The sequence below is a fragment of the Pogona vitticeps genome, chromosome 1, assembly GCF_051106095.1.
Source record: "Pogona vitticeps strain Pit_001003342236 chromosome 1, PviZW2.1, whole genome shotgun sequence".
Classification (NCBI taxonomy): domain Eukaryota; kingdom Metazoa; phylum Chordata; class Lepidosauria; order Squamata; family Agamidae; genus Pogona; species Pogona vitticeps.
This window is the reverse complement of record NC_135783.1, coordinates 341,309,642-341,453,820: the sequence shown is the minus strand read 5'-3', so window position 1 is coordinate 341,453,820 and position 144,179 is coordinate 341,309,642. Positions and strand designations below refer to the sequence as shown.

Genomic DNA, 144,179 nt, shown 5'->3' with positions numbered 1-144,179 from the left:
AGGTCTTTTTTTAAAGGAGGAGCAAAATAATCAAGGGAGCACTGGATCCCAATCTTGGGTCCCCAGATGTTCTTGGACTACTATGCCCAGAAATCCTGGCCAGGACACCTAGTGGTGAACGCTTCTGGGAGTTTTAGTCCAAGAACATCTGGGGAACCAAAGTTGTGGTCATATTAATATGTTGGAACTACAGAGCTGGAAAGGGCCAGAGAGTTCCAGAAAAACATCTACTTCTGCTTCATTGACTATGCAAAAGCCTTGACTGTGTGGACCACAGCAAACTATGGCAAGCCCTTAAAGAAATGGGAGTTCCTGACCACCTTATCTATCTCCTGAGAAATCTATATGTGGGACAGGAAGCAACCGTTAAAACTGGATATGGAACAACTGATTGGTTCAAAATTGGGAAAGGAGTACGACAAGGCTGTATATTGTCTCCCTGCTTATTCAACTTATATGCAGAATACATGATGCAAAAGGCTGGACTGGAGGAATCCCAAGTCGGAATTAAGATTGCCTGAAGAAATATCAACAACCTCCGATATGCAGATGATATCACTCTGATGGCAGAAAATGAGGAGGAATTAAAGAACCTCTTAATGAGGGTGAAAGAGGAGAGTGCCAAAAATGGTCTAAAGCTCAACATAAAAAAAAACCTAAGATCATGGCCACTGGTCCCATCACCTCTTAGGAAATAGAAGGGGAAGATATGGAGGGAATGACACATTTTACTTTCTTGGCCTTCATGATCACTGCAGATGGTGACAGCAGCCACGAAATTAAAAGGCACCTGCTACTTGGGAGGAAAGTGATGACAAACCTAGACAGCATCTTAAAAAGCAGAGGCATCACCTTTCCAACAAAGGTCTGCTTAGTCAAAGCTATGGTTTTTCCTGTACTGATGTATGGAAGTGAGAGCTGGACCATAAAGAAAGCTGACCGCCGAAGAATTGATGCCTTTGAATTGTGGTGCTGGAGGAGGCTCTTGAGAATCCCTTGGAGTGCAAGGAGAACAAACCTATCCATTCTAAAGGAAATCAACCCTGAGTGCTCACTGGAAGGACAGATCCTGAAGCTGAGGCTCCAATACTTTGGCCATCTCATGAGAAGAGAAGACTCCCTGGAAAAAAACCCTGATGTTGGGAAAGTGTGAAGGCAAGAGGAGAAGGGGACGACAGAGGACGAGATGGGTGGACCGTGTTGTCAAAGCGACCAACATGAATTTGACCCAACTCCGGGATGCAGTGGAAGATAGGAGGGCCTCGCGTGCTCTGGTCCATGGGGTCATGAAGAGTCGGACATGACTAAATAACAACAACAACATTCTGCTTTGGCAGGGGGCTGGACTTGATGACCTCTGTGGTTCCTTCCAGCCCTAATGTTCCATGAATCTGAGAAATGGCATAAAGTATGAACAGTGAGCATGCAAATAAAGAAGGGGGCCGTAGCTAAGCTCTTTTCCGTTTTAGACACTGAGGTTCTCTGTTCCAATGTCAAGAGTTACTGGTGTGGTAAACAAAAATACTTTTGTGGAGATAAAAGAAACAGCAGCCAAATGGGGCTTTTAAACCTAATTCCAATTTTGAATACTACCCTCTTTCAATCCACTGTAGCACTACAAACCACAGGTGGCAGTCTGATTTATGTTTATTAAGTTTATGCCCCAGACTTAATTTCTTTAAGTTAAATTTTAATGAACCAGAAATATCAAATAAATTGTTATGCTCTGAAACCTCTTTCTGTCAGCACATTCTCCTTTCCCCCCACTAACTTTGCTTATTTAATGGCTTGTTTCATTAAAAGGAATTTAAAATGCATGATAATAAATTAAAGGAAGAGAAAAGAAAATCAATCCACAAGTAACTTGCAAGCGGTGTCTTACTCTGTGTTCTGTTTTTACTAATCACCAGAACAGTATTGAGAAATCTAGGATGGAACCTTTGGTTCTGTTGAAATTAGTTGGTGGCACTTCATTGCATGTCACCTAACAATAGTCTTTTCCCCCCTTTTCTTTGTATGGCCTAAACCAGCCATTCTCAACCATTTTTTGGCCATGGCCAGAAACACAATATGAAAGAAATATAGGCTTTGATTTTATAAGTTGCATAATGAACCTTATAAGGGTGTGTGTGAAGAATTGCTTTCAGTCGGTGGCCTCCTTTAAATATGCCAGGGCACCCCAAGGGGTCATGTCCCCCCCCATTGAGAATGACTGGCCTGGACCTCAGTGCCTATCACAGGGGCCCGATTGACAGGAGAGAAATCAAGGTTTCTCATGATGTTTTGAAGTTATATTTGGTCTCATGCAGTCCTTCACAGTCTTTTGTCAGAGAGCAGATTTTTAACTTACCCCAGTTCCCCAGACTTGTTTGAAATAAAATAACAGCAACAACAACAACAGTGATCTATTTACATTTTAATTAATGAACAAACAAGGATCTGACACTGTGGTTTGGTCCTAGTTTGCTCTCAACGATGATAACTCAAGGCTGGCTCTACTGTTAGGTAAAGTGAGGCAGTTGCCTCAGGCAGCAAGTGTTTAATAGTGTGGTTAGTAAAAGGAAACCCTTCTGCTTTGGGAGACATTTATGTGGGTTCTGGGGAGTCTACCTTGCACCCTGTTAACCTGCTGCCCTCAGGTGTGGTGGTGTACCCTGTTTAATCACTAGTATTAAGGTTAGATTCAACTGACAATGTAGGCTGCTTCTGTAGGTAGAAAGGAGTGAGGGCCATTTGGTTTCTTGCCTCAGACAGACAAATGTGTTGAATCAGTCCTGTTAAAACCCCTGTTTGTTGTGGTGAATTACGGCTTGTTTGAAGCGAAAACTTCACACTCCCACCCCAAGGTTGTCAGAGACAAGGGGTGGTGAGAATGAGAGCACACAAGGCTCTTTCCATGGTTACCTCAGGTCTCATAAGTGCTGTTCAAAGAAGGAAAACTGACAGTTCAGCTCTTCACTGGGTTTTTTTTTTTTTTGCCTACAATTCCCTCCTCAGTCACTATGCCCAGCTGTAATTCTAGGGGGCATATTTCCTGTGATTTGTATAAAAACATGGAAATTGCAGGAGAAACGAAGCAGATCAGAAAACAGATAAACCATATTAAAAGAACCCTGCTGGTTTAGATCCATAATCCATCTAGTCTAGTATCCTTCCTCCTACCATGACTAGCCAGAAGTCTCTAAGAATCTCACAAATAAAACTTTTAAGAAAGAGTCTATTCCTAGCAAGTATTGTACTATTCAGAGGCCTAGTGCCTATGAGCCTGGAGGTGTCAAAAATAATTGGTTAATGAATAAGGACCAGACCTGCCATTAGGCAGAGTAGATAAATGCTTCAGGTAGCAGATACTTGCAGATAGTAAGTCAGCCGTCCATTTGCTGTTCGTCCTGAGACATCCTGACCAGAGGACACAACTGTGTGTAATGTTCATGACATCTTGACCTCTGTAATCTAGTCTTTCACCTCAGGTACAGAGGAACACAGTCAGACAGGATAGTGATAGCAAACTATCATTATCCACACTCTGCAGTGAGAGATAAAATAAAATTTCACTGCCAGTCCAGTGAGCTTCTGCATATGGAGTGTGGGAGGGTACCATGTCTTACTTAGCTCAAACACTTTGGGCTGGTTCTATTAACAGCCACTATGTAGCCCACTACCTCAAATTGCACCTTCTGTTCTGCCACTATTTTCTTTCAGTCTGCAGCCAAAATATTTAGTTTGGCTATTAGCTAAGAATTAAAAATTGTAATAATGGCTTTATTTCTTATGTTAATACAACAGGTTAAAAAACAGAAGAGATAAAGAGATAAATGGGGGGGAAAAGACTTCTGAACTAACATCCAAACTAGATATTTTAAGCTTTTCTCAAAATATTTGAAGTTAAACCCTTAATAAGATTTGGTCAGAGTGTGAAAGTTACTTTTTTAGGGGCTACTATTCCCAGAATATCCCAGGCAGAATGGCTACCATCTGTCCCATTTTATCCTCACAGATGTGTGAGAGAACATCACAGGCTGAGCAATTGTGACTATTAACCCAATCTGTAATTCATGAGGCCCAATTGTATCCTGGCTGCATCACATCATATGATGGATTCTCTGGTTGAATGTTCTTCCACCCAAAAACGAAATTCCTGTACACAGAAATCTAGACATGAGGAGAAGATGGGGATAACATTGTTTTCCTGAACATGTGGCTTTCCTTGTGGTGAGATTCCTTGTGATCAGGGGGCTGAGAAACCAAGCGCTATGAGGAACAACTGAAAGAACTGGGCATGTTTAGCCCTGAGAAAAGAAGACTGAGGAGAGATAGGATAGCATTTTTCCAACACTTGAAAGATAGTTCCACAGAGGAGGGACGGATTTATTCTTGATCATCCCAGAGGGCAGAACACATAATAATGGGCTCAAGCAACAGGAAGCCAGATTTAGGCTGAATATCAGGAAAAATGTCTTAACTGTTAGAGCAGTACAACAATGGAACCAATGACCTCAGGATGCGGTGAGTGCTCCAACGCTGGAGGCATTCAAGGGAAAACTGGACAGCTCTCTGTCAGATCTGCTTTGATTTGGATTCCTGCATTGAGCAGGGGGTTGGACTTGATTGTCTTATAGGCCCCTTCCAACTTCATTATTCTATGATTCTATGATTCATTTTTGTAATGGATTGGATGCTGTAAGCCTATGCCAGCAGATAGAGGCCCAGGTATAATGGCACTGGGCCTCACAGACAGCCAGTTTAACAAATAGGAAATTGATTTTAATGGAAAGGATGATGTCACTGTACTTTTTGTGCTCTGAATGTTGCTGTAAACCCTGCTGTTGTTTTAATATAATAAGCCATTTAAACAATGCATCACACAGTGAGATGTATGCAGCTGATGAATTATAGGTTGGGGGGGGGGTGGAAGAATATGGCTCCTTTTAAGCACCTGGTTGCTATAGTAACCATGGTGCCCCAGGCATTAAGCTGGAGCCTGGAAAAGACTGCTTCTAATCTGTAAATGCTGTGACCCCCTGAGGCAAACCAAGTGTGATCATGGCCTAACAGCAGATGGGAGCCACATCATTTGTTCAACTGAAAATGCTTATCTCTGGGGAATCAATTTGTGGAAGAAAGACAGTAACAATGGTTTCCACTGAAATAAAAGGGAGCCCTGTGGTCATTACAAAACACAAATGCAAGAACAGGGAATACTTTTATAGACCTCTAAAAATCATCATATAATCTGTGAGCTTTCATGAATCAAGACCATCCACTTCATCAGGCATGTACCTCTGTGAAGAATTTAAAGTCCAAAAGTTACTCTCAGATGTAAAGTACAAAAGTTCTTGGCAAGGTGGATTTTGCCAGGCACGTCTTTCTTCAATGGAATTTAGGAATGATGCAGGCGGCATTAGAGCTGTTGTTTTAAAGTTACAGCTGAGGCAGTGGTGGATTGGATGTCACACCCATGTTTTTCAAATGAAGGGAGTTCCCCAATAGAGAAATAAAATGGAAATAAGCATAAGAACAGAAATACAAGTATTGGGCACCTCCAAGACTGACAGACTTTTATCAGTGTGACTTACTCTGATTTACAATCCACTTTCTTAATATGTGGAGTGAAATATTCTGGCAACAGAATACTAGCTGGATAGCTCAAAGGTTTAGGCAGTGGTTGGGAGTTCGATTCCCCACTGAGCCTCCTTGACAGGGGCTGGACTTGATGGTCCACAGGGTCCCTTCCAGCTCTGCAGTTCTAAGATTATTCTAAGAATGTCATTCTAGCAAATAACTGGAGCAATCAGCAGATACACATCCAACCTAATACTAATTTCCATTGTATATTCCTGTATCACCATGCAGCTTTCTCAAGCAGTTGCTATAATTCCAATCACTTGACAAGACTGTCTTCTGATATTTGCCCTGCCCTTCTCCAGTTACAGTTAAAGCAAAGCAAAATGTGCTGGTTATATACCACTACATCGTACTTCAAGCACTGTTTGGGTGGTTTACAATTTAATTATGCCAGCTACACATTGCCCCTCCCCATTGAGCTGGGTACCCAATTTATCAACCTGAGAAAGATGAGTCAACCTTGAGACGTGCTACCTGAGCATCTTGGGATCGAACTCAGGTTGTGAGCATAGTTTTGGCTGCCACATTGCAGTTTAACCACTGTGCCACAAGACTCTCTACAAAGAAGTGAAGGTATCCCTCATTCATGTACAGGGAAAAGTTAAAACTTCACTACTTGAATTTATACTACTTGACATATACAAGTAAACACTTACTTCTAAGTCCTGGCGACAACTGATTAAGTCTACAACGGGCTGTACTGTGGTAGAAGGTGCTGAGGCTCCTCTCAAGCCTGAGGCCAGCCCACTCCCTCTAAATGTTTGAAAAAACAAATCTTCATAAGATCAATTAATCAACGGTTTAATTAATCTTCAGCAGTGATCAAAACTATGTTAACCTGTAGGCAGAACAGAAGTAATAAATAATTTAACTGACCGTAAAATATTTTCTTGTATCAAAATGGCTCAGATACCTCCCTTTTCAAGGGAAGCAACTCAGCTGTCTTCATCACTGATCTGTCCATGCTTGCTCACTGTCTCAGGCAGATATACCTGCCCATCCTTTCATGGGCAATTGTTACCCAAAGACCCACTTCCTGTGAAGGATTTAAGCTTTTATGTGAAAGGATGAAGACATACTTCACAAAGAAAGAGGTGCAGCAGGGGTGGACAACAGACAGAAGGCAACAAGCCTCATTCTGGAGTCATTCCTATTTTTTGTTTTATGACAGTTTCAATCTCATGGAGGGAGACCTTGGGCCGAAATTGTTGTGCTTATGCATAAAACCTCCACGTGTATGTATCTTGTAATTACTTTAAACTGGAGGGGTAATGAAATATCCTCACTCGTCCAATGGAATATCAAAGTATGGCACGTAACTGTCACGGAGAAGCTCACTTGTCAAATGCATGCTTCAAGAAATGTTGGTAGTCCAAATGCATTTCTAAAAACCTGGTTTCACTTTGCTGAATACATGAATCCAAGCACGTATGCCCACCTGTGTGCGATACCTGTTGATGACATGAAACCGTGTTGTGAACAGATTAGATTTAGTTCCAATGACTGATGTTATTGCTTCATTAATGAGATCCATCTGGAAGTTAAAAAAATAAATTAAAATGTAAAAATTAAAAAGAGATTGAGAAGCCACTGACTTGGCAATCTTAGGTAAAGACCAGATTGGTTATGTGGTTTGGCTGTTGGTGACCAGTTATTGCTGAAGAGAAGGACTAAAATGCTCTAGAAAAACATATTTTCTCTGTTCCATCTTATAAACATCCAAAGATTATGCATCTCTCATGCTTTGTCATGCTTGATAGGGTTAAATTATTCAAAACAGGGAATTTATTATTGCAATTAGTTGACTAGATTTACAAGAGTCATATGTGCAATCTCTTCTGCAACTTGATCAGTCTTCCTTTCCTCACATTTCCAGGGCAGTCAGGAAGATCATTTTCAAGCCAACACTGCAATTGAAATTTGTAATGAACCATGTGACCTTGTTGAACTGGTGCATGGTTTTTAATGTGATTGACAAGGGTGACAATTAGTATTTCAGAAACTGTGACGAATCCTTTCTCATACTGTTTTTTCCTTCTCCTGACAGCTGGAAAGATCACAATGCATGACTAAAATGTTCAGGTTTTCATGTATTAATTCCTTCTTTCTGGGTCACACTGGTGGCACAGCTTCAATATTCCCCCTACCACTCTAGAAACTTATCTGCGGAAGTTATAACAGCCACCCATCAAAAGTGCTTGAATTTGAAACGATCACACATTAAACCTAGCACCTCAAGGAGGAACTACATGTTACACCCAACACCGTTCTTTCACTAAAAATGGAAGTGCATGGTTTCATCCACTCCTGCTGCACCTCTGCAAGACAATGCCTGAATGAAGGCATCACGTTGTGCATTTTTCGGTCTTACAGCAGCCAAAGAGGTAGATGGGATGGCAAGTAGTCCATCTACAATTGCAATAAACTTTTTTTCTAAGATGTTGTCTATACCAATGAAATGGCAGAGTCAGTCACAGAAGGCTGCAACAGTAGCATGAGATACTGTATTTGTAAGTAGCCACCATAGTGGATGATTCCAGAAAGCTACTTCCCAGTTCATGCTGACTTTATAACTGTAAAATATTTCAGCTTTGCATTCCTGATAAGGCCTTGAGCTATTTTTTCCCCATGAATTAAGGTGAACTTTGCCTCTGTGTTATCCGTACTGCAGGGGAAACTTTTATTTACATGCAGACTTTTGTATACAATCAAACAAATGACTGAGCAAATGCTTTGTCATTATACCTGCCTTGGTTCACAATATCCTCGAAGCTGCTATCTTTAGATATTTATTCCCACTAATTTTATATCAGGTGGCCAATAAAACCTTACTGAATTTCTTGGATAACTACTGACACAATTTGCTGTCTGTCTGTCTGTCTGTCCGTCCGTCTGTCTATCTATCCGGGTACCCACTCAAGAGACCTGGGTTTGATTCCTTGGCTCTGCCATGGAAATTCAGTGAGGGTTAGAACTGGTAAAATTACTCCTTAAATAACTCACTTACCTTGAAAACCATTTTAGGGTCACTATAAGCCAGTTCTGATTTGATGGCACATAGCAACAACATCGCCTCTAATGGATAGTGCCCATGAGAATACTCTATGACAGCAAATCTAGAACAGCTTCTTCTCAACAGAATCCATTTGAAACACACTGAACACCCCAGTTCATGCTTGGTTTCAGAAGTTAAGCAGGGACAGGCCTGGTTACTACTTGATGAGAGACCATCAGATACAGGGTTAGGAAAACCTGCTCCCCGAAACTGAAGATGCTGCTAGTCAGAATTGACAAAACTGAGCTACATGGACCAATGGTCTGACTTCGGAAGCAGCTTCCTCCCTGACTATAGATCCTTGACTATAGATCCATGACTATAGATCCTTGTTGCACCAATCTTTTTAGGCCATACACATGTGTATATAGGCACCTGGTTGGCATCTGGGGGAGTAGAAAACAAACCTAGAAAGGTCATTGATCTGATACAGTTTGCTTCTTCTTATCTTCTCAGTTAATTCTAGGTATTCCTTTGCAACTGTGCAGGTCTCACTGAAAAAACCTCCACAACCTTATGTGCCTTTAAGGGAAGCAGTACTATTTAAAGATGCATTTGCAAAAATGATGCTTTTGTTCTTGGTAAATTAACCTCATATAATGCACTCCTCCCCTTGCTCAGTTCACTCTATTGTTAGCGTGGACTAGATTTTACAGCTCTTGGTTCCTCCTGTCACACATTCTTAAGATAGCTCCGTGTAGGTTAGAATCAGAGTTGGAGGACACTTTAATAAACTCTTTAAATAAGAAACTTCAACACTTTTCTTAGTTAACACATTATAAAATCCTATAACTCTCACACTTTGGGGCAGCTTGCAAATTACTAAATTGCAACAGATTCTTAAAAATGACAAACAGCCAGAAGGAAGGACAGATAACAGCAAAAGGGACTGCTAATTAAAAACAGTAGTTGAAGCCCAGTAAATTGGGCCTAGCAAAGGCATCCAGCACACATAGATTCTCCTCCTGTCAACAAAGATCTTTTGATCCAGTGAAGCATTTATAATGGTGGAATGAGTGAGAAAGTACTTAGCTGTCCCACCTTGATGTGGGGGCGCTCACTACCTTGGTGCATGCGCTCGTAATCTCGAGATTAGACCACTGTAATGCGCTCTACATGGGGCTACCTTTGAGGCTTCTGCGGAAACTACAGGTGGTGCAGAATGCGGCGGCCAGATTACATAGTGGTATGAAAAAATACCAACATATTTCACCCACTCTGGCTGCTTTGCACTGGCTGCCCATCCGATTCTGCATTGACTTCAAAGTGTTGATACTCATGTATAAAGCCCTAAATGGTTTAGGGCCTCGATACTTGGCGGAACGCTTACTCCCACCAAGATCTACCCATGTCACCCGTACAAACCAGGAGGTGAGGCTGAGGAGCCTAACGCCGAGGGAGGCCCGGAAGGAAAAGACAAGAAAACGGGCCTTCTCGGCAGTGGCTCCTCGCCTCTGGAACAATCTACCTCCTGAGATTCGCGGGTCTCCCTCGCTGGGTATCTTTAAGAAGCAATTAAAGACATGGACGTTTCAGCAGGCCTTTCCATCATATACCTCCTGATCCCCTCTCTCCTTTCTTTCTGTTTTCATTTCGCGTATTGTGTAATATAATGTAGTGTTTTTACCATTTAGAATTGTCTATTTGCACTTTTATTGTATGGTTTCATTGTTGTTAGCCGCCTAGAGTGGTCCTCACCGACCAGATAGGCGGGGTATAAATAAAATAAAATAAAATAAATAAATAAATAAATAAATAAATAAATAAATAAATAAACTCCTCCACCAGTCATCTGTAATTTCTGAAGATATGCTCTGGAGGTTTAAGGGGTGGATGTCCAAAAAGGGTGGTGGAAAGAGCGAGGAATCAGCAAAAATGTCCCCTGCCATCCATATTAGTGGCTGAAATCCTACTGCTTGACATAGTTAGTTGCCCTAGAATAGGTCCATTGAATCAGTGGGGATTTGGTTCAAATGGGACTACTCTAGTTGTGATTTACTACATTCAGACTCATTTGAAATAATGGGGCTTATGGAGGACTTGTTTCACCAAGTTCCCTCCAATTCAGTGAGCCTACTGTAATGCAACTTGCTAATTAAGCAAAAGAATTTCTGTCACCGTCTCGTTTCCAGTTAAATCTTGTATCTTCTGTATCTGATTGTCAACTGAAACTCCAACATCAGGACATAATCAACAACAACACATAATCTTCAAACTTCAACAACAGCACACAATCAACTTCCTATAATACTCAATCTAGGATAAAAGACCATGGAGTGTAGAGATGATATGTGCGGGACAAATTGTGTCCATGGATGGGTAGGATATACCAGAGATGGAGTCTAAACATTTCCAAGTACGAGATTTTAATCCCATTATAGTCATCATCACAAAGGTGATCAACACCACCTAATACCCACCAGATCCCAGAAGACCAAGAATTTCTGCTCCAATGTGATCCCACAGTTTTTGCACCCTGTAAAACCATGGCCACAAAGGAAGAAATAGCAGCAGTATAGTTGTTGCTGCAATAGCTGTAGTAATAGTTGTTGTTGTAATACCTTCATATTTAATTCACTGAATGAACACCTGATGCTTCGGAACAAAGAAACTATTGAAAAAAATGTGGAGAGATATTATCTTTCAGTCCAGGCAGTGCTGAATTACATGGCTCAGTTGTTGGACCTGGCATTCTATCAATCTGCCCCTGCCAGCATTCTTTCCAGTATGTCATAACTTTAGGTCTATCCACTACCATTACAGCCCTGCAAATGATATAACATCCCTACGCACACATTCCCCATCCTTGATATCCTTAAATATTTGGCAATGCTGCTACTCATCTGTGTGCTGCTTGGCGGAATTAGTTGTCTTCTTGTATAAATCATTCATTGCTTGCAACAATTTGTTCACCATCCTCCAAGATTCTAGAGGTACTTCATCATGGATTGTCAGCTTCTGCTACCCACTTATTCATCACTTTGCTAAATTAGAAGACTATGCTTTTCTCCCTAGGTAGGCAGCAGCCGGCCACAAAAGCAATCAATAAATATATTTTGTAATTCGGAACTGACTGGTAGACCAAAGAGTTGCTTAGTGACAAATGAATATAAGAAAACAGACTTAGGAAGGCATGGTTCTATATCTCCCCGTTTTCCCCGTTGTGTGATGTCTGCATTCGTCAAGATCTGCCCTTCACTCAGATGTTGCTCTCTCATAGTTTCTGAGCCACAAGGAGAGTCAAGCAAGAAGGACTTGTCTTACATCTCCATGTACAAGTAGCAAGTGTAGAGAAGCTTCTTCTTGTTCAAATACTTTGCTCTTATTTTCTTTCTAATTCAACTGTGCTGGCTAGATAGCTTATTAGTTTAGGTATCTAGCTGTAAAGCCAGAGGTTGGGAGTACAATTCCCCTCTGTGCATCCTAGAAAAGCCAGCCTGTGTGGCCTTGGGCAAGCTGCACAGACCCAGGATGCCCCAGAAGTAAGGAATGGTAAACCACTTCTGACTACCCGATATCTAGGAAGCTTTCGAAAGGGTTGCTGTAAGTCAAAATTGACTTAACAGCACATAATCAATCGAATCAATTAAATTATACCATCAGGGCCTTGAACCAGAGGTCTCTCTGAGATCACTGAAATTTCCTTGCCTGCATTGGGGAGTTCTGGAGACAAGGGTAAGTAAATTTATACCTAGTCCTACCCACTTGGATCACAGCTGGATTGCCCCCACCAAACCCTGAATTGGAATTTGTTCTCCCCTCCCATTCTTGGTGTAGAGAAATAAAAGGAAGTCTTCCCTTCTCTTTCTCATAAAATTAAAACCCTGGTCACCCAATGATAGGATAGACTGAAGATAAACAGAAAAAGAAGTATTGACAATTTTGAAAATGCTATAAAATACTTTTTAAAACCAAAGGCCTTTACAATATACAATACACTAAATTAAAAATGGGAAAAGATTTTTTCCAATTTAAAACAGGGCGTTATAATAGCTCATTAGGATGCTTGTCATCCAACTGATCTTAGCATCCTTCAAAATGACCAAATTTGCTGCACATGTTTATGGCAGCTATACAGCATTGTGATCCTTGACAAAACAAGAACCCAACCTCTTGGCTGCCAGCGCAACTTGGGATACAGAATAAGTGATAAATGATTGATTGTGAGAGAGCAGACGTCATACTGTTTCCTCAGAGGTGCAGTTGGCAAGCGACTGGATGAAAGGTGATATAAATCTTTTTCTATGATCCATATAAAGGGGACAGAACAATAAGCAGTGAGTTATATCTTCAATCCGATTACAGCCACAGACATGTATTTGTTCTGAAAAGGGGGGTTCCTCGGTATCGCTCTTCAAGATATGCAGAGGGCATCTGTTGGGATCTGAGATCTGTAAAAGCCCTACGGAACTGGGGGAAGGATAGTGCCTCAAAGTAGTATGGCCTTGCATGATTAACTTGAAGTTGAGGATACCAAATAGAAAATGTTGACCCAACAACGGCAGCCCTCTCTTGGCTGGACTCAGAGTTAAAGATCCAGCTCCTAAGAGCTTGAGGACTAAAACAAACAAACCTTTCCATGGAAAGACTGTAAACCTTTAACTTCTCTTGACACCACTGTGCCCATCTTCCCGCCTGCAGTCGCTCCAGCCAGCAGCACTTGGCCAGGGAGTGGCCCGCCATGCTATTGAGCCTATGCCAGTGTCTAAAATAGGCCAAATCAGTTCTGGCCGTAATTGAAGGGAGAACCCAGCTCAGCCCTAATATGAGCCAAAGGAGTCCCTGGAGGGAGCCCCAGTATGTGCCTCATGAATTTTTTTCTGCACAACGTCCAAATTGGTTTTGACTTCTCTTGCCATATTTCTGCCCCATACGCATTTGAGTCAAAATTATAACAACAAAAACCTTGAGGACGGGATTTATTAGCTGGCCCCCTCTGACATTAAAAAAACCCCTGTTCAGCTACCAAATAGATCCAATAGCTACCAATTTTGTTCTAACAAAACCAAATCATCAGCATAAGCAACATTGAGATATTACGATTGCCGATACCTGGAGGAAAGAATGAAGGGGAAGCCATTCCAGGGATCAGGTTGTCAATGCAGAAATTAAATAGGAAAGGTGCTAGGATGCAGCCTTGTTTCACCCATCAGTTGATACAAATTTCTTCTGTTAGGAGCATCTTGTAGGCCAGTTCTCACCTGCAGCATATTGTTTTGATGTATAAGAGGAAGTATCTGGAAGTTGAGTCATAGCAACTGGACTTCCTTCTTATTAGGTTGAAATGTTTTGCTACTCATCCAAATAGTCCTCATCTTCAGTCTGAGGAGATTTGGTAGGAGATCCCTGATCTATCCTCCATGTTGGTTTCACTTCCCTCTGGTCTGAATAGGCTTGTTAGAAGGCCAAAGGACTAGGGATGAGGGATAATCGTACTTCTGCAGTCCTTCTCCACCCATTGTCATGGGTTGTTAACGGTCATTAACAGTGGTCTTTCTGGTGTGTGTGGTCCACCAGGAAGACACCAAAGACAACTGGCTGGCTTTCCTGGCATGTGCAATCATCATAGAATCTAACAGTAGTTTAGGAATAGAAATCTACAGAAAACTCTCACAACTGATCAATACTTGCAATTTGACTCTCATCACTCATTGCCAACACAAACTAGGGGTCATCAGGGCACTAAACCACCGAGCAAGAAATATCCCCACCTCTACAGAAGCCAAGAAGAAGGAAGATGGACATCTGAGGACACCTTAAGACCTATGGATATCCAAAATGGGCCTTTAACAAGGCAATGTCCTGACCCAGGAGGACGATGGAACAGTCTGAGACCCAGAGCCAATGGAAGAACCTGGTCATTGGAAGAACCATGGAGAGTGTGTGTGAAAAACCCAAAAGGATTTTTTTGGTAAATACCACATACCCATGCACTTCAAACCCACAAACACACTAAGGCAGAGACTGGCCCACCCAAAAGACTGGATACCAAAACAGAACAGGAGTAATATAGTATATGCGGTCCAATGCAAAGAGGAGTGTTTGGAGCTGTACATTGGAGAAACCAAAGAGCCACTAAACAGAAGAATGGCCCAGCACAGGGTTAATGGCTCAGGACCACAGCCAGCAATGTTACTTCATTAGAAGGACAAAGAACACTCAGCTGATGATCAAAATGTACTCATTTTGGATCAAGAAGAGAGGTGGTTTGAGAGATCAGGGGGGCCATACATGTGCATATAGAAAATTCCTCATTCAACGAGGGTGGAGGCCTTTGATACAATCCGTCTCCTACTTACCATACTGCTCCTTCATCTGTCCCCAGAAAGGTTAGGACCACACACCCCAGAAGGACCACTGTTAAAGACCGTTAATGACCCATGACAATGGGTGGAGGAGGACTGCAGAAGTGGGATTATTCCTCATCCCCAGTCCTTTGGCCTTCTAAGGAGACCAGGGGGAAGTGAAACCAACATGGAGGGTATATCAGGGATCCCCTACCAACTCTCCTCAGACTGAAAAATCTACTTGGATGCGTAGCAAAATATTTCAACCTAACAAGAAAGAAGTCCAGTTGCCATGGCTCAACTTTCAGATAACCACACCTGGATGACTGAGAATCTTCACAGATATAAGAGGAAGTGCTTCTTTACACAATGTAGGATGAACTGATGTCCTCTCTTAGATGACCTAGACAAATTTTGTGAAGATTAAACGAATGACTATTGGCCAAGATGACTAGGAATCTTCCAATGGCACTAAATTGTAGCAGATGGAGAGCTATAACGTGTCATTGTTTGTGAGCTTATCAATGACATTCAGCTGCCCACTGTGAAATTTGAGAATTTGTTTGTGTATTTATTTTTTTACTTGTCTATCTGTGTACCTGCGCCAAATTTGTTTGTCTGTGTATTTATTTATTTACTTGTCTATCTATACATGTACCTACGCCAAAAATGGTCAGCATGGACACACTCACAATCTGCATCAGCTGTGTGTGTGTTTAGTCGTTTAGTCGTGTCCGACTCTTCGTGACCCCATGGACCAGAGCACGCCAGGCCCTCCTGTCTTCTACTGCCTCCCGGAGTTGTGTCAGGTTCATGTTGGTTGCTTCGCAGACACTGTCCAGCCATCTCATCCTCGGTCGTCCCCTTCTCCTCTTGCCATCACACCTTCCTAACATCAAGGTTTTTTCCAAGGACTCTTTTCTTCTCATGAGATGGCCAAAGTACTGGAGCCTCAGCTTCAGGATCTGTCCTTCAAGTGAGCATTCAGGGTTGATTTCCTTTAGAACTGATAGGTTTGTTCTCCTTGCAGTCCAGGGGATTCTCAAGAGCCTCCTCCAGCACCACAATTCAAAGGCATCAATTCTTCGGCGGTCTGCTTTCTTTATGGTCCAGCTCTCACTTCCATACATCACGACAGGAAAAACCATAGCTTTGACTATTCGGACTTTTGTTGGCAAGGTGATGTCTCTGCTTTTCAAGATGCTGTCAAGATTTGTCATCGCTTTCCTCCCAAGAAGAAGGCGCCTTTTAATTTCAGGGCTGCTGTCTCCATCTGCAGTGATCATGGAGCCCAGGAAGATAAAATTTGACACTGCCTCCATATCTTCCCCTTCTATTTCCCAGGAGGTGATGGGACCAGTGGCCATGATCTTAGTTTTTTTGATGTTGAGTTTCAGACCGTTTTTTGCACTCTCCTCTTTCACTCTCATTACAAGGTTCTTTAATTCCTCCTCACTTTCTGCCATCAGAGTGGTATCATCTGCATATCGGAGGTTGTTGATATTTCTTCCGGCAATCTTAATTCCAGCTTGGGTTTCTTCCAGTCCAGCTTTCCGCATGATGTATTCTGCATATAAGTTAAATAAGCTGGGGGACAATATACAGCCTTGCCGTACTCCTTTCCCAATTTTGAACCACTCAGTTGTTCCATGACCAGTTCTAACTGTTGCTTCCTGTCCCACATATAGGTTTCTCAGGAGACAGATAAAGTGGTCAGGCACTCCCATTTCTTTAAGAACTTGCCATAGTTTGCTGTGGTCCACACAGTCAAAGGCTTTCGCATAGTCAATGAAGCAGAAGTAGATATTTTTCTGGAACTCTCTGGCTTTCTCCATAATCCAGCGCAAGTTAGCAATTTGGTCTCGAGTTCCTCTGCCTCTTCGGAATCCAGCTTGTACTTCTGGGAGTTCTCGGTCCACATACTGCTGAAGCCTACCTTGTACGATTTTGAGCATAACCTTGCTAGCGTGCGAAATGAGTGCAATTGTACGGTAGTTGGAGCATTCTTTGGCACTGCCTTTCTTTGGGATTGGGATGTAGACTGATCTTTTCCAATCCTCTGGCCACTGTTGAGTTTTCCAAACTTGCTGGCATATTGAATGTAGCACCTTAACAGCATCATCTTTCAAGATTTTAAATAGTTCAACTGGAATGCCATCACCTCCACTGGCCTTGTTGTTAGCCAGGCTTTCTAAGGCCCACTTGACTTCGCTCTCCAGGATGTCTGGCTCAAGGTCAGCAACTACATTGTCTGGGTTGTCCGGGATATCCAAATCTTTCTGATATAATTCCTCTGTGTATTCTTGCCACCTCGTCTTGACGTCTTCTGCTTCTGTTAGGTCCTTCCCATTTTTGTCTTTTATCATGTTCATCTTTGCGCAAAATGTTCCTCTAATATGTCCAATTTAATATGTCCAATTTTTCCAATTTTGTCAGCTACTTCTCATGAAACGAGAAAATGTCACTTCACTTCCAATTTGTCCAAACACACATACCCCAAACAAACCTGGGGTGTGTGTGCTAAAATAAGCTGCACAGGGTTTCTTTTAGAGCAGATTCATCCCTCTTTAAACACTTCTAAAGCTTCCCCCCCCCCCCCAGAACAACATAGACAAGAATCTATCAGCCAGCATGGATACTGGAGTTATACAGTGCAGAAAAACAAGTTTCTTAAGCCTTTGGATTATGAAGGAAAGAGGATGCTAGACAAGATAGATTTGTGATTCAAACCCAGCAAAGTACTTATGTTCTCATAAAAAAAGGGCTACCCTTTTATCCATGCTAGCAGTTCAATGCTCAGGACCTCCTGGAATAATATGGTGAGGTTTGTTCTACAGACACAGAAGTTTATTGAAATAGCATAGATACTATCATGGCTGTCAATAAAATATAAGTCACACTTAGCTCTTGAGGGTATTCAAAGACCTCTGCGAGTTAGGGCAATATTATCATCCCAATATTGTATCTGAGCCAAGCTGAGAGATAATGGCTCACTGAATAATGCTTAATGAGTTTGTGCTTGAGATATATTTTGAACCAGAGACACTGCCCATCTCCTAGTACATAGTGCGGTCATAGCCTCATTATTCAGAAACAAGCCCCCATGTGCTCTAACCATAAGTCAGAAGTGACCTGATGGCATATAACAACAATTATGCTCTTGGGTATGCAGACATATGACAGCAAGATCCTAAACAACAATGGATGCACGACAAAATAATAAAGCTCAAAGCAGGAAAAGCATGTATGCAGGCTTTCTATCTCACGTGCATGAATATAAACATATTGTATGCGTTTGTGTATAGATCGAGGTGGGATCACCTAGTCTGTGGGCCGCACATTTTGTGACCTTTGCAGATTCGATAGATCATCATCTCTTGTTTATTTTGTTTTGGGGAGGAAAATGCTTATGAAGTCTCTAGGAGGCATGAATCCCTTCTATCCCCCCTATCTTATTTTAGATTGCCCAGCCAGATTTGTTCATTTTGTTGCTGTCGTTGTTTTGACATGCTGTAAGTGAACTGACATTTTCTACTTTCAGGAGAAACAGCTGATGCAGACTGTGGGTGGGTCCAGGCCAGGATGGCGGCTGCCCATTCTTAGTGTAGACAGACAGACAAGTAAATAAATAGGTAGACAGATAGAGAAGCTGACACATAGGCCAGTATCTTGTAAAGTCATGTGATCAAGGAAGGGGGGGTTGTATAAAAATTTTGTTAGTTTTGAGAGGATCCCCTTTGTCTACCCCAACTGGTGCTGGTTGTGAGATCAACTGCATAATGACTTGCATGAAGGGGACCTTGCTGTAGTGGTGGGGACGGGACAACAACACTTATTTGATTGCCCTTCTGCTCTAACAGGATACTGATCTTAAAAGGTAGGATTCACTTAATGAAGTGGATGGCTATTAAAGCTTAAACACAGTTCACAACAGAATCAGTAAGGCTTGTTCCTTGTAAAGCTTTCATTGAGCAAAAGATCCTGGCAGCATAAGGATTGCTGAGGGATTGTCCATCTTGTGCAATCAAGAAGCATCCCTTTTTTATGGGGATCAGCTCTTGCACAAATAGCACGACCCTGTTTTTTTATGTCTATGGGATATTCTGCTCAGTGGAAGCACACGAGGAGACTGGCTGAACATAGCTCATTGAAAACTGGGGGAAGCAGGTTGCTAGATAAGCTAGGCTTTCTCTCTGATCCATCACGACAGTTCTGATGCCCCAACGAAAGCCTCCTTCGGAATAATTACAAACAGGATGTTAGCCTTAGTGAACCTATTCACCACCTCCATTCCCTCTGAACTTTCAACGTATTAGAGAGAGTAGTTATGAAGGCTTGCTAGATTGAGAACCACAAAGGTGCAGGGGTTGGAGGAACGGACTGGCGCTGAAAGGACCTGGAGTGGGAAGCAAAATTCCCCCATGAAACCCAACTGGGGCATCATCCGGTTAAACTTGCCTTAATAGCTTATGAGAATAAAAGAGGGACTTGCAGTATAGTGTCCTGGGAACTGTCTCTATGATGCAGTTTGGTAAGTCCCACTGAACTCTGCACTTATTTCCAAACAGTCATGAGACAGGAAAATGCCAGTATAAAGAAAAAATAAATAAGCAAAAATGTGATGGTGTGACACCAAAGCAACAGTCACTCAAACACACACACACACACACACACACACACACACACACACACACACACACACACACACACACACACACACACACACACACACACACATGAATGGCATATTTTGTAAGTCAGAGTGTGATGCTCCAAATATTCAGCTTTGAGTCCAGTGAGGAATTTGTGACTTTTCTCTTTCTTTGTTTCGCAGTCAGAGACCTGAGTTGGAATTTGTGATTATTCTTATCAAGTCTGCTTCTACCGTTAGGCACCCTGAAACTACTGCCTCAGGTGGAAGATACTGGAGGGTGGGAGGACAGCAGGGAGGAGTTAAGGCAGAGTGATGGAAACTACACAACCTGACCTGTGGCTCCTATTTCTCCCACTGCCTTCCAAAGTGGTGAAAAAAATATGTTGTCTTTTTTTGAAGGGGGGGGGAGAGATTTAATTGCCACTCAGATCTGCCTCCTGGAGAAGGCAGCCTCTTTTTCTTGGGCCAGTCTTGTTTATTACAAAGAACAGAGTGTAGCTCAGACACCCCATGTGGGCTGTTCAAGGGTTCAGGTTTGCTTCAGTGATAGGATGACAATTGCCACATTCTCAGAGCAGTCTCAGGACAGGGGCGGGGAGGGTTAATCAGCTTTGAGGCAGGAACCTCTCGCTGGCATCAGGAATGTCAGCGGCGGCTTTTGCCCATTCAGTGGGCATGTGTAGACTTGTGTGGGGAACGACAAGCTGGCCACCCCCTGCCTAGTGAGCAGATTAAAGGGAAAATGCAGTTCTGAAGCAGAACAGGCTCCACTCTCCACTGCTCTTCTGCAAAATCCAGGAGCAAAGCTGGACTCCAGCTTTCAGCTTAGTTAAAATGTCAGCCATCAGCTTGGCAGGTCAAAAGGGACATGAAGTGTGTGTCATTTATATATGTACCCCCTGGCTGTGGTGACTATAGGTTTGGTGCTGGCAAATTTTTAAAAACCTGCTCCTGCTCTTGTGATTTTAAATGGCAGCCTGAGCCATTTAAATGTGGATGGACACTGAACAGGAAGCATTTTAACACTGCAACATTTTGTGAAAGGCATCCTTTCTTACTAGCCCTTCTTACTAGCCTTCCCGCTGGTGCCAAAATCACCAGATAACATTGGCCTGTTGGTTCTGCACAAGCAAGGGCCATGGAGATACAATGGTTAGAATCAGCCTCTTCTTCCTCCCGGCACGCACATCTCTTCCATTTTAAGCCAAAAACACTCAAGCAGATTGCGCACGAGTGAGACCTTGTAGTAGCTAAGAACAGCTCTGGTGGATCAGACAGAAGGCTCATCTTGTCCAGAGGCTTGCTTCCCACAGTGACCAGTTAGATGCCTCTAGGACAGAGGTTCAGCAGGTCAAAGCACCGATTTGGCTCTTCTCACCAGGCCTGTTGGGAGCCACACCCTCAAAGGCATGTCTGCTGCTGCTGCTGCTAATAGAAGCTGAAACCTCATTGTTACATACAGCACTGATGTTACCTGTCTGTCATGGGTTTGGAGGGAAAGTTCCATCCTATGGGGAGTGGAAGGCGGGACATCAGGAGGAGGGGCTGTACTGTATATATATGTGATGCGTGTGTGGAGAAGAGGAGACGCTGGGATGTGACGAAGCAGCAGCTGGGAAGAAGAAGCTGGTGTGGGAGTCTGTGTGTCAGACAGGGTACTACTGTGTGTCAGAGTACCAACCTGATAGGTTCAGGTGTCTGTTGGTTAGCCAGAACTGATAGGTTCAGGGTCTGTGCTTCAAGTTGAGGGTTCTGTGTGAACCAAACTGTATGCATGTATGAATGAGAATAAGCCACGTTACTTTATCTTATTCACCTGATTATTTTATTTTCCCTGTGTGTTGTATTTAAATAAACCTTGTTCTTTTATTTGTTTAAAAATCCATCCCTGGTCTGTGTGACTTCTTATAGGGAATGGTTGGTGGCAGCTTAGTTAAAGTGTGGCAGATCCCAGTAGGTCTGGGTTTGTCACATTGATTGGTGTCCAGCGTGTGGGATACGACTGGTCCAGTTGTCCAGTGGTCCAGCAAAGCCTTGGCAAGTGTGCCCAGAGCAAGGGGGGTCTAGTCAGGGACAATCTGAGAGCACGTAGGTAATCTTCTAGGTGTACCTCACGGGGGGGTGCACTAGTAGAAGAACGTGTAACCTCAGATTGGGGGCTAGATAAGGGAAGCTCTGAGGCAGCCTGTTTTGGCGGGAAAAAGCTGAGGCAAAACTGTGAAATAGCAGTGAGCTAGCTTGTCTGCTGAGAGGCCCAGCAGAGGGGGGTAGACTCTGGCTCGCAACTGTTGCAAGTTACAGTAGTGCTGAAGAACAGCAGTAATCTATAGAAAGCTGGTTCTGAGGCAAAAGAGAGAAAAAAAAAGTGGTCGTTTTATTTTGAGGCTTGACTTTTTAAAGCAGCCTGTTCTGAGGGGGGATTATGCCCTTGACTCGAAGCCAAATGGCAGAAATGGGTGAAGTGAAAGACCCCCAGGTTGACCAAGGTTCTGAGGATGAATTTGGCTCAGTGCAGGGTGACAGCACGGAAGAACAAAACCCAGAACTCAGAAAATTGCTCATAGCCCAACAGCATGAACTGAGGGTGAGGGAAATGGAGGAAAGATTAGAGAGAGAGAGAATGGAAAAGGAAGAAAGATTAGAGAGAGAAAGAAGGCAATTTGAAATAGAGAGATTGGAAAGAGAAGAAAGATTAGAGAGAGAGAAAATTGCTCTGGAAAAAGAAAGGATGGCGTACGAGTTAAGAAAATTGGAAATAATGAACCAGAACAATAATAACAATAGGGATTCTGAGGGAGGCCAACTGTCTAAAGCTGACCTGAAGAAATTCCCTGTGTACCACAAGGGAGATTGTCCTGAGGTGTTCTTTTCCTTAGTGGAAAGAGCGTTTGTGGACTTCTCAGTGAGGGAAACTGAGAAGATGACCATCATGCGATCTTTAATCAGTGGTAGCCTGGCTGAGGTTTATGCCGAGATGCCTGAGGAACTGATGAAAGATTTTGCAGAGTTTAAAAAACTGGTGTTTGCAAGACATGGGATAAATGCGGAACAGCTGAGACAAAGATTCAGATCCCTCACCAAAAAACCAGAGCAGACTTTTACCCAAGTGGGGGCCCAATTGGTGAGGCTGCTTGAGAAATGGCTATCGCAGGAGGGGACAGAGACCTTTCAACAGCTTAAAGATTTGATAGCGCTGGAACAGTTCTATTCAGTCCTGCATGGGGAATTGAAATTCCAGGTGAGGGAAAGGAAACCAAAATCTGTGGCAGAAGCCGCCGAGATTGCAGATTTTATTCACCAGATAAGAAAGCCCTTAGGTGAGGAGAAATCTGTAGGAAAACCCAAAGAAACCTACAGCAAGTACTCTCAGGGACCAGGGAAAAGCCAGCAAGGGGGAGGGGCCCATGGTGAAGGGAAGCCCTCAGACATGAAACCAAGACCTCAGATTTTGGAGGGAAAACCAAAACAAGATGAGAGAGAATCAAAATACACCAGAAAATGTTATTTCTGTCAGGGAAAGGGCCATCTAATCTCAGAGTGTGAGAAATTAAGGCAGCTAAAAGGAATGGTGCCTCAGGATTCTAGTGGAACCAAGCCAAAAGCTGTGTTCTGTGTCCAGAAAGAGCAAGGCTCATTGTCACTGAGGGAGCCTGTTGCCATGGCTGCTCAGTCTGGAACGGCTGCATCTGCTGATCAGGCTGAGGAAGGTGGTCCTCTTGTGGAGGTCAAGCGATGCTTGCTCGTGAGAACAGATTCTCAGTTGTTTGAGACAGCAGGGGTGGACGTAGGAATACTTGGCCGTCAGTATCGGGGGCTGCGGGACACTTGTTCTCAGGTGACCCTGTGCCATCCAGATATTATTCCTAGGGAATATATAATCCCGAATGAGAGCATAAAGGTAGCAGGGATTGAGGGGCAGATAATCTCACTCCCAGTCGCGGAGGTACCTGTCAACTTTCAAGGCTGGAGGGGAGTTTGGCGGCTAGCGATTTCATCGACTCTGCCAGCAGCCGTGCTCGTGGGAAATGACCTGGCTGAACATGTGAAAAGGGTGCTAGTGATTACACGCTCACAAGCCACCACGGGGACAGTTCAAGGGGGTAATGATGAGCCAGAGACGGAAGCAGAGGGGAGTTCAGAAGCTGTGGTGGAAACCTTAACCACAGACAGCAGATTTGGACAAGAGCAAAAGGCAGACGCCACTCTCCAAAAGTGTTTTGAACAGGTGACTGACGCCCAGCTAACACCTGAAACCCCAGTGAGATTTCTGGAGAAAAAGGGGATTTTATATAGAGAGACCCTGAGGAATATCTCAAAAGGGGGAGATGGGATCCGAAGTCAGCTGGTGGTACCTGAAAAGTATCGCCCCATGATCTTACAAAGGGGGCACTCTGACATGTTTGCTGCACACTTAGGGGTGAACAAAACACAGCAGAGAATCACACAGAATTTCTACTGGCCTGACATAGGGAAGCAGATCAAAGAGTTCTGTAAACAATGTGATGTGTGTCAAAGGCAGGGGAATATCCGCGACAGGACCAAAGCAAAGTTGTGCCCTTTGCCTGTGATTGACACTCCGTTCAAATGCATAGGGGTGGATATTGTGGGACCTTTGCCCAAGGCCACAAAGAGGGGGAACAGGTTCATTCTCACAATTGTGGACCATGCCACGAGGTACCCTGAAGCCATACCCTTGACTAACATTGAAACTAACACAGTGGCAGATGCCTTGGTGGGGTATATGTCCAGGATGGGATTTGCCTCAGAAATAATCACAGATTTGGGAGCATCGTTCACATCAAAGCTCATGAAACGCTTATGGCAAATCTGTGGAATTAAGCACAAGGAAACCACTGCTTATCATCCTGAAAGTAATGGGTTAACTGAGAAGTTCAATGGGACTCTAATGCGCATGATTAGGGCTTACTTGGCAGAGAATCCAAACAATTGGGACCAGAAGCTGCAATCCCTTTTGTTTGCTTATCGATCAGTGCCACAAGCCAGTACCGGGTTCAGTCCATTTGAACTTTTATTTGGGAGAAGGGTGAAAGGGCCCCTTGATTTGATCAAACAAAATTGGGAGCAGATCACCCAGGATGACCCACAAGATGTTGTGACATATAGAGACTCTTTGAGGAAGGACCTAAAGAGAAACCTAGAGCTAGCAGCAGAGACCCTGCAAGCTCAAAAGGTCAGAAAGAAAGCTTGGGATGACCAGGAAGGCAGGGAGAGGCACTTAAACCCAGGGGAGGAAGTGCTTTGGCCTAGGCCTTGCAAAGGGAACAAACTGCAGCTGGGTAGCCCAGAAGTAAAGTGCTTGGGTCACATGGTAGGGGGAGGAGTGATAAAACCCCTGGAGGCCAAAATAGAAGCTGTTCGTGATTGGCCTAGACCCAACACCAAGAAAAAAGTCAAATCATTTCTTGGGTTGGTGGGCTACTACAGAAAGTTCATCCCGAGGTTTAGCGAGATTGCGGCTCCGCTGACCGATCTGACGAGGAAGAAGGCTGATGACCGCATCCCGTGGACCAGCGACTGTGAGGCGGCGTTCCAGAGGTTGAAGGAGGCGCTCGTCCAGTATCCAGTGCTGCGTGCTCCAGACTTCGACCGGGAGTTCATCATCTACACCGATGCGTCTAACAGCGGGGTAGGAGCAGTTCTGTGCCAGGAGGATGAGAATGGTGACCAGCATCCAGTGTCCTACCTGAGTAGGAAACTCCAAAAAGGTGAGAGACATTTGGCAACCGTGGAGAAGGAGTGTTTGGCCATAGTCTACGCGATCCAGAAGGCCAAGCCTTACATCTGGGGAAGACATTTTGTTCTGTGCACTGACCATTCACCACTGCAATGGTTAAAGACAATGAAAACCCACAATAGCAAACTTATGAGGTGGGCTTTAAACCTACAGGACTATGACTTTGAAGTGAAGGTGGTCAGAGGGTCAGTGAACTGTGTTGCTGACGCCTTGTCAAGAAGACCTGAAGAATGAAGACGGCAAAAGAAACATGGACTATGTATATATATTGATGACAAAAAGTTAAATGTACCTGTTTTTTGAACTTGGTTTGTATGAATAAAGGTAAATTGATGTAATGTATATGGTAAATGTTTAAATGCCTAATTGCTATGGTTAACTTAGAATGTAAGTATAAGTAAGTATGATATGGTATGTATAACTGTTGTTGTGTGTTTTATCCAGGTTGTTTTTTGGGAAAAAGCACCTTAGCTTTCCCCCTACAAAACAACTTATAAAGAGGGGAGGTGTTACATACAGCACTGATGTTACCTGTCTGTCATGGGTTTGGAGGGAAAGTTCCATCCTATGGGGAGTGGAAGGCGGGACATCAGGAGGAGGGGCTGTACTGTATATATATGTGATGCGTGTGTGGAGAAGAGGAGACGCTGGGATGTGACGAAGCAGCAGCTGGGAAGAAGAAGCTGGTGTGGGAGTCTGTGTGTCAGACAGGGTACTACTGTGTGTCAGAGTACCAACCTGATAGGTTCAGGTGTCTGTTGGTTAGCCAGAAATGATAGGTTCAGGGTCTGTGCTTCAAGTTGAGGGTTCTGTGTGAACCAAACTGTATGCATGTATGAATGAGAATAAGCCACGTTACTTTATCTTATTCACCTGATTATTTTATTTTCCCTGTGTGTTGTATTTAAATAAACCTTGTTCTTTTATTTGTTTAAAAATCCATCCCTGGTCTGTGTGACTTCTTATAGGGAATGGTTGGTGGCAGCTTAGTTAAAGTGTGGCAGATCCCAGTAGGTCTGGGTTTGTCACACTCATTTCTCTCTTTTCTTTCATTAAGGAGAAAGCATGATTTTGGTAAATCAAGGCTCCTCACCTTGCTTTACGCAGGCTTCACTTTGCTACCAGGTTATGATTTGATTCTAGGGAATCACAGCCTGACGAAGCTGCGGAGTTGTTTCATTGTGCATGCTTTTAATTTGTCAAAAGGTAAAGGTAAAAGTTCCCCTTGACAATTTTTGTCCAGTCGTGTTTGACTCTAGGGGGCGGTGCTCATCCCCGTTTCCAAGCCATAGAGCCAGCTTTTTTTGTCCGAAGACAATCTTCCGTGGTCACATGGCCAGTGCGACTTATACACGGAACGCTGTTACGTTCCCACCAAGGTGGTCCCTATTTATCTACTTGCATTTGCATGCTTTCGAACCGCTAGGTTGGCAGGAGCTGGGACAAGCGACGGGCGCTCCCTCCGTCGCATGAATTCGACCTTACGACTGCTGATCTTCTGACCTTGCAGCACAGGCTTCCGCGGTTTAGCCCGCAGCGCCACCACATCCCTTTAATTTGTCAAAAGCTATTTTAAATAGTTCCTTTTAAATCTATAACCCACGCTGAGGTTTTTTCCCCCCTTAAATACAGGGAAGGACATAAATATTTTAGCAAATTAACAAAATAACAAGCAATAATAGTACCAGCTGTAGCCGTAGTGGTCTCTAGGGGCTCCAAAAGAGTCAGAACCGGCACATGGGTGTTACCCAGCTCTGCTCGAGGGAGCAGGCGGATGGAACATGGGAGTGAACAGGGCCTCCAGCCATGGCTGACAAGAAACATGCTGCTTTTAATACTTGCAACAATATCTAGGACTGTGCTTATCTAGCCATCGTAACTGCAGAAGAGAAAGGTATGATAATGGGCTATAATGGGATGCAAAGTTGGTTTTGCCAGCAGCTCCAAGTGGGTGGAAAGATAGCTCTCCAGAGCAGTTGCTTCCTCATCTTCTAGGCCTCAAGAAGTCTTCAGAACCAGGTTCTATGGGATGAGTAGCTAGAAAAACTGGCTGTACTGCAGTTCAGACAATTTCTGGGAGCTAGGCATTGAGAAGGTGGTCAGCAAACTAGAACCTCCGTCCGAGGGTCATGAGGGCGACCGCTACATCTCCCTTCTCCGGGGGCCAGAATGTGGATGTGTGCTAATGCCATCCTTGTCTTCTAGGGAGCTGTTACCACTGCCATCTCTGTTCCCTACCACTTTCATCCTCCACCTGCGGGAAGGTTTATTTGTGCCACCAACACAGTGTGATGGGGCAGTGTTTCTCTCGCTTCCCTACTTAAGGCAGGAGGAAAGCTTGTTTTGCCCCTGGTAGGGTGGTTTGCTGGTAGCTAGTCTATCACAGGTTCTCAGCAGTCTCAAAATTTTTCCGACAGGTATTAATCAAACCATATTGAATCTCCTAACACTGACCAAAAAGGAGACACTCAAAGTTACGTTTTAAAAAAGCCACCAGAGGTTTCTCTCATCAAAGAGAAATCTCAAGGCGTCCGATTATTTATTTTTTTATTTATTTTATTTATTTATTTAATTTATATGCCGCCCACACTACCCAAAGGTCTCTGGGCGGCTTACAGCATTTAAAATACAATAAAGATATGTACAATTAAAATACAATTAAAATATATATAAAATTGCCATCAGACCCACAGTAAATATTATTTCAGTTAAAAGCCTTCTGGAACAGGAGAGAGAGCAGGATACCCAGAAAACAAGATGGGTGTCTTCGGCTTCTCCTCCTCCTCTCCTTTGCAAGACATAAAAGCCAATATTTTTGTGCCATAGAAAGTTAGCTTTCTCCTCTCTCTCCACCTGCCCTTTTCTTTCATTACTCGAGAAGAAAACTGCTTGACATTTTATAATGCTATATTTTATGTTCCTTTCTGTGGTAAAAGGGAAGGCAAATCAAGGCGACCGATATAGCATTTCTTAATTTGCTGCAGTGCAGTAAATGAAGGAATCGTGGAGGAAGATGTTCTCCGCTTCGGCACAACTTACAGTGGGATGTATTTCTAAATAGACATGTTAACAGCACACTAAAGAAACTGAGGTAAGTAATATCTGTACTGACCACAGAATCACAGAATCATGCAGTTAAAATAGGGGCAAGGAAATCCAGATAGAACATCCTAACAGCTGGGCATCCAACCTTTGCTTAGACATTTCCAAGGGAAGGTGCGCCACTGTCAAACAGGTCTTACCAATGGAAAATACTTCCTAATGACTAATTGGAATTTTCCTTCTCACAGTTTGATTGCATTAGTTTGGCTCCTGCTCTCCAAAGCAGCAGAAAACAAGCTGGTTTCATTTTCCCATCTTCGACATGACAGACTTTCACAAAATCAATGACTCAGGAATTTACCCATTTAGTTCATAAGAACATAGGAAGCTTTGTTCTACTGAATCAGAACTTTTATCCATTTTGTCCAGTAAAGGCAGCAGGTAAAATCTCTCCAGGGTTTTCACAGCCCTACCTGCAGATACTAGGAGTTGAAGGTGGAATCTTCCCTGTACAATGCACGTTAAGTATTCATCTCAAGAGCCATGAGTACTCAACCCTGCACTATACTTAGCAGAGTTTGCCTGTCCTTCTACTGTGACCCATGACAGCTGCAATTCTTTCATCAGGTCGGCTTCATGCTCCTATATTATAGGAACATATTGAAAGTTAAATGTGTGTTATGCCCAGGGACTTTTTGTAACCCTCTATCAACCATGGTATTCCCCAAGTCTAAACCCCACACGAAGTTTTTGCCACCAAGGATGTGAGGGGACTTTTTCAGTTAAAAAAAAATCATTTGAAAAACGTTTCAGTTAACAAGGTCCACTATAATGAACCTACAAAATTAATAAATATATCAACAAATGTGCAAATTAGCCTCTTTGGCCCCTCCCCTTTAACCCCTCCTTCCTTGGCGTGTGGTTGCCAATACATTTGAAAAAAAGGCCCTCATGCCAGACTGTCCTACATGAGAAAATGACAGCTGTATTAATTGGGTCATATTCTCTGAGATGTTTACTTCTCCATCACTTTGTGGTTTTTGTAAGGCACATCTTTTCACCTCTTTGTTTTCTTAACCTATGTTAGTGTTTATCAGGAAACACCTTGAAGCTTGCCTATGTGAAGATAAATTAAAACATGTTTTTAAAAAAATGATAGCAAAGGAAGCAAAATTTTGTATTCTCGAAGGCTTTCACGGCCGGAATCTGGTGGTTGTTGTTAGGTTTTTTGGGCTGTTCGGCCATGTTCAGGGTTTTTTTCTTCCTAACGTTTCACCAGTGTCTGTGGCCAGCATCTTCAGAGGACAGGAGTTAGAACTCTGTCTGTGTTTTGGTGTAGTGTGTGGAATAGTTGAGTATTTGTACCTGTGGGATCAGCTTTTTGTCCTTTTCAGGAGACTGGGTGATTATAGTGATCAGGGTGTTTCTTGTTATAGATGTATTGTTGTGATAATGGGGGAGATGATCTGTCACTGTGAGTGATGGGTGTCATTAGCTAGTCTTTTGTGTGCATTGATCATCAGTCTTTGTGGCTGGGTAGAGTTCGTTGACCTTTTGCACGCGGTATTTTTGAGAGCTGGGAGCCAAGTTTTGTTGAGTTTCAAACTTTCCTCTTTTTTGTTGAAGTTCTGCTGGTGCTTGTGGATTTCAATGGCTTCCCTGTGCAGTCTAACATAATGATTGCTGGTGTTGTCTGGTACTTCTGTATTTTGAAATAGGATTTCATGTCCAGCTTGTTTCAGGCCATGTTCAGCTACTGTCAATTTTTCCTGGCTGTTTTAATCTGCAGTGTCTTTCATGTGCTTTGATTCTGGTGTGGGTGCTACGTTTTGTGGTTCCAATATATACCTGGCCACAACTGCAAGGTATCCGGTATACTCCTGCAGTGATGAGGGGGTCCCTTTTGTCCTTTGCTGACCGTAACATTTGTTGTCATTTTGTGGTGGGCCTGAACACTGTTTGTTGGTTATGTTTTTTCAAAAGCTTCCACATGCGGTCCATGACCCCTTTGATGTATGGCAGAAATACTTTATTTGTGGGTGGCTATTTTTCTTCTTCAGTTCGGTGAATAGAATCTTTAGTAAAAGGCAAAAGATTTATGCGATCTGAAGAGAAAGCAGAGTATGTTTTCTCAGTTTGATGGCTCTATAGTTTTCTGTAGACCTTGTGTCCCAATAGGAGGTCAGGTTTGCATATGACCATGACATCTAAGAAAGGGAGTTGGCTCTCTGTTTCTTTTTCCATGGTGAATTGTATATTTGGGTGGATGCTGTTGAAATGGTTTGGAAATTCTTCCAGTTTTTCTTCACCGTGGTTCCAAATTGCGAAGGTCTCATCCACGTATTGGAACCAGACTGTGGGTGCGAAGGGTGCCAAAGCCAGGGCCTGTTTTTCGAAATGTTCCATGTAGACATTCGCTATAACCGGACTGAGGCGCTCCCCATGGTCACTCCATCTGTCTGTTCATAGAAATCCTTATCCCACTGAAAGTAGCTGGTCGTTAGGCAGTGTTGGAAAAGGGACTTGATGTCTTCTGGAAAAAAGCACCCTGATCATAGGAAACACCCAATTTCCTGAAAAGGACAAAAAGCTGATCCCACAGCTACAAATACTCAACTATCCCACACACTACACCAGAAAACAGAGTTCTAAACTCCTGTCCTCTGAAGATGCCGGCCACAGAGACTGGTGAAATGTTAGGAAGAAAAGCCTCCAGAACATGGCCAAACAGCCTGAAAACTTACAACCATCAAAGCAAAATTTTGTTGGTTTTTGTTCAATAAAAGCAAATATTGCTTCTTTAATCACACTCCTTCTGTTTGCTGGATATACCTTGTTTTTGCATTTTATCTTTTTATTTTTATTTTTTGTAAACTGCCCTGGAGGCTTTCTTGAAGTGAGAATATTATTTATTATTAAAATACATAGTTTGTCAACAGGTTCTATGATCAAAATTGCTATATCCAATTTTAATATTGTGCGTAAGGTCTAAGAACCAGATTCCGTTTAAAGCTTTCCATTAAGGCTTTTTTTTGGGCTGGTCTGGCACAGTGTGTCAAATTATGGAGTGCTTGTAAAATGTTGGTGAAACCATGCTGGCTGGGGGGGGGATTCTGGGAGCTGTAGTCCAAAAATGTCTTTCTTAAGCTCTGGTATTAGGTAGAAGTCATCCTAAGGACGGACAGGTGGTTTTAACGTCAGTTGTTTGCACATTTCAGTCAGCTGATTCTTCCATTTTAGTTCACTTGATCCTGTGTTTACCTGTGCATGAGCTTTCTTTTCCCTTGCACTTATGGCCACCCCATGAATGATGCAGCAGCTTCCGCTCTCATTTTCCTCAAAAGTACTTCAGAGCAGTCTGTGCAAAGACTTTCGCATCCTCCTGAGGAGGAGAGCTGTAGCCACAGAACACTTATGTAACAGCTTCAGATGCTTTTCGTTTCCCAATTTTTAATCTGCTCAGCTGCTCTATCTTTGCGTGTTGCAATTGGCAGGACTTTTGTCAAACTGTTACAGATTAGCGCTGGGCCTGTAACCCCGTTAAAAGCTTGGCTGTGTTTATTTTCGTCAAGAAAAGGGCAAAACCAGGTTCACATGATCAGACTGAGATATTAAACAGCCTAGTGTGGATAAAAGGTATACCTCGTGAGTTGCATTTTTATCCAAGTACCTACCGGGCAGATAAGATTGCTCGGTGCACTGACGCTGGTAGGAACGCTGGAGGGAATTTATTCTTAAAATATTTACAGTCACGGATATCTGTAAATACAAAATACCAACAGGCAGGAAATGGCACAACTAACTGATTCTTCATACCCATTCAACCTAATGCCAGGAAGAAGATTTACAGATTAACCATGTATTTTACAAGGTAATTCTGCATATGGAATTTTCACTACAATGAAGCCACATGCAATAGAGAAATTAGGACGGCCACATTCAAATGAGGACAGGGTTTTTGCATTTTAATAGTTTAATTTCCTTTTCTGTACAAGAATTAAAAATGTAAAAGGCCTCTTTTTGCATTAACCAAAACCAATTCTGACTCTTTCTCTGTATTAAACATTTATTTTGTTTTATATATACAGTATATATAAATAATCCCTAGTAAAAACTATTCAGAAACAAAAGCAAGACATCTCTTCCTACGGCAGGACAGGAATCAGTGCAGGAACTCCAGAAAGCATAAGGGAACCTTGTTGACACTTTTTTCCTCACCAAGTGGCTTTTACTTTGTAAAATCCAGTCCACAGCTATTAGCTGCTAAACCATCTTCCACCTTGACAGCCAGCCAAGCTCCGTTCCAGAATGACAGAGTACTGCCGAGGCTGATCTGGTTAGTGCTCCTGCACGCTATTTAAACAAAACATAATCTGACTCAAGCTGACTATATATGGAAGTGCCTGACCAGCAAAAAGCTTGAGATGCTGGACTGGGAGGGAGTGTAGTAGACGTTCTCTCTCCACTCATGTAACTAAAATAGGCTTTTGGTAGCAAAGGTCAAATATCCAGTGTGACCCACCATTTCCCTGGGCGGTACACCACTTTTAAATTGCACAGTTCCCTGTTGAAGATTTGCAACACATGGGACATCCTGATCTGTCTGGGTGCCTCTGTCAAATGCTGCCGTGGAATCATCCTCGGCTGCTCTCCCAAGGTCAGGGATTTGCAGGCTAACTGTCCTGACGTTGTACACTCTGAGCAGGATCTCAGAAGTATTAATTTCAGTAAAACCGTGTTCTTGTAAAGCCAGGCAGGTCCTTTGAACTTGTTCAATGCATGGGGAAAAAGAACAGATGCGTCCACCTACAGAAGGAGAGAGAGGGACAAAAAGAGAAGAGAGAATGAATGAATGAATATATGAATGAAGTGCCACAGCTTCAATAAGCTCATTTGAACTCAGTCATCTAAACTGGCTAAATAAATAAACTGCAATTCTGTGAAACATTCATGTTCAAAGTAGCTTCATTAATGTCAGTGGATCCACTTCTCTAAATCTTTCTTGATTTATTTTTACCTACATTACATCAGTAGATCTCAGGATGAGTTACAGTAAATTAAACACCAGTTTGACACACAGTCATAAATCTATGTCAGAAACCCCCAATCCAGTCTGAGATCAACAATGGCAAGTCTGAACCAAGCAACTGTTACGAAGACTTCAAAGCTAGCTCTAAATCTAGGATTCTAATGAGACCATCATTGGAGTCAGTTGGGTCTTACAGAGGAAGACATTTTGCAACCAAAGTGCCAGAGCTGTTGGAACCTCATGGTGCAGTGATTCAACTTCAGTACCGCATCCAATACTCTGCTCATGGCCCAGGTTCAATCCCAAGGGCAGGCTTGAGGTTCACTCAGCCTTCCATCCTTCTGAGCTCGGTAAACTGAGTACACAGCTCACTGGGGAGGGCAATGTGTAGCCTGCATAATTAAATTGTAAATTGTGGACAGAGTGCTTTAAGTGCTATGGGGAAGTATATTAGCAGTTGGAAATTGTTTGGATTTCTGGTTTATTAGTAAAAAGGAAAAAAAGACTTAAACCCTTGCTACTACAGAGTGGAGGGGTGTGTGTCATATGCATGTGATAGATCAACATGCAAAATTCCAGGCAGAATCTAGAGTCTTGTGTCACTGTCACACTAGATGTTGTTCCAAGATCATGTTACCATTGTCTCTCGAGACTGAAGGATGCCTACAGTAGTGTCACTGTCAAGAAAAAATAGGTTTATTATGGCTTAAGCCTTGTGGTCCTTGCTACAGCTAATTTCATCAGAGGCATGAATTACCGTCATGGAGCTTATTTGGATTATATGGATTATAACTCTCAGAGTCCCCCCAGCCGATGAGTAGGGAGTTGTATTTAAGAAATATCTTTCCTAATGATATTTTGGTGAGGAGAGGGATTGTAAACAGTAAAGTCAGAGTGGAAATTTACTTTATGAACAATATTGGAAGCTACTACCCTACATCAACTGATTTGGGAGTAAGCCCCAATGAGCCCAATGCCTCTTAAGCAGAGTTCAGACTGCAATGTTAAAACATATTACTGCATCACTCCCCCTCCATTGCCCACACAACCCACTTGTCTCTCATCCCTGTCTACAGAGCCTGTGTCCTGAGCACACTCCTGTACTGCAGTGAGTCCTGGACCCTTTGTGCACAGCAGGAGAGGAAGCTGAACACGTTCCATATGCGTTGCCTCCGACGCGTTTTTGGTATCACCTGGCAGGACAAAGTTCCAAATAGAGTAGTCCTAAAAGGAGCTGGAATTTTTAGCATGTATACATTACTGAAACAGCGACGTCTACGTTGGCTTGGGCACGTTGTGAGAACGGCTGATGGTCGGATTCCAAAATATCTCCTGTATGGAGAATTAGTGCAGGGAAAGCGCTCGAGAGGGAGACTACAGCTGCGATACAAGGATATCTGCAAGCGGGATCTGAAGGCCTTAGGAATGGATCTCCATAGATGGGAAACCCTGACATCTGAGCGTTCAGCCTGGAGACAGGCAGTGCATCATGACCTCTCCCAATCTGAAGAGATACTTGTCCAGCAGACCGAGGCAAAGAGGCAATCCCAAAAGCATCAAAATCAGGGAACTGGACAGGGGACAGACTGGATTTGTCTTCAGTGTGGAAAGGATTGTCACCCTCAAATTGGCCTTCTCAGCCACACTAGACACTGTTCCAAGTCCTCCATATAGAGCACGTTACCATCGTCTTTCGAGACTGAAGGATGACTATGTACAGTGGTGCCTCGCAAGACAAGCGCTCCATTTTATGACGAAATCACATTACAACGAAGTTTTGATGTTTCCTATGGGGGAATTTTGCTTTGCGATGATCGGTTCCCTGCTTCGGGAACCGATTCTCGCAAAATGACGATTTTCCTACAGCTGATCGGCAGTTTCAAAATGGCTGCCGGGTAAAAAAAAATGGCTCCCCGCTCTTTTCCAGGACGGATTCCTCGCTGCACGGGCAGCGAAAATGGCCGTGCTATGGAGGATCTTCGCTGGACGGTGAGTTTCAAGCCCATAGGAATGCATTAATCGGGTTTTAATGCGTTTCTATGGGCTTTTAAATTTCGCTTTACGATGTTTTCGTTCTACAGCGATTTCGCTGGAACGAATTAACATCGTAATGCGAGGCACTACTGTATGTGTATTGTCCCTGATCAGTGCTTCACCTCCTAGACTCCGTCCCCCAGATGTTAGCACCTCATTAAAAGAGGCTGTGACTTTCTCAGAGATGCCCTTCACGCCTTCCTCGGCAGCTATAGATGTCAGATTTGAGTAAACAGGGACAATGTTGTTCTTGTTCTCCTATGAGGGATCACACATTATCAAGGCCACTCTGATTTTGAGTGCAGCATCCCTAATCAGTGACACCGCACTGCATCTTATCCTTTAGTGCAACACAAACTACTTTGGAGTGGGGGGGCTATTATGGTCCAAAAGGAAGGCAGTCTAATTACCTAGTACCTCACTCTTCCAAAACCAAAAACATTTCTAAACCAGAGGGAAATGCAGCCAAGATCGCCAATGGTGGTGGTGGTGATCTGAGCTGCAGGCTAACCCTCGGAAGGCCGCAGGTTGTCTGCTCCTGTTTCAAAGAGTGCACATGCACAAATCTAATCCGCACTCCTGTTTTTCCTTTCTTTCCCTCAAAGGAAGACAGGTACTGCATAACCTCTTCTAATCTTGAAAATTGCCCTTTAGGGATGTCTCAGACTGGCCTTTTCTTTGGCACTGCTCAGAGCCGATGTTTAAAAACAACAATAAGCATTAATCACGCTCAGACAGCTGCCTGCAGTCTCAGCAGAAGGAAGCACAGTTTCCCCCAGGAAATACAGAAATGGCATTTCTGGGGAGACAAGGTTCTAACTGAAGCACACGTGCTTCATGTACTAGTGGTATTAAAGTTTCTGCTGATGTTTAGCATGCAGACAAATACCAGCAGCATACCAGATAAGGACAAAGGACCCATCATTCTTGTATAGCCGCCTAGAGTGGTTGTAAGACCAGATAGGCGGGAAATAAATAAATAAATAAATAAATAAATAAAGTATAGCTGACTGTTAAGTCTCAAATCAAGAGTCTTCCCATTTCTGTTCTATTTCTATTTAAAACTTGATGGTGGGCTGGGGGGGGTTTGAAGAAACAGAAAGAAAGAAAGTTGTGAAATTAATTGTCTTCATTATTTAATTTTGAGAAAAGCCCTTGTTACCTTGTGAGCAGCCCACCTAGCTAATCACTTTTCCAACTCTCTAGTCCCTTTGCTGGGCTATCTTTAAGCCCAAAACATAAGAGCCAAACTGACTGAATTGTAAACTAAATAATAATGTATTTTATTTTATGAAGCATAATGGTTATGCGGCATAATTCTTAATCATGCAGTTTCTTGTGTCTTAAAAGAACTAACTTTCTAACTATAACAAGTTACAGTATTTCTTAACAATGTAACCATGACAGACCATTCTCTTTCAGAAACCCATACTACCCTGTTTCCCTGAAAATAAGACCTAAGCCCTAGTATGATTTTTCAGAATGCTTATAATAGAAGCCCTACCCCCAAAATAAGCCCTAGTTAAGTGAAACCCCACCCTCCACCATTGTACAGCAACCAGAAGAAGATGACATGACTGTACAGTATTTGAATAAATGTAGATTGTTGTACATGGGGGGGGGGAAATCCCCTGAAAATAAGCCCTAATGCTTTTTTGGAAAAAAATAAGACCCTGTCTTATTTCCGGGAAAACACTGTACTATGCTGGTAAACTGTGTATCAACCTTCCTCCAGCCCCTCTGATTGTTAACCCCCTATGGTAAAAGTAGAATACTAATGTACAATAACTACAACCTCTTACACCAAGGTTGGGCAAAGTGTGGCCCATCAGATAGTTCTGGGACTACAACATCCTGCATTGCTCACATGATGGGAACTATAGTCCTATCATATCTGGAAAGCTACCAGTTGCCCACACCATGTTACACCATTTTAGACATGCAATAACAACACTCTGAAGACTGATCTCTTGGCCCATTTGCTTCAGGCTAAGAAGCAAATGGTACCCAAGGTAGTCAGGTTACTTTGTCAGGGGAGTGAATATGCCACAAGAGTAGTAAAAAAATCAGTAACAATAAATCAACAAACTGACAATTTGTGTCTCATTCCTGACACTCCAAATTAGCTACCTTCTATCTAATGGCAGGGCTAGCTCTGTCTTTTATTCAGTTTGTTACTCTTTGGTGGCTATTCAGTTCATAGACAGACTTCAGTGGTTTTTTGTTACAGAGTTTTCTTCCAAATTCAAGATAAAAAACCAATTAGAATAATAACAACCAAAGAAAACTAAATGGAACAAAACAGCTGGTAGAGTGGGCAGGGGATATGAGCCATTGCTCAGAGGTTGCTCATTTCCTTAATTTGAACCTATGGAGATATCATGAACAACTAATCTGCATTCTCCTTCTTCAGCTAGGTATATTTATGGTGTATTGACCACCAGTACCCAACATTTGGTCTTCCAGATCCTTTAGACCACTGGTTCTTAACCTTTGTTACTCAGATGTTTTTGGACTGCAACTCCCAGAAGCTTTCACCATCAGCTCTGCTGGCTGAGGTTTCTGGGAGTTGCAGTTCAAAAACACCTGAGTAACAAAGGTTAAGAACCACTGCTTTAGACTTCAGCTCCTAGAAGATACAGCCATAATGGTCAATCGCCAGGGATTCTGAGAGCTTAAATCCATGGAGGACCAATGACAGAAAATCACTGGTGCACATTATAAAATGATTCAACAGCCATTCCTTCTTCTGTGGGGAATTCTGTTTGTGTGAAACACATAATTAGAAATACCTCACCAAACTACACTTCCCATTATTCTTTGGGGGGTGGGTGGGGAGCCACTAAAAGTGATACAGTATTTGCAGGGAATATGTGTCTTTCAAATATTTTAACCTGGAGCCATACCTCAGGCATATAAAATCCACTGAATCTTACTGGGTTGTGATTTGACTCTACATCTGAATTGCCTGCATCAAATATAGAAGGAGTAGGGTGAGGCAGAGGGGAAAGGGGGGAAGAGACAGAGAACTGGCTGTGTTTATTTAAGAGAAATGGTATGCGCATACAGAATAATCTCCAGTCCTTAGATGGAGAACTCTGGAGACGTTAGCTTTCTAGCCTAGAGGACTCATGTCTCCTGAACATATGAACTTGACAAGAGATGGTGAAGGAAAATCACCCTAAGGTTAACTGATCAGTTAGATAGAACCGAAGGGCAGACATACCAGTGTCTTTGTGCAGCCATGTTTTACAGAGAGGGAGAAAGAGAGAGAATATATATGTCGGCCTTATATCTATCACCAAAGCTGCCTCTTGTCCCGAGCTTTTAAAACAATGTTTTAAAGTCTTCTGGAGTCCCCCCCACCCCACCCCACAATGTCACCTTTGTGGCTGGGAATAGAATGCTTCAGATTTACTCTGAAAAGCCATCCAGGCAGCCAAATCAGCTCAAGGAATTAAAAGGGATGTTGTCTGCCAGAAACTCAGGGACCGTGTGGTAACTCATGATGTAATATCCTCATAAGGCAGGATTCCTGCCACAAAATGGATTTTAACTGGGGATGGATGGAGGAGGAAGCAGCAAGCAGGAACAAAACATAATAGCTGGTGAAACATCAATTGCTTTGGGGAACTGCTCTGTATTCCTTCCCCTTTTCTCTCGCTCTCCCTCTTTCCTCCCTGCCTCATCCCTCTAATGAACCTAGCCTCGACTAAAGCCTGTTATGTAATTCATGCAACTGATAACAAGGCAATCTGTCACCGGTTTATACCAAATTCTCTATTGGGGGGGGGGGGAAGATGATGACAATGAAGAGAAAAGCTTTAAAGAAAACCCCAGTCAACACTGAAAATTAATTTACAATTTAGGCAAAATAAGTTGAGCGAATTTGGAACTGTACTATTTCTGAGTGAAATTAGGAAGAACATCTCATATTTTTTCAATTCTATGTATAAGAGCCTACCTGAAGCAGAGAGAAAGAATGTGAAACAACTAGGCCTGGCAGGTTAGCTATGACCGGGCAAGCTGAGAAAAGTCCTAAACAAACCAAAACATTTGTTCATCTGTTACATTCGTACCCTGCCTTTCCTCTAATGATTTCAAACCAGTTCCCATGGCTTTCCTCCTTTCCTGGTTTACCCTCAGAACAGTCCTGCATGTTAGGCTGATATGGTGTGACTGACTCAGGGCCACCCAATATGTTTCTAAGCCTCCATGTGGACTCAAGACGGGATCTCCCAAGTAGTGCTGAACTGGTACATTTGGAAGTGCGTGTATGCATTGCGGCACTCCACACAGCCACCCTGCCTCATAAAGAGAGTTTTAAAAAAGAGTGCAGGAAACCTGGATTGGTCCCTCTCAACAATTGAGGAGCAGATCTCTTGTCACCTTAATGACTCTTAACTGCCCATTGAAGACCAAACCACTCCTCAAGTACTTTGTATTACAGGACAAATAGCCAGCAACAATGTGCGGTTCCTGGGGAAATCCATTTCTCTCCTGCTGTTGAGAGGACTGCAGTTAAGCTCAGAGGGAACAGAAACTCCTGATGGGGACAGTGAATGATGATATTGTAGTCCCTGCTAATTAGAAAGACCTGGGGCTTTGACCCAGTTAGCTGTGACCCCACTACCCTATTGTTCCCAAACCCCAGCCCAAGATTATGACTACCATACCAATAATTACAGGGTAACTTTTTTTTTTTAAAAAAAAACCTGCTTAAATATCAATAGCTTTTGAGCGTATTCTTTCTATAATTTCATGGATACATATACTTTTACATGCACACAAATACGTGGGTCTGCCTCTTATCCATGGTAGTGCTAGCCAGTCTTGCTTTCATTTTTTCTATATCTGCTGCCACCATCATTACCACGATAAAAAAAAAACATTGATGTCTTTTCTATCATGCCCTTTCTCTATCACTCAGGGTACATCACTCTGTATTCCACAACCACAGAATTCTTGTGGTTAGGCTGAAAAGGTTCCAAGGTAGATTCAGTGAGTGTCATGGCTTGCTGAGTGGGAATTTGAATCCAGGTCTCTTCCACCATAGTTCAATACCCTTAAGACAGTTTTCCCAAATCAGTTCTCCTTCACAGGTGTTAGACAGTAACTCCTATCCCTAGCTAACAGGGAGGACAGTATGTCAGAGAATCCTGAAAACAATTGTAAAAAAACAATGGCTATCTGTCTGATTTAAAAGGCATTGGAATCTTCTCATAATACAGTGGTGCCTCGCTTAGTGACCTTAATCCGTTCCAGGAAAAACGTTGCTAAACGATTTAATAGCTAAGCGATTTTAAAAAGCCCATAGAAACGCATTAAAACGTGTTTAATGCGTTCCTATGGGCTTCAAAACTAACCTTATGCAAAGATCGTCCATAGGGGCGGCCATTTCTGGTGCCTTTAAAGCGAGGCAACACAGCAGGCAACCATTTTGTTTATCTGGCGGCCATTTTGGAACCACCGATCAGCTGGCCGAAAATGGGGGCTTTGCGATGATCGCTTCCCCGCGATCATCGCAAAGCAAATTTTCCCCATAGGGACCATCTCGAGGGCCTGTATTGTGTGTTGGGCTCGCGAGACAGGTTAGGGATTCTGTTGGTGTACCGCCCACCCTGCTGCGTACCAACAGTCTCCCTGCCTGAGCTGACAGAGGTAGTCTCGGACCTGATGTTGAGGACTCCCAGGCTGTTGGTGCTGGGGGACTTCAACATCCATGCCGAGGCTGCCTTGACTGGGGCGGCTCAGGACTTCATGGCCACCATGACAACCATGGGGCTGTCTCAATGTGTCATCGGTCCGACGCATGAGAAGGGCCACACCTTGGACCTGGTTTTCTCAACGGGACTGGAAGATGGTGGTTTGGATGTGGAGGGGCTGGTCGTGACCCCATTGTCATGGTCAGACCACTTCCTGGTCAAGTTCAGTCTATTAGCATCTTCTTCCCTCTGCAAGGGTGGGGGATCTATTAAGATGATCCGCCCTCGGAGACTAATGGATCCAGATGGATTCCTGAATGCTCTGGGGGATTATCCGTCTGATATGGTCGGCGCTCCTGTCGAAGCTCAGGTCACCCTATGGAATAGGGAGATGACCCGGGCGGTTGACACGATTGCGCCTAAGCGTCCTCTCCCTGCTCGCCGAGCCCAGACAGCTCCTTGGTATACTTCTGAACTGCGGGCGATGAAGCGAGAGGGGAGACGGCTGGAGCGCAGGTGGAGGAAATCCCGCTGGGAGTCTGATCGAACACAACTTAGAGCCCATTATCGGGCCTATTTCGTGGCAATACGGCTGGCGAAACGGCAATATTTCTCCAGCCGTATTGCTTCCTCAGAATGCCGTCCAGCAGAGCTGTTTCGGGTGGTCCGGGATCTTAAAACAAGCTGAGATGGCGCCGAGGACGGACGGCTAGCGCGTTTCCCCGCTGCCTCCGCGTTTTTCCGCTGCCTCGGTTCGCCTCTTGTTCTTCTTTCTTTTTCCTTTCCCCCAACACTTCAACACGCCTTTCTTTTTATTTCTTTTATTCCTTTCTCTCACCTCCTCACCCTAATTCTTTCTGTACATTTCCCCCCTGCTTTCCCCCACACATACTGCTGACGCTTGCTGGCGAGAAGCAGGAGCCGCTTTCCGGACCGAGAGCTCACAAGCGGGGATCGGAGTCGGAGCAGGAGCAGGGAAAGGGCTCCTCCGGTTTCCCGCTGGGCTCGGAGGTCTAGGAAAGCGGCGGGCGACGGGCTGGTGCGGAGGCGATCGCTGGAGGGGAGAAGATCTGCGGCTAGCGACGAACGCCCTCCCCTCCCTCCCTGGAGACGAACCTGGCCGCGCTGGAGAGATCTTGGCCCTGGGTGGCTGGCGCTGCGGACGGACGCCTCTGCGGGCGAGCGCGGAGCACAGGACGCCGGGTTTGCCTGCGGAGAGGTGGTGAGCAGCGGCCTGGAAGTGATTGGGGGTTCCCCGCTTGTCTGGGAGGAGTTCTCCTCCGGTGGAGTTGGTGGAGGAGCGGAGCGTCTTTTGGAGATTGGGGACCTTGGAGGTGCGGCTGGACGGACTGTTGGGGCTGGGGGCAGCCGAGAGGGTGCAAGATCCTGCAAGAACCAGCAGGAGCTGAGAGGCTGCCGGAGCGTGGAAACGCGGGCGCCATGTTGGAGATTCCCCTCCCAGCTCTTTCTTCCCTTGCCTGCTTCTCTGCCTCCGTCTGCTTGCTGCCATTTGATCTCCCCCCAACTGGATTCCTAAGGGGGGAAATGGCAGGGTCCAAGCTTTTTCCAGCTTGCTTGTCAGCGCTTGTGACCCTGCTCAGTGACAATATCGAGACCCCTGAGCCGGTTACTGTGATCCGGGACTCCTGCCTTGTTAACGAAACGCCACTGACTCTGGTATCATCTAAAGGGACAAAATCAATCAGCAGAGAAAAACAGTTTTTGGATTTATGTGGGGGATAACCTTTGGGGGAATACTGTAGCTACTTAGTTATTATACTGTGATTTTTTTTCTTTATTTTATTTAAATGTTTCTTTATTTGATACTATTATTATTCTTAGTTAGATTAATTTTGTTTATTTTATAATTGTATAAGTTATTTACTTTGGGTTAATTTGATTGTTTGTACTTAGTTGTTTTTTCTTTTTCCCCTCTTTTTTTTCTCTTTATTTATTTATTTATTTATTTATTTATTATTTTTTTTTTTCCCCCTTCTGATATGGTATGGAAGGCCTGCCCTCCCAGCGAGGGGCCCCAGAATATTTCTGTGATTACGGGTAGGGGGAAATATGGCATTGGCTCCGCCCCTGCTCGTGTTAGAAGAACTAGGGACAGATGTTTGAAGGCTGTTCCTTGTTCTGAGACGGAGACCAGCCCCCAGCATCGAGGTAACCAGACCAGCCAGCCTTCCACTCTACGCCTGGTGTTGTTGAACGCCAGGTCTGTATCCAATAAGGCCCAGGTAATACAAGACCTTATCCTGGAGGAGGATGCAGACCTGGCTTGCATAACCGAAACTTGGATTGGCGGAGAGGGGGGTCCCCCTCTAGCTCTCATCTGTCCGCCCGGTTATGCTGTCCAACACCAGGGTAGACTGGAGGGTCGGGGGGGGAGTAGCCATTGTCCATAAATCAAGCTTGGAGGTCACTAGGCGCTCCTCGGTGATAAAGCCGGGTCTTGAGGCCCTCCACGTGTCTATCGGGGCCAGGGATGGTATTGGGATCTTGCTGGGCTACCGTGCTCCCCGCGACCCAGCCACCTCCCTACCGGAGCTGGTGGACTTCGTCTCCGCGGCACTGTTGGGTTCCCCGAACCTATTGGTTCTGGGGGACTTCAATGTGCACGCGGGGGCGGAGACCTCTGGTCCAGCTCTTGAGTTCCTGGAGACCATGGCCTTCTTGAACATGTCCCAACATGTCAACGGCCCCACTCACGTGGGGGGTCATACACTTGACCTGGTTTTTTCTACCAATGGGAGTGAGAGTGGTCCGATGGTGACTGACCTTGAGTCGGTACCCTTGTCATGGTCGGATCACCACCTAATAAAGTGTACCATTAAAATGGCCCTCCCCCCCTGCAGGGAGCAGGGATCTATTGTTATGGTCCGCCCTCGAAGGCTACTGGATCCGGTTGGATTCCAGGATGCCATGAGAGGTGTTATGGCTGATCTGGCTGGCGCTCCTGTCGAGGCTCTGGTAGATGGCTGGTTTGCTGCCGCGTCTAGGGCTGTTGACATGATCGCACCTAAACGCCCTCTCCGCCGCAGAGACCGCCCGGCCCCCTGGTTTAACCGGGACCTCCGGGCGAGGAAGCGGGTCAGGAGACGGCTAGAGCGCAAATGGAGAAAGGTCCCGACGGATTTTAACAGGATAGCTGTCAGGGTCGCTACTAACCTTTATCTTGCTAAGGTAAAGGCTGCTAGTAGATCATACCTCGCTAACCGGATAAGCGAGGCGTCCAACCAGCAGGCGGAGTTATTCCGTATAGTACGCGACCTTTCCGGAATTGGTCTGGGCGATGGGCCTCCCCCTAGTTTTTCGCCGGACCAATTTGCAGCATTTTTTAAATCAAAAGTGGAGGCCATCCGCCGGGACCTCTCACCTTTTTTGAGCACAGTGAGTCGAGCTGAGATGTCCAGCGCTCCGTCTTGTCCGGTGATTTTGGACACCTTTCAGCCTGTTACGCCTGACACTGTTTCCAGGGCGCTTGACCGCTGTCGTGCCACCACCTCCTCTTTGGACCCTTGTCCGGCCTGGCTAATCAAAGCAGCCAGGCCGCTAACAACGGAATGGGCCACGGCTATAATAAATGGGTCTCTCCTTGAGGGCAGATTTCCATCTGCCCTGAAGGACACACTCATTAGGCCCATCAGGAAGAAACCTAGCTTGGCGGCGGACGAAATTGGCAGTTACAGGCCCGTCGCCAATGTTTCTTTCCTTAGCAAGGTAGTCGAGAGGGTGGTGGCCGACCAGCTTCAGGCGCTCCTGGATGAAACAGATGCCCTGGATCCATTCCAGTCGGGCTTCAGGCCGCGCCACGGCACAGAAACGGCTTTGGTCGCCCTGTGTGATGACCTATTGAGGGAGGCCGATAGGGGCAAAGTGTCCCTGTTGGTCCTCCTCGACATCTCAGCGGCCTTTGATACCATTGACCACGGTATCCTCCTGGGGAGGCTCTCCGAGTTGGGAATAGGTGGCCTGGCATTGTCCTGGCTCCGTTCCTTCTTGGAGGACCGTCCCCAGAGAGTCCAGCTTGGGGAGAGAGTCTCGGCCCCGTGGAGCCTCAATTGTGGGGTTCCACAGGGGTCGATTATCTCCCCAATGCTATTTAACATCTATATGAGGCCGCTGGGTGGGGTCATCAGGGGGTGTGGTGCTTCGTGTCACCAGTATGCGGACGACACGCAGCTCTACATCTCCTTTTTGCCAACTGCAGGAGAAGCCGTCCTGTGCCTTCAGCGCTGCCTGGGGACTATACTGGAATGGATGCAGGAGAACGGGCTTAGGCTGAACCCGGACAAGACGGAAGTACTGAGGGTGGGCCCTCCCACAGTCGGGGTTTTGGGAAACTCCCTCTCTTTTGGGGGGGTGACTCTCCCTGCAAAGGATGGGGTACGCAGCTTGGGGATCCATCTGGACCCGGTGCTCTCCATGGAGTCACAGGTGGCGTCGGTGGTCCGCACCGCCTTTTTTCACCTCAGGCGGATAGCCCAGCTGCGGCCCTACCTGGACGTGGGGGCGCTCACCATCTTAGTACACGCGCTCGTAATCTCAAGATTAGACCACTGTAATGCGCTCTACGTGGGGCTTCCTTTGAGGTTGCTGCGGAAATTACAGGTGGTGCAGAATGCGGCGGCCAGATTACTCAGTGGAGTGAAAAAGTTCCAACATATTTCGCCCACTCTGGCTGCATTGCATTGGCTGCCCATCAGGTTCCGCATCGACTTCAAAGTGTTAACGCTTACGTATAAAGCCCTAAACGGTTTAGGGCCTCGATACCTGGCGGAACGCCTATTCCCACCAAGTTCTACCCGGATCACACGGGCGAGCCAGGAGGTGAGGCTGAGGAGCTTAACGCCGAGGGAGGCCCGAAAAGAGAAAACAAGAAATAGGGCCTTCTCGGCGGTGGCTCCTCGCTTGTGGAATAATTTACCTCCTGGTATTCGCGGAGCTTCCTCGCTGGGTACCTTTAAGAACCTATTAAAGACCTGGTTGTTTCGGCAGGCCTTCTCACCAGATTACTTTTGATTTTCTTTTCTCCTTTATTGTTTCTTTACTTTAATTGTTTTGTAATTTGTTGTTTTATTTTATTGTATTTTATCTTTGTTGTTGGCCGCCTAGAGTAGTCCATCGTGACTAGATAGGCGGGATATAAATTAAATAAAATAAATAAATAAATAAATAAATTCTTCAACCGGGAAATCCGGTGGAGGTCCCGGACTGCTCATCAGCTCGCTGTGATGAGTTTGCCATACATTTTGAGGGAAAAATCGCTCAGATTCGCAGTGGGTTGGACTCCACAGTTACTGCAGAATCAGAGGATGTGTCCAGTGCGCCGTGCTTAGGTCCAGTATTAATGGATGAGTTTCAATTGTTGAGACCTGATGATGTGGACAGGGTGCTTGGATCTGTCCGTTCTACCACTACTCCGCTCGACCCTTGCCCATCCTGGCTAATTGGAAGATCAGCCAGGGGGGTTCGCACCTGGGTCCAGGAGGCCGTGAATGCCTCTCTGAGAGAGGGAGTGGTCCCTACCGCCTTGAAAGAGGCGGTAATTCGACCACTCCTTAAAAAGCCTAACCTGGACCCAAGGCTGGTGGTCAACTACCGACCAGTGGCGAACCTCCCTTATTTGGGCAAGGTGTTGGAGCGGGTTGTGGCCGGGCAACTCCAGGCGCTGCTGGATGAAACGGATTTTCTGGATCCATTTCAATCGGGTTTCAGGCCGGGTTTTGGTACAGAGACTGCCTTGGTCGCCCTGTACGATGACCTTTGCCGGGAGAGAGACAGGGGGAGTGTGACCCTGTTGATACTCCTGGACCTCTCAGTGGCTTTTGACACCATCGACCATGGTGTCCTTCTGGATAGGCTGGCTGGGTTGGGAGTTGGGGGCACTGTTTTACAGTGGTTCCGCTCCTTCCTGGCTGACCGTGTCCAGAGGGTGGTGCTGGGGGACAGTTGCTCTGCCCCATGGCAGTTATGTCATGGGGTTCCTCAGGGCTCAATACTGTCCCCCATGCTGTTCAACATCTACATGAAACCGCTGGGAGAGGTCATCAGGAGGTTTGGGCTGAGGAGTCAGCAATATGCTGACGATACTCAGCTCTACCTCTCGTTTTCCACCAATCCAGGTGAGGCAGTTTCTGTGCTGAACTCGTGTCTGGACCTGATAATGGACTGGATGAGGGTTAATAAATTGAAACTCAATCCAGACAAGACGGAAGTGCTGTTAGTGGGTGCTTCACCGGACAGGCTGGAGGGCCATTTCCCCGCCCTGAATGGGGTTACACTCCCCCTAAGGGACAGGGTCCGCAGCTTGGGGGTGCTCCTGGACCCCAGTCTAACACTGGAAGCCCAGGTGGAGTCGGTGGCCAGGGGCGCCTTCCTTCAGCTGCGGAAATTATACCAGCTACGGCCCTACCTGGACGAGCGGAGTCTCATGACAGTCACACATGCACTGGTAACATCCCGCATAGATTACTGCAATGCGCTTTACGTGGGGCTGCCTTTGAAGACGGTCCGGCGATTGCAACTGGTCCAGAATCGAGCTGCGCGGCTGGTGAGTGGTGCAGCTGCCACGGAACATATCAAGCCGATTCTGTATAAGTTACATTGGCTACCAGTTGCTGCCCGGGCCCAATTCAAAGTGCTTGTTTTGACATATAAAGCCCTAAACGGCTTGGGCCCTGGATACCTGAAGGACCGCCTCCTTCCATATGAACCTACCCGGCAGTTAAGATCTAGCCAGGGGGCCCTTTTGAAAGAGCCGTCCCTTAAGGAGGTAAGAGGGACGGCTTGTAGACAAAGGGCCTTTTCGGCAGCTGCCCCCAGACTATGGAATGCCCTCCCGACTGAGATTCGTCTGGCGCAGACGCTGATGACATTTCGGCGCCAGGTCAAAACCTTCCTGTTCCAGAAGGCTTTTAATTGAAATAATATTAGCTGTGGGTCTGATGGCAATTTTAATTGTATTTTAATTGTATTTTGATTATATTATCTTTTGCTGTATTGAATTTTAATTATTGTAAGCCGCCCAGAGACCTCTGGGTAGTTTGGGCGGCATATAAATTGAATAAATAAATAAAATAAATAAAATAAGCGATCGCTCTTGCGATGGCCAAAACCCCATCGCTAAGCGATTTCGTTGCTCAACGAAGCGATCGCTAAGTGAGGCACAACTGTATATTAACAAAACAAACCTCAGCAGCTGCAGCATAGGATGTTACATGCCTTGCAAGTAACTGAATATTTTAATATTCATTCGCAAATCACATTCAGATGCACTCCAGTTTCCACCACTCAAGAGACTGAAGTTTCCGACAGAGTGAAACTTTAGCAATGGCAACTAGCACTCCCAAAGTCCAAAAGGAGTTTCTTGGTTCTACAAGGGAGGTACCCAGAAAACACAGTTAGGTCCCAGTGCGTAGGGACTTTGGGGGAACGATATGAAGGATATGGCAGAAAGTTTATGAGTTCAAACCAGTTCACTTAATCGTCACTGTGAACAACTGATTGCCTGACTCCTAATCCTGCTATAAATGGTTCTGCAGAGTGGTTGGGAAATTTGGGGGTTTGTCACAACAGCCTTGTTGACCAGACACCTCTGAAAGATGTCTTTTCTGCCCTCAGAAATGCTAAAATGGTAGCATCGCCACTCACCTGCAAACGTTTGCTTGTATATCTTGCAGGCGGATCCGGTTTAAATCTGAACTTCCAAAAAAGCAAGCTGAAATTTGATGAGTGTTTGTGCGTGAAAAGAAACGCCATATAGTTGTCAAAAGCACTGAACGGAGGTTTCTTTCCAGCACAAACTGTTTGCATTTCTGCAACGCCAAGTACATTTTAAAAACAGCACAGAAGGAAAGCCCGGTAGGGAGTCTCATTAATAAATCACAGCTCCAGACAATATATTCCAGACTTCCAGCTTTCTGGCTTTTGATTTTTCAGTAAATGGTGCTGAAAATGTGGCAGAGGGTGGGGTTGGGGAGGGGAGAGATGTTCTAATTCTTAGCATCTAGGGAATGGGGAGAGCATCTCGTCTCAGTGAAATGTCACCTCACAATAAATGCTTTGTATTTAGAGAAAGCACGAAGGGGGAGGGGACGCGAGAGCAGCTTATACTATTGCTCATGGTTGGCTTTTAAAGAATTGCTCTATAGTGGCCTATGATGGAATGATAGAAGTTATGAAAATGTTAAGCTGACAGTTACATAATGGTTGGTGAATACAAAGACATGTTTCAAAGTAACATGAAATGAAAATTTCCAAAGTGGCTAAAGTTTATTGCTTTCAAAATACCTCACAGAGAGCCACATCCTAATCCAGGCTATATAGAGAAAAAACATTTTTATTACCCCAGGGTCTTTGTTAACTACTGGAGAATATATACACTACAAAGACTTTAATATTACAGTGGTGCCTCGACTTACGAACGTACTGACACACGACCATTTTGAGTTACGACCAGCTCCAGCTGCAAAATATTGCTTCTACTTGCGACCGGTGCTTCGAGTTATGAACAGAAAAAAGGCAGGGGAAAAAGGTGGGGAATTCAAATTGCTAACTGTTGGTGGCGAAGAGGCTGCTTCTTTGTAGTTCTTTCGCTCCAGTGGTTAGAGAGTGTGTGATCAGACTGCCTGGCAAGGTGCTGCTTTCTACTTTTTAAAAACTGTTCTGAGTGGGTTTTGCAGCGTGGTTTTGGGCTGGGTGTGGGATTTTGTTTCTATGCTGTGATGGGTCTTGCAGGGTTTGTTTGTTTTTTCACACACACCCCATTTCTGATGGGTCTTGCAGGGTTTGTTTGTTTTTTGGTGTCTCCCCCCCCCAATTTCCGATGGGTCTTACAAGGTTTGTTTGGTTTTTTCTTTGTTTTTGTTTTTTTGCATTTCCAAGGGCTCTTGCATGGTTTGTTTGCTTTCCGCTTTGCTTGTTTTGCATTTCTAAAGGGTCTTGCATGGTTTGTTTGCTTTCTGCTTTGCTTTTTTTGCATTTCCGAAGGGTCTTGCATGGTTTGTTTGCTTTCTGCTTTGCTTTTTTGCATTTCCAAAGGGTCTTGCACGGTTTGTTTGCTTTCTCCTTTGCTTTTTTTGCATTTCCAAAGGGTCTTGCATGGTTTGTTTGCTTTCTGCTTTGCTTTTTTGCATTTCCAAAGGGTCTTGCACGGTTTGTTTGCTTTCTCCTTTGCTTTTTTTGCATTTCCAAAGGGTCTTGCATGGCTTGTTTGCTTTCTGCTTTGTTTTTGCATTTCCGAAGGGTCTTGCATGGTTTATTTGCTTTCTGCTTTGCTTTTTTTGCATTTCTGAAGGGTCTTGCATGGTTTGTTTGCTTTTCTTCCCCCCTCCCTTCAGCCAGAATGGATTAATCACGTTTCCGATGGATCTTGCAGTGTGTGTGGGGGGGGTTTGATTTTTTTCTTTGGCTGGAATTGATTAATTACATTTCAGTGCATTCCTATAGGAAATAATACTTTGACTTACAGTGGTGCCTCGCATTACGATGTTAATTCATTCCAGCGAAATCGCTGTAGAATGAAAACATCGTAAAGCAAAATTAAAAAGCCCACAGAAACACATTAAAACCTGTTTATTGCGTTCCGATGGGCTTCAAAATCACCGTCCAGCGAAGATCCTCCATAGGGCGGCCATTTTCGCTGCCTGTCTTGCAAGGAATCCGTCCCTAAGCACAGCGGGGAGCCATTTTTTTAACCTGGCGGCCATTTTGAAACTGCTGATCAGCTGTTGGAAAATCGTCGTTTTGCGAAGAATCAGTTCCCGAAGCAGGGAACCGATCATCGCAAAACGAAATTCCCCCATAGGAAACATCGTAATGCAGTTTCGTTAAACGAAGCGATCGTAATGCGAGACACCACTGTACGACCATTTTGAGTTATGACCAGAGTTCCGGAACCAATTAAGTTCATAAGTTGAGGCATCCCTGTACTTCCAACTGACATGGCTTCCTCCCACAAAATCCTAGGAACTGCTGTGAGGTAAGAGAGCTAAGATTTCCCTGAAAAAGATCACTAACTTCCATTTCTGAACTACTTGTTCTTCTGCAGGGATGAGGAGATAAGAGAACAATTATTCAACCAGTTCACCTCTCTGATTACCATAAAACCTTTGTGTTTATGAAGAATAAGATCAGGTTATGATCAAGTATTAGCCCACATCATAAAAAAGTGAGAGCCATTTTTGAGCAGTTTCACATTTAGTTTAATAAACATTTGAAGTATGTGAGTGCTGTTGTTGTTATTATTATTACTACTGTCATTCTGGAGCACTGCAGATAATTCTTCTTGGTGGTATATCATGTGCGTGTATCTAGTGTAGCTCCTTTCTGGCTCAATGTAGTCCAGCATATTCATTTTGCATCAGAAAATTCTTTGATATCTGTGCATGCTTCATTACTTTGAAACTATATTTGTCTGACCTAGATCATCAGCAAATTTGGGGCCTGCATATCCTTTTTATAGCAAAATGATTTCTATTTCAGAACTGGAAAAAGAAACACTCAGCACTTACTGTTAAGCAACCCGAGTTTTGCCACTTTACCTAGAAGGCATATTTTACTGATCCCAGCTTCAAGCAGCTTTGTTTTGAGATACATGATAAGCTTATATTAATGTACAGGCCTGCTGCAGTGATGTTATGTGCTGTCAAATAACATCTGACTTACGATATGCTCCCTAAGATCCTTTCATTAACAGCTCTTGCAAACTAATATGTCTTTCAACTATTCTATCATAACTATTTTCTCCTTTCCTCTTCCTTGCTTTTCTTCTTTATAGTTAAGATTAAAATTAAAATCAGAATCTTCTGGAGTTACTTCCAGCTAATTCTCAAATTCTCTTGGTTTTATGAGGTCATAATACAATCAATTTGTAGACCACCTCAGAGATGTCAATAGTGGCCATATTAGCTGTGAGATTCCTGGAACTGTAGTTCAAAAACAAATGTTTCTCATCTGTTGGCCATCTAGCCCAAAGCCCCAGGAAGTCAAAACCTATAACCTATCCAACAACCAATGGTCGAGCAGAGAGATCACTACTCTTCTAAGTAATTGATCTAACTAGTAAGATGTTTCTTCTAATCAAAATCCATCATGTTAACTTCCACTGATGGAAGAGTGGTCCTTGATTCTATCCAGTAAATCTAGTCTTGCTACTTCAGGCAACAGAGACGTTGTTGCCCTATGAAAAGCCTTAAATATTTGAAAGGTGGGAAATAAGCTTTCAAAAGAGTAATAGCAAAAGCAGTAATAGAGGCAGCAGTAATAGCGGGAGCAGATTAACAGTAACCTTCATAGTGTTCTTCTCCTATTGGAGGTCAGACATCATCATAGGTACACTGACTTTGGGTGTGAGGTCTCTAAACAGTAACATTGTTGCATCTAAACCAGTCATCCACATCTTACACTGAAGTTCTCCTTCCTACACTTTTTTGTTTCTCAATAGAGTCGTGCCCCGCTTAACGACTGCCCTGCATTATGACAAATCCGCTTTCCGATGATGTTTTTGCGATGGTCTAAATGGGGGAATTTCACTTAGCGATGATCAGTTCCCTACTTCGGGAACCCAGCTGATCGTCGGGGTTTCAAAATGGCCACCGAGTGCTTAAAATGGCTCCCCTGCTTAGGGATGGATTTCTTGCTATACAGGCACCGAAAATGGCCACCGTATGGAGGATCTTCGCTGGACTGTGAGTTTTTAGCCCACTGGAACGCATTGAACGGTTTCCAATGCGCTTCAATGAGTTTTTTAATTTCGCTTTACGTTGTTTTTGCTTAACAGCGATTTTTCTGGAATGGATTATTGTCGTTAAGCAAGGCACCACTGTACATTACTGAAGGCAAAACAAAGTGTGTTGTTTACATACCACCCCATAGTTCTTAAAGCACTCTGTGTGGTTTACAATTTAAATTATGCAAGCTACATACACATTGCCCTCCCAGGGTAGATATTTTACTGACCTGAGAAAGATGAAACCTTGAGGAGCCTACCTAAGCTTGGGATCAAACTCAGGTCATAAGCAGAATCTTCACTGCAGTAATGCAGTTCAACCACTGGAATATTCTACGCTTTCTACATTTTATCTAATAATCTATTTTTTAAATAACCGTAATTCAATGCAATACAGCACAACTAAGAATATTTATTATTGTACAACTGGAATTTTCAAATCTTTGTTGCAGATTACTTGTTTTAAGCATGAGTCTCTGGTCTATCTCTATTTTATTTTTGATGACACAACTATGATCCCACTGTTCATTCAACCAAATTTCAACATACAGTGGTACCTCGCTAGACAACCCCGCTGTACGACAAATCCGCAGGACAGTGACTTTTTGCGATTGCTATAGAGATTCGCAAAACAGTCATTCCTATGGGGGAATTCCACTGGATGTTGATTAGGTCCGTGCTTCGCGGACCGTTTATTCGCAAGACGACGATCTTTACAGCTGATCGTCGGGTTCCTAAAATGGCTGCCCTGTGTTTTCGCAGGGCAACCATTTTAACAGCTGATTGGCACTCGGAAAATGGCTTCCCCTATGCGCGATCTTCGCTGTACTACAAGGTAATTTCCCCATTGGAACGCATTAAATGGGTTTCAATGCATTCCAATGGGAATTTTTTTTTCGCATGATGATGATTTCGCTTAACAGTGGTTTTCCCAGAATGGATTATCGTCGTCATGCGGGGCACCACTGTACTTATCTGTGCCAACATGCACTGCACTTGCATTGGCTCTTCAATGGCAACTGAAATAACAACATCCCTCTACAGGAGCAAACCATACACAGATTTTGAGGAACACAGTTCTGGGCATCACAGTTTAAGGAGATTGACAACAAGAGAATGTTCAAGGAGGGGGATCAAGATGGTAAAAAGTCTGGAACCCAAGCTCTACAAAGAATGGTTGAGGCAGACGGGCATGTTTAGCCTAGAGAAGAGAAGATTGAAGGGCTATACGATAACCATCTTTAAATATACGATGGGCTATAATGTGGGAGATGGAACAAGCTTGTTTTCAGTGGCTCAAGAGTGCAAGACTCAAACCAATGGATTCCAATTAAAAGAAAGGACATTTCATAAGGAAGAACAACCTGACTGTACCAGCTTCAAGCAGATTTGACAATGCAACAGACTATCATGGAATGCAGTGGAATCTCCTTCAATGGAGGTTTTCATGCAATGGCTGGATGGCCATCTTTCAAGGATGCGTCAGCTGTGGATTTCCTGCTTTATCAGAAGATTGGACTCTATGAACCCTCAGGGTCCCTTCCAAATCTACAATTCTACAAAACAGCTAAAAATGGAAAGAATATACATGATGCTCTCCTATCATCAACAGATTATGCAAAGGATGCCCACAGGTACATAACAACACCCCAGCAGCTTTTCTTAGAAGGCAAAACAGGTCAAGAAAATTGCCTGCTCCTGTGAAAGTATGATTTTCATAACACAGTTTCCCAAGGGAATCCTCTTACAGAACCAACCCCCTAATGAGAAAAAAATGTGTGGCGAGAGTGCCACACCAATCCCCAAGTGGCTCCTTCAACTGCACACTCCCCCCACCACCAATATTTTCAGGAAAACTACCACTGTTCAATTTGTTTAATGAGATCTCTGTGTTAGCCTGAGTTGATACAGTAATTATCCCAGATTAGTCCTGCTCACATTGGGAAGCTGTGTGAGGCTTTTGATCTTGGCCTGGAGGATGGGGAGCTGTCTTGACAAATGAATGCACTCATGCATAATACATCTGAAACTTCTGATGAGGAGGATAGAGGAGACAATACGAGGGTCTGTAGAAATTCTCCCACCCCACGCCCATTCAACTCGGGAGGCCAGAGAGCCTCAGTGAAATGGGTTTTATCCAGAGGTCAACTCTCCCCTCTCTGTAGGCTGGGGAACAGGAGGAAGAGGTTAGACGGAAGGCCGACAGACGCTATAAGTAGCAATGGATTCAGAGTTTGTACAGGTCAATGCACAGCTCAAGCTGGAGGGATTAGAAATGAAAGGGGGAGGAGGGGGGATAAAGAAGCAAGAGAGGAAAAAAATAGATAGCACAATACTGAATTTTCCCAAGCACTTTTTTCAATGGTTAGATGGAGTAGGTACACTAGATAGTTTGCTTCTCAGAAAGAAAGAAAGAAAGAAAGAAAGAAAGAAAGAAAGAAAGAAAGAAAGAGAGAGAGAGAGAGAGAGAGAGAGAGAAATAAAGAGAGAGAAAGAAAGAAAGAAAGAAAGAAAGAAAGAAAGAAAGAAAGAAAGAGAGAGAGAGAGAAATAAAGAGAGAGAAAGAAAGAAAGAAAGAAAGAAAGAAAGAAAGAAAGAAAGAAAGAAAGAAAGAAAGAAAGAAAGAAAGAAAGAAAGAAAGAAAGAAAGAAAAAGGGGACGTGTATCAGAAATCTTTCAGGCAACAAGCCCCCATGGACAATTCATCCATTCCCATAATTTCAACATTTCCTTCAACAAACACAAAAGCATACTGTTGTGCAACTGATGTCCTTACTTTACAATAAACAGTCTCACTCCAAAATTGCTGCTCATTAAGAAAAATATTTGTACCATGCAATTACAAACTTGGAAATCACTTAAGTGAAGGAGTAGAGAATTTAGGTTTTTACTATTTGGAACCTTTGTTTCAATAAATCCAAACCCACAAGGGAATAAAGATAGAGCTGAGATACAGGACATCTCCAGTAAAATTTGGCTTTTGGTTCCTTTCTAAACTCAATGCTGGTGTTTCCATTGGCTGTACAAAACACTCAAGGAAGTACGGTAAACCACCATCTTGAGCCAGTCCAGATCAATGGCATTTGGATGACATTTGATCTGTCCTGTTGTAACAGACCATTATCTATTAAACAACTGGATAGCAATCTGGTTTTCTCCAGATATTTCGGTCCATACTTCCCATAAGCCTTAGCCAACATGGTTAAGGACTGTAATCCAATACATCTAAATGGTCCCTGGTTGCCTGTCTCCAATCTAACCAACCATCTTGTCTAAAAGTGGCCTTCGGCCTCCCTCCCTCCCTCCCTCCCTCCCTCCCTCCCTCCCTTCTTTCTTTCTTTCTTTCTTTCTTTCTTTCTTTCTTTCTTTCTTTCTTTCTTTCTTTCTTTCTTTCTTTCTTTCTTTCTTTCTCTCCATATGCTGCCTTTCTCTCAATAAAGGGACTCAAGATGGCTCACAATATTAAAATGAACAGAATTAAAAATATAAATTAAAGATTAAAAAACAATTAAAATATATGTCAATTGAAATACAATCTTGTACAAGGCCTTGATGCAACTGTTCTACTACAGTGTTTCTACCTAAGGACAAAACTACATTGCCAGTGACAGGTTCTCTTCCTAAGACTGGGGCTGCTATTTCCACACCTATCTGATACAACTAGTGGAAAATTATGAGATTTAAGGTCCTGAAAATTATGCATGCTTGCCTTAAGGGAATGACAGTCTACTGCCAAGGGCTGCATGCTGAACAACAGCCGTGTCCCTATAATTACCGGGGCGGGCAACTGTGGTACTGTAGACATTAAGGCCTTGCAACTCTTAGCAGCCCTGATCCACACAGCCAGTGAGGGATAGTGGGAATTACAGTGCAGTACACTGCTTTGGAAGGCCACAGCACTGGATATGGTCTTCTATGGAACTGTCTGCCTGAAACAAGTTTCCTGAAAAGCGTTGTCAATTGCATTCAGAAGATCCCATGTTCGATCCCCAGCAAAGACCTTAATTTCAGGTGTCACCTGAAACACCAGAGAGCTGCTACCAATCAATTTAAACATATGTGAGACACACACCCCCCCGGGCCATACCTTCATTGTCATGACACCACTATTGGGTAGTTCCCTAGCTATTGTATGCCCCCACAATAATTTCCCTTCCAAATGGCTGAAATGTCTCTTCTAAGCCATTTCAACTTCTAGCAGTCACTGGCTTTCAACTGAAAAATGCTGCGTCTGGCCCAGTCCATCACTCAAAATGAAAGCCCCACAGGACTGATCTAAAACTGAATTTGGCCATTGAGTTGAAAGTTATTCAAGCCCTTGATTTAGGCAATGCTAGCTGACAGATGATTAAGACAATGCTAGGTTTGACTTGCTACAAGACAACTTTTAATATTCCTATCATCTCTTCTTAATCCTTGCTTTCTCAAAGAACAGATAGTTTCCCCCCCTCATTTCTGCAGAGACTCCATGGTGATTTAAGGGTCCAAGATGGAACTGCGGAAGCAAGAGGATTGTATCTGGATTTTATATATTTTTGGAAAAACATTGGCAGTGTTCTGCAGGGCCTCTGCAGCATCACGCACAGCAGCAGTAAATTATCACTATCCGGGTAGCAGCTATGGCGGTGGGAGGTGATGGCTTGTGGGAGTCAGGAAGCAACATCCGACAACAGCATCTTTCTGGCATTTGCTCAATGCTTACTAGCAGCACACTAAAAATACTGCCTTTCGAACCAGGAGGATGGAATGTCCTTTAAGTCAGCATGCACTGGGCAACTTAATGTTTTGCTGACATTTGCTGAGACAGTTCACCAATCAGACAAAACGCTACCCATTTATTACAAATGTTAAATATGTACACACATGGACACTTTTAAGGAAATACTTAGATATTTTTAATGTTTTTTAACCTTGACCATTTTATGTTTTCTGATATATAGTTTTGAATGGCATTTTTTAACTTTTAATTGTTGTAAGCTGGCTTGGGTTTCCTATGGGGGGAAAGGGGGCATATAAATAATATAAATAAAATCATTCAATCACAACATCATTCATTCAGTTGTTGTGGCATAACATTTCCAAACGTCCATCACTGGCTCAACATCAAAGAACTGGAAAGAGTCAGGAATAAACAGAATTTTACCATGCAAAGCGTGGAGATTGTGAAAGCCTGCCCTGGAATCTGGCTGGCACAATGTGTGCCTTTTAACATGGCTTCTGTTATAATAAAGCACAGATCAAGTTTCTAGTGCTTATTTTTCTGGACTGGGGAGTAAAGGCTGAATATACCGGGCCTTGTTTCTCAGGTATACCTGTACTAAAAAGTCACAAATGTTTCATAGCAAGGAGTCAATGGCACTGCATTACAGTAGTCAGAGTCCTGGGCTGCAATAAGAAAAATCCAGATGTGCATTCCCATTCGGCCGTGTATTTCACTAGGTGTCTTTAGGACTGTCCTTAGGACTGTATGTATGTGTGTATGTGTGTGTGTGTGTGTGTGTGTGTGTGTGTGTGTGTGTGTGTGTGTGTGTGTGTGTGTGTCTGTCTGTCTGTCTGTCTGTCTGTCTGTCTGTCTGTCTATCTATCTATCTATCTATCTATCTATCTATCTATCTATCTATCTATCTATCTAGGTAAGATCACATTAGGCATCCTTCAGTCTCAAGAGACTATGGTAACGTGCTCTGTATGGACGACTTGGAAAGCGTATGTATGTATGTATGTCATATCATATCATGACTACCATAAACCTTGAGAACATTAGTTTAAGGAGGATGCCAACATGTAGCTATGACCAATTTTATAGTTTGTCTCACAGAACTACTGCCTCCAACATTTTCTGGACACAGGGAAGCACTATGAAACTAGTTCACATTTGTAGCAAATGTACAGCATATGGTTCCAGAAGTTTCCTAACCCTGCAATTCCCTGCCTTTCTAAACTCATCATCCCTGCCCATTTATCTGTTTTCCTGCTTCTTTTCCTACTTTGGCTTTCTCAACTATGCAAAGCTAGTTCTAATTATTTGAAAGTTGAAATGTCAGTCAGAACATGGTAGAAATTTAATTTAGCACAGCTTAGTCTTAAGCACAGCATCGTAATGTGGTAATAAACCTGATGCAAGGGATTCAGTTCCAGATTGCCCCAGGAAGCCAGTGCATGAAACTTAGTTCTCGGATTCTCATGTATATATTTATTTATTTATATAAATATTTAGTTGCACACTGGCAGTAAAAGCAGGAGAAACCGGCCAGCTAGGGAATGCATCTGGTTCATGGATCAGAAGTTCCCATCTCCAGTCTAGTACCTGTTTTATCCTACTTTTGTCTTGTCATGGAATTTTAGACAACTTGCACAGTGACTCTGTAACCAAATGTTGTCCAGGTCCAGAACTGCTTAGCTGAACAAGATGGTGGCGACATCATGAACCTTCAGACCAAATATGGGAAGATAACTTCTTTGGACTACAGCTGTGAGAAACCCTCACGCAAATAAATAAATAAATAAATAAATAAATAAATAAATAAATAAATAAATAAATAAATAAATAAATAAATAAATAAATAAATAAATAAATAAATAAATAAATAGTAAAGCACACTAACTAAATCTATGATTCTTTAAGAAGAAAATGGGCAGTGGCAGTGCCATTGGCAGCTTGGTAAAATTATCTGAGCTCTGTTTTCTAACTTCTGAAACGATGAAACAGGATTACAAAGCAAATTAATTAAATTAAAGGTCAAGAAAATGTTCAATGGCAGCCTGATTTAGTCAAGGACAGGACTTGCAGCTCTGCTGGCTGAAATTCCCACATGACTACTCAGAGTACAGGACCGCTGTCCTTATTTTCAGGAGGTCATCCCACCATCGCATCATAAAGGATGACAACAAAGCCCAAGAATTTGACAAAGACTTCCCAGAAAGACAAAGACTTGACACACACCCCTGCAATCCTGAGGGAGTTCAACATTCCATAGGCACAGGCAGAAGAGCACCAGTAAGGCGATGCCGTCCAGATATTTTGGAGTACTACAGCTAGGGCTGACAGGAGTGATACAAGAGAAGGGTGAGAAAGGAGGCCATAGGGAAAATCAACAAAAGAGTCTTGTGAGAGCTTAAACGTGAATGGGTTTTCTCTGGCATAAAGTCTTGAAGCCTTTTAACCCACTTCTTCAAATGCAAGAAGTGAGCTGAAGTCCCAGGACCTGCATCTGAAAAAGTCTAACATCTCTGAGACCTTTATGCCAAATGACATCTTGTTAGTTTCTAAGATGCCCGTAGGTCTCTTGCTCCAGACTGACTTCCCATTTCTACTGGATCCTCTCTGTGAGTCCTTCTCGTTCCCCTCTGCCCCAGCCTTTATAGAAGGGCTACGCAGATGGCACCATCAACTTTGTTTTCCGCTCAAATCTTCTGGCCGAGCAAACTGGCGCCTGGTGAAGAACAGCATCTCAGGGAAAAGAACAGAGTACAGTATAGTATAGAACAATTATTTATTTATTTATTTATTTGATTTATACCCCGCCTATCTGGTCCGAAAGGACCACTCTAGGTCTACAGGCTGGCTCAGCAGTTTGTTTTCAGTTATAGAACAGACGTGAAACTGTAAATCATTTCCCACCTACTGTAAATCATCCAGAGATCTGATTTCTGCCTGTCCTTGTCCTACAGCAGCCACCGAAATACCTTCCCCAACAACACAACATTCACTTGGCTATTACAGCTGATAGACCAGGGCTTCTCAGCTAACAAATCAATGTGGGAAGTGTCCCCTGTAGACGGAAGAGTGTGAAAGCCAAAGTCCTGTGGCAAAACAACAGGCACGTAGCTTTCTAGCTGCTTAATAATGAAAGAGAAAAAAAGAGAAACAGTTTTTCTTTCTGCGGAGTAAGAATGCCCACTGTCTCCTGGTTCAAGTGTTAGAAAGATCTGAACCAGCACGAAGGATCTCTGAATTAAAATCAGCAACTTTATAACTCCATTATCTCCTAATCTGCCAACGGGAAGATTTCAAAGCCTCCACCAACACATGAATTCAGCAGAATTATCCTCTATCATTCTTAAAAAACCATCAGAGGACACTATGAAGGTGAAAGCTGAACTCTACAGCAAAAGCAAATCTTCAGTAGAAACTGGTCCAAAACATGGCCCAGAGATTCTCTCCTAAGAGATGCTCTCCCAGAACAAGGAGGCACTGCGTACATTAAATATAAATATCTTTCCAGCAACTGAATTAACTTTTGCCTATACAAAAATCACTTTGAAATATTTTTCCATATCCCCCAAAAGTCACCGGGAGGTTCCAAATTGATTTACATCAGAAAACAGTGCATAGTACAGCTCTCCTACCAATAGGAGCTGTTCTATTTTAGATGGCAGGTAAGAGAATTAAAAAAAAAACTTGCAGAATTTCATCCCTCCCCTTCTCAAACACCATACCATTGCCAAAGGTTCTTGAAGCAGCTTACAAAAGCCAACAATTAGGCAGTTACAACCCAGAAGATAAAATACTGCCTTTTCCATTATGTGGCTGTCCAGAATGCAAGATCTTCCTTCGGGGGCAATAAGTTGATATATACTAAAAAGCAGGCTTCCTCTGTAACTCTACCTAGATGTGAAACCACAAAGGATGTCAGGTGGGTTGTTCCTTCAGGCAGTAAAATAGTATATACTGTATATTCTTCCATATGGCCTCTGGTGTTTCAAACAGGTTTTAAATTGGGCTTTTAAAAACCTGGTGTTTTTTTAAAGGGCAAAATCTGACTCTGAAAACCTAGGTGCATTAAGGGCAACTGTGCTTTTGAAGTTTGCCAGCTGTCTGCCATGCTTTCTGTCACAGGACTGATTCTGGAGCTAAGTGTGCAACAGAAAGCCCCTTAACCCTGACTTTCCCCCTTCTGGTTATCTTTTAACCAGACTCACCCTGACCAGCCCTTCAAATATGGCAGCCTGCTCCCTGTAAAAGAGGAGTATAGCCACTTAGGACACAACCAGGCATGCTTTGCACATGAAACATGAGCCGTTATCAGTCAGCTGAATCCTGCCTTTACCAGAATTCTACAGCCAGGAAGATCTCTTAATATGGGGCAAACATTTAGTCACTTTGCCTAAATTCTGAGGGAATCTTGTCTCTGCCATGACCATGGGCAAGCAGGTAGCCTTCTACTGATACAGTTGTGCCCCGCTGGACGAATACCCCGCTCTACGCCGAATCTGCTTTACGTTGACGTTTTTGCGATCGCTTTTGCAATTGCAAAATGATCTTTTAAATGGGGTGTTTTCGCTGTGCAATGATCGGTTCCCTGCTTCGGGAACTGATTTTCGCTTTACAACGATCAGCAAACAGCTGATCGTCAGGTTTCAAAATGGCCACCAGCTGAAGAAAATGGCCCCTCCACTGTTTTCTAGGATGGATTCCTCACTTTACAGGCACCAAAAATGGCCGCCGTATGGAAGATCTTCGCTGGACGAGCAGGTATTCAGCCCATTGAAACGCACTGAACTGTTTTCTATGCGTTTCAATGGGTTTTTAATTTCGTTTGACAACGTTTTCGCTCTACAGCGATTTCGCTGGAACGAATTAACGTCATCAAGCGAGGCACCACTTAAGCAGAGAGGTAACACTGATCTGCCTCACACGTATCTCATAAGACTTTTTGAGACGAAAATGGTGTACTCTGAAGAGGAAGTGCATGCATGTTTTGACAATTTAGATCAGGGGTCTCAAACATGAGGCCTGGGGGCCATTTGCAGCCCACTGGATGATACTTCGTGGCACCCGCCTTGCCTGCCCCCTCTGAAGCGCCCACACGTCCTCTGCTGTCAAGAGTCAAAAAAATCCTCACCTCACTTGCCGGCTCTCTCCCAAGACAGCGCCTCTTGCACCCTCCATCCAGAACTGCAGCCTGCCAGCGAGTCTGCCTGTCTGCTGGCTGGCAGGCTGCAGTTCCAGATGGAAGGTGCAAGAGGCCCTGTCTTAGGGGAGATCCGGCGAGCGAGGTGCGCTGCCGGCCCTTTTTCTCGAGCACCTGAGCCACCACCAAGCGGCCTGTCCTCAAAGAACGCCTCCAAGCCGCCAGCAGCAGCTGCCGCCACTGCTACCTCTTCCAGGGAAGCGGCTCTCTGGTTCTCTTTTACTCTCTCGGCACCCCCAGCACCAGCCCGGCCAACAGTCACCTCAGCACCCAGCGGTGCTTCCTCCTCCTCCTCCTCGTCCTGCTCCAGCCGCCTTGGCTCTGGAGGCTGCCTGGGCTCACCTCGCAAAATTTGCTCCCCTGTCGTGGTGGGGGTAGCTGCTGCTGCTGAGTGCGCCTTTTTTTGAGGGGGCTCCTCAGAGGAAGGTTGCCGGACCTCCGTGTGTGTGTTTTATGTCCGTGCGTGCGCACCTGTGGGGGGCACCCCATTCTGTTTAATTTTGCAGGTACCAATGGGGGCTTTTCTCCTTTGGCAAGGTGATTCTGCAAGGTGTTGTGTTTTTTTTTTTTTAAATGTGATGCGGCCCAGCGTCACCCAGACTCTGTCTCCAGCGGCCCCCAGTTAAATTGAGTCTGAGACCCCTGATTTAGATGGATCCTTTATTTCATGTAAACACAGAATTATAACTGCCACCTAACAGATGGAACAATGCCACTGTTGTCTTCCTGACCTCTCCCAGAAACATGCCTGGTTCTGAAATTCACTCCAACATCCTCTTCTCTTTCTGGAAGTAAACACCAAACCGAGGTGGGGGGGGGGAATTCAGAAGCTGTCATTCATGAAGCATACAGGCAAAAGGCTATGTGAGAATTCAGAATTCTTACCATTTTTTTTCTTTACATACTGCTGGGTTGCAAGGAATGACTTAAAAATTAAACACGCAGCCTTTCTAAAATATTCAGTGGAAATCAAGGTCAGGTCTCATATGCTTGGATCGCTGCAGGGAAAGGCATTTGTCAGCCGGTGCTGCAATCCGAAGCGGAAGGGTGGGGAGTTGTGCAGGTTTCGAAAATGAAGCAAGATCTGCAGTGCAGCAGCGTTCAGGTATGCCAAAATCGCTGCTGTCAGAAAACCAACCAGGACACTGGCAGAAGATTTTTAGCCGAAAAAAGCAGAGGCTCAGCTCCTCTAACACGCCGTCCAGCAGCAAATATGGAGCCCGAATCATCCCTTTCCTTTTTAAAATCTCTCCCAGTTCTTCCTGCAATATAACAGGTTGTTCAAGAGAGAGGTCAAAGCAGTCGGAGGCAGGAACAGCGGCACAAGATGTAGGCTTAACAGACCATTAACCCTGAGCCTATTAAAATAATGAAGTGCAGCTATTCAGAAATCAAGACCGAGTCACGCAAGGAGGCTGCCCTCCTCCTCGGTCTTCTTGTTAAGGATGTGTGGACACGGACATTAAAAACTCACAGCCACTTCCAAATAATTCATTAAGCAGCCCTGGAGGATGGGGGAGGGGCTAGAGAAAGAGACAAATGTACTGTACCAAGGAAATGCTCTTCCCTTGCCCTTAAGAGTTAGTATGTACATTTTAATCCACTGTGTTAATCCACTGCTGCAACTGCATGTTCTTTGGGCAGGTGGGACCACAACACCCCTCCCTTCCAAACAGTATGCTTGTAGGGGAAAAAAAGCAGCTGAAGGAAACAGGATAGTGGCATGCAGAATGATGTGAGGTATAGTAAAAGAAAAGCTTTTGAACAAACATGAATAAGGAATAACTGAATAAATAACAGTGTCATTATGGCCATAGTCGTTCGTGTACAGATGTCCGCCCTGCCACCCCCAGTTAGACTTCTGCAAGGTGCGCTCTCTGTGGATGACCGTGAAGACAACTGGTGCAAGAAGCAAATCCTATTACGATGGTTCTAAAAGAATTGTCTTGGCCTCCAATGTGCTTCTCATCAGAATTCAAGGTGGCAATGATTAAGGATGTGTCATGCAAATTTTTGGACGTGGAAATCCCAGAATTCTCAGCGAATTCCCCAGGCAAAACTCTGGGAGTTCCAGTCCTCACAGCCACACCTACAGACACCTACATCCTGCTTACCTAAACCAGGATCTTCTTGGAGGCTGCACGGCTATCTTGGGCCTACTTCCTGTTGTTAATGTACCAAAAAAAGGGAAGCTGCAGTAGTGCTTCCTGGATTGAGAAGGGCACTTTGTGTAAAGCTGTCAGCACAGCACCATAGCTTTCATGTGGACCTTCTCCCCCATGCCGGCTGGGCCACTTGACGTCCTTCTGATCCCACAGTCCACCAATCTGGGCAGGAGGTTGGGCTGCCTGCCCCTGCCTCCTCAGGCAGCCAACTACTCATCATCTGTGTGGGGAGAATCCCTGTCCCGCCTCCTCGATGGAGTGGTTGGCTGCCTGAAGAGGCAGGGACGGGCAGCCCATCCTCCTGCCCAGACTGGTGCGTAGCCAGAGCAAAAGGGCCCTGGTGATGCACAACAACAGGTAAGCGGCTCAGCCAGCCTGGGATGTGGGGGGGGGGGGGGAAGTCCCCTTGGCAGCTATGCTGACATCTTTGTATGAAGCTGTCAGGTGCACAAAGCACCTTTCTCTATTCCTGGGTGTTGTAGTTTTATTGCAATTTAGGTTCTAAGCTAAAACACCCAGGAAGCATTACTGTACTTTTATTTTTTTGCATAATAGCAACAGTTGGTCTGAAACAGCTACACTGCCTCCCAGACAAGGCTATGGTCTAGTTGAGAAAAATGTAGGTATCTGCAGGTCTGGGTCTAAGGAATGAAGCTCCTAGCATTCTGCTGAGGAATTCTTGGAAAATTCCATATGGGCAGAATCCTTACAGGAAAAGAGAAACCCCCTGAATGTGTTTTTATTTTAATTTTATTTAAAATAGTTTTACCCCACCTTTCTCCTGACAAAGGACCAGCACATCTGCCTTTATAAGCCTGCCTGGGTATTAAGATGATCAGGGGAAGCCTTTCTCTATGTCCCACCACCTTCACAGGTGTGCTTGGTGCGGTTTACGGGCGAGGGTCTTCTATGTTTCAGTTAGGCAGCACATGGGGAGGGATGAGTCATGGCTACACTCTCTGATGTCATTTGGCCTGCAAGGCATCAACAGGGTGATGATCTGGTCCAACCTCCAAAAGTGGCTTTCCATCCCTGTTTTCCCCCCAACTCCAATCTAGTGCTGGATGGGTGGGAAATATTTGGTACTTATTTTTTTAAAACCACCCATGACATTGCTAATTGCATGAATGGAGTCCCATCTCATGGGACCCAAAATGTTGCAGAAAAAACTCGCCTTTGCTGCCCAGCTGTATTGCACATCTCCCATCTCCTTAGGCTCATGGAAAATATGCAGAAGGCAGCTCTCGCCTTGCAGCCTGCACAGGTATTTTAAATTCTGCTCCCACTCCTGAACACATTACTAATTCTCAAACTGGGGATCTCATATTCCCTGACACACAGTGGGGATTTTCCAAAAGAACAACCAGAAAGCATCCAGCCTTGGAAATGCTGAGCTAGATCTACTGAATTATTCAGCTTACAATAATTCACCTTGGTACAGTTTGCTCATGTGAGAAATGAGAGAAGCGTTAGGGCCACTGGGCTGGAACACTGGGATAAGGGAAGGGCGACACCCTGCACAGTGTGAGTTGTTTGCCTGCCATGCGAGAGGACAGCAATTGTATCCCCAGCGATAAACTGAACCCTCATTCCCAGCAGTGGGAAAGCCGCTTCTGTGTGGTATAATGCACCGTATGTGGGGACCAAACCAAGGGAGTGTCTCTTTCCCACTTGATTGGCACGTTCTTGCTCAGAGGAAGAGTTTTTAACAGAAAAGATTCATGAGAGCTGAGTTTGGAATTTGTTTTCTTAAACTGCACTACAAACTCCTAGAAGACCCCAGCTATACATAGGTGAAGTAAAGGTAGAGACTCCCCTTGACAATTTGTCCAGTTGTGTCCAACTCTAGGGGGCGATGCTTATCTCCGTTTCCAACCCATAGAGCTGGCGTTTTGTCCGAAGACAATCTTCCATGGTCACGTGGCCAGTGCAACTACACATGGAATGCCATTACCTTCCCACCGTGGTGTTACCTATTTATCTACTTGTATTTGTATGCTTTCTAACTGCTAGGTTGGCGGGAGCTGGGACTAGCAATGGGAGCTCACTCCATCACGTGGATTTGATCTTACGACTGCTGGTCTTCTGACCTTGCAGCACAGAAGCTTCTGCGGTTTAACCCTCAGCGCCACCAGCTATACATACCTACTCATTAAAAATGGTTATGCATTTAGTGTTACAAATAATTTGGCTGTGATGATATTTATAACAGGGGTAAGCAGCCATTCTAGACTGGATGAATCCCAAGCTGGAATTAAGATTGCCGGAAGAAATATCAACGACCTCAGATATGCCGATGATACCACTCTGATGGCAGAAAGTGAGGAGGAATTAAAGAACCTCTTAATGAGGGTGAAAGAGGTCTGAAGCTCAATGTGAAAAAAAACACCTAAGATCATGGCCACTGGTCCCATCACCTCCTGGCAAATAGAAGGGGAAGAGATGGAGGCAATGACAGATTTTACTTTCTTGAGCTCCATGATCACTGCAGATGGAGACAGCAGCCATGAAATTAAAAGGCGCCTGCTTCTTGGGAGGAAAGCAATGACAAACCTAGACAGCATCTTAAAAAATAGAGACATCACCTTGCCGACAAATGTTTGCATAGTCAAAGCTATGGTTTTCCCAGTAGTGATGTATGGAAGTGAGAGCTGGACCATAAAGAAGGTTGACTGCCGAAGAATTTATGCTTTTGAATTATGGTGCTGGAGGAGACTCTGGAGAGTCCCCTGGACTGCAAGGAGAACAAATCTATCCATTTTGAAGGAAATCAACCTTAAGGGCTCACTAGAAGGACAGATCCTGAAGCTGAGGCTCCAATACTTTGGTCATCTCATGAGAATAGAAGACTCCCTGGAGAAGACCCTGATTTTGGAAAAGTGTGAGGGCAAGAGGAGAAGGGGACAACAGAGGATGAGATGGGTGGACAGCGTCATTGTAGCTACCAACATGAATTTGACCAAACTCCGGGAGGCAGCACAAGACAAGCGGGCCTGGCATACTCTGGTTCATGGGGTCATGAAGAGTCGGACATGACTAAACAACTAAACAACAACAACAAAACAACCATTTGGGGGGGTCTGTATCTACTCCATTTTCTAAACATCTGATCCCTAAAGAACACATCTGTCAATCTCCCTTGCATACAAAATTGCTATTTGGGGCTAAATCAGACATGCTGATGAAGAATTATTAAATGGAGGTTCATATCTCCTGGATAGCTGGATAGCTCTGTGAGTGGAGCCAGAGGTTGGGAGTTTGATTCCCAACTGTGCCTCTTAGGTGAAGAAACAGCTTGTGAGTATTCTCTACCTAGAAAACCCTGAAAATGGTTGCCATAAGTCAGAATTCACTTGAGTGCACATGATGATGATGATTCATACCTCCTGGAGGTATAACTCTCCAGTTTTGACTGAATCTTTTAGCAAGAGGGAACCTCAGAAGAAGTGGTAGACAAAATGCCTGCAGACCATATAATGCCCACCCGACTGGTGCCAATGGTATCTTTTCTTGATGGCGACAGCAGCTCTAAGTACCAAGAGCATTATCCTTCAAGAAGAAAGAGCAAGGGGGAAATAGCCGCATAACCCTAAAGACTGGAGATGTTTATTCACTAGGGTGTGATAGCCATGATTCGTGCAGGCTGAACTGAAAATGTAGGCATTTCCGTTGAAATGGAAAGTTGAAACTGCTGAACATCAACAGACTAAATGCTGCAGTCCTCATGAGACTATGGGGATGCTATTCCACTCTCCCTGAATCTTACAATGTTACTTTCTGTCCAAATTATTGCAAATAAAAAAGGTCAACACAATGTAAAAAGGAAGCCGGTTCACAAGGCAAGGTGTCATCTCGCTGTGGCAACATCAGCCATGCCTGCAAACAAGGACTCCAGAAGATACTCATCTTGTATGGATTATTTGCAGTACAATCTTATGTAAATCTAGTCCGATGTCACATCCACGGAGTTCAAGAAGTCTTAGTTCCAGGTAAGTGGGTACCAGATTGCAGTCTAAGAAGCTGTTCGTCTCAAAGCAATGCTTGCTATAAAGGCAGAGATTTAGAAAGCTACTTTGAAAAATGAAACATGACTTTGGGAACAAAAAGTAGTTTTTCCCAAGCTCTGTGTAACTGTGGTTAGAGTCAGATGCCTTTCTGTATAATTATGATTTGAATCAGACACACTAAATTCTCCTGGGCAAGTCTGACATGATCTAAATAAATGTATTCTCTGGGAGAGAAAGTGACACATGCGGATCACTTGATTCCTCTTTATTAGACCATGGCAGCTGCTGAGATACACAGGGCCCGATGCCAAAATGCCCCACCTTTCTTCAGGTGAAAGGCATCTTACACTCAGTGGGAAGAGTGAGTAGGTGTACTAGAAAGCAGTGTGGGAAAATGATGTTATATCCTATGACATAACAGGTCATGCCACCTGTTGTGCAATAAGAAATGTGCCACTTGCACAACCTATGTGCACATGTCAGGTGCAAAATTGCAACTTCTTACAGCATTGACACTCTTGACACAGAAAGGTGCAAACAGGATTTCCCCCCTTGTCTTCATTTCTCTTTGGACTCAACCGGTACATCAGATGTGATAGGATATGTGAACAGTATTCTGGTGGCATTATGTCTGTACTTGCTCATCCCACATGGAATTTCTTTGATACTGGTCTCTTCAAGGGACTGAACACACATGGGTCATCCAAACCCTAAGGGAGCTTGTGGCCTTCCAAATGTCAGCAGATTCCAAATCCTGTCATTCCCAGAAACCAATGTAACCAATGATAAGGGACTATGGCAACTGTAGTCCAGCTACGTAAACCCCACAGGCCACAGAAGTTCCCAATGTATAAATGTGTGTATTGTTCGTTACCGAAGTTAGAAGTCAGTAACAGGTGGTGCCTGTATTCTGTTCCGTTCATCCTTGAGTGTCTCTAACTTTCTTTTCTTAAAAATAAAAGTTATACACACATACTACCTCCTAACAATATGTCAGAGAGCAATTACTCTCGTCAAATTATGTTACTATGTCTTCCCACACACTTGTGGCTCAGCTAGAATATGCCTGACAGAAGTTCAAGAGCTTTCTCTATTCCACATATGCCAACAACAGTGGCAATCAAAGAAAAACAGTGGGAGAACATCGGCTCCCTCCTTTTTTGAGCTGTAAAACCTGAAGCATTCTTTCAAAGCCTTAACAGATCTTAGCAACCACCACCTAGTATTTCAATACATGAGCCATCAAGTTTAACAGTAAGAGCCCAACACATATGGCAGCATTAATTCCCACACAAAACACAAAGGGAAGCATGAGTAATCATCACCATTTTCTTCATCCTCATCCTCTGCATGGCAGGTACCATTTGATAATGAGAAATGATAATAAGAACATAACATTTGTATGGCATTTTCACAAGTTCACAGCACCCTACGTGCTCTTTCACACATAAATATGCCCTTTGATTGTGGCAATCTAGAGAAGCCCAGCTCTGCCTTCCACCACCAATGTCTGGGGAGGTAGAACTGGGCCTTTTTGGTGGTAGCACCACATTTGTGAAACTTCCTCCTCCGCTACCTTCAGGATTTCAGATATTTTCCTTCTCTCAAGATTTTAGATATCCTTTCTTATGCACCACTTTTCTACGTGGGCTTGAATGCTCTTTCTAACTGTATTGATCTTTTTAACCTTTTAAATTGCATTGATGTTTTATTTGGGAAAAATTACCTTGGCAGCCCAATTCTGTGCGTATCTAGTAGGAAATACATACTGCTTAGTTCAATGGGAGTCAACATGCATAAGATTACCAAGGTGTTTTTTAAAAGGAATCATTTTATTATTATTTTATTTATGTGTTTATTTTTGCTCTTACCAATGAGTTTTAATATATTTATTTAATGCTTTTAAATATTGCAAATAACTTATTATTTGATTTCTAACTTTGTTTCTTTTAATACTGTAAGCAATCTTGGATCCGATTTACCCTTGGATAAGGGGAATTGCCTAAGCTTTGGTGCAAATTGCCACACAGTAAGGAGGAGCTAGTTGCACTCCTGAGTACATGCATGCAATAAGGTACCCCTCTGGGAACATAACCATTACGTTGGTGACGAGAGGCAATTTGCCTTCAAGGCTTACAGTTCCCTTTATAGAGGCATAAATCAGCAACTAGAGATAGGCACAAACCAGCACAATGGCAGTTCATGATGGTTTGTCAATGTCCACAAACTATGAACCATGCTGAATTTAAAAACCACCACAAAAAAACAGTTTGTGGTTCATTTGATTTGGGTCCATCTCCAAATGAAGGGGAGGCTTCCTGTGTAGCTCAGCACCCTTCATGGGCCCCAGCACCTACCTTACTTGCTCCAAACTTTCTCCTCTGCCACTGCTGCCCAGCTGAATAGGACAATAGGCTATCTGTAACCTATGTCCTGCCCCGTTGCTTTCTTGAGACTTAGGGAATCATGGTTCTTTGACAGTTCCTTATATATATTGCCCAATGGACAGCAAAACTACACTTCCCACAATACCCTAAGCATCCCAGGAAGCACTGGGGCAAAAAGTACATCCCAAACAGTCTACTGTCCTACTCTGCTGGGGGGATGGCAGTGGTGGAGGGCAGGAGGGGATCCGGAGCAAGGTTCTGGGGCCCATGAAGGGCACCTAAACAATGCAAAGCTCTTACTCTGGCCTGCCTCAATGCACTTCTGTCAGCAGTCCAGAAAGGGAAATCTAACAACACCCCTTACACTCAGCTTATATGCCCCTGTAACTCTGGTGAGATCAAATGTGTTACTTCGTTGTGCTTTTTATTCTGGCATTCGAGAAGTCCTTGTTAACACTTATATAAGGGCATTTCCTGGATGATCAGAGGCACATTACACACTGCTTTTGGTGACAGGGCGATGCCCTGGCAGATACACTGGGCTAAACCAAAATTCAGATATGTTGACGAAAGCATCTAAATTCTGTGCTGCTGTAGTCAAAAACTGTGAAGGAAAGGTTCCATCCAAAGTGCAGCTATAGTATCTGTAAATTGGTGTATACATGTAGAGGCCTTAATGATCACACCGGCTCTATGAGCTTCAAAGTAATAATTCTGTCATTCTATGCAAGCTGCAATAGCCCATAGATAAGGCCTAAGATAGAGAGGCAGGAGATATCTAATAAGATGTATGAATGTAGTTTTATATATGTGTGTATATAGATTTTTTTTAGTGTTTTTATATTGATTTTATGTTTCCTAATTATTTAATGTTCCTTACTTTTGCTGGTCAATGACTGTAGTAAAACATTTATTATTATATGAAGGGAGGCTTTCTGGGTGGGGGAAATGAAGCAAAATGAAATGTCAATGATGAAAAAGTTCAGTGTTTTGTTTCACTTCATGAAAATGCAGTTCCCAGAAACGCCCACAAAACAAACCAAAAACCAGCACGTTTCGTGGTTTTTCTGGCTTCGTGGTTCATTTCGTGCCCGTCTCTGATTATAGCCATTAATGTCGGCAACCCATGGGAAGAAATGAAATATATTTACGAAGATTCCAGATTTTATAAAGATTATACCAAAAATTCTTACATTTGAAAACTTCTATAAAAACATATTTACCAAGGGGGTAAAAAAGATAGCAAACACAAAAGGAAAAAGGTTCCTTGGTGTCATCTTCAACATTGCCAAGATTTCCTGGCACACAAAGCAAATTACTGTGAGCAAGATAAAGTTCTAAGTCCTATCAGCAAAAAGCTGTAAAAAAAAAAAACACTAAGAAATTTAGACTGTTGGCATAAAATGATGTGTGATATCATTCCAAAGAATCTAAGTCTAAAGGTTTCCTTCCACATCAGTGCCCTTGCATGGATGGGTATACATACAGGAACCAAGAACATACGTGCAGTGGGTTCAGACAGCAAGAGAGCAAATTGGCGAGACTTCATTCTCCTCTTCCAGTTTAGCAAAAGTAGGATGTGAAAGGAACAAGACCTTCCCTTCTTCCCTCTTTTCTATCAGCAGCTTTTTTTCTGGACAGTCAGCTGTATATAATTTTCAAATGCTGGATTCCATATTCAGTTTGGAATTTTGAGATTCTTTGCTTTTGTTTTTATTAAAGCTGGCCGAACAGTTCAGTGGTTCAGGTTTCTGGCTGTGGAGCCAGAAATTGGTTCGATTCCTCACTGTGCCTCCCCACAAGTAAAGCCAGCCTGGGTGGCCTTGGCCAAGCTGCACAGTCCCAGGATGCCCTCAGAAGAAGGGAAGGGTAAAACCCTTCTGAGCATGATCTACCTGGAAAACCCACCAGACATCAAGACTGATTTGATGACACGTGATGATGCTAATGATTAGCTTTCATTTGACATAAGATTCAGATCCTTGAATGTTACTGGAAAAGGCTAAAAATACAGGGGCAAAGCCTAGCGAAATAATAGATGGTGAGATGGTTAAACTTAATTCTAATGGCCAGGAGAGTAGAATTTCATTTCCCTGATGACTCCCCCACTCTCACAAATACCATGAGCATAATTGTGCAATTCTGCCTAATTTCAATGATGGCATTTTTTTTCTTGGGACAGAATGTGGATTGCGTCATTGGAACAATTATGTTATTTTAGTGCTAAGTACATACATCTTGGGATAATGGAAATGTGTCTCTTTCCTGCTCTAAAAAACATCAATTTCTCAAAGAGACCTTGAACATAAAAGAATAAAGCAGGATATACAGAATGATTCCTGTATGTGGGCCTCTTTTTGATAATGTTCATAAGAACAGAATGGGGATGAGACTTAAAATACTATGGCTTTCCAATCAGGTTGTGTAAGTATTGTCTAATGTGAACTATGGTTACTGTGTTAGAGTAGGACTAGAGCAAGACAGGTTGAAATCCCAACTCAGCCACCAATTGTACCAGAAATGTTTTAAGGTAAAGATACTATAGGCAGACAGAAGGATAAATAAGTGGGATCAAGACTGACTTCGTACTAGTAGTTAAAATGATTAAACTAAGGTTGTGGTACTAAACAGAAACTGCAATATGCTGGACATATCAGAAGAGGACAAGACTCCCTGGAAAGACAATAATGCTAGGAAGAGTTGAAGGCAATAGGAAAAGACAGAATCTTAACATGAGATGGACTAAAACTCCATAAAGGAAGCCATGGTCTTTGGTTTGTAAGACATGATATTTTGGATATCTTTAATTTACCAGATTGCCATATGTCAGAATCAACTTGACACACATAACAACAACACAAACAAATGCCAGATCATACATCAGCCCTAACCTCACTTGTTTGGTCCAACATACTAGATGTTACTCCATCCGAGATACTTCTCTGGTCTTTGCTAGGAATCCAAAACGTTCCAACCAGATTTCACATTTCTTGTGAAATCAATGTCATTCATTTAATTTCATTCTATTATTTATACCCCACCTTTCTCCTAAAGAGGAGAATATGACATATTAGATCCCGTATTTCTGGCCACGTTTTCTATAAGTTCTTTCCCTGAAGCATTTGGAAGCATTTCTTTACTTTATTGATTTACAAATATTTATGAACTGCTTGAATCTGAAGGTTGTAAAACAGTGTGCCACAGTACAAAAACATGCAACACACAAAACTGAATTACAATATTTATCATCAACAGACATGAGATTGGACCTCCCAAGAAAAGGCTTGCAAAAAACAGGTAAGTTTTCAGGATGTGTCTAAAAACAAATATTGCTGGAACAAGCTGAAATTTAGACAGCAGTGTATTCCACAGAGTGGGTCCCACAATGCACAGCACCCTGCTCTGAACAGTTGCAGAGTAGGATTTTGGCAACATGTGGCTTCTCCAAATCAAGTGAGGACCAATAAAAGAAGCTCTAAGGGAGAATACAACCTGTCACGTAACCAGGTCCCAAATTATTTGCTCTTTTACAAACTATAAACTTTATGGATGAACCCCATTCAAGGACTCTAACCAGTCTTTCTCACGCTGCTGCCCTCTATTTGACTAGAATCCCCATCATCCTCAGTCAACCAAGTCAAATAAGACAAATAAAGTTTTGAAACCAGACACCTACCTTCATATTTCAGAGCCAGTTTGGCATGCCCAATAGCTTCCCATGGTGATGGAATATCCAGGAACACAGCGTCGGCAACATTGGTGACGCCAAACCCATTTTTGCACACATCCTGGTTCTTTACTGTTACCAAATGGTCCACTTCATGTTCTCGAAACTCTTCTATGGCCTTCTCAGCTCTCTGTTGGTGAAACTCTATTGTATACAGATGCCCTGTTGGGGCGATCGTCCTAATAATTGCATGAGAGAGGGAACCGCTTCCAGTACCTGGAAAGAAAGGAAAAGCTGAAATATCGAAATACAATTTCTGAAAATGAGTAAGGCCACATTTACATGTAGGCAACCGAAGCAGATTACATGGGCAAGCACTTAGGACTCCTATATTCCACAGCAGGAGTGGGGGAAAAATAGATGAGTAGATCTCTGGGTGATCCAGTGTGACAAGGGTCTCCAACTCTCTGCTACATGAGTGGAGGACCTATATGGGATTTTGGGGACAAGAGAAATGCTGCATCTGGGAAGTCATATTCTGATTTTTTTAGGCCACCTTTAGCCTGTGTCATATAGTTTGCTGCCTCCATCTCATACTAACAACTTAAAAACTTCCACTCAAATTAGGATCCTGAAGCAGAATATTTGGAGAAAAACCTGGAGCAGATTTGTGTGAAAGGAAACATAATCTTGTTCTGCTGCTCATGGCTAATATCTGGGCTAAGCATCTACTTGGAAGAGCTCTAAGTACTTAATTCTTAAAGAATTTTTAATTCTTCTCAGAGTCTCAATTCTTATTAACAATGATAACCTTTGAACTACAGAGCTGAAAGGGACCCTGTGGATCATCGAGTCCGGCCCCTCTCAAGGAGGCCCAGTGGGGAATTGAACTCCCAAACTCTGGTTCTGTAGCCAGATACCTAAACCACTGAGGTTTAGGTATCTATCCGGCAGCTCATGTCTGCCCACCTCTGCTATTCTTCTGCATCTCCAGTTGGTACCTATCAGGATTTTAATAAAAAAGCAAAGTAGATCCCATATACCTGAAGTTTGCCCACCCTTAGTCTACTGGTATAGGTGATTTCGGAGCAAAAGTTCAGAAATTATTAATCAAACACTACAAGTGGAAGAACCAACAAAACAGAACAGTCTGTTCCTGCTCAGGATTTCAGATCTCTGTTTTGTTACACAGATGCCTGGCTTTTTTGCCCAGTTCCCCCAAAGTCTATCAATATTTCATGATCACCATTGACTCCACTCCTCCCTTCCTTGGCTGTTTGTAGGGTCTGAAGATTTCTTCCTTCTACATGCCCATGGATAACCTGCTCCTTCCACATGGATAGTGTCATTTTACTTTTTTATTAGTTATGTTTCTACCAGCTTTTATACTAATGTATGCCTTAGTTACATTTATATTTTATAAGCATTTATACCTCAGCTTTCGCCCCACTGGGTTTCGTGGGTGTGTCTCCTCCTCATCTAATTCTCACGGCAACCTCGTAAGGGAGATCAAGCTGAGGCAGAAAATAAGCAGCTAAAGGCCATCCATTGAGTTTCATGGCTCAGGACTCAAATCTCCAAATCCCAGTTCAACATTCCAGTCACCATAGTTAAAGGTTCCTCTTGACATTTAGTCGAGTCATGTTGGACTCTAGGGGGCGGTGCTCATCCCTGTTTCCAAGCCGTAGAACCAGCGTTTGTCCGTAGACCAGTGGTCCCCAACCTTTTTACTCCCGTGGACCGGCTGGGGGAGGCGGAGCACACACCCCCTCGCGCTTGTGCACATGCGTGAAGGAGCGTGCTCTCTCTCAGGCACGGGCGTGCTTGTGTGCATGTGCAAAGGGTGGTGCAGTGCTCATGTGGGTGCGCGCACTCTCTTGGGCAAAAAGTGTCACAGCACTTGTGCAGGTGCTCGCACACTCGCGCTGCAGGCACAAACAGGTTGTGTGGGGGAGTGCATGTGGGGGGGGAGGTCTCTCTCCACAGCCCAGTCCAGCCTCAGGCCACGGACCGGCATCGGGCCGCGGAACGGGGGTTGGGGACCTCTGCCATAGACAGTTTCCGTGGTCATGTGGCCAGCACGACTAGACACGGAATGCTGTTACCTTCCCATCGTGGGGGTACTTATTTATCTACTCGCATTTACAGTGGTGCCCCGCATAGCGAGGTTAATCCGTTCCGGATTAACCTTCGCTATGGGGAAACATCGTTAAGTGGGACGGGGAAACCCACTGGAACGCATTAAACGAAGTTCCGAATGGGCCCTAAACTCACCGGTCTCCGATGTTCCCCCATGCTGCAGCGGCCATTTTGGGTGTCCCGGTGGCCATTTTGGGTGTCCCAGCGGCCATTTTTAGTGTTCCAGTGGCCATTTTGTGTGTCCCGGTGGCCATTTTTAATGTTCCGGCTGCCATTTTGGGTGTCCCGGCAGCCATTTTTAGTGTTCCGGCAGCCATTTTGGGTGTCTGGTGGCCATTTTGGAACCGCCGAACAGCTGTTCCCCCATCGCAATGCGAGGATGCCCTCGCATTAGCGATGGGGAAATCCGCATCGGTATGCAGATTCTTCGTTAAACGGTGCACTCATTATGCGAGGCACCACTGTACATGATTTCGAACTGCTAGGTTGGCAGGAGCTGGGACAAAGCAATGGGAGCTCACTCCGTCACGTGGATTCGATCTTACGACGACTGGTCTTCTGACTTTGCAGCACAGAGGCTTCTGCGGTTTAACCTGCAGCGCCACCACATCCCCCTGCACCACAGCTACATATAAAACATGGCATTTTCCTTCTAAGACCTCCCCCCCCCCAAGCACATATATCTTCTACCAAAGACTGGAATTAATGGGCATTTTTAGAACATTCCTTCCTTCAAGGAACTCAGGCAACCTAATATTCACCTTCATAGTCCCCTGACACTGGGCTATTCTGGGGGACAGTGAGTTTCATGACTACGCAGGGGTTTTAATCCACATCTTCAGCCTCAGTCTGATACTCCAAGCCAGACTTCCTCAACCTTATGACCTTCCTAGCCCACTTGGCGATTGGGATCTGACCTTCCTAATTAGAGATCTGACCAATTTCGCATTGGCAGCTGGCAGAAGATGTTCCATCACTTCATTTGCTCCATGGGGAAAATAGGTTGCTTGGACCATCTGTCTGGTGGGAGGGCACCATCTGTTGCAGAGCTGCTAATAAGACTTTTTGTTGGAAATGCCAACCAAGGAGGGACGAAACCAGAACTTGTGGCCAGATTGCAATCTAGCTAGAGGACAACAACCTGCTCAGGAGGAATGAAGACCACTCAGGTTCCCCTAATAATAAAATAATAATAATAAAAACAAGTTAAAATGGACCCATCAGTTGTAACTATGGTGAGACTGCAAACAACAGACCTCCATTTTTCTCTACAAGTGGGAAAGGACTTGGAAAAAGCCTCAGGCAACAGACAAGGGAAACCACTGAGCTGGCTGCTTGCAGAAGGGTTAAGTACATTCAGGAGAGACTTTAGCTTCCGTTTATTTGCCAAAATTTGGAACATTCTTCACATTCAGGTTGGAAAGAATTTAAAGAGTAAAACAATGTGAATGTGGGAGAAAGTGGAACACATTTGGCCACAGAACAAAGAGACAACACACAAAGCTTTTAGAGCTCAAGTCTTCAAAGGGTGACTTTGAATCATTGCCTATTTCACCACGTTTGCAGCATTAAATTAGAAATGAGACCTCTCTTCTTCCTGACAGGTTCCTCAGCTGTTGCTCCTACATGGGCAGCAGATACAAGACACTCCTCTATGTCCTGGGAACAGATGTACCTATTAAGCTTGGCCAGAAGAGATGAAATTTCATTTTATTACAGTTACGAGAAGCTTTCCTAATTATCAGTCCCCCCGCAAGCATGTCTGCCTTACTCGGGAAAACACAACGTCTCTGTAATTCCACCCTCGTACAACCCATGGAGTGCAATATTATCTATTGGTTGCTTTGCATGTCAGCAGCACAGACAACTCATGAGACCAGCTGAAATCACTCACTAGAAGGCACTCATTTCACACGTTAGCAAGGTTATGCTCAAAATCCTACAAGGTAGGCTTCAGCAGTATGTGGACCGAGAACTCCCAGAAGTACAAGCTGGATTCCGAAGGGGCAGAGGAACTAGAGACCAAATTGCTAACATGCGTTGGATTATGGCGAAAGCCAGAGAGTTCTAGAAAAATATCTACTTCTGCTTCATTGACTACGCAAATGCCTTCGACTATGTGGACCACAGCAAACTATGGCAAGCTCTTGAGGAAATGGGAGTGTTGGATCACCTTATCTATCTCCTGAGAAATTTATATGTGGGACAGGAAGCAACAGTTAGCACTGGATAGGGAACAACTGATGGGTTAAAAATTCAGAAAGGAGTATGACAAGGCTCTGTGTTGTCTCCCTGGTTATTTAACCCAGTGATTCTTAACCTTGGGTTACTCAGGTGTTTTTGGACTGCAACTCCCGGAAGCCTTCACCACCAGCTGTGCTGGCTGGAATTTCTGGGAGTTGCAGTTCAAAAACACCTGAGTAACCCAAGGTTAAGAACTACTGATTTAACTTATATGTATAATACATCGTGCAAAAGGCTGCATTGGATGAGTCCCAAACCAAAATTAAGATTGCCGGAAGAAATATCAACAACCTCCGATATGCATATGATACCACTCTGATGGCAGAAAGTGAGGATGAATTAAAGAACCTCTTAATGAGGGTGAAAGAGGAGAGCACCAAAAATGGTCTGAAGCTCAACATCAAAAAAACTAAGATCACGGCCACTGGTCCCATCACCTCCTGGCAAATAGAAGGGGAAGATATGGAGGCAGTGGCAGATTTTACTTTCTTGGGCTCCATGATCACTGCAGATGGTGACAGCAGCCATGAAATTAAAAGGCACCTGTTTCTTGGGAGGAAAGTGATGACAAACCTAAACAGCATCTTAAAAAGCAGAGACATCACCTTGCCGACAAAAGTCTGCATAGTCAAAGCTATGGTTTTTCCAGGAGCAATGTATGGAAGTGAGAGCTGACCACTGAAGAACTGATGCTTTTGAATTGTGATGCTGGAAGAGGATTTTGAGAGTCCCCTGAACTGCAAGGAGAACAAACCTATCCATTCTGAAGAAAATCAACCCTGAGTGCTCACTGGAAGGACAGATCCTGAGGCTCCAGTACTTTGGCCATCTAATGAGAAGAGAAATCTCCCTGGAAAAGACCGTGATGTTGGGAAAGTGTGACGGCAAGAGGAGAAGGGGACGACAGAGGACGAGATGGTTGGACAGTGTCATCGAAGCTACCGGCATGAATCTGACCCAACGCCGGGAGGCAGTGGAAGACAGGAGGACCTGGTGTGTTTTGGTCCATGGGGTCATGAAGAGTCAGACGTGACTTAACGATTGAACAACAGCAGAAAGCTCAATTGCGTGACTGGGAATTTGCAGCATCCCAGGGAGTCTAATGATTTTCTGACTTTCCAGAGGGTGGATGTAGCCCTCACTGTGGATCCTTTCCTCTTCATCTCCAGAAGCAAAGAGAAGGGTTGTCAAAATGCCAAGAGTGAACAGAAGCAAAGGCAGCAGGTGGGGACACATATCCCTTTCAAAACTCAATATTCTGCTACATTTTTAATCATCTGCCTTTTAAAAAAAAAAAAAAATGCTGCTTCTAAACCACCAGAGAATCTACTGCTCTCCTTTTCCGTTGCAAGAACCACCATTAAAACTGGCTTTGGCTCATTGCCGGGCTCTTGGGATTAATCACAAACTCTGTTTGTTGTCGAGCCCAGAATCTGATCATATGTACTTTTAAATTTGTGTACCATTTTTTTTTAAATGGCAGGCACATGGTTTTATGAACTGGGGGCTGACGCACATGCACAGACCACAATAATGCAAAGCTGTTCGCTAAATAACCACAAAAAAGTTGAAAACATATTACAAGAAAGAAGGCTGCCGCTGAAAACATAAGAAAGAGTCCAGCCAGTCCCATTGCTGGACACCAGTCTCCAACAAACCCATTAGCTAGACAGAAAGGCAAGAGGGCTGCCTTGTCTGTCCCCAGTATCTAGCAAACAGAGGTGCGTACCTATGAACGTGGAGCTCTACTTTGCTGTAATTGCTAATAGCCCTTGATGGATCCAGATTCCATAAATTTGTCTGTGGCTAGCGTAACTTTTCTCAACTGGGCCCCTTAGATGTGCTGGACTACAGTTTCCAGCATCCACAGCTAGTACTGACAGGGAAACAATACTCTTGGCAGCAGACCGTGTGGGGAAATTGAGTGTGGCTTAATTAAAAATAAACTTTTCCCTAATAACTGTATGTAGCAGATAAAATGATTCAGTCAGGAACGTACCGAGCAGAATGAGCTACAAGTCTCCCTCAGTAGACCACCTCTTATTGCTAAGTTTATCTCAACTGGCACTTATTGTATCAGTTATCCACTCAAGAGAGTCTGGTAATAAATAAAAATAAAATGTTTCCATTTACTTACAGTTCTTCATAGATAAAAACTATATTGTGTAAAAATGTTAATTTGTTACATCACTGAGCTTAATTGGTTAATTAGCTTTATTACAGACAAACTGACTGGTTACATAGTTTAGAGAACACATCACTCTGTCTACTTCTGGCAGATTCCATAACGAATATGGACAGAATTCTAACTGGTAAAAGGCAGGAAAAGAATTCTGAGGTGAAAAGGGAACTACAGACAGAGATGGTCTCCCACTTTTCACTCCAGATGCACACACTGGAGCAAAGACCTTCCCTTTTATAATTAATTCTACCCAAAATAATAAGTAGCCTATTAACGTATGAAGTGGTTTTATTACAGAATTTGAAAACTACTGAGCTTCTGTCATCTGTCCATAGCAGCACACTGTCCTTCCAGGTTCTCTGTACCCAACAAGGACTAGAAAGTTAACATAAAGGAAAACAAAAATGACAGGCCAAAATTCTCAAGATTCATGGGAAGCAAAGGAAAAGTATTGAAACGATGTAAAAGGATTTGAGGGTCAACCACTTCAAGTTTCATAACTGTAGGGTTTGAAAACATTACTTTTTTAAATGTGTCCTTTACTACCACAGTGTCCTTTCAGATTCTTTGTGCTCTTGAGGACTAGAAACATGACACAATGAAACACAAATCTTAACAAAAAGAGCAGAACTCTCAAGATTCGTAAAGCATCTGAAATGTATGTAGGTTTCTTACCCTATCTTTCCCTGCTGGCAGAAAATACTGAACTCATCCCACAGTTCTTTAACTTAGGCCACTAATGCTCTCTCTCTCTATCTTTTTTTGGCATACAGTTTCAAAACAGCCCTGCCTCCCAAGTTTTGTCTTTGTTCTTGCCAACATACTGAATTGTTACGAGAAAAAAACATTTGAGCTGCACAACCTTGTACAATTTAAGATTTCTTGAACAGCATCCCAGATAATGAGGCTTATAAGAAGTGTTACATATGGCAATCTGTCTGTTTCTCTCTCTCTCTCTCTCTTGCGCATGCCCGCAGCTACGCCATCCACTAACTTAATACTGTCATGTGTCTGCAGTTAAAGCAGCCCTCTTGATCCAGTTATAACTTCCTTCAGGGACCAATTTATTTGTGTACAAACCAGACATCTCTTAAATCCAGGCTGAATCTTGACATTCAAACTGACTCAAAGCTTCTGGCTCCAAGGAGAGGTACAGATCCTGCCTAAATAAAAATTTAAACCGTTGTTATTTGCAAAGTAAGTGTATACAAAATACTACTTTTCGTCATGCCCTCAATATGCACAGCATATTGCTAAGTATTAAGAGGGCAGGTTCCTGCCCCTGGGAGCTTACAGTTTAAAATCTAAGGCGTGAAGGACAGCAGACCAAGAGGAAGGCAATGGAAGGATGGATAGGGGCGGGATATACTGCGAACCAGCAAATCCCAGATTCTGTTAATTTATGAGAGGGCCTTAGGTGAGTCAAATCAATCTCAATTTTCTCTACTGCAAAGCGAGGAGAAAAATAACCAACTAACTCACACAGTTGTGAAGAGTTTATAAAAGTCTGTAACAATCTCACAGGTAAAAGCACGCCTCTGTAGCCACAGGTGACAAAGAAGTGAATGAAGGGAGTCCATGTTCTGGAAGGGAATAGACAGACTCGGCACCTCTCCTCAATGTGCAGGAAAGCAAGGGAGGTCCATGGGGTCAACCAGTGCCCGTCAACAGCTAAAATCTTGTCCTTGGAGGATCTAGAAGTCATAAAGTTCTGTAAAATGTCCACCTTCCCAACTGGCATGTCATGTAGAGTGGGAGGAATCTCTGTGTTATCTCTAATTGAAAATAACACGGCAGCTCCGCCCTGCTTCACCTGCCCTGTCAGTTGGAAAGGTGAGCAGAGCAAACACAAACGCCATGTTGTTTCCTTTCTTTTCATGGGGAAACTGGAACAAAGGTCAAAAAGATAGGAGAGGGGTGAAACTCAGTCCTCCAACATCATCTAGTCTGATGAGTTGGTCCTGGTAGATAGAGGGAAAGTCCTGGAAGGAAAACAAGTCCACGCCCCTTAAAAAATAAAATAAAATGGCTGCCAAAGGATGGATGCTCTCTTCTGAGATCCCAGCACACTAGTAAAAGGTTTGCAAGCTATTAACGTTAGTGGACTTATTTACACTTCCTTATAAATATCTCTACAAAGTGGTGTAATATTTTCTTCACAAGACAAGTACAAGGTTCTAAAAAAGAAAAGAAAAAAAAACAGTTACTACTTGGAAATGAAACTTTGCCTTTCTTCTCCCAAAAAGGGGGAAAAGGAGCAAGAACAAAGCTAGTTTCGGGATCAACTAATGTTTTCAAGTGCCGGCTGAGCCCTACATATTGCTTTCAGCTGCTGGGAGTCCCAGCGCCTAACAGCAAGAATGGGCATAACGCTTTCTCATTGCCTTGATTCTGGGGAATTCATTAGCAGAACGTCTGGGTTGCATGTGGAACGCCCCAGGTTCAAGTCCTGACATCTCCAATTTTTGAAAAAAGGAAAGCGGATAGCAGATTAAGGCAAAAGAGTTCTGCTTGAGTTTTTGGAAAGTTGCTGTTGCGTCATAGTTGAAAATTCTAGACTGCCTATATTCTTTTGGTAGTGGGAAGGAGCGGTCATGGTTTATTCTTAAACAGATCAGGCTGAAGACAATCAACCGAAAAGACATCACACCACACATGTTTCAACCTAAATCTGCATTAAGTCCTGTGCAGGGGGAGAGGAATATTGCACATGCCTGCAAGTATAAATACTGTATGCATGTGTATAGGAAAGGGTTTTTTAAATTACATCTCCTATAATCCCAAACCAGCACAACTGCTGGCCATACTGCCTGGGGGATTCTGTAACTTGGAACACAGTAGAATAACTTGACCTTTGCATGTGTGTGCTTTTAAGTCAATGGTGTGTGTACTCATTGTTTCCTGTACCCGGTATCCATGTGCAAACCCAGAGCAAAACACTTCCGCCTTGGGCTTCTGCAATGCAGTGGCTGAACTCTGCTCATGGGCCTCTTGAATGAATGCCCAGATGAAGAGTATTTCCACACGCCAGAATATCCACCAACCCACAGGCTAAAAGCTGCAGAGACCAAACAGAAAACGCTGTCGATTCGGCACCAGGGAGGCTCAAATTCCAGACCCGGTTCTCTTCACCCACCCAACGGCACAAGTGCCAAGCGCATTTCCTTAAACGGCAAGGAAACCCAGCAAGGCCTTGCCAGGTCGCCGTGATTAAAATCTCTTTCAAAAAAGGACGTCCGCCCTCCAGCCCCGGTAGAATGCATTAATCATGCATGTGTTTGGCATACAAACGAGATCAAAATCTAGGTTGTTCGCTGCGGCTGCTCTTAAGAGCAGCCCTCAGTTGCCTCAGACATGGCTAGAGGAATCCACTATGCATACAAATGTGGTCGGCCGACCGCACACGCTGGCTCCGGATCCACCTATGTCCCCCCCCCAGTTCCTGTTCCCAAGCTTCTCCGCTACAGCAAACCACATGAAATATTTAATCACTCCACAACGCCGTGAACATGAAAATTACATTACTCTATATTAAATTCATGACTCATCTCCCACAAGCAGCTGGAGGGGTTTCCACCTGTACAGACCTAGCTGCCCTCTGCCTCTAGAGACCATCGCCCACAGCAGCTTCCAATGGCTCTCTTTTTCCGGGAATTATTATGGGCATCTCAATATCTACCAGGGAAAAAGTGCACCTGCGCCTCCTGAGCAACATATAGAGCTTGGCAAAGGTTATTTAGGGAGTTAGAGCCCCCGGAATTCCCTAGAATTCCCTGGCTGAGGAATTATGGGAGTTGTACTTTTCTTTTTATTAATTAGACTTCTGAAGCTCTGTTAAGAAAGACTATTCATAACCATCAAAAGAGACTGTTGGCCTTTATCAGCTGAGGAATGGTGGTAGAATCTTTTCCAAGCTGTGGTTTTTATTGAACCCTCCCTTTACTGAATATTCAGCGCCATGATCTTTGGAGGGCCTCTCTCTCACTTCCACTTTGCCTCCCACGCTTTCTAACAGCTATGTAGAGGTCTTGGGGGGAAAAAACAATAAAAGAGATTTGTAACACCTTACAGACTAACCGGCTTTACCTGCCTTAATATTTTGTGAACTCCTTCGGAGGTAAAACAGATTGTAGCCCACAAAAGCTTATGCCAGATAAAATGTGTTAGTTTGCAAGGCTCCACAAGGTGGTCTGTTATTTTTGCTCCAATAGACTAATATGAATATATCTCTGGAAACTACTGGGAGAAATCATCCGGCATTCAGGCTAAAACAGGCACCAGGATCCTTATTTAGGTAGGAGATTGTGGATGGCTCAACAATAACCCACCCACCCCCGCACACACATTGGACCTTCTGCAAGCCTGCTGACATAGCAACCTGGCCACCATCAGAGATTCCCAAGGTTTTGTTAAGCGCAGAACTCTCACAGCGCTGGAGAGCTCATACACAGCAAAGCCAGCTGTACAACCCAGCCTGCTCCAACATCACTCCAGCAGCTGGTGGCTTTTTCAAAACGGGCTAATTCCATCCTGTGCCTTCACCCTTTCAGGAAGGTACGGAGCAGACAAGAGTACGTCTGGTCATTATCTCCAATCACTGATCAGAGATAACAGTGAGGATTTCCCTCTTATATAGCTTGTCTTCCCAAATAGGAAAATAAGCACAGTGCAGGAGAATTCCCATCAGGCTTGGGGAAGTGGCAATGCTGGGAAAGGAGATTAAGTGTGTATTTTTGGGCTACAACTTGGGCTTTATAAAAGTTATTCTGATGCAATTAAGAATAAACAGCTGCATGCCTTCTAGAATGCCATTCTGTACATATTTTGCTTGAAGCAAATCCCCTTTAACTCAAGGGAGACTTCTTCCTTATAGAAATGAACAAGACTGCACTGCTGTCTACAGGCTACAGTTTACAACAGCCCAACATTAGTCAGTTATTTAGGCCATTATGTTTCCAATTTTGGAAGATCTCAAATTCTGGCACTTCAGATGGTTATGAATTTCTACTCCAATGTATTCTCCAGGCCAGCTAGCACTGAAAAACTGACAGATATTTCCCAGGTCTGCTTTAATTGTTGGGAGTCATGGGTCACTCAAAATCTGTATTTAGGAAGAAGGAGTGTTATGCACACTTGTCCACAAGTTAGTCTACTAGGGACTTATTCTGAGTGGGTTGCACTGATAGTTGGGTTGGATGCCTTCCACATTAAAAACTAGAGAATGAAGGTGTGCTTCTGTTTCCACAAGGCATGGCACAATTTTTTATACAAGTTCTTGCTGAAGATCTGAAGATCCATGCGAGGACAACATATTGCACAACCTTGTGTAACATTTTCCATTTGCCTTACACAACACTTCATGCATCATTGCCAGAATTTTTTCACAGGCACATCTCTGGATCCATCCCACCTCCCCAGACGAAAAAGGGAACAAGTCTCCTGCACCTTTGGACTGTTGTTTTCAAAGATGGTTCTCCATCTTTGGTCTTCCAGATGTTCTGGACTCTAAACCCTGGATGCCCAAGCCAAGAGGCCCCAATGATCAAGGATTTCTGGGATCTGAAGCCTAAAACATCTGGAGAACCAAAGAATCAGTGTTGTAGGGGGGGAAATTCTAGCTCTTTTTATGCAGCTGTTAAAAATACTGAGATCCTGTCCTCTTTCGCATTAAATTACCCTAAGTCACAAATTCTATGACCATCTCGAGATTTGTGATGATTAGACGTCTAGCACTTCTAAGGTTAATAATCCACCAACAGAGAAAATAAAAACACATTTTTCATCTCTCCCGGTGTCACCCACCACTTATGCAAAAATGTTAGGAGCTTTACGTTACATCCAACTGAAAAATGTGTAAATGAGTTTACTTCCCACAGGGCTTGTATGCATTTTAAGAGTGGGTCTTTTGCCCTCAGCAAACTGTCTGCCTCCGCTTGACAGTACATACAGTGGAGAACTTTGAAGCAGATACATGAAAAAAACAACCTGGAAAAATATGATTTAAAAAGAAAACACAAGATCTAAAAGACTCAGTGAACGTGACAAAAAATCCTGCACACTCTTGTTGGCAATTAATTTCAGCATCTAACTAAAGCCAACACTCTGGAGTTCTTGGCCCAACCATACAGCAATACAAATGCAGCAACCTCTGATTCTAAACAGCTAAAATGTAAATGGTTTCCTTCTGCCATTAATCTAAAACAGGAATAGGCAACAGGTACATCAAAATCCGCCTGTGTTCTGCATGAGCTATTCCCTGCATGGATGTAGGCATGACAATCAACCAACATGGTCAAGTACTATCAAATATTTCATGAAGTGAATGATGCTACTGAGGAAATGCTAGTTCGCCTTCCAAATATTTTTCAGCATGTTAAATTTTCGTAGCAAAAGGAAGAACGGTGGCGGCTTCGCTCCCACGTCTGCTTTAATCTAGGACAAAACACAGCAAACCTTTTCCTACTTTATCTGATATAACTGCAAGGCATCTACACACCACTTCTAATGCAGTAACCAGAGTGCTGGACCAGGACTCGGGAGGTAAAGGTAAAGGTTCCCCTTGACAATTTTTGTCCAGTCGTGTTCGACTCTAGGAGGCGGTGCTCATCCCCGTTTCCAAGCCATAGAGCCAGCGTTTTTGTCCGAAGACAATCTTCCGTGGTCACATGGCCAGTGCGACTTAGACACAGAACGCTACCTTCCCACCGAGGTGGTCCCTATTTATCTACTTGCATTTGCATGCTTTCGAACCACTAGGTTGGCGGGAGCTCAGACAAGCGACGGGCGCTCACTCCGTCGCATGGATTTGATCTTACGACTGCTTGGTCTTCTGACCCTGCAGCACAGGCTTCTGCGGTTTAGCCCGCAGCGCCACCACGTCCCTTAGGACTCGGGAGACCTGGGTTCAAATCCACAATTGTTCATAATGTAACCTTGGGCCAGTTACAAACTCTCTCAGCTTCACAGGGCTCTTCTGAGGAGAAAGTGAAGGACAGACAGAAGCCAGATTTAGGCTGAATATCAGGAAAAACTTCATAACTGCTAGAGCAGTACAACAATGGAACCAATTGCCTCGGGAGGCGGTGAGCACTCCTGCTCTGGAGGCATTCAGCAGAAAATTGGAGAACCCTCTGTCAGATCTGCTTTGACTGTGATTCCTGCCTTGAGCGGAGGGTTGGGCTCAATGGCCTTATAGGCCCCTTCCAACTCAATTATTCTATCATTCTATGTATACTGTCTTGAGCTGAAACAACAGAAAGGCAGGATATAAGAATGACAAGTAAATATCTTGGGACAGATTGGCCGACTGGGAGCTCCATCTCCCACTGTTCCTCCTTGACAGGGGCTGGATTCAATTATCTATAGCGTACCTTCCAGCTATACTGTTCCAAGATGATGATTACATCTCTCAGCCTTTTCTTTACAGGTTAAACATATCTAGCTCTCTCAATTATTCCTCAGAGAGCCTGGTTTATAAACCTTTTCCCATACTGGTTGCACTTCTAATGGCATGTTCCAGTGTGTTGATACCCAGAAGCCCGAAGCTCATGGCCTGGAATTTTGGGAGATGAAGTCCAAATTATTTGGATAGCTAAAGGTTAAGAAACATCTGGTATAATGGAGCTGGGGCATGCAGGACCGAAGCACCAATATTTCTCCATTAGTAAAGACAGTGACATCGCCCACAGAACCTCCCCTCACTGTACAAGAGATAACATGAAAGGGAACCATCTTGGATTTCCAACCCTCCTCTTACACAGAGAAGTCAATGAGACTGGAGCAATGGCAATAGTCAGTGGCATTCTCTACTTTCAGAGTTCACCATATCAAAATATATTCAGTCCCTGAACAGTGTACCAGCAATGCAAGTTTCCCACACAACAGGGGAGAAACATCCTACCGTATAAGGAAGCAGGAAGACAGACGGCATCTCAGCTGTCCAAGAAAGACATGGTCATGGAAGGCGCTTGCCAAGACTTATGCAATCATAACAATCTTTCTTTTACTCAACAGCCAGAGGCATTTATTTATACTGCAGTGCCAGGAAGCAACTCACTAGGATGGGGCACCAGGATATCAGAAAACAAGAGTGCAGAGGGATGTGTTCCGGGATATGCCACCCACCTATCTCAATTTTGGAATTTCCTCCCATAGCTGGCCTATCAAATAACAAGTTTAGAACACAATTTGAGAGCATTTAAAGGTCTGCCTTTGAGGCTCAGAGACAATTGGGATAAAAACATTTCCATAACTGTTGTTTAAATTTTTTTTAAGTCAAAGCAACTGCGTGATCCCAGTGCAGAAACAAACGTTCAGGTTGCACAATATCTTTATTGGATCATACTGAAAATTTACAAGCAGGGTAAGCTTGTTATATTGGACTCTTAAAAACTGGGAACTGAGCAAGGAGCAACATGTCCTCAAATTCAGGAAACGTTGGCTGGATACTATGCCATTGTTCTTAAAAGCTGATTGGCAAAGATGGAGTTTGCTAATTTAGATGTAAAATATCACTTAGCAGTCACTCCCTCCCACTTAGATGGTTCTGGTTTTAATGTTCTTTCAGAGTTATGGGGTGGTAGCCCTCCATTTAGGCTTTATCTCCTATTAAGCCCTAATGCTGTGTCTAATGTTGAGGGATGCCGAGAACTTTAGTTCATAAACATGTCCCGCGCTCTTTATTATTCTTTTCTACTTTTTATGTGTTTAATTACATTACCTATATGAAGTCTTGAAGAAGGGACAAGACACTGAAACTAACATACACCTGTTCTTACTTACATCCCACTTCAGTGCTTCACTTGATATTTGCCAGAATCCTAATACTGTAGCTATATCTGCTAGCATAATTCAATTGGTGTTCATCTCAGAGGCGTATCGCTGGAAATTAGGAATTCAGTGCAGGCATTTCCTGTTGCGTCACAACTCAGTCTCACAACTCAGTGCACATGCTGACTTTTCAGCTTGCAGTGATTTTCTGCCCAGTTTATGATGACCACATAGAGCTGTTAGGTAGCTCAATGATTTAGGTACCTAGCTGCAGAGCCAGAGGCTGGGAATTCAATTTTCCACTTTACTTCCATGATAAGAGCTGGACATGATGATCCATAGGGTCCCTTCCAGCTCTGCAGTTCTAACATTATAATGCCAGCATGAAAACATAATGGGACTCTGGCTACTGTTTCATTTACTTATTTTACTCCTTGCACTTTCCAAATCACCCACTAACCAAAGTTCTCTGGGTGTTATACAGTCTGTAAAAAACACAAAATAGAACAACAACGTACTAAACAACGAAAGAAACAGAATACAAAACTCAGATAAAATCAATAGCAACAGAAAAAAGCATTTCAGGATATACCGTATTTTTCAGTGTATAAGATGCCCCATGTATAAGATTCCCCCCCCCCCACTTTTCTAACCCAGAATTTCTTTCTTTGCAAGAAAGTGGAGGGGGAAGGCACGATCAAAGTGCTTTGATTCCTGCTTTCCCACTCCACTTTCTTGTGAGGAGAGTGGAGAGGGAAAGCAGGAACCAGCAAAGCAATTCATTGAAGCAATAAAGCAAAGCAAAGCAAAAAGGAAAGTGTGCTGCTTATATACCACCCCATAGAGCTTCAAGCACTCTTTGGGCAGTTTACAAGTTAATTATGAAGGCTACACATTGCCCCCCCCCAGTGAGCTGGGTACTCATTTTACCGACCTCAGAAGGATAGAAGGCTGAGTCAACCTTGAGCCGGCTACCTGGGATTGAACCCCAGGTTGTGAGCACAGTTTTGGCTGCAGTACAGCAGTTTAACCACTGCACCACGAGTGCTTTCTTGTGAGGAAATTGGAGGGGGAATCCTCAAAGCTATTCATTAAAGCAATTCTTGCTTTCCCCCTCCAATTTCTTCACAAGAAAGCACTTTATTGCTTTGATGAATTGCTTTGATGATTCCTGCTTTCCCCCTCCACTTTCCTCACAAGAAAGCACTTTATTGTGAGGAAAGTGCTTTTTCCCTCCATTTTCTTCTTTCTTGTGAAGAAAGTGGAGGGGGAAGCAGGGATCAAAGTGCTTTGATCCCTCCCCTTCCTTACTTCCGTGTATAAGACGACCCTAAATTTTTAATCTAAATATTTTAGAGAAAAGTATTGCCTTATACATGGAAAAAACGGTAAAACTAAAATAAAGTCAGCGATAAGATAAGGGTGGCAGAGAGCTACAGGGCCAAAACAGTTCTTGAAATGTCCGGAAGAATAAAATGGTCTCCACATGTTGCCAAAAGTGCCAATATGTAGGTGTTTAAGTGAGCATCTCAGGAAATTACAAAGAATAAGCCTTCTCTCTGATAGTCACTTGCTTTGTCTCTTTTGCCATAGGAACCTGAAGGAGACCCTCAGCCATTAGCCCTCTGAGTCCTGATAAAGAAAGATGGGAGGAGATATGCTTTTAGATACGATGCAGCTCTTCCTCCTCAAGCTACTTAGAGCTTTAAAGTTTCAAACGATCACTCTGTATTGGGCTCAGAAATTGATAGAATCATAGAATATTGAAGTTGGAAGGAGCCTGTAAGGTCATCAAGTCCAAACACATGCTCAATGTAGGGATACAAATCAAAAGGTATCTGCCACGTGGTTGTCTAAATTTCTCTTGAATGCCTCCTGAGTTTGGAGCACTCACCACTTCTTGAAGTAATTGCTTCTATTCCTGTACTGCTCTAACAGTTAGGAAGTTTTTCCTGACATTCAGCCAAAATCTGGCTTCCTGTAACTTGTGCCCATTATTACATGTCCTGCACTCTGAGATGATCAAGAAGAGATCCTGTCTCTCCTCTGTACAACTACCTTTCAAGTATTTGAAAAGTGCTATCATATTCCATATATCATATTGATATATGGAAGTGAGAGCTGGACCATAAAGAAAGCTGACCGCTGAAGAATTGATGCTTTTGAATTGTGGTGCTGGAGGAGACTCTTGAGAGTCCCCTGGACTGCAAGGAGAACAAACCTATCAATTCTAAATGAAATCAACCTGGAATGCTCACTGGAAGGACAGATCCTGAAGCTGAGGCTCCAATACTTTGGCCATCTCATGAGAAGAGAAGACTCCTTGGAAAAGACCTTGATGTTAGGAAAGTGTGAAGGCAAGAGGAGAAGGGGACGACAGAGGACGAGATGATTGGACAGTGTCATCGAAGCAACCAACATGAATTTGACACATCTCCGGGAGGCAGTGGAAGATAGGAGAGCCTGGCGTGCTCTGGCCCATGGGGTCACGAAGAGTCGGAAACGACTAAACGACTAAACAACCATATTCCCCCTCGTACCTATTTTCTCAAGGCTAAACATGCCCACTTCTTTCAGTCTCTCCGCATAGGGCTTGGTCTCCATACGCCCGATCATCCTTGTTGCCCTCCTCTGGACTTGTTCCAATTTATTGACATCGTTCTTGAAGTGCAAAGTCAAGAACTAGACACAGAACTCAAGATAAGGCCTAACCAGTGCCAAATATAAGGGAACTAGTCCCTCACAGAGAGGCAGCCAGAATAGTTTGCAGCACCAACTATATGACCAGGTTGGCAAGGCCCCCAAACCAATCCGTTCTGAACCAACTGAAGCTTCCAGACTGTTTAAAAAGGCAATCCGGAGACAGTCCAAAGTAAATAAATACACAGTTTCATTTAGGAGGGAAAAAAGCAAGACAGGATACACTAGAAATGTATAAAATTATCCATGGTATCAAAAAAGTAAGACAGGAAAACATTTAAGCCCTTCTCACATTATACCTATCAGGGAGTAGTATACAGATTCAGGAGACCTTGGTTCTAAACCCAACTCCTTGGTTCAAATCCTCTTTTAATACACACGTGTGTACGATGTGTCATCAAGTGGAGACCAACTTATAGAGACTATAATATGGCTTTCAAGGTACATAAGATGTTAAAGATGTGTTTTTACCACTTCCAATCCACACCTGAGCTTCATTGGCCAAGCAGCATTCAAACCCAGGTCTTGAGTCCTAGTCTGTCACTCCATATTAGGAATGAAGCTGAAATATCCAGGATAAATAAATGGAACTATTTTTCCCATGGATTTCATTGCCACAAAATGCAACTATTGCTGCCAGCTTGGATGGCTTTAAAAAGAGATTAGATGAATTCATGGAGGCTAAGACCATCAGCGATACATCACCTCCTGGATCAGAGGCAGTATGCCCCTATATAGCATTTGGAAAGGAAAAGGCGATAAAGGGGACAATTAAACTGATGTCTTGCTGGCAGACTCACCCCAGGCCTCTGCATGGCCACTGTCTGAACAGACTGCTGGATTAACTGCAAGGATGTCCTTATCCATGACCACACTGCAGAGTAAGTTACCCAAGCATGTAAAATTATTTCTCTCTAGGTAGGCTTGATGTTTTTAGGGATATATCTATACTGTTTCTGAACAAATCTGGAAAACTGGACCAAATAGATCCATTGTGTTCCATCCAGCACTCATGGGGTTAAAAAGTTTTAAACCAAAGATGCCCAGTGCTTTGCAATCAGGAAACAGAAACTGAAAACAAAGAGCAGCAAAGGAGAAGCTAAGTGGCAGCTGAATCCGCCCCCCCCCCCCCCCCAGTAAAGCTGAAGATCTCTCCTGGACACTCCAGATATGGAAATTTTAGGGAGAGCTAAGACAGAGTTCATGGGGTGCTATATATCTCCTGGCAGTGCTCCATCAGACACTTCACGCTTTGTAGAGGGAAAAGATAAATTTAATATGGATGTTGCTAGCTAATATTTGTGTTGCAGAATCTTCTTTCTTACCTACATAGTTTATTAAACAGTTTACTACTAAGACTGAATGTGTGTGAGAGAGAATGTGGAAAATGGACAACGAGAGCTGTAGTCCAAAACCTCTGACAGGCACCATATCAGGCACCAGTTTCACTGGTCTGTCTTTGTTTTGGGGGGGAGGGGAAATACTCCTTCTAATAGACAAAATAAAAGTCATACAATGGGAACCATTACCTGATTCACACACAATTGATCCCGGCTTAAGCTCAAGCATCATGGTGATCAGAGAGATGTCAGTCGAATAGAGAATCTGTGTTCGGTGGGGAAGGTTCAGAGTCCATAGTTCAGGTGTTGGGTGAAGAACGTACACCCAGCCTCCTTTGCTGCAGGTCACTTTAGAGCCATAGGATTTCCCTATCAGGTCAGTGGAGTGTCTGATCACCCCATACTTTGTCTGGGTTTTACCACCATCTTGCACTTTGACCGGAAACATTGACTCATGACCCAAAAAGATAATAGCCGTGTCCCCCTCTTTTACCGTGTCTCCATATTTGATGAAACTCATCCTGATAATCTTGCAGTTGGCAGACAAACTGTAGGTAAGAAAGATGGAAACAACTCTAAATGCACAGTTCTTGTGGCTTCTCCTTTTGGCTATAAATCCTGCCTAGCTTACCTACTTATGCAGCCTCTCCCTGTCATACTTCCCTACTTCTATACCTTAAGCCTAAATCCAGTCTTGTACTAACTGCTAACTAAGGCACCAGGTCTTTCTCTGCTTCTCCACTACAACCCTTGAAAAGCAGTGGGTGGGCAACTATGGACACCTCTATTTTCTGGGACTATTAGATCAATTTCCCCTGAACACTGATCACACTGGATAGGGTTGATGGGTGTTATGAGTAAAACAGCTGGGCAGACAGAGGTTCTATTGATTACACTCAATGCAAGTCTACCTTTGACTACAAGGAGACCCATAGTTCTTTTATATACCCTGTTATTATCCCTATGATGGCAATGCACACATTATTAGAATATACTTGCCAGTCAGTGTGATATAGTAGACAGAGCTTCAGACAGAACTTGAGAAAGCTGGATTTAGATTCCCACTCAGACATGGAAATTCACTGGGTATGGGAATGGTAAACCACTTCTTGAAATTCTCACAGGTAAGTCAGACAACTCTTGACACCACATACTAACTATGGGGATGCAACTGTAGTTAATTCTAAACAGCTAAGTAAGTTCAATAAACTTTCACTTTAACTTTCATCCTATATTTAAATGCCAATAATAGTAAAATAAAAAAAATCTGTGCCCTTCCACATGCTAGACTGCATTTGCATCAGCCCTAGCTAATGGTGAGGGATGATGGGAGTTGCTGTCCAACCGGGGGGGGGGGGGACCACACTCTCCTTCACTGAGTTAGGCATAAGCTTAAGATGTTCAGAAACAAGAGGGGAAGGCTTTTGCACCCTTAACTATACAGAAGACGAAAATTCAACTATACAGCTTGCCATGGGAAACAAGACCGGTTGCAATGTTCGTCTTTTACCAACCCAATAAAACTAGAAGAGCTTCAATCTCTGTTCCCTTGGCTTTCTCTTGAGCCACCCGCCAATTTCCCCTTTAGTATCACACCCCTCAGGCTGTAGCAAGCCCCTCTCTATTCCCTTGGGTCTTTCTCCTAAGGATAGATGCACAGATCCCTCTTGCCTTACCTTTCCGGGACCCTAGAGGATTTGCAAAAAAGGGGGGGGCACAGAATCAGGACCACAAGTGACACGCTCTCGCCCCCATTCAGACACGTGTGTTTGCGACTTCTTCCTCTCCGGCGCCCGGCGCAGCCTGATGACGATTCCCTCTAACGCCCGCCCCCCCCCGCGCGCCTCCTCCAGCCCCGGGGAGTTTTGAGTCAGGCAGGATCTGGTCGCTTTCCAACCTTGGCAACTTCGATTTTCTCTTTTCTTTTCCTTTTCCTCCTCCTCCTCCTCCTCCTCCTCCAGGAGTGATGCATTTTCACATCCCTTCTGTTCCTTTTGGCTTTTCCTCCTAAATGCATCATGCGATTGTTGTGTTGTTGCGACGTCATTGCTATTCTTCTTGCTCTTCGTGGGAGGAGGAAAGAGTCAAAGCCCGTGTACCCCCTCCTCTGCGCGGGTCTCCTATGGAAACGGCGACCTGATAGAGCCGTTAAGCTTAACAGGAATTACATCTGAGTAGACATTAATAGCATCGTACTGTCGACCCCCTGGCATCGGTTCCCTTCCTTCTTAAAGTGACTTCCTTCTCCTTGTTGTTGTTTGTTGTTGTTGTTGTTGTTATGTGCCTTCAGGTCGCCTCCAACTCATGGCGACTCTATGAACCAGCGATCTCCAAAATCTCCTGTCCTCAACTGCCCTGCTCCTTTAGGGAGTCATTCCATCTAGTATTTGATCTTCCTCTTTTCCTGCTGCCTTCCACATTTCCCAGCATTATTGTCCAGAGATTTTTGCTCTCTTGTGATGTGCCCAAAGTAAGACATCCTCCGTTTCAACATTTTAGCCTCCAGAGATCGTCCAAGCTTGATCTGATCTAAGACCCATTTGTTCATCTTTCTGGCACTCCAGGGCGTCTGCTAAGCTCTTTTCCAGTACCACATTTCAAACAAATCGATGGTTTTCCTGTCAGCTTTCTTGATGGGCCAGCTTTCACAGTCATCCTCCACCACATACATATTACAGATAGAGGCTGTTTAGGACTATAATTCCCATAGCCTCTGGGTGGTTAAGGATAATGGGAGGTGTAGTTCAAACATACAGTAGGCAGAAGGGTTTTAATACATATTTATTTATTTATTTATTTATTTATTTATTTATTTATTTATTTATTTATTTATTTACAAGATTTTTTTTAGCCACACCATTATCAGTGGTCTCTGTGTGGCGTACAACAATATTAAAACTTTAAAAACATTAAAAACATTAAAAATAGGCAATATTATAATAATATCCTATATTAAAAGCAGTCATTAAAACATTCATATTAATAAATCCTGCTGCTCATATGACCAGCTAAACTAGAATACTATTTAATTAAAATGCTGGCGAAACAGAAAGGCCTTTGCCTGGTGCCAGAAAGCCAAAAGTGTTGGAGCCAGGCGGATCTCTATAGGGAGGGCATTCCAAAGCTGGGGGGGCAACAGCCAAGAAGGCCCTATTCAACATGCCATCCCCCTCACCTCTTTCAGGGATGGCACCTTCAGAAGGGCCTCCTGGCCTGATCTTAGAGGACGGGCAGGCTCATGTGGAAGAAGGCAGTCCTTTAGGGAACCAGGTCCTAAGCCATTTAGGGCTTTATATGTCAAAGTAAGCACTTTGAATTGGGCCTGAGCAGCAACCGGCAGCCAGCGTAAATTTTTCAGAGCTGCCGTGATATGAGTCTGTGCAGCGGCATCACTTACCAGCCGCGCAGCCCTGGACAAACGTTAATGTTTATATTCATTCCAGCTGATGTGTCATCCAACTGATTTTTTTTTACTTTCTCTGATTCCTGTATGCACACTTTCACCATGCATGGCTGCCCATTCATAAGTCAGATTTGAGTTAAATGAGATTTACTTCTGGATAAGTGTGTGTGTACAGTTGCACCCTTAGATGCTATGCAACGACGCCTCTGGAGGATTGCAGCCTGAAGTTAACAGTGGAAAAACCAGCCGAACCTGTTTGCAGACATAATGGGATAATGAATAAAGATATGTACGTGCTACATGGCAATAGTTTTTTTAACTAGACACAATTTTATTTATGGGATTTGTTAAGAAACTGCAGTGAAGCAACTTAATTCACAAATTCACTGCATCCGAAACAAATTAAGTGGAAGAAACATTCCCATCAAGAAGGACAACACTGTGGATGTAAATTGTGAGTGCAGTCTAATTACTCCCATGATATTATTCTGCCCCCCACCTTACCCCCTTTTTAAGCAAGGCTGCTAAAAACACTGCTAACAATTGATGAATGGGAACATTTGTAATAGCTGACATTTGTCCCTCACAACTCTATGCAAAGAATTCATACTCCCACCTCATCCTGTCCTCATCTCTCAACTAAAAAGGGAAGTTGTAATATACATGCGGCCATGTGCGGCCATGAAAATTCTCTATCCCTCCAAGAAATTCATATCATAACTTCTAGAGTGAAAAATGTGGTTTGACCATTTTTCTGGTTTCGTCACTCTATGTATAGAGTTACAAAAAAAAAAACACCTTACTTTCACCTCCCACTTAACTGGCTGATTTAAACTGCTAACAATAAGACTGTTTTTAAAACAAACAAACCCTAAAGTACATACAAGATAATTACACCATGTGCTTTTCTCACACTCTACCCTTCATGCACTTAAAACATAAAAAAGCGTCCTGGCTAATTAAAACAGCATTGCCTCTCCACTTTCTTATCTAATTTTTATTTCACTGATTTTGTCGACAGAGCATAGCTTATGTGGCTAGGCAATGGGAAGTCTGGGAGCCAAATCTTATTTTCAACATATTTGGTTGCTTTCAAAGGAAAAAACAACAGCATCCACTACCCCACCTCAGGCAGATATTCAGCACTGTGCCACTGGATGGGTTTCATATTGAATTTTTGCTCATCCTATAACTACTGAAACCACAGAGGTCTTCTGAGACACAAAAGTGACAATACTGGGGTCTGTTTAGATTAGAAAAAAAAGTAAGAATAGCAAATGATCAAAGTATTTAAAATTATGTACAACAGAGACAGAGGTGGTAAGAATTTTTTTTCTCTCTCTCTCTCTCAGATAAGGTTCAGGGCCTAAGTCTTAAATCTCTTAAAGTCTTATTTACCGAACAGCTAGTTAAAGTGCAATGGGGACGTGGTGGCGCTGCAAGTTAAACTGCAGAAGCATCTGTGCTGCAAGGTCAGAAGACCAGCCGCCGTAAGATCAAATCCACGCAACAGAGTGAGCTCCCGTCGCTTGTCCCAGCTCCTGCCAACCTAGCAGTTCCAACGCATGTAAAATTGCCAGTAGATAAATAGGTGCCACATTGGTGGGAAGGTAACGGCATTCCGTGTCTAGTCACGCTGTCCACGTGACCACGGAAAGTGTCTACGGGCAAACGCTGGCTCTACGACTTGGAGACGGGAATGAGCACCGCACCCTAGAGTTGGACACGACTGGACTAAATGTCAAGGGGAACCTTTACCTTAGTTAAGGTGCAGAATTTGTTTCCACAGGATGCAGCGTTGGCCACCAACATAAGCAGCTTTAAACAGGATCAGACAAATTCACGCAGGGGAGGGCTATAAGTCAGTACTACTAATGATGTCTGTATTAACCTTTGTGTCAGTTAGTATACCTGTGTGAATTGGTTGCTAGAGGATGTGAGTGGGAGGGAGATTGTTATGCTCCTGGCTTGTTTCTGGTCTTCCCAGAGACACCCGGTTGGCTGCTGTGTGAGCAGGATAAAGAGGCTTTTCTTGTACTCTTAAGCTAGCAGTAAATTCCAGAGTGCAAAGCACTGCAAGAAGTAAGGTTAGTAACATAAGGGCTATCTTTTCAAGTGTTCCATTTAACTCTGGCTTTTGTAGTGGCTTGTTCTGCCACTTCAAATGGTGATAACATCTTCATTGTTTGCATCAGCTCCTTCCTGCCCATCAAGTCGCTGGTAACTACACACCTGCAGAACCTGATTGAAAAGGCTGTAATTCCAATTGGGTAGTGTGTGTGTGTGTGTGTGTGTAGGAATTATTAAGATGTAGCCTTCTCCATCATTTTATCTCTCTCTCAGAAAAAGCTTCAGTTTCTACACACCAGACAACCGTCCAATGCATGAGAAAATAATCCACTTTACAAAAAAATGTTTACCTCCAGGAAGCAGCAAATCATCTTATTGGCACCACTAAAAAATTAATTGTATAAACACTTTGCAGTATTCGAAGAATGAGGGCAATGCTTTAATGCATAGAACTTTGTAATATTTCTGAAATTGAGAAATTTCCAAACCAAATACAGTACTGTTGAAACATGTGAGCGTCACTATTTCCATTTCACATCTTTTAAGCTGGGGCAAATCTTTTTTTTCCTCCCTGGATTTAACTAGCCAATGTCCCTTATGAACTGCAAGTTAACAAAGATGCTTCTAATGACATTATTTTCTAATCCCAGAGGTTTAGGAAAACATGTAGTTTCCACATTGAGGGAAATAACCTTTGTGGTTTTTTTTTCCACTTTGGAGTAGAAAGCAATCATTTTCTGAAATAAATCCAACTCTAAGGGGTCACAGAGAGGGCACAGTATCAGGGCAATAGGATTATTTAAACATCCAAGAGCTTGTTCAGGCGTTTTCCTAGGATCTAAACATTGCAAATTCCCAAGTATTATGATGATCCCTAGCTTCCTTTAAGGGCCATTGTTCTTGGCATCCTAAGAAACAGAATACAGATCAAAAATATTAATATAAATTGTTTAGTTTAGAAAGCAATAGGAGTTGCAACAGAGATATTAAAAAGCCCTTTCAAGAAACAAACAAAAAACAATTGCAATGTAACATATTACTGTACTCTCGTAACTAACCTTTGCATGTTAGAATAATAGATCATAGAATTATTGAATTGGAAGGCGACTTTAAGGCCCTTGCATCCAACCCCCTGCTAAATGCAGGAATCTAAATCAAAGCAGATCTGACGATGCTTATCCAATTTTCTCTTGAATGCCTCCAGTGTTGGAGCACTCACCATCTCCTCCCAATTTAATTGCTTCCATTGTGGTATTGTCCTAACAATTAAGAAGTTTTTCCTGATATTCAGCCTGAATCTGGCTTCTTGTAGCTTGAGTCCATCATTACGAGTCCTGCACTCTGGGATGTTCAAGAACACATCTCTCCCCTACTCTGTACAGCTACCTAGCATTCTCTTTATTCTCCATGTATTTGATACCTCTTTTGTGTCTTGTGTTTTTTAATGTTCCAGCAGCATCAAGGCTTGCTTCCAACCTTGTTTTAATCTTCAATCATTTGCTGAATATTGATAACATAGAGATAGAGAGCATAGCATAGCATAGGCATCCTTCAGTCTCGAGAGACTATGGTAACGTGCTCTGCATGGAGGACTTGGAACATTGTCTAGTGTGGCTGAGAAGGCCAATTCGAGAGTGACAATCCCTTCCACACTGAGGACAAATACAATCTGTACCCCATCTAGCTCCCTGATTTTGCTGCTTTCGTGACTGCCTCTTTGCCTCAGCCTGCTGGGCAAGGGTCTCTTCAAATTGGGAGAGACCGTGATGCACCACATGACTCCAGGCTGAGCGCTCAGATGTCAGGGTTTCCCATCTGTTGAGATCCATTTCCAAGGCCTTCAAATCCCGCTTGCAGATATCCTTGTATCACAGCTGTGGTCTCCCTCTGGTGCGATTTCCCTGCACTCATTCTCCATACAGGAGATCCTTTGGAATCCAACCATCAGCCATTCTTACAACATGCCCAAGCCAACGTAGACGTCGCTGTTTCAGTAATGTATACATGCTGAAAATTCCAGCTCAATCTAGGACTACTCTATTGGGAACTTTGTCCTGCGAGGTGATACCCCAGCCATCGAGGAGAGATAGAGGGGTAGAGATATAATTTGTGTTTCTCAAATCTTTTTCATTTCTTAACAGGGGGAAGGGTTAATGTTGAAAATATCAGTTTTACAACTCAGAAATGCATGTTTCAGGAAGAATGTTAATAACCAATGTCCGTCAGGTAGAAGGCTGAAACAGTTAATACCTACTTCCATGTTCATTGTTGTTGTTATGTACTACCACGTCACCCCCAATTTATGATAATCCTATGAATGAGCAATCTCCAAAATCTCCTGTTCTCGACTGCCGTGCTCAGCCCTTGCAAAGTCAAGCCTGTGTTTCTTTTAGGGAGCCAGTCCATCTCATATTTGGTCTTATTTGGTAACATGAGTTACTAAGAACCCAAGATAAGAGGAATATGTGGCACTCATGACATCTTGGTAAGCCTTCCATAGGGAACTGACTGGTTCACCACTCTGTGAACAGAATATTGAACTGGATGGGCCTTTGGCCTGATCCAGCATGGGACTTCGTGTGTGCTTGGCTCAAAAGCAGCAAGATAACTAAAGACAGAAAACATTGGGCAGGAGTGGAAAAAACAACAGTCAGCCAGATTATATTGGATTGCAATTCCCATCAGCTATAGCTAACATAGCCAGTGTTGAGGAAAGCTGGGAACTGCAGTCCCACAATTCCAGGAAAACCATGTTCGGCCCATCCTGATCCAACCCAGTTTAGCAGAGTTTTGAATTTCTAGTTAAATTCCTCTAGCTGCACTGAAGTAGTGCAGAAATTCAGAGAGAACAGAGCAGAATACCTTCAAGTTGCCTAGATTAGTCCACCCCTTTTTCTCATTAACTGGCACTTCAATAACTCACTCTGCGACATCAGTGAGAGAAAGAATAAAAGGTTTCATGACTTAAAATTGAGCAGATCAAACAGCAAATTGATAAAGCTGACTGCATTTAGCAACAGACCTCAACAGACTCACTGACGGCTTCCCACAGACAAAAGGAAAATGGGGAAAAATCCTTGAGCAGAGGAACAGGGCTCTCTTTGAATTCAGAGGCAGAAAATAACAATTGGTGCTGCTTAGATTGACAATCACCCCAACCCAGATAGGTCCTTATCAGCCACACCTACTAGAGGCTGCATGCAGGGCTGTAAAAACTCCAACACCCAATTCCATTGTCACTGACTCAGAGCACGAGAAATTTTACTTGTTTTAAACTACAACTCCCAGAATACTCAGGCCAGCAAGTAGGAGGAGCCATCTAATTTCTGGCCCCTCATTGATGTAGATCACTGGTTCTTAACCTTGCGTTACTCAGGAGTTTTGGACTGCAACTCCCAGAAGCCTTCACCACCAGCTGTGCTGACTGGGGTTTCTGGGAGTTGCAGTTCAAAAGCATCCGAGTAACAAAGGTTAAGAACCACTGATGTAGATGATTGATTTATTTATTTATTTATTTATTTATTTATTTATTTATTTAGTTAGTTAGTTAGTTAGTTAGTTAGTTAGTTAGTTAGTTAGTTAGTTAGCTAGCTAGCTAGCTAGCTAGCTAGTTAGCTAGTTGTTGTTTGTTTGTTACATTTATAGCCCGCTCATCTAGCCGTATCTAGTCACTATAGATCATATATAGATCACTATTTTGTCTGGATAAAGGTGGAGGCTCTGGATACTTTAAAGCTGGAACATATTATTCTGTTCACATTAAGCTCGGGCCAACGCTATGAATGAGGACATGTAGCTTCCTTCTGTACAGGGTTAGGCATGTCTAAGCTCATTGATTAGCCATCAATTAACACCAAAAGCCATTAATTAGGATAAGCTGCTAGATTCTCCTGGACCATTTCAGAAGTGTAAGCAATACCTCTTTCCTATTAGACTTATTTACTGCACCACATTTATGATTAAGACACCAGGGATGCTAATGACATTGTCCCTGAGAAACATCTCTTACGCATCTCCTCATCCCATCCACCATTTCTTTTTTTGCAGCAATTACCCATGGGCTTGGTATCTGGTTGCAAACTTGTTTTCTGCTCTATAATTCAGGCTGAACTGCTATATAATTCAACACAAGAGTGATATATAAAGCTATCTCCTATCCAGCAGCTATTATTAGCCTACTCTAAAGGGTGAAGGTTAAAGTGAAAGGCTCCCATCTCAGGAAAAGAATCAGGAAAAAGTGGCCAAGTTTACATTACATTTGAAACACTGAAGTTGAATACACAAGACACTGTAATTAACTCGCAAGGGAAGCTGATGTAGGTTGGTGTAAGAGGAAGCAGGCGAGATCTGGTATCTACCTATGTTCTCAAGGATGCTGAAAGGTTGACAGATTTTATTGTGAATGTAGGAGTGCCATCAAAGAAAGACTTTTGGGGCAGAGACCTAGGGCCTCAATAGAATGAGTCGGACAGTCCTAGTGATACATATCACCGTCTTATGAAGTTGGGGATTCTGGGAATTGTAGTCCAAAACACCTAGATCTGTAGGGCTTCAGCCCTAAGGCTGGCAAGATGCCATGTCCTTAACCTGCTATACCAGTGTGCTGGTATTATTGGGCAGGAATGCTTGGAGTTCAAATCTCTATGGTTACCTCTCAAGAGAGGGGGCAGCAAAGATCACTCAGAGGCTGTGTGACTGATGGGGCCATGTGCCTTTCTACTGAGGGCCGCAACACCTCTAGAACAAGAGAGGGGAAAACCACTTCTGACACTTTATTCCCAGGAGAATTAGCATAAGTGGCAAATCATTAATTAATTAAGGCAGAAGCTGAACAAGGGGTCAGTCTGTTCTTTCAGACAACTGATGCCTCTCTTTCCTTCCTACACCTTTTTGTGCAGAACTGCTCCTATACAATATGGCAGACTGAAATCCAGCAAAATGCATCTTCTGCATCATCCTACCTCCATGCTTGAGCAATTTCTTTTCTTTTCTTTTTCTTTTTTTTTTGAAATTTCTGCCTGTCATTCAGATCTCAAATGCAGGCGGCCCCTGAATCTTTCTCTTTTCTTCTTCCCACTGCAGAAATATGGAGGACTCATAACAACTGCACCATTTTAGGTAGCACCGTCCCTTCCCAGCTGCTTTCAAGGCAAAATGGTGATTGCTTAGAAGCAGTAATAATTAAGATGATCATTGCTTTTTTTCTGAAGCTGGCTCTGTCATTTCAGCTGCCATCTCTTAACCAGCAATTAAGCAGGTGAAGATTTTTCTGTAGTCATGTAAGCAGTAGAGAGTAAGTGAACACCATACACCGGGCTTGCTAAAGATGCAGAAACACACACAGTTAACTGAAAAGGTTAAGGCTGGCCAGAACTTGGACAGTGTCCTTTTTTTTAAACTACAAATCCAATGGCCTTTTTGTGACCTGTAGTCCAAAATGCAGTGTTACCAAGCTCTGCAGATAGCAAAAGAGACATGAAGTTATGGCACCTGGATCTTGATGCGGTGTTCCAAACCAGAGGGGAATCTGTGGTCTTCCAGACATTTTTGGACTCCAGTTTCCATCATCCCTTACCATTAGCTTTGCTGAAGAGTGTTGCAGCTGACCAGTAACCAGAGAGACACATAGTCCACACCCCATAAACTAAAGTTAATGGAAGATAACCTCATGGGACCTTTAAGGCTGGAATTAAGGGGAATTATCTCAGCTGGAGCTGTGCTAATGAGACAGTGGGTTTGTTTGCACAGCCTAAGAGTGGAGGAAAGAAATTAAGACTCCTTCTTACTTGTTACAGACATTAACATCATCCTGACAGGAACATGGTTGTGTACTTTTTCTTAATGGAGAGCTTCTGATCTTTGAGTAACCGCAACCGTGATATCTGGGAAATGCAACAGAGGGATCTTTTTTCCTTCAGGAAGATGAATGAATTGGAGACAGATGGGCTTTGGGCTCTCCGTCTATTGCCAGGAGCGTAGGGGAACTTGGGTTCACGGGGTCAAAATGCTAAAACCTTTGGATTAGCATGGATGGTGACACCATCTGCCACTCACTTCAGAGGTCCCCGTTCTCTTTGACATTAGCCACAATCCTTAGAGTAACAAAAGGAAAAAATGAATGAAACTATTGATGTTCTAGTGAAAGTACAGTATTTGGAATGTCTGTCTTCAGTGAATAGTTAAGACCCACTAGCTTTACAAAACATCTGCTTCTGTTAGCCAGGGAAACAGCTATACAGGGGTTGTTGACAGGGATCGATGCAGTTATATATATTATTTGAATCTTTCACGGATACATGGTACTAGGCTCCTGCACGGTGAGCAGGCACACTTCAGAATTTATCATTTAATTTATCATTAGACAGTAATCCTCCTATAACTCCGAGAATCTGCAGACTATTGCTATTATCTATTGAAAAAACAGTCCTGACAATTGCTTTGTGGAAGAAGTGGCTAACTGATTAAAATACGAGTCAGGTTCTGGGATTTCCCCTGCTTGGTGGCTCTTTGTGAATGGTAGTGAGCACAAGAGGGTATCCTAGACCATCTTGACTGCTGTCACTGGTTGTCATCAACACTCAGGCAGCCCTTTGCTATGTAAAATTTGGCATCTTTTTTCCTGCTAGCCACGTGGGCATGATATTGTGCAGCAATATCAGGCCATTTCATGGCATTTTGGATCATGGATAGAGAAGCACAATGCCTAACACTCATAAATGAGAGATTTTTTGAAGAACTAAATTTCCTTCAGTTTTTCAAATGGAAGTTTAAGTGTACACCCAACACACAAACATTCTGACAGAAACTTCCCACATGTAGAATTGCGTGGTGCTAGAGCATCCCATATGAGCACATGATTTATACTATGGTTGCTGGTGAAAAGCAGCAACCACAGTACAATCTTGGAAGATAGAATAACTGGAAATGATAGTTGATAGCCCATGGCCACACAGTGGACTTTGTGGCCGAAGCTGTTCACGCTGATTCTGTACAACATTTATAAGTTTACATATTTGCAATTTAATTAAAATCAGGTTTGTATTTTGGTTTTGCATTCGAACCGTAGAATCATGAAGTTGGAAGGGGCCTATAATGCCATAAAGACCAAACCCTTGCTCAATGCAAGAATAAAAATCTAAGGGCATCTGCCAGATAGTTGTTTAAATTTCTCTGGAATGCCTCCAGTATTGGAGCACTCAGCACCTCTCGTTGCCGTACTGTTCTAACAGTTAGGAAGTTTTTCTTGATACTCAACTAAAATCTGGCTTCCTGTAACTTGATCCCATTGTTGCATGTCTTTAGATGCCGCCTCTAGTAGGAAGTAATTAACTGATGCTGTCAAAAGATCATCTACCATATCCTTCTGTAAATCTTGGCCAGAGAACCAGTTCTGCAAGCAGTTACTGATATATTGCCTAGCTATGTTAATGGAGCTGCACAGAGTTATGAAATGCAGCAATTTTCACATGGTAAAAATTTCTCCTACAACACAAGCATGTCAGAGGAATTTGGCTCCAACATTTCTCCAGATTCCTTGTTCAGAATGAAGGCAGGTACTCTTTGCACCCTTTTTAAAATTCCCTGTTGGATTTGCAAAATTTGGAAATGTTATTTTTTTGAACCAGCTCTCAGAAACTCTAGCTAGCATGACCACAAAAATACATTTTCTGAGCTGTGCCGCTAAATGATTGCATGACGGGCAAAATAATCTCCAAGATGCAGCCTTCCTGTTTACAAATGCTGAAAAAGGCAGCTTCTGCTGAATTTCTGCAGGTATTAAACACAAAGATCCCACAGGGGTGGGGTGGGATAAAAAGGAAGCTTCCGTTTATGCTTCCTGTTCAAATGATAAAATCCAGTGCCATTGCTTAAGGAGGGATGTGACCCTTCAGCTGTTCTAAGACTGCAGCTCCTCTCATCACTGGCTGTGCTTCCTAGTGTGGATGATGGCTCCATTTCAACAACATCTGAATGAACAAACATTTCTCATCTGTCTTTATGGCCTTAGTTCTCCCAGGCTGGAGAGAGTGAGCAGTGAAGCCTCATAGAATTTCTATAAGGCTGATTTTATTTGCAAGTATATAAACGGTGCCTACTGGAAGAAAATATGCTGCATACATCAAATCCACTAATTCATTGAGGGGGGAAACCTGCAACCTCCAGTCTAATTCATGAGGCCTGCAAAGACAGGGTTGACACAAAAAGAGAAAGAAATGTGTATGTTCTATTTGTTGTTGTTTAGTCGTTAAGTTGTGTCCCACTCTTCGTGACCCCATGGACCAGCGCACGCCAGGCCCTCCTGTCTTCCACTGCCTCCCAGAGTTGTGTCAAATTCATGTTGGTAGCTACGATGACACTGTCCAACCATCTCGTCCTCTGTCGTCCCCTTCTCCTCCTGCCTTCACACTTTCCCAACATCAGGGTCTTTTCCAGGGAGTCTTCTCTTCTCATGAGATGGCCAAACTATTGGAGCCTCAGCTTCAGGATCTGTCCTTCCAGTGAGCACTCCAGGTTGATTTCCTTCAGAACCGATAGGTTTCTCTTTGCAGTCCAGGGGACTCTCAAGAGTCTCCTCCAGTACCACAATTCTGAAGCATCAATTCTTTGGCGGTCAGCCTTCTTTATGGTCCAGCTCTCACTTCCATGTATGTTCTACACAGCCATGCAAGCCCCACCCCTTAAGGACCTCCACTCACTATCTCCTGGATGACCTTCTGCATAGAGCAAGAGGTCTAAAGGGGAAAAAGAGTCACAGCCTTGCACTACCATTCCTCACAAGGCCAAACTGTTAAAGGTACAGCAAGAGGGTTTTCCATCACTCTCTCAATCCCATGTGCTTTTTTCTGTTTATTGGGCATCACTCTTTTCAGTGGGTGCTGCTGCGCCCACACTTTGGAGCTACCTGTCCAGAAAGCTCCATCTTACTCCTTCCTTCCTAATGCTCATTTATGTGGCAGACCATTTTATCTTTTTTTAAAAGCCCTAACAACAACCCCACAAAGCTGTTTCTATTTTTTAAAAAGCACAAACCTACCATCAAGTAAATATAAACAAAAGCCTTAAAATACAAAACAGCAGGTAAAAAGCCAAACCAACACTATAGGGTTGGGGTTCGTCTCTATTCCTTTGAGAGTCAATTCCATGATCAAGCAGCTGCCCAGAAGTTTGAAAACTGATTTTTTTGGAAGTGGGGGAGGATATTATTTGGCTGGGGGAGTCTGGGTGCCATATCTAAAACCACTTTTTGTCTTGAGCTCTGGGGCCGCTACCGAAAAGGCCCTTTATTGTGCTCTTACAACAAAACCTCTTTTAATCCTATCACAACTGGCCATGCTAAGTGGAAGGATCTGAAAGGTGTCATTCAACAAATAATTTTTCCAGGCTTTGATACAATTCTTTTACTGAATTTCAATAGATAGTTGCTGTTGTTCTTGTGGTTTTATCATTCTGGGTTATTCTGTTTTGCTCCTTCCTTTCAGTACGGATATCTTCCTGCTTCATTGTATGTATATTATTTTTTTTTAATCTAACTGGCAGGCTTCTGGTTTGCAACATCTACTGTGTTTTTTACTTGAACCCCAAGATCCACTACCCAAAATAAAATTAAAGAATTCTGAGTTCATGGATTTCTTTTAAGTACTAGTAGAAGTGAATGTGGAAAGTTAGCCAGATAGCTCAGTGGTTTGAGTATCTGGATGGGAGTTTGATTCCGCACTGTGCCTCCTGTGAGTAAAGCCAGCCTGTGTAACCTTAGGCAAGCCGTAGAGCCCCAGGATGCCTCCCCCAAAGAAGGGTATGGTAAATCACTTCTGAATATTCTCTATCTGGAAAACCCTGAAGAAGGGCCTTCTCGGCAGTGGCTCCTCGCCTCTGGAACAACCTACCTCTTGAGATTTGTGTGGCTCCCTCGCTGGGTATCTTTAAAAATCAACTAAAAACATGGATGTTTCGGCAGGCCTTCCCTCCAGTCAATCCCTGATGCCCTTCTTTCTCCCTTCCTCATTGTTTGCTCCCAGTTTTTGAAATGTCTATCTTTATGTAAAATTGTTTTATATATATTTATTGTCCTATTTTTATGCTGTTAGCCGCCTAGAGTGGTCTTAACCGACCAGATAGGCGGCATATAAATTAAATAAAATAAATAAAATAAATAATAAATATAAATATATGTCAGAATTGACTTGATAGCGTAGTAGTAGTAGTAGTAGTAGTAGTAGTAGTAGTAGTAGTGAATGAAGCTCAGTGTTTGGCTACAGTGGCACATGCCTTAGTTACATCCTGTTTGATTACTGTAACATACTCGATGTGGGACTGCCTTTGAAGCTGGTGCAAAACTCTGCAGCCAGACTACTGACTAGAGCCAGCTACAGGGAGCATACAGTATAACGCATCTGTTACAAGAACTGCACTGGCTACCAGTCCGTTTCTGAGCCCAATTAAGTGCTGGTCATTACCTATAAAGCCCTATACAGCTTGGGTCCCGGCTACCTGAAGGACCATATCTCCCTATATGTGCCTTCTCGGTGATTAAGATCAGCAGAGGAGGCCCCCCCTTTCGGTCCCATTGCCAGCACAAGCACAGCTGATGGGGACACGGGAGAGGGCCTTCTCGGTGGCAGCTCCCAGGCTATGGAGCGCTGTCCCTCGGGAGATCAGGATGGCCCCTTCCCCTTTTATCCTTCTTAAAAATGCACCTTAGTGCATGCGCTTGTAATCTCAAGATTAGACCACTGCAACACGCTCTACGTGGGGCTGCCTTTGAGGTTGATACGGAAACTTCAGATGGTGCAGAATGCAGCAGCCAGACTTCTCACTGGAGGGAGAAAATACCATCACATCTCTCCTATCCTGGCTAGACTGCATTGGCTGCCCATCCGTTTCCGTATCGACTTCAAAGTTTTAATGCTTACATATAAGGCCCTATACGGTTTGGGACCTCGATATATGGCGGAACGCCTTCACCCACCAAGTTCTACCCGGATCACCCGCGCGAGCCAGGAGGTGAGGCTGAGGAGCCTGACACCGAGGGAGGCCCGAAGGGAGAAGACACGAAACCGGGCCTTCTCGGCGGTGGCTCCTCACCTTTGGAACAATCTCCCTCCTGAGATTCGCGCGGCCCCTACCCTTGGCACATTTAAAACTCAGCTAAAAACATGGCTTTATGTTAAGGCCTTCCCTCCTGCCAGCATTTAATTTTAATTTAATTTATTTTTCTTTTTTATCTGTTATTTATGATTTATGTTATGTTTGTTAATCGATATTTCTATTTTATGTTGCTATAATTGTATTAATATTGTTGTTAGCCGCTCAGAGTGGTATAGATTTATCAGATGGGCGGGATATAAATCAAATAAATAAATAAATAAATAAAAAAACTTCTCTTCAGGCAGATTTTTAACAATTATAAATGAATCCCTAAACCCCATTTTAGCAGATAATTATAATCTTTTCCATGTATTCATGTTTTAATCTTTTAATCTTATTCTAATCTATATATTGTTTAATTTGTCTTATAATATTTAACTTATTGAGTTTTTAATTGGGTGAATTTTAATGCTGTGAGCCGCTTTTGGGTCCCTTGTTGGGAGAAATGTGCCATATAAGCAGCAACAACAATATTCTTCCACACAAAAATCCACTCTTAGTTACTTCAAATTACCAGGATAACTCGGTTCTGTGATTGCCAGCAAGGAATCTTTGCTTCTCCACCTGAAATCACCCAAAGATAAAGTTAGATCTGCCTCCTGCCTGCTTTCCCAGAATAAACAACAAAGGGAAATTCTGACAGAATAGCATCAGAAGGTGGATTCTGCCCAGGGAATGACTGTGTCCCCCTTTTGATATGGAAAGAGTTAAAGGAATCCTGTCTCTGTATCTCCAGCTGCAGTGGCAGTAGAGAGACCATTATGAACTCTTGGTAGCCCTTCACAATATGAGCCCTGTTCCTTTAAAAAAAGAGGGGAAAAAAGCAGAAGCCAGTTGGGCCAAGGAACACCTGCACCCAACTAAAAATGTTTCTTCTGTATGGGATACACAGTTTCTTCCTCAACTGCATCCTGACGGATTCTGCTAGGATTTTACTTTCTGATCAAAGACAGAGGAATAAATCTTATCAGCTGGAAGAGAACTGCAGGGAAATACACCCCTGTCACTTTTTAAAAGCATCAAGTCTGTATGACTACCTTTAAAATGAATGAATGAATGAATGAATGAATGAATGAATGAACACCAGACTTGCATTCTTCTCTCACTGGATAACAACTCCCAGCATCCTAATCAGTATGGCTAGCTGGGATAGTGGCCTGTGTCTGTGTTGCTAACTAGAGATTAGCACACTGGCCAGTTCAGCGATTTGGCCTCGTTCATTTATCATCCAATCAGGAGTCTGGCGCTTCCCAGCCCTGCATCCCCGGTGGGCACCGAATTCAAGGGCAGCACCCCCCAGTGGGCACTGCCGCTGAGTGGGTGCCACCAGAGGAGGTGGGGCTGGGACGCGCCGAACACCTGTTCAGCCACTAAAAGGAACCGGCAAAAACAGCCGAACCAGCGGTTCGTACCCATCTCTAGAGAGGATGCCGGGGAAGAGAGAGGTTGCAAACAACAGTTGCTTGCAGAACGTGATCTGCAGTCCTGCAGACATCCAGTTGGGAAGGAATTTAGCCTCAGCCGCTCTTGCTCCTGAGTAAACATGCCAAAGCTTGCTGGCAGCCTTTTGCTCTTAGACACATCACACAGGCCTGCCTGGCTGTCGGCTGTTGACGATTTCCGCGCAGCTTATACCGACAGGCAGCTAATCACTCACATGACGCTTATCATCCCGCAAGCTCCAATCTCTTAAAGCTCTTATTTTGTCCTTCAGCCCCGTTTTGCTAATAACCACTAGGGCATTCTCCCTGCAGCACCGAGGAAATCTCGTTCCCAATAGACATCTACCGGCCAACCCAAAAATGCAATATTCCGAATACGCTGGCTTCCACCGTCGGTGGACCCTCCACTGAGGACGGCTTACTCAAAAGTAAATCACACCCCCCCACCCCGCATAAACACCCAAGTACAGTATTGCATTTGCTGCCAGTTCGCAAGCTTTCCAGGCCAACTCTCCCGAGCAAAGGATGCGCGCGGGCGGGCGCGCGCCTACTGCCCGGTCCGGCTACGCGGGACCAATTTCCCTAAGGAACTTGCTTTTCTTAGAAGGTCTTTTAATTGTCTGTCAAGGGGTTGAACGTCTGGGGCGCCATCACCCCCTTTCTCCCCCCCCCCCCCGCCGGACCGGGAGCAGCCCGGGCCAGAAGAGACAAGGGGAGAGGACTCAACCCCCCCCCTCCCCGCCGCCCTTCCTTCGGAGCAAGTCTCCAATGGAATGAATGGAATATAAATACCGGCCAATCGGCGGCTCGCGTTGGGTGCCTATAAAACTGATGGGAAGGTGGGGGTGAGGATCCATTCCCGGCAGGTCTTTCTGGCAGAGCAGGGCGGGTGGAACAAGCCGGGTGCAAGCCTTTTGGTGGTTTTTATTTTTCCCCCCTTGGCTCGGTAAGTACCCGAGGCAAGCCGGAGCAACTGCGCAATAGGGCCCTTGGCGGGTTTGGGTGGGCGATCAGGTCGGTGCTTCCCTCTCTTCTTCCTTCCCCCCCCCCACCTTGCGGTAGGGGAGCTCAAGACATTGTAGTGGGGGGAGGAACGAGGACCTTTTCGGGGCTGGCCACGGAAGCGATGCTTGTCCTTCACGAAGCATCTCTCGGCGGGGCACGAACGAGTGGCGGGGCGGGATGGAGGCAGCAAGGAGCGGCGCTCCGCTTTCTGGATGCAGCGAGAATGACCAAGGAATGGGGAAGGTCCTTGGGAGCTTATTTTCTCCTTTCAAAACGAAACCAAAGGCGCTTTTTTTGCTTTTCTTTCTTTTTTGGCCGTGCGTCGTTGCCGGCACAGTTAGGAGCCTAAAAATTCCTGAGGAACTGGTATTGAAGTGGTATTTAGCAGGGGAGCTGCAGAACGCGGCGTCCCGGAGCAGGCGTTTCGTTATGTAACGAAAGGGCTGCCCGTTTCCAGCTCGTTCCTTTCCCCCTGGGCTAATAAGCTTGGTTGGGAAGGGAGGGGAAAAAAGGAAGGGGTTGGTAAGTAGCCGGATCAGGGCTGCCGCGGCGACCCGGCTACTTGCTCTTCCGAGGAAAAGTAGGGAGACGCGGCGGCGGCGGAAGCGGTAGGAATGGGTGGCTCCCGCGATCGCCCTCCTTCTCCCCGAGCGTGGAGCCCGGCCAGCAGCTTAGCTCGCCCGCCGGCCCCGATCCCAAAAGGTTAGGGTTGTCGGGGGTCCCTCGGGGTTTCCCCCGGGCCGGAGCGGAGCTTGAACTGGGAGGAGGGCGCGGGCTGGGGCGCGCGATCCCCGGCCAGCAGCCGGCAGAGGACCGCGCCAAGCCTTGCGCTCCCGGCGCGCAGAGCCAGCGCCCTGCCGGGGCGAGCGGGAAGGCGCTGCCTCGCCTTGGCCGCGGTTCCCGGGCGGCGGCGGGCAGTCCACCTGCTCCTCGGCAGGCGCCTCCGGCCAGTGGACCAAGGCGATCCTCGCCCTCTTTCCCTCCTAACCTGCCTGCTTGGCTGGCTCCCGCCGCCGGGCGGTTGGCGTGCCAAAGACGCCGCCACCGACGCCGCCTCGCCAACCGGCTTTGCTTCTCTTGCACAAGGGAAGCGCACCGGCGGCGAGGCGGCCCTTCCTCGCCCTGGGTGGGAGGCTCGACCTCCGGGGCGGTTCCTCTCGCTTCCCGAGGCATCTCTCCCCCCCCCTTCCCTCGGGAGTTGGGGAAAAAGCTGGATTGTGCAAGGGAGGACTTCCCAATTTGGGAGAGCTCCTCTCTTTCCGGCTGGAAAGCGTCTGCTCCTCCCTCCCCCTTGAAGGTGACCCCAAGGGACCGAGAGAAGGAGAGGGAAAGACAGAAAGGAAGGAAGGGAGGCGCTCCGGCTGGAGGAGAGCTGCCTACGAGCCGGTGGCGGAAGAGGGAACCTGCTGTTTCTCCCTATTCCAGGCTGTTCCTGCCCCTGATCCAAGGACCTGACCTTGAGCGCTGGGGTTTCCTACCACCTTGGGTCCTGGCGCTCACCTGTGCCGGGAGGAGGAGCAGTAGAACAGTGTTTGCCCAGCACCTGGCAATCCTCCACCCACCCAGGTGCCAGGCGGGTAGACGATTGGAACTGGCAGGTAGCGCAGATGGCAAGGTGACTTTGCTCCGAGGCCTGGCGTCCTTCCTTCCGCCGACGGTGCCCTTGGCACCCTGGAGGCGTCGGCGGCGAGGTGACGGCTTTGCCCTCTCTTCTTCTTCTTCTTCTTCCCCCTTAGCCGCTCCTTGCTATCAGGTGCCCGCCATGCCATTCTCAAACAGCCACAACCTCCTGAAGAAGAATTTTTGTGTGGAAGATGAATATCCTGACCTGAGTGTCCACAACAATCATATGGCTAAAATCTTGACTTTGGAGCTGTATGCTGCCTTGCGGGATAAAAAGACTTCTAACGGAGTTACCGTGGACGATGTGATTCAGACTGGGGTGGACAACCCAGGTAAAGGATGCGGGGGCCGCCTTTGAGCCGGATCTGCTCTCCCTCCTCCGTTACCGAGGAAGTGCTGCTTTGAAAATGGCATCCAAACACTGTCCCAGAGACTTAGCTACTTAATACTCCTGAGTATCGGTACAAAGCCCTTGAATTAGTTACAGGGGATGGCCTGATCCGTGGAGAAATGCAAACTCATTAATGCATGCACCTGCTTGATCTGGGCAATACGACACCCTTATGTAACGGCTCTGCTAAATATTCCATTTGATACTCAGTGAAACGAATATGGCTCGCTCCCTCCTTTTTTGGTGGCAAAACCTCTTAAACAGTAAATTCAAGGCTCCTTCAGATTGAACGGTTTCTAAAATATTCCCTCCCCCATTAGACCTTGGTTATCCGCTGTGGCACTTCTTTGGTAAATAAAGGGGGAGCAGATCTCGGCGACCTTTTGCTGTCCTGTCTTTTTAACACTGCAGTATTTGTGTTTTTTTCTGTCACTCTCTAGCGGTATCAAAATGGCCCCCTTTAATAACCAGAAACTGCCTCCTGATGAGGAATACCCGGACTTGAGTGCCCACAACAACCACATGGCCAAGGTTCTAACCCTGGAATTGTATGAGAAACTGAGAGACAGAGTCACCTCGAGTGGCGTCACCGTGGATGATATCATTCAGACTGGGGTTGATAATCCTGGTAAAAAACAGCAAACAGCTCCATAAGCCTTGCAATGCTTCTTTGTCAACCAGCTAACATAACGATGGTCTTTTTTTTCTTTTTTGCTTAAGCCGACTTTGGCTTATTTATGTTTGTGTGTGTGTGTGTGTATGTGAGTCAGTTACGTCTATGGAAATGCAAAATGGCGGGAGGAAGAAGTCTAGATCAAATGAAATGGCTGTGTTCATGTGTGATGGAGGTTCTCAAAGAATGCCAGCTTGCCCATCGTTGCCACCACTTTCTGACTTTAAGTCATGGTCTTAAAAGGGAATGAGCGAAGAGGATGGAAAATAAGACTACCACAGATATACTATATAGTGGCCTGTTTAAATATTAGTGACTGGGAATGAAGAGAAGGAGAGGGATTTTTTTGTTTGTTCTCCAAGCTGAAGAGAGTTGTCACTTTTGACTGCATTTCCCAGAATTACCTAGCCAGCAATGTCTGGTGGCTGTGCAGCTGGGGGGGATTCTGGCAACCTCCAGCCTCAAACAGTAACTTTTCCAAGCTCCTATATTTCTTTGAAGCATCTGGTCTGGACTACCATTCCCAGGAGACGTTATCTTGGACTGGCAACATCAGGCTTCCCTTATTAACATCCATGGAGGGCCCTTCAGATGTTGTTGAAGTGCAGTTCCCATCATCCCTTGCCATGTTGGCATGGGGCTGATGGCATTTGGAGTCATTTCTGATCCGACTCTATTTTTCCCTGCAAGGATCTATGGCTAGGAAATCCTTATCCCACACTAGAATTAGTGGCAGTGGTAAGGAAGATTAGAATAATCGAGTTGGAAGGGGCCTATAAGGTCATTGAGTCCAGCCCCCTGCTCAAGGCAGGAATCCAAATCGAAGCAGATCTGACAGATGGCTGTCCAGTTTTCCCTTGACTGCCTCCAGCATTGGAGTGCTCACCACCTCCTGAAGTCATTGGGTCCATTGTTGTACTGCTCTAACAGTTAAGATTCTCTGACCTGTGAGGCAATGGCCTTGTGTTGCATATTGACAACATTTTCTCAGCCACTTGGCTTCTTGTTATGGCTGTGCCAACAGTTCTAGGCATGCCTTCCAGAGTTCTAATGGAAACAAATGCCTAGGGAATCCCAATGGGAAGCCAGATGATATTACCAGAGCAATATAAATGAGCAGAACGGTGTATATATCATCGTCTGTAGAGGACATGACACGGAATTTGGTTTTCTGGAAAGCTAGGTTAGTTTACAAACAAAACAAAATGAATACACAAGGTTCTACCCTTAATTGCTATTTCTGCTGAAGTTTCAAATGCTTTTATTCGGGTTCCTAAATAAAACTGCAGCTGTGTGAGTGACACATTCAATGTTCTGCATTAGTTCCTAGCTGTCCAGGGATTAAATTATACTAAAAATGTATATTGTGGAATGAATTACAGAAGAAAATGTCATTTTTTCCCTCTCTCTGCTTGTTTAATGCATACTTATTGCTGTGTTAGGATTGCCTAGGTACACAAATGTTGCTGCTGACGCTCAAGAATGGCCAGTATTTGGGGAAGGAAGTTTAATTTAGTTTATTTATTTATTCAATTTTTACCCTGCCCCTCTAGACAACGTCTACTCGTCTAGCTAAAGATTTTATCTAGGCAAATGGATGTTGCTGAGTTATAGTCTGCAACTATTAAACCTTGCTCAGTGAGCTGTCGGCCTTCACTTTGTTCTCTGCTATGCTACAAATCATAGATTCGACATGCTATTAATTTAGGGGGAAAATTGATCGGCTTAGGGCAGTGAAGTACTTGGTTTGAAGTACTCAGTACATTATAAAAAGGAGCCTTGTGGCACAGAGATTAAACTGCAGTCAAGACTCCTCTCATGACCTGAGTTTGATGCTGATGGACTCAGATAGCCGGCTTGAGGATGACTCAGCCTTCCATCCTTCTGAGGTTGGTTAAATGAGTACCCAGCTCACGGGTGTAGGGGGCAAAGTGTAGCCTGCATAATTAAATTGCAAACCACCCAGAAAGTGCTTTAAGCACTGTGGGGTGGTATATAAGCAGAACACTTTTATAGACATTCAGATCTTTCTGCTAAACTAAGCCCCCACCTTTAAAAAAACAACCCCACTTAATTATATGTATTTAATGAGCCTTTTAATAAGGTTGTTCTGCAGATGGTTATACAAACTTGTATGCAAACTGTGAAATCTTAATGAATTGGGCTCTTGCGTCATTGCAAAATATGGTTAGTTTAGAGCTTGCAAAGCGAACGAAATGCAAAATTCACAGTTTTGTCATCTTGGTTGTTTGAATGGGGAGGTAGTAACCCGGTTCTTGAGTACCATCTGAAACGTGGCTCTTCTGCCTTGTCAATCCCTGTAGGCCATCCTTACATTATGACAGTAGGATGTGTAGCTGGTGATGAGGAATGCTATGAGGTGTTTAAGGAACTCTTTGATCCCGTTATTGAGGACCGACATGGAGGTTACAAGCCTTCGGACCAGCACAAGACGGATTTGAATCCTGATAATTTACAGGTACTTAAAACAAAAGCATAGGTGCCGGAAGGGAGCATGTTTGAACTTTTTCTCTTGGCTCTACACTGTTTGGGGAATGGCTTTTGCATTGAGATTTTCTGTTGACACAGCATATATAACATACACATCCCAAATGGTCTTGTCTAGAACAGTGGTCCCCAACCTTGGGCCTCCAGATGTTCTTGGAGTACAACTCCCAGAAGCCTTCACCACCATTTCTGCTGGCCAGGATCTCTGGGAGTTGAAGTCCAAGAACATCTGGAGGCCCAAGGTTGAGGACCACTGGTCTAGAACACATCAGGTGGGAGTGGGATGTATTCCTTGGCTGATCAACGGACTCGGCATAGGCCAGGATGCTTAGTTTTGTTAGAGGAGCTGGGGAAGATGACTTTGTGCATCTTTCCAGTGGCTAACAAATTTTCTGTTACTGCATCCTCAGCTTTCTCCCTGTTTTCGCCACTGGTGGGTCTTGAATGAACTCTTAAGTCCAAGCCTTTTGGGACTGATAAGCGAAGACCCCCTGCCATTTTTTTAAAAAATCACAGTAGTGGATGCTTGCGTGATGTAAATATGGAAAACTTTGGATGCATCCTCCTGGGAAGGGTTACTTTTAATATCCAGACCAGAGCTTTGAGGAGTTACTTAAAAAAAACCTACAAGTCCCAGAATTCCACAGTTTTGGCTTGGGGATTCTGGAGGTTGTAGTCTAGAAAATTCACATCGTTCTGGACTAAATTGCGTGTAGGTGCGACTGTTCGGAGGGACAGCTGTTTTGAGCAGTTCTGCCTAGAGGTGTTCCTGTTAGGCTTATAGTTCCAGGGAAAAAGATTTCTGCAGAATTGCACTCTTTTGCTGCTTAGCGCTGCTGTTACTGCAGTATTAACTCTTTTCTGCGCCACCTGCATTGTGAAGCTACTAGTAACACACAGTCCTGCAGAACATAACAAGCAGCGCTCTCGAGCATTCTCATAGAATTGAATTACTGTAGCAAGAGGGGTATTTCATCCAGCCTTTTATCCTACAGCTGGGAAGATAATTTTATTCACCATAATAGAGTATGGGGTGTGTGTGTCACCATATCAATATGGCAGCTGTAGAATAGCTGGCTTGGGTTAGTGATTCAGGCTGAGTGTAGGAGGAAGTAAAGTAATGTCACTTCTTTGCTATTACTAAGATTAATTAGTATGAACCAGTTGAGGCAAAAGCTGCATACATTTTAGCTGACGAATGCATCCCAAATCAATTGGCCCTGTGAGCATGCACGAAAACCATCCAGTGAACAGAAGCCAGTGTAGTGGTTAAGAGTTTTGCATTTGTCACCAGAAAGATTCCAGCCTCAGGCCTGAAACACACACCCTGATCTCAGAGTGTTGCCTCAAGGATAAAGTAGGGAAGAGTAGCTTCACGTATGCCACCTTGAGCTTACTTGAGGAAAAGTCAGGACTTAGATTTCACAAATAAGACATTTCCAAGAGCATCCGTTTGGTTTTGCCTTGTGCAACATCAGATCTCTAGAATGGTGATAAGCAATAAAATGCATGGCTTCCTCTTGACGTGTACATTTCATGTTTCATTTACTTGCAAGGCCAAACGTAGACCAAAAATTGCTCTAAAATGCTATCTTTTTGTGCAGCATCCGAACCAGGATTTAAAGCTAGGAGTTAGCCTTGTTTAAAAGCTTTTAAAGGAAAGTATACAAGAATATCCAGCATAAAGAGCTGTTAGGGAAATCATTAAAGCTTTAGGTGAAAAGCTTAATAGGATGCTAATGCAAATAATGTTTGGTTGTCCTCCTTAAATGCTGAACTTTACATGAGCAGATAACTTGGAGCAAAACTTGAATCATCTGCAGATGGACCGAGATGATGATGATGATGATGATGATGATGATGATGATGATGATACCGCCTATCTAGTCGGGTGAGGACCACTCTATTTAAGGTGTTTCTTCTGTCTTGTAGGGTGGTGACGATCTGGATCCCAATTACGTCCTAAGTTCACGAGTCCGAACTGGTAGGAGCATCCGTGGCTTCTGCCTTCCCCCTCATTGCAGCAGAGGAGAGAGACGCGCCATTGAAAAGCTTTCTGTGGAAGGTAAGTTTCAGCAATACTGTCCGCGTAAAGGTCTATGGCCCAAATGAGAGAATCTGGTTGTAGCCTTGATAATAACCAGGTCATTTAATGGTTGAAGAAGAGTGTGGAATAGATCAAATGTGGGTCTTGTCCCTGGACATTAGTTCCACTTAACCCACGTGCCAAGACACTCCCAACAATCCAGTTTCATTGTAGAATCCACAGTGAAAGAGACTTTCAGAGTAGTTCCTATCTAGCTTGAATAGTCTCTTGAGATTTGAGACACTGATCTTGTAAAACTGATGCTGAAGAACGGAAATGTCATGTTCTTATTGTGAGTAAATTGACCCAAATGGAAGGATATTTGCAATTTATTCAGTGCAAGTTTCTCCCCCACCTCCGAAGCTAATAACATGAGATTTAGATAAGATATTTGGGACTGACCAGCTTGTCTCAAGAGTTATATTAAGTTACTGTACCTATTATCAGTTACAAGGCAAGGATTTGATGTCTGCAAGATCCAAGGCACTTTTGGAAAAATGCATTTTTACATCCGAGGGTCAGATTACACCTTCAGTTAAAGCAACTGCTACTTCTGGAACTCAGCACCTGAAACCTAATAGACACAAACAAAACAAGGGTGTCTTCCAATTGACCAGATGCAAAACAAAAATTAGTTAATTTGCAGGAAGGTGCAGATTGAGGCAATCTCCTGTTGGAATCAACAGTCTTTTCTTCTTAAAGGTATGCCCTTTCCAGATGGTGGAATCATCATCATGCTGAGCAATAATAGTTCTGTTACATGTTTGCATGTAAGTCTTGGCTGAATCCCAAGGATCTCTCCTCCACCACCTTTGATTGTGAAAGTGACAGCAGCAAACAAGCACTATTTTATTAGGTTCCAACCATTGGGGATGATTTATGCAGCCACAAAAAAAGGATAAGCTTGCTTCCCCCCCCCCTCTTAACTCCTAGTTGGCTATGCTGTGGACAGTGGGGGAAAAAGGAGTATTAACAACACCCTATGTTGTCTACAGGAACAAATTAAAGCAAGCTGAGGCCCACAGCTATACCTGTTGCAGAGTTTTGAATTTCTGGTAAAATTTGGTTTGCTTCACAGTAGATGTGCAGAGACTCGTGGAGGAGAATAGCTTCAAAGTCCCCAGAGTTCCACCCCTTTCTCTTTAACTGGCACTTGGAAGTCTCAGTAACTCACCCTGAGACATTTGTAGGAGAAAGAACAAAAAACATTTCTTTACTTATATTTTAAGTTACAGACTTGTGTATGCTGCTTTCATTACTGCACACATATTAGCAACCAAATGAACAGATCAACAGCAAACAAACACCGCTTCCAACCAAAAAAAAAAGGAGATGGAAAAGAACCACTCACTCAGCAGTGATTCCTTCAAAGGCTGGAAGGAAAGATCGGTTAGTGCCTGGATAAACAATCATCCCAGGCCAGAAAATTCCTGGTCACATAAACTATAGACAGCATGGAAGGTTGCAAATAAAACTCCAACATTATCTAGTTGAAGTGACTTTATAGCATTACCAAAATTTATATTCTAACGTATGGGGGTGAATATACACCCCCACCCCCCCGTATTTTAATACATAATCTGAAGCTCTAAACTATAGCTTCTTTAGGTTATGTTATGTATGAATCTCGTATTGGTTGGTTAGCAAAGTTGAATGTTGTTATCTTGGTACAATGATCAACAAATCCTGCAAGGGACCTAATGTGTTTTCTTTACAGCTTTGGCTAGCCTGGAAGGGGATCTGAATGGGAAGTACTATGCTCTGAAAAACATGACAGAGGCTGAGCAACAGCAGCTGATTGATGACCACTTCCTGTTTGACAAGCCGGTCTCTCCTTTGCTCTTGGCCTCTGGCATGGCACGGGACTGGCCTGATGGCCGGGGTATTTGGTGAGTAACGGCCTATAGAAATGACACATTTGAATATGTCTCCCTCAAGGAGAAATGGGCAGGATGTGGGAAAGGGTTGCTTTCTTTTCTCTGAATCCCCTAAGCAGTGTGGCCCTGTGGCGTGAGGCATTCTGGGAGTTGTAGTCCAGACAAGGAACATTCCCTGTCTCTGGAAAGGCAGTGTATTCAGTTTGGCATAACAACTAATATAAGCAGTAGTCCATCCATTTTTTTAAAAAAAAAGTTATGGTTAAAAATCAGCTCCAGCTGGATGTGGAAGTGTCTCTGTGCATCAGTTGTGGGGTAGCATCCATTTTAAAGGTTACCATTTAATACTCTGGTATTAGGGCGGAGGAAGCACTGCATGAGTAGAAAGGTTTCTTGCTGGTGCGTAAGGATGTCTTGGTACCATCTTGGTACAGGGGTTATTGTCAAGAATATTGCTAAGGAATACTTCTGTTGCAGATGGAAGAGCAACCTTATGAATCTTGAAGAGTGTGGAAAAATTAATTCATATTGGACAAGTTCCTTTTTAGATGGAGACTGTTGGCTGAAGGAATCTGGAAGTGGTAGTTTAGAAAAAGTAACTTTTCTAGTGTCTGTTACTTAGGACCTTGATATGCTTAAATATTTTGAAGTAAGAATGCCCTACTGGCCCATACTAGATCTGTTACTGAAGCAGCATAACATGATACACGAGGTTCTTTGGTATTGGGGGAAAACTGTTCCACTGGATAAAATACTTTTGTTGTAGCTCTTCTGTCTCTCTGCATGGGTTCCAAAGTAGAGATGGACATGAACCACTCGTTCAATGGTTTGTGTTGCTTTGTTTATTGCTTGAACAGGTGTTTGGCATTTCAAAGCCCTGCCTCCTCTGGCAGGCAGGGCTTTGTAATGCCCTGCCTCCTCTGGCAGGCACCCACTAAGAGGTGGTGCCCTGGCTTCCCTGCCCTGCCTCCTCTAGGCACTGCCTCTGAGTGGGTGTTTGCAAGAAGCAGCAGGGCTTTGAAACCCCAAACACCTGTTTGAGTGATAAACGGGCCAGCAAGAACTGTCAAACGAGCAGTTCATGCCCATCACAATAGTAACACACAATAATACTAACCTGGCCTAGGATTGGTGGTAAGGACTCACTAATGGTATTTGAATGATGTAATGGTTGACCAATGGCGCTTGACTTAACCTTGGGGGAAGAGAAGGCTTTGGCAGCTGTACATCCATTGTTTTGCTAACTTATTAATTGCACAAGTTATACTTGAGTAACAGTTGTCAAATCAATCCTGGGGTTCATCCTCTTGATGTTCTTTTTCGGCAGTTTAATCCACAAAGGCAACATGAGACTCTAAATTATAACCAAGGAACATGTTTTGCAATGGAAAGCCAAATCATGTGTTTAGGAATCCCACTTCTGTGATGTAGACCAGATCTACACATCCTAATTTCAATCCTTCCCGAATCTGCCATCACTCAGTTTAGGTTACATCTATCGAGTTCTACACATTAAGCAAGAGCGACTGCAGATTCACAAAGGATTTGAAGGGGACATGGAGATCTGACCAAACCTAATTCAGCTGTGCAATCCAAATCCAAATTGCTTATTTCCTCCAAATGCTTGGATGATGATTTTGAAATCTTCTGTAGTGGTTGATATCACTGCCTCCATGTGTTCCATAGCAGGATTGGCAAGCTGTTTCACTTCCATCTTGCTGTGATACAGCCAAGCGGGCTTTTCTCAAAATGTCAGAAGATAAGCAAAGGAAAAATAATTAAACTGAGAACTGGATAAAATCGAATCCACATTAAAATTTTACAGCAGATCATTCGTTTGTCATATCATAGGCCAATATCCTTTTGCTTAGCATAGTAAATTGTCTAGAGTAGCCCCACTGAATCAGTGGAGATTGGGTGAGTCAACTTCTCCATCAGTTTCATTGATTCAAATGAGATGCCTCTTAACTAAATTGCAATTAGAGTAGGCCCATTGAATCAATGGAACTGACAGAGGGGCTGGTTCAGCAAATCCCCACTGATTCAGTGGGCCTACTTGAGCATGGCTTGCTATGCAAAGCAAGAGGATTTTAGCCATTATGAATTAAAATCAGCTCAGGAATGTATGTAATTGCCAAGGGAATAAAACTCTTTCTTCTTCCAAGGCTAATTGAATCCATTTAATGACCTGCAGTTTCATAATAAGCTGTTCTTGCCAATCTTGCCACTTGGTGTGACCTTCAGATGTTCTGGATTTCAACTCCCCAGAGCCTTGGACTGCAAGTCCCTTGGTTAAGGGATTATGGGAACTATAGTCAATATTTGAAAGGCAGCATATTCCCTATCCATACCAGGCACCCTTTAGAAGTAAAATGCAGCAAGCAGCAAGTTAATTTTTCTGGATTAATGAAGGGCAGAAATGGTCCTTTGGTAGGATTGCAGAATAACCATGTGGAGTGGGGGGAGAGGGAATGGTTTTGAAAAGGGAGGTCCTACACTACAGTAGTGTAGGACCTCCCTGAGACCAGTGCAGATATGTGTCTGCTGCTGGTTGGGTCGTTCTGAACTAGAGTAGAACAATGTGATAGGAAATGTTCCTCGAGGCAGCAAAGAGAAAGAGACATGACTTTCACCGTCGTCCCACTGAGGAAAGCTGAGTGAGTTGGTCTTTTGGACCTGCAGTGAGCAAGAAAAGAGCTTCCATTTTGAGAATAACATTCTCAGCTCTGATATCTGCTGATCCGCGGCGGCCCGGTCCCTTGCAGTGGATGAGTGACTCCAAATTGGGGTGGGACAGAATGGTTCCTTTATGAAGAAATATTGGCGGTCCCTCAGGCTGGCAAAGAAAAACACCCAGGACGACTTGCACAATTTGGAGTGGAAGCAATCGAGAACAGGAATTGGAATGGGCAAGAAACGTTCTCTGGTTACCTCAGACATGGCTGGTACTACTTCTGTTAGGACTGGCCTATTCCTGTGCAGGGCTGCAAAACATGGATCTGAGGAGAGTAGGACTCAGATGGACATGGATGCCAAGAGACAGTCTGGAGAAACAGGATGGGGCCACTTTGCTGAAGCTAAGAAGGGCTAGGCCTGCTCAGTGCATGGAAGGGAGGCAGCCGTGCAAAAACCAGCCTTGGTTCTACAGTTGGAAAACGGACAGAAAATAAAAAGTAACAGAATAAGCAAAGTAATACTCCAGTGTACTTGCAATAGTAAACAGGATGTGAATTTGTAAACCCACCCACCCACAGCAGGCAGCAGGCACCTAATTCATACTCTATTTATCTGTTTACTGCTCTCAATTACAGGAGTTTCCATGGAACACTTCTAACACAATAAAAGAAGTTGCGTGTTAAAGCCGGAAAGCCGTCAAGGGCAGGAAATTTGCTTTAGATCTAGGTCAAGTGACTCGCTTACTGACAAAACCTTCTGGATGAAGGAACACAGACATTCCTCACAGTATCTCAGGAAATGGATAGAAACTGCCTGTAGAAAGTTGTTCATTAAGTGGGGGGAATGTGTAGGACACATAAATACTGAATTTGAGATAACAGAAGTCAACGATGTGGGGTTGATTTATGGGACCAAAATAGAGTAACAATGTCTGTAAAAGGTACATTTTGGGAAAGTGGTCATCTTGCCCTTCATTTACCCAGAATCCCTCAGCAGCATGGTGAGTGGTTATACTGACTGGGGGATTCTGGGAGATGTATTCCAAGCTTTCCCAAGCTCTGGAAAGGTACAGTGGTGCCTCGCATTACGACGTTAATTCGTTCCAGCAAAATCGCTGTACAATGAAAACGTAATGCGAAAATAAAAAGCCCATTGAAACACATTGAAACCCCTTCAGTGCGTTTCAATGGGCTGGAAACTCACCGTCCAGCGAAGATCCTCCATAGGGTGGCCATTTTCGGTGTCTGTCTTGCGAGAAATCCATCCCAGAAAACGAGGAGCCATTTTATTTACCCGGCGGCCATTTTGAAACTGCCGATCCGCTGTTGGAAAATCGTCGTTTTGCGAAGAATCGGTTCCCAAAGCAGGGAACCGATCGTTGCAAAATGAAAAAAACCTATTCAGACCATCGTTTTGCGATCGCAAAAGCGTCGTAATGTGGGGCAATTGTAAAGTGGGCCATGACTATTTCAAATGCTGAAACCTCCATTCATCTGAAGACGCGTGCGTGGGCACTTGAAAGCTTATGAAAAGTTAGAAACCGTCTTAAATGTGCTATGTGACTGTTTTTGGTTTCTCAATCATTGGTATACATGTGTGGTTGACGTGGCGGGCTTGATTAGGTTCATGGCTTGGGTTAAGGAAACATGGGTTACTCAACCACCTTCCTGGATTTTGTCTCCTCAGGCATAATGACAACAAAACTTTCCTCGTCTGGATTAACGAGGAAGACCACCTTAGAGTTATTTCCATGCAGAAAGGTGGCAATATGAAGGAAGTTTTCACCCGCTTCTGTAATGGGTTAACGCAGGTAAATAGGATTGGCAGGAGAGGAGAACGGAGAGCTTCCTGAATGACAGGGGTAGAGGGAACTGGTCCAGCCTTCTCTGCAATGCTCAAATCCAAAGTGCTGACTGAAGTGTTGGCTCTAAAATAAATGCAGCGACGTGCCTCTGTTTGGCTGTGTGTTCCCAGTCCAGGCAGCGGATGTAGCGCAGTGTGCTTGAAGGAATGAATGCAGACCTCCCCTGACGCCAGAATCTACTTCCCATTATATGAGAACCATCCCTTTTCTTTGAAGGAAGAGAGAATTGAAAGCTTTAGCCCTAGCCCTGGGGGAACCCATGAGGGCAGCATTTCCCACAAATGACAGCTAAGGAGGAGAATGTTGACAACTTTGCATGCTTACACAACTGTCCTCCACCCTATCTAAGGATGCTAAAACAACACAACGTGACCGTTAGCTGCAGAGCTGGATTTACATGCAAGCTATGTTCTGGATTTAGATTTTGAGGGACCTGCAGTGTAGCGATCTTGAGCACCTGCCTGGGGAGAATAGGGGCCAGGGGTTCGATTCCCCACTGTGCCTTGTAGAAGAAGAGCCAGAACGTGCAGCCTTGTGGAGGCAAAATGGTCCTAGAGTACCCCCTAGAAGGAGGAGGAGAAAGATGAACCACTTCTCAGTTCTAGAGAATCTTGGAAAGGTTGCTATAAGTCAGAGTTGACCTGATGGCATCCAATTAGAATTATTCTTCTAAATACCAAATCAAAACATTATAAGAGGTTACTTAATTTCAAATCTTATGTAACAGACTTATTTTTAATGAGGTGCGTTGAGCCCCTCAGTAGCAAGTTTCTGTAGCTGCCTGATCCCAGTTGTCTAGCAAAGCGGAGCAAAGCCAGGCTACCTGGTAGACTTGGTGCCAGTCAGGAGTTGGCCGTATGGGGCTAGACAAGGCACTGGTTCCTACACAACATGAGGCAGGTTCTTGTGTTTTAATCTAGCCCCAAGGATTGGGCAGGTGTACGCTGCTTCAGAAGTGGCACATATATGGATGCCTTAGCTTGAGGCGCAGTGGTAATCCTGTTGTTTTTAGGCACTGTCGAGTTTCCTCTGACTCATTGTGACCTTATGAATCTCCAAAACATTATCTTGTGGGAGTGCTAGTTAGGCTAGGAAATCAAATGTCCTGCACGCCTTGGACAGTGGACCCGTTTCTAGTTCCAGATGAGAATACACTCAATTGAATTATCCATTCAATGGCACAATCCACACTTAATCTCAGTGTATCAGTGGGCCTGCTCTGGTTTAGACAAGCAATAAAACATAGCCACTGGTGTTCAGTTTCTGACACCTTCTCTCTTTTTTTAGCAATTTATGCTACAGTGGGGCAGTCAGCTGCTGTAGAAAGTTGTATGTGGCATGATTTTCTAATTACTGTTTTGTGTGTGTGAGTGTGTGTGTGTGTGTGTGAGAGAGAAGTCAAAAATCCAAATTGTGCTCCCTTATGATTCCTCAGTTGCTGCATTCCTTTGATGGAGATTCCAGCCTATTTATACCTTGTCTCTTAAATGGTGAGAACAGTATATCTGCCTCGAAATTCTATTATCTCCCATCAAAATGCATATTCACAATCAAAAGCATTAGGGAATTCTCAAATTGGGAAAACAAAGTGATGTAATGTGTGTTGCTTATAAACCACCCCGTAGTGCTTAAAGTTCTCTCTGGGCAATTTACAATTTGGTTGTGGATGGTATACACTGCACACCCCAGCGAGCTGGATACTCAGATTACCAGCCTTGAAAGGATGGAAAGCTGAGTCATCCCTGAGCCAGCTACCTGAGCTTGCCAAGATAGAACTGATGACATGAGCAGAGTCTTGACTGCAGTACTGTCATTTAACCACTGCATTCAGACTGTTCTCTGCAAGCATCTTACAGATACATTCTGATTTTGTAATGTGAACATCAGGTCTTTACTGCACATTATCTGGGCAAAGATGGACCTCACATGCTTTCATTATGCAGGTACAAAGTAAATGTATGACTGTTGTCTCCTGAGAACTCCTCCTAATGACATTTCTTTCTGCCTAGATTGAAAACCTCTTCAAATCCAAAAATTATGAATTCATGTGGAACTCCCACCTTGGCTACATCTTGACCTGCCCATCCAATCTCGGCACGGGTCTCCGTGCAGGTGTCCACATTAAACTGCCCAATCTTGGCAAGCATGAGAAATTTGGTGAGATCCTCAAGAGACTGAGGCTCCAGAAACGTGGCACAGGTGAGAAGTGGAAGCCTGCCATCTTTGCTTTTCCCTTTTAAATAGATGACCTGTTCTTTTCAGTCAAGGTACAATAAAACCACAGACATTGCAAGGAAAGCACTTCAGAATGAACAATGAACATAAACACGGTGTCAGGCCTTTAAAAATACCTCTGTTTAAAAACTAAGGAAGTCAAAAGGCCTGGATACATTTTGAAAAGTGGTTCAATCAGTGAATAAAAATAAAAAAGTAGTTTTTCTGATGCCAAATAAAAGTTTTGGGAAGATGTCAAATCTGAAACCCTTCACTGCATAATCTTAACTTTTCATATGCAAATTTTGTGGGTGGTTTTTTTAACGGAAGCATTCAAGCATTATTCTCAGTCTGAATGGGCATAAACCAAGATATTTAGCAAGTACAGTGGTGCCTCGCTTAGCGATGTTAATTTGTTCCGAAAAAATTGCTGCTAAGTGATTTCATTGCTAAGCGAAACATGGTTTCCCATTGAAATGCATTGAAAACTGGATAATCCGTTCCAATAGGAACGAATTGCCATCCTTAAGCGAAAATCACCATAGGAAACATCGCTAAGCGAAACGCGGTTCCCCAATTGAAATGCATTGAAACCTATTCAGTGCATCTCAATGGGGGGAAAAATGCAACAACAAATTAAAAAAGAGTCAGAACAAAGTCAAATTTGGTTAACAAAGGGTTTATTAAATGCACTTTATGATTTCAAACATTTTAAACAGTAAACTTTAACTTTATAAATAACAGAAAAACATTTAAAAAACAGCAAACATGAGGCTGTTTAAACCATCATTAAGTGAAACGGGACCGAAAATTTAATTGCTATGCAAAGCATGGTCCCAACCATCGCTAAGCGAAGATCGCCCATAGGGACCATCGCTAAACGAAGTGCAAAAACGCTCCCAAAAAGTTGTCGCTAAGCGATTTCATCGCTAAACGGAGCGCCCATTAAGCGAGGCACCACTGTACAGAGGGCACTAGGCTGTGAGTCTAAGACTGACCCAAGATGTTTTGTTCCCTGAGCCAAAGAACAAGATGGTACCACGCCCCATTTCCCCAGTTTATGAAAGCTACTTTTTTCCTTCAGTCCTGCTCATATGGGACATCCCTCAACAGCACACCTGAAGGCAGCAGTTGAACTTAGACGGTACGGAGTGGGCTTTTTAACATGCACCTAGGTCCTGCAGCACCCTTTTCCTGCTCCCTAGCAACTGCTGCCTGAAGTGACAGCCACACCCTAGTGATAGGGTCAGCCTTGCTTGGGCATCATCCTTAATTAAGAAAAAAACCACACTCTCCTCCTTGCTGCTTCATGCTATGTGCCTAGGTTGCACAGTTACTCTGCTAGCTCTGAAGATGGTCAAGAAATAAAGTTCTTACTCAGGCAATGGCATTGGACCATTTCCTGGGTCAGTCGGGCCAAGATGAGCCAGCCTGCTCAGCACAGAGAAGGAACTGCAGTAAATATATATGCTTTTATTTTAGGGTAGTCAATATGCAGTGTTGGGCAGCTGACTGCAAATACATCCTTGATTTGAGAGGGGAGTTGCCAAGGTGAGGGTTGTGAATTGTCATGGGACGAAGCTTAGGATTTATTTGGTTTTGTGCAGGAGGTACTGAAAGGTAGGGATTTGCTGGCACTTTTGAATAGCTGAACCATACGATTTGCATCCAGAATTTAGAACTCCTTGTTTGTAGGTTGGCTACCTCTATACCTTGCCTTTCTTCCCGTGAGCTTAAAGAGCTATAGATGGGTCTCCTCCCCTCTTTATCCTCAAATCAAACCTGTGAGCTGGGCTAGGATTAGGAAGATTAACTCAGCCAAGGTCACCCAATGAGTCTCAGGCTCAGTGGAGACTCTATCCTGAATCTTCCCGTCGTCGAGTACTCTAACCATTCCACCCTAGTGGCTTTCTAGCCACTATTTTGGCTTTTCCTTGGCAGAGCAGATTTGGAAGGGGACAAGCCTCTGGCAGGAGTTTCAGAGGACCTTTGATCAGGCAGTTACTGCAAAAGTCGACAATTCTTTTGTGTCTCTGCTTTATGTTTGACCGACCACCTGGCCTGCAGTTTACTACTTTGCAAAGAATTAGTATTATTGGCTTTGTGTGGTCAAAAGGTGTGAAACCCTGACAAGGGTTGCCATAACTGCGGCTTGACATGATGGCACACATAATTATTATTAAAGTGGGATAGGCTAAGATATGTGATTGGCCCAAGGTCATCTGAGAGTTCTGTGGTTAAATGGGGACATAGAACGGTTGTTTCACTGGTGTGTAAGAGTCGGTCTGTTGTCATAAATGGAAATGTTGGACTGGGACTTTAGCGATCTGGGTTCAAATCCCCACAATGCTAAGAAACCAATAGGCTACTCTTGAACTCTCTAGCAGTCTCGCTTACCTCACAAGGTTGTTTTGGGAAGGAGAAGCCACGTATGGCTTCCTTGAACATTTCAGAGGAAGGTAGGATATGAACATCACTAATAATAAATTAATAGTAAGGTGTAGATGGTAAAGGTAAAGGTTCCCCTTGACAATTTTTGTCCAGTCGTGTTCACCTCTAGGGGGCGGTGCTCATCCCCGTTTCCAAGCCATAGAGCCAGCGTTTTGTCTGAAGACAATCTTCCATGGTCACATGGCCAGTGCGACTTAGACACGGAACGCTGTTACCTTCCCACCGAGGTGGTCCCTATTGATCTACTTGCATTTGCATGCTTTCGAACTGCTAGGTTGGCAGGAGCTGGGACAAGCGACGGGCGCTCACTCCGTTGCGTGGATTCGATCTTACGACTGCTTGGTCTTCTGACCCTGCAGCACAGGCTTCTGCGGTTCAGCCCGCAGCGCCACCACATCCCTCGTGCCACCATGTCCCTCTGTGTAGATATAGATGAGCTCACTTCAAAACCATGTTGTGGTTAGGCTGTATTTCAGTTGCCAGATCTCCTCAGCATGTCTGGCATGATAGATATATGTAATGTAGAGCTCCTTCGAAGAAAGGCTTATGGATGTCATAATGAAATAAATAAATGAGGCAGGGGTGGTGTACACAGGCAAGAGGGAGAGGTTGATTTGCCCTAGTGGTGTTCCACTGATGGTAAGATACCACAATGTCTGCCCAGTGACTATCTGGACTGCATTGGGATTTGAACCCTGATCTCTAGTTCTAATTCAGTGATCTATTAGCTGTCCTTGCTTATCACAAACTGTATGTGGAAACCTCTCCCTCTCATTTTGACTTGTCTTCCTTACGTATGTGTCTGTGTGTTTTAGGTGGTGTGGACACAGCTGCTGTGGGAGGAGTGTTTGACGTCTCCAACGCTGACCGTCTTGGTTTCTCTGAGGTGGAGTTGGTACAGATGGTGGTTGACGGGGTGAAGCTGCTGATTGAAATGGAGAAACGCCTTGAAAAGGGCCAGTGCATTGATGACCTCATTCCAGCTCAGAAATGATAAAAGCACTTTAAGATCCCGGCACCCCCCACTTCCCATGCTTCTTCCTAACTTATTGGGTGAATAATAAACAAGACGAGAGAGACGCTCCAGTCGAAAATCTTGGCGTCAACAGAGAAATTCCCACTTAGTAACACTTGTAGAAAGTCTTCCATCCATATGTGTTAGAGTTTATTTTTTTGATGGCTGAAATGTCACAGAGAAAATGAAATAAACCATTGTTTGGCCTGACAAATGTAGTGCCGCGTTTGCTTTTTTGAAAAAGCAGTTCGAAGTTAAAATTCCGCTTGTCCTGCACACTTCTCACAGCAATCTGGCACAGATATGGGTGTTTTGCCATGGAATTCTCACCTCTCAATAGGATTGTTCTGTAAATAAGCCTCTGGCTCTTAAGGAGTGGTAGTAGACTAAGATTACAACCCTCTTAACCTTTGGCCCCAGCTACTTTATTGGCTCCATTATAGGATCATGGTGTTAATTGCACTTAATGTTATTTCCGTTCATGTATCCCACCTCTTCCTAGGAATACAACGCAGAGGACACTTCCCTTATATAGCACCTGAAATGTAGGTCAGATTGAAAAGGTGACTACTTAAAGTATCTCTCTGTATGAATCTCTGTGCTGCATTTTGCAGATTTCAACCATGAAATACTCTCCATGTTTCTTAATCATAGTCATGTACTGTCAAGTTAACTCTTTTTTTTAAAAGGGTTTTCCAAATAGAGAATAATCAGAAGTGGTTTATCCTTACCTTCTTCTGGGGGCATCCTGGGGCTGTGCAGCTTGCCCAGGGCCACACAGGCTGGCTCAAGGCACAGTGGGGAATTGAGCTCCCTACTTCTGGCTCTGCAGCCAGATACCCAAACCAGTGAGCTATCCAGCCAGTCATATTTCTTAGGAAATGTGAATTTGTCTTTTCCTGGTTCAATTCCAGTATTGCTGTTCAAGATCATAAAGACTGTGTAATGCAGGTGAAGTTTGGGAACTCAACCACATAAGAGCTAGAATCTCTCATTACTGGTGGGCAGGGCTGGAGGTGGTGGTGTTATACCCTACGCAGAATTCATTTACTCTTTTTCATTGAGCAAAACATTCAGTTTTGTAAGTGCAGTGGGAGGCTGCATGCACTTGCAGACTCCATTTTACCCAGCTCTGCTTTAAAATACTGTTGTTGTTGTTTAGTCGTGTCCGACTCTTCGTGACCCCATAGACCAGAGCATGTCAGGCCCTCCTGTCTTCCACTGCCTCCCAGAGTTGGGTTAAATTCATGTTGGTCGCTTCGATGACACTGTATTTTTCTTTGCAGCATCGGACTTTCCTTTCACTTCCAGGCACATCCACAGCTGAGCGTCCTTTCGGCTTTGGCCCAACCACTTAATTAGCTCTGGAGCTACCTGTACTTGTCCTCTGCTCTTCCTCAGTAGAATGTTGATGCCTTCCGACCCGAGGGTCCCATCTTCCAGTGTCATATCTTTTAGCCTTTTGTTTCTGGTCATAGGGCTTTCTTGGCAAAGATACTGGAGTGGCTTGCCACTGCCTGCTCCAGGTGGATTGTGCTTAGTCGGAACTCTCCACTATGACCTGTCCGTCTTGGGTGTCCCTGCACGGCATAGCCCATAGCTTCACTGAGTTACTCAAGCCCCTTCGCCACAACAAGGCAGCAATCCATGAGGGGGTAAAATACTGTAAGTACAGATAAATTCACATAGTATTTTGCAAGTACCCTGGTTAGAGCACAGCAGGAGAGAACTTAACACCTTCACTTGCTTAACAAGGAAGAAATCCTCACACTTTAGTTGCTAGTATGGAAAATAGGTTCATTGCTGAAAATATCAAACTATTATGTATTAGAGATCAATGTAATATGGTGGATAGAGTGATGGACTAGGACTGAGGACACTCTGGTTCAAATCCTTGCTTGGCCATGGAAATCTACTGGGGGAGTGGAGTTGGTAAAACCACTCCTTAAATATCTCAGCTGAAAAGCCCTATTAAGGTTGCTATAATTTTGGTTCCAACTCAACAACAGAGAACCCATCACATTATGTGTTAACTAGGAGTCATTAGTGCTTTTTATTGCTTAGTAGTGATGTGTCCCAAACTAATTTTGATCACTGTGTATCCCTTTCTTTAGTGAGTTGGAATACCTGTCTGTGGAGCCAGGGGTCGGGGGTTGATAGCCAGTCTGTGTAGCTTTGGGCAAGCTGCACAGTTCTCAAGAGTGCCCCATCAGAAGAAGAGAACAGTAGACCATTTCAGAGTATTTTTAAGATACCAAATGGATTGTAGATCAAATCAAGCTAGAATACTGACTAGGATCTAGAATGACTAAACTGAGGTTATTGTACTTTGGAGATATTTGAGAAGACAAGACTCACTGGAGAAGTTAGTAATGCTAGGAAAAGAGGAAAACCAAATGTGGGGTGAATAGATTCAATAAAGGAAGTCATGGCCTTCAGTTGGTTTAATTTGCAAGACTTGAACGGGGCTGCTAACTGTTCATAAATATATAGAGATGTCATAAAGTAGGAGCAACTGAATGGCCCATAGCATTAATTTATTTGAAGAGTAAATTCATCATCCTTTATCTTCAGCTCTGGCATCCCTTAGAATTGCAATGTCAATAATCCAGACATTACTTTGTTCAATTACTACTGTATCTGGTGTGTTATGTTCAAGGTGTCTATCAGATTAGATCTGGAAATCCCAGAAGATAAAGAATCGGAAAAAATAGCAAAATACAAAGCTCTAGCAATTGAAACATTTTGCTTGTGGATGAAACACACTTCAGCGCTCCCCATCCTTGGGGCTTTGGGAACAATAACATGGATTTTCACACAGTATTATAGTCAACAGCAGATATCAGAAATAACACCACCGGAGCTACCAGGAAAAAAATGACAATATTAGAAATAGCATACAGTATATACTACATCAGTGTTTAACAAATACTTAGGTTTTTGATTAAAACCTATATCTGTTACATAACATCAGTTAAAATTTTTATAAGTTTGACTGTGCCTGGTATTTTTTAACAACAACAACAATAGATAATGAAGTCAATGCTGACCTTTAGTGACCTTTCCCAGGGTTTTCTAGGTATAGAGTACTAAGGGCAGTTTACCACTCTCCTCTTCTTGAGATGCCCTAGAAGTCTATGCAGTTGGCCCAAGGCTACACAGGCTGGCTGTTTTCCTAGGGGGTACATTGGGGAATTGAACTCATGACCTTTGGTTCTGTATCCCAAGATACAGTTAGCACTAGTCAGCAACTTGAAGATCTGAAGCTAGCAATACAGAATCAAGAAAGAATGAATGTAGTTCAGAACAGGCTGACCACAAAGATCTCTGACATAAGTAAATTTTCTTATTGGAACATGATTCCCATACTCGAATTTTTAAAAACATTTTATACATCAGGGTGAGCAATACTTTTCTCGGTGGGGGAGCACATTTCATCACAAGTGAACTGGTTGGGGCAGCATCTAGCTAATAGAACCTAAGAAAGTTCCTTTTCGAAGGGAACTACACCTCCTAGACACACATATTTGGATGTTCGATTCTCTGAATTCCAACCCTAGAAAACGAATTTGTTGGCAGGCCTATCATCAAAATTCAGTGATGTCACCTTGACTCTCTCTGAGGTAATTTCCTTCTTTCCTTTTCCTTTTCCACCACCCTATATGCCCCCCCCCCAATTGAGAATGGCTGATGTAGACATCATGGAACATAATATGTAGCTGTACTTAAGCCAGTGGTGGGCAAGTTTCAAATCTGAATGATCTATTAAAAGAAGAAAAGAGATTCCTGAGAACCATTAATTAGCATTAGATACAAAGCTATGACTGTGGGACCACACACACAGGTATACAGACACAAACACAAAATTTAGAAAATGATGACTCTGAGAAATGGAAATCACATTTGTTCACCACCACCATCTCTCAGTGACAAACCAGACCCAAAAATCTTACTCTGAAGAACATCAACTGGCTTCTTGACCGACATTGACTAATAACTATGTGTTGATGTCATGGGGGAAAAATGCCCAGAAAAAGATAAGGCACATTCCAATCTTGAAGGGAAAGGCTATTTTTGCGCAGTTGATGTAGCTTTTTGAACAGTTAAATTTTAATGGCAGCTCTGGAACATTTAGAACAATCCTAGGTTTTTCTTGCCAGTGTGCCAATAAGGGGGGGGGGGGGGAAGGAAAGAGAAAGCAACTAACTTGAACTTGATTTATAATTTTGTATTTTCTAATTCTATGAATGCTCCTTCTTGTCTTCTACCACCATCCCAGGGGAAAAAGTGCTCCACTTCACATTAAGCTAATTAGGGCTAAATTAAAATTAAGGTAGGCAAGAATAATAATTGTCTCATAAGACGTAACAATCTTCCTCTACTTTGTAGGCAGAGATGTTCATTTAAACTCATAAACTGACAGAGTTTGGACTAATTTCCTAAAACCATTAACCTGCTATCTCTGAAAAGCTGGGCATGTTCATTAGTCTGTATTGAGCAACACTAAAGAAAGGTTATTTCTTTTACTGCCAGCAAAGGGAGACATTGCTTCGTTTCCTTTGCATTAACCGCATGAGGATTCTTGGGGGGGGGTTTCCCCACCTGTTGCTGGATATCCGCTCCCAGAACCTCAGTCATCATGATCAGCAGTGAAGGATTCTGGGAAATGCAGCTTAATAACACATGGAGACCCCAGTTTAGGAATTAATGAAGCAGCATTTTCCACTGGATTTTTAAAATGGTGTTATTAGACTAGCATTTTATTAGCTTTTCCAGTTCCGATATATAACTGCCTTCTCCAATCTACAGATCTTCAGAACTACGATTTCCATCACGTCTGGCCAGCATGCCATTCTCTCAGGTTGAGAAAAACTGGTGCCAAGAAACTCGTGATTCTCAGCAATTAACGCTTCTCATACACGCTTAGATTTACTCACAGGATAGCAGAAATGAGATTGTTACCAGGAATGTGCGCACACAATAATAAATTATCATCTCAGGCAGCCTCATTAAGTGGGAAAATCCTAACATGTTATGACTGGACCTGCTTTGAAGTAATTTCCCATGGACAGACCTGGCTTCAAATGCAGGGTGGTTAAGAAACAAAGTTATGAAAAAGATTCTGATTTTAAAAAAAAAAGAGAGAGGGGGGGGAATGAGGAGTTTTCAAAGATGGGTAAGTAGTTCAGTGGTAATATATGCGCAGGGTTCTGAGTTCAGGTCTTCACATTGCCAGTTAGAGCCTGAAAGACATTCAAGAACCTGGAACGTGTCCAGAGGAGAGCGACCAAAATGGTCAAAGGTCTGGAAGCCATGTCCTATTAGGAGCAGCTTAGGAAGCTGGGAATGTTTCGCTTTACAAAAAGAAGGTTAAGAGGGGACATGATAGCCATGTTTAAATATTTGGAGGGATCTCATGTCGAGGAAGGGACAGGTTTGTTTTCCACAGATCCAGACACTAGGACAAGGAGCAATGGTTTCAAACTACAGGAAAAGCGATTTCATCTGAACATCAGGAAGAACTTCCTGACAGTCAGAGCTGGTTAGCAGTGGAACAGGCTGCCTCGAAGTGTGGTGGAGTCTCCTTCTTTGGAGGTTTTGAAGCAGAGGCTGGATGGCCATCTGTCAAGAGTGCTTTGATGGATGTTCCTGCATGGCAGGGAGTTGGACTGGATGGCCTCAGTGGTCTCTTCCAACTCTGTGACTCTATGACTTCTGTCTGAAACCTCAGAGATCTGTTGCCAGTTAGTATTGTAAACAAATTGGATCTATATGAACCGGGACATGCACTGACATGGCACAGGAGAGCTTTCTGTGTTCCTAGTCTAAGGAGCAATGACTAGCACTGGTGTTTGCCAAAGCTTTGCATAATATGCTGTACCCAATTGATAGATACAGTATGTTGACCTAACTGCACAACTCAGATGCTCTTTAGCACTTTGCCAGTTACACACACACACACACACACACACACACACACACACACACACACACACGCACACGCACACGCACACACACACACAGTGTGGTGCCTCACATAACGGGCGCCCCGTTTAACGACGAATCCGCATAGCGACGATGGCGATGATCGGTAAGCTGTTATGCTTACCGATTTTCGCATAGCGATGTTTTCCCCCCAGCTGATCGGCAGTTCCAAAATGGCCGCCGGGTAAAACAGGGACGGATTCCTCGCTTACCAGGCAGCTAAAATGGCCGCTGTATGAAGGATTTTCGCTTAAAAGGTAAGTTTTAAGCCCATAGGTAATATATATACAGTATATATTACAATAACCCTGTGAGGTAAGCCAGGCTAAAGAAAAGTGACTGACTCAACATATTGAGTGAATTTTATGGGTCAGTCCAAACCCTGTATCTCTTCTGTTCCTTCTCCTGCCTACCAGCTTAACCACTATACCACACTGCCTCTGTTTTCCCCTTCCCCATTGTAACTATTATTGTTTGTTTGGAGCCAGCAGGGACAGGTGGATAGGCAAGAGTTCTTAGTTCTAGACTTGAATTCCATCATGAACACAGATTCTCAGACTTTCCTTTTCACAATGTTTGTGTCTTTGATACAGGAAATGTATTGGCCCAAATCTTGTTGTTTAGTGAAGTGATTGTTACATACAGCACTGATGTTACCTGTCTGTCATGGGTTTGGAGGGAAAGTTCCATCCTATGGGGAGTGGAAGGCGGGACATCAGGAGGAGGGGCTGTACTGTATAAATATGTGATGCCTGTGTGGTGAGAGGGAGATGCTGAGAGACACTGGGAGGTGACGAAGCAGCAGCTGGGAAGAAGAAGCTGTTGTGGGAGTCTGTGTGTCAGACAGGGTACTACTGTGTGTCAGAGTACCAACCTGATAGGTTCAGGTGTCTGTTGGTTAGCCAGAACTGATAGGTTCAGGGTCTGTGCTTTAAGTTAAGGTTCTGTGTGAACCAAACTGTATGCTTGTATGAGTGAGAATAAGCCACGTTACTTTATCTATTCACCTGATTGTTTTATTTTCCTGTGTGTGTACTTAAATAAACCTTATTCTTTTTATTGTTTAAAAATCCATCCCTGGTCTGTGTGACTTCTTATAGGGAGTGGTTGGTGGCAGCTTAGTGTAACTGTGTGACATATCCCAGTAGGTCTGGGTTTGCCACAGTGATGATTACATTTAGTGAGTTAATTCCTTTATACATTCCATTGAATCAAACAGGTCTACTCGACTGCAACCTACTTCTGCACAGCCAGTCACAATTAAAGTAGACTCATTTGACACCATGGAAATTATGAAGGAGTTGATTCACTAACTCCCCATTGATTCAAGGGGCCTACTCTAGTGCAATTTAATATGCTAAGCAACAGGCTTCTGGCCAGTGAAAGTCATGAGTGAAGAACAATGCACACATTTTTGGCCCCTAAAAGAGCATCCAGAAGTTAAAGCATTGCATGTCTGAATTTGAAAGCCAGAGAGTTCCAGAGAAACATCTACTTCTGCTTCATTGACCACACAAAAGCCTTTGACTGTGTCAACCACAATAAACTATGGCAAGTTCTTAAAGAAATAGGAGTGCCTGACCACGTTATCTATCTCCTGAGAAATCTATATGTGGGAGAGGAAGCAACAGTTAGAACTAAATATGGAACCACTGATTGGTTCAAAGTTGGGAAAGGCTGTGTATTGCCTCCCTGCTTATTTAACTTATATGCAGAATACATCATGTGAAAGGCTGGATTGGATGAATCCCAAACCGGAATTAAGATTCCCAGAAGAATTATTTATTTATTTATTTATTTTATTTATATCCCGCCTATCTGGTCGATTAAGACCACTCTAGGCGGCTAGAAATATCAACAACCTCGGATATGCAGATGATACCACTCTGATGGCAGAAAGTGAGAAGAAATTAAAGAACCTCTTAGTGAGGGTGAAAGAGGAGAGTGCAAAAATGGTCTGAAGCTCAACATAAAAAAAAATAAGATCATGGCCACTGGTTCCATCACAGAAGGGGAAGATATGGAGGCAGTGACAGATTCTACTTTCCTGGGCTCCATGATCACTGCAGATAGTGACAGCAGCCACGAAATTAAAAGTCACCTGCTTCTTGGGAGGAAAACGATGACAAACCTAGACAGCATCTTAAAAAGCAGAGACATCACCTTGCCGACAAAGGTCCGCATAGTCAAAGCTATAGTTTTTCCAGTAGCGGTGTATGGAAGTGAGAGCTGGACCATAAAGAAGGCTGACCACCGAAGAACTGATGCTTTTGAACTGTGGTGCTGGAGGAGACTCTTGAGATTCCCCTGGACTGCAAGGAGAACAAACCTATCAGTTCTAAAGGAAATCAACCCTGAGTGCTCACTGGAAGGACAGATCCTGAAGCTAAGGCTCTAATACTTTGGCCATCTCATGAGAAGAGAAGACTCCCTGGAAAAGACCCTGATATTGGGAAAGTGTGAAGGCTAGAGGAGAAGGGGACGACAAAGGATGAGATGGCTGGACATTGTAATTGAAGCAACCAACGTGAATTTGACCCAACTCTGGGAGGCAGTGAAGACAGGAGGGCCTGCCGTGCTCTGGTCCCTGGGGTCAATGAAGAGTCAGACGGACATGACTTAACGCCTAAACAACAAACAACAACAATGTGTGAATTCCTCTCTGATTACCTAAACTTTACAAGGCTTTCAGTTCACAAGACTCTCTCCAATACAATCAAGACATTTAAAACACCGTAGTGTAGAAAAGGCACTGGGAGACTAATTATTATTTTCCCCCTTGCCTCTGAGGAATGCTAGAGACCAGAGGCCATCCCTCCACCACTGGCACCAAGAGATTGTTCATTCCCATGAAGCTTGCATAAGAGTCCCTCCTGCTCCATTTTCTGCACCACCCATTTGCTAGAAGAACATGAAAGGCAATTTTCCTTCCCTCACCCTCCAAAGTATTTTTAAATTGTTTTCATCTGTTTTTAATTCAGTTGTTTTGTTTTGATGTGACGATCCATTTTACTGTATTTTATTATTCTTCTCCATATGTGTGGTGCTTCCCAGCCGCTGTTAAGGTGCAGGGTCCGGCTTGAGGACCAAATTACCATGTGCCCAAGAGAAGTACAGGTTTCAAGACTGCTCTAAAATTACCCGTTCGGTACAGGCTGCCATCACTCTTAATTGGAGAACGCTTGGGGAAACAATATACTTCCAAGTAGAAATCCCCACTTTCAGTCACCCTGCAGGCCAGGTTTGCGATTTTTATAAAGTTTATTAAAAATGAAACATGGAAAGGGGAAAATAAAATAAATTAAAAGGACGATTGCAAAAAAGATCCTAGCAGTTCCAAAATCATAAAAACGGAGCATGCCGATTACATGCAAGAAGCAGAAATAACCAGCTCTCACTTACTCTAATCTAGAGAGAAGTCTCTCACCCTCATGAGTCGCTGGAAATTTTTACTGTACCTGCATGGATTCAACCTGAGGCACCTTCCTTGGAGTGAGATCTTTTCCCTCAGCCCAGGAAGACAGAGACAAAGAAGTCACACTCCTGGTTGTTGTGGGTTTTTCGGGCTCTTTGGACGTGTTCTGAAGGTTGTTCTTCCTGACGTTTGGCCAGTCTCTGTGGCCGGCACCTTCAGAGGACTGGAGTAGGAACTCTGTCCATGCTCTGTTGCTGTTTGTTGGATAGTTGAGTATTTATAGCGGTGGGAACAGCTTTTGTCTTTTTTCAGGAGGTAGGGTGATCAGCATGTTTTTGTTGTGATAAGGGGGGGAGAGATTATCTGTCATTGTGATTGTTGGAAAGGAATTGATTGAAAGGAAAGTCACACTCCTTTCTGCTAATTAAAAGATAGACAAACTGATAATTTATGGAGGGGGGAAGAGTGGAGCCACTTTAGTGCTTGGCTACTTTTGTTTAGAGAGATGGATGATAAATTCCAACCACTGGCTGAAGAGGGGACCCCTCCCCCTACAAGTGTCTTGCAGACTGCAGATTTCTAGCTATCGCCATCTAAGAAGCTACACCTGGCCCCCAACAGCAGCCACGAAACTTTGGGATTTTAATATGAACATATGATTTTGGAGCTACCAACTTGGTGCACAGCCTATCATTGAAAGGTTGCTGTTTAATTTTTTGTTTTGTTAAGTACTGTATATTTTTAGTGGTCCCATAAAGGTATCATCTGTTCCTGCATTTGTGTTGTTTGGGGGGTTACAGTGGCCTTTTCCTTATTTTTCCCCCCTGATAATTGCCTGTAATTAACCCAGAGGGGAGTCAAGAAGTTGAATGTAACAAAAGCCAGGTCCTCTCATTGCTCAGTATTAGCCCAAGGGAATAATAGCCAGCACAGGAACTTTCCTTGACACACAGTTTACAAGTGACTTCAATCGCATTTTAAAATCACAATCACAAACCATAGGATGAAAAGGAGTGACAGATCTGCTGAATTACGAGTCCCAGTTGTTCACTTCATTCCATCTGTTTCAGGGGAATTGCAATTCATTTCCCACTTTGTTTAGTTGATCCAAATAATATTTGAGAGTCCAGGTTTTTCCCTTCACAATATGCACCAGTATAGTTCAGGAATATATTTGGACCAAGGTTCTCACAGTTGCTCTCTTCAAAATGACCACTATGCCGTAGGGTTTAGAACAGTGGTCCCCAACCTTGCGCCTCCAGATGTTCTTGGACTTCAACTCCCAGAAATCCTCGCCAGCAGAGGTGGTGGTGAAGGCTTCTGGGAGTTGTGGTCCAAGAAAATCTGGAAGTCCAAGGTTGAGGACCAGTGGTTTAGAACATTGGTCTCCAACCTTGGGTCTCCAGGTGTTCTTGGACTTCAACTCCCAGAAATCCTGGCCTGCAGAGGTGGTGGTGAAGGATTCTGGGAACTGTAGTCCAATAACATCTGGAGGCCCAAGGTTGGGGACCACTGGTTTAGAAGACAGTTGGAATCAAAATTGAGACAGGTGACATTCATGCCCTCCTAAGTCATGAGACTCACTCACTTGATGACTTCAGGTAAGTCATTCTCTCTCAACTTGACCTACCTCACATGGAGTAGAAATAAGGAGAGCCATATGTAATACCTTGAACTCTTTGGAGGAAAGGTGGGGTATAATTACTGTATAACAAACAAATATACAAACATGGTTTATCACAATGCAAAGTCTGGGCCCCAGAGACCAATTTCTCAGTGTGATTTTGGAGGAAACTGACCTGTTTTTTAAGTAGAGGTAGAAGTTATATAAAGAAGGCTGACCGCCAAAGAACTGATGCTTTTGAACTGTCGTGATGGAGGAGACTCTTAAAGAGTCCC

At 43.8% G+C, this 144,179-nt stretch overlaps 2 protein-coding genes across 5 annotated transcripts; one reads left to right on the top strand and one right to left on the bottom strand.

Annotated features, from left to right (window-relative positions):
- Positions 1-32,373: 32,373 nt before the first annotated feature.
- On the bottom strand, positions 32,374-96,498 carry TRMT61A (tRNA methyltransferase 61A). Of its 2 annotated transcripts, none has more exons than XM_072986708.2 (4): positions 96,335-96,498; positions 94,627-94,985; positions 75,073-75,339; positions 32,374-33,224 (listed from the first exon to the last, which is right to left on the bottom strand). In XM_072986708.2, exons 2-4 carry the CDS (start codon positions 94,955-94,957, stop codon positions 32,893-32,895), a joined length of 930 nt encoding a protein of 309 aa, XP_072842809.2. In that variant the 5' UTR covers positions 94,958-94,985; positions 96,335-96,498; the 3' UTR covers positions 32,374-32,892. The 2 variants fall into 2 exon arrangements, with proteins under 2 accessions (XP_072842809.2, XP_020664593.3); XM_020808934.3 differs by lacking the exon at positions 96,335-96,498 and adding an exon at positions 96,114-96,252.
- A 16,683-nt stretch (positions 96,499-113,181) lies between these two features.
- CKB (creatine kinase B) lies at positions 113,182-133,094 on the top strand. 3 transcript variants are annotated; one of them, XM_020808950.3, is made up of 8 exons: positions 113,182-113,443; positions 115,239-115,457; positions 118,514-118,668; positions 120,630-120,762; positions 122,501-122,672; positions 127,023-127,146; positions 129,210-129,399; positions 132,681-133,094. In XM_020808950.3, exons 2-8 carry the CDS (start codon positions 115,265-115,267, stop codon positions 132,857-132,859), a joined length of 1,146 nt encoding a protein of 381 aa, XP_020664609.1. In that variant the 5' UTR covers positions 113,182-113,443; positions 115,239-115,264; the 3' UTR covers positions 132,860-133,094. The 3 variants fall into 3 exon arrangements, with proteins under 3 accessions (XP_020664609.1, XP_020664610.1, XP_078239940.1); XM_020808951.3 differs by lacking the exon at positions 115,239-115,457 and adding an exon at positions 115,957-116,144 and having other exon boundaries at positions 113,227-113,443; XM_078383814.1 differs by having other exon boundaries at positions 113,310-113,443; positions 115,239-116,144.
- Positions 133,095-144,179: the final 11,085 nt, after the last annotated feature.

Excerpts from the sequence above, each read along its gene's own strand:
- TRMT61A (XM_072986708.2), bottom strand. The coding sequence starts at position 94,957 with ATGAGTTTCATCAAATATGGAGACACGGTAAAAGAGGGGGACACGGCT. Across the intron at positions 75,340-94,626 it reads ATCAATTGTGTGTGAATCAG|GTACTGGAAGCGGTTCCCTC; the intron begins GTAATGGTTCCC and ends CTTTCTTTCCAG. Across the intron at positions 33,225-75,072 it reads ACTGGCTCTGAAATATGAAG|GTGGACGCATCTGTTCTTTT; the intron begins GTAGGTGTCTGG and ends CTCCTTCTGTAG.
- CKB (XM_020808950.3), top strand. The coding sequence starts at position 115,265 with ATGCCATTCTCAAACAGCCACAACCTCCTGAAGAAGAATTTTTGTGTG. Across the intron at positions 127,147-129,209 it reads TCTGTAATGGGTTAACGCAG|ATTGAAAACCTCTTCAAATC; the intron begins GTAAATAGGATT and ends CTTTCTGCCTAG. Across the intron at positions 129,400-132,680 it reads GCTCCAGAAACGTGGCACAG|GTGGTGTGGACACAGCTGCT; the intron begins GTGAGAAGTGGA and ends TGTGTGTTTTAG.